The sequence below is a fragment of the Haemorhous mexicanus genome, chromosome 30 (assembly GCF_027477595.1).
Source record: "Haemorhous mexicanus isolate bHaeMex1 chromosome 30, bHaeMex1.pri, whole genome shotgun sequence".
NCBI lineage: Eukaryota > Metazoa > Chordata > Aves > Passeriformes > Fringillidae > Haemorhous > Haemorhous mexicanus.
In genome coordinates, this window is record NC_082370.1 from 3254259 (window position 1) to 3394948 (window position 140690).

The 140690-nt window shown below is 45.3% G+C and overlaps 6 protein-coding genes across 12 annotated transcripts; 2 read left to right on the forward strand and 4 right to left on the reverse strand.

The window, feature by feature from the left end:
• Window positions 1-15353: 15353 nt before the first annotated feature.
• Window positions 15354-46722, reverse strand: KAT6A (lysine acetyltransferase 6A). The gene is made up of 18 exons (XM_059870676.1): window positions 46589-46722; window positions 44743-44785; window positions 43858-44628; window positions 34976-35084; window positions 33576-33691; window positions 33246-33327; window positions 32378-32513; window positions 30775-31088; window positions 29490-29608; window positions 28900-29015; window positions 27948-28089; window positions 27338-27499; window positions 26336-26429; window positions 24855-25086; window positions 23593-23803; window positions 22247-22939; window positions 21276-21594; window positions 15354-20410 (listed from the first exon to the last, which is right to left on the reverse strand). The coding sequence occupies exons 3-18, from the start codon at window positions 44458-44460 to the stop codon at window positions 17829-17831; spliced, it is 6030 nt and encodes a 2009-aa protein (XP_059726659.1). The 5' UTR covers window positions 44461-44628; window positions 44743-44785; window positions 46589-46722; the 3' UTR covers window positions 15354-17828.
• A 1842-nt stretch (window positions 46723-48564) lies between these two features.
• Window positions 48565-56056, forward strand: AP3M2 (adaptor related protein complex 3 subunit mu 2). Its single transcript, XM_059870603.1, has 8 exons — window positions 48565-48921; window positions 50141-50312; window positions 50804-50941; window positions 51460-51545; window positions 52079-52212; window positions 53008-53215; window positions 53895-54039; window positions 54461-56056. The coding sequence occupies exons 1-8, from the start codon at window positions 48649-48651 to the stop codon at window positions 54559-54561; spliced, it is 1257 nt and encodes a 418-aa protein (XP_059726586.1). The 5' UTR covers window positions 48565-48648; the 3' UTR covers window positions 54562-56056.
• Window positions 56057-57007: 951 nt separating this feature from the next.
• On the reverse strand, window positions 57008-70327 carry PLAT (plasminogen activator, tissue type). 5 transcript variants are annotated; one of them, XM_059870600.1, is made up of 15 exons: window positions 70084-70327; window positions 65536-65661; window positions 64491-64592; window positions 64060-64099; window positions 63523-63654; window positions 63120-63233; window positions 62582-62756; window positions 61938-62029; window positions 61515-61689; window positions 61092-61177; window positions 60471-60666; window positions 59863-59999; window positions 59634-59774; window positions 59156-59304; window positions 57008-57431 (listed from the first exon to the last, which is right to left on the reverse strand). In XM_059870600.1, exons 3-15 carry the CDS (start codon window positions 64569-64571, stop codon window positions 57273-57275), a joined length of 1677 nt encoding a protein of 558 aa, XP_059726583.1. In that variant the 5' UTR covers window positions 64572-64592; window positions 65536-65661; window positions 70084-70327; the 3' UTR covers window positions 57008-57272. The 5 variants fall into 5 exon arrangements, with proteins under 5 accessions (XP_059726583.1, XP_059726584.1, XP_059726581.1 ...); XM_059870601.1 differs by having other exon boundaries at window positions 65518-65661; XM_059870598.1 differs by lacking the exon at window positions 65536-65661.
• Window positions 70328-70363: 36 nt separating this feature from the next.
• IKBKB (inhibitor of nuclear factor kappa B kinase subunit beta) lies at window positions 70364-80429 on the forward strand. Its single transcript, XM_059870596.1, has 21 exons — window positions 70364-70506; window positions 70579-70673; window positions 71378-71495; window positions 72254-72323; window positions 72724-72812; window positions 73279-73368; window positions 73554-73678; window positions 73977-74084; window positions 74355-74484; window positions 74915-75109; window positions 75315-75429; window positions 75733-75856; window positions 76125-76276; window positions 76389-76450; window positions 76905-77014; window positions 77250-77299; window positions 77806-77905; window positions 78091-78238; window positions 78436-78563; window positions 79251-79341; window positions 79861-80429. The coding sequence occupies exons 1-21, from the start codon at window positions 70402-70404 to the stop codon at window positions 79927-79929; spliced, it is 2274 nt and encodes a 757-aa protein (XP_059726579.1). The 5' UTR covers window positions 70364-70401; the 3' UTR covers window positions 79930-80429.
• A 213-nt stretch (window positions 80430-80642) lies between these two features.
• On the reverse strand, window positions 80643-93952 carry VDAC3 (voltage dependent anion channel 3). Of its 3 annotated transcripts, none has more exons than XM_059870604.1 (9): window positions 93865-93952; window positions 91805-91876; window positions 90690-90739; window positions 88533-88685; window positions 87501-87553; window positions 83312-83539; window positions 82322-82472; window positions 81375-81432; window positions 80643-81136 (listed from the first exon to the last, which is right to left on the reverse strand). In XM_059870604.1, the coding sequence occupies exons 2-9, from the start codon at window positions 91869-91871 to the stop codon at window positions 81045-81047; spliced, it is 852 nt and encodes a 283-aa protein (XP_059726587.1). In that variant the 5' UTR covers window positions 91872-91876; window positions 93865-93952; the 3' UTR covers window positions 80643-81044. The 3 variants fall into 3 exon arrangements, with proteins under 3 accessions (XP_059726587.1, XP_059726588.1, XP_059726589.1); XM_059870605.1 differs by lacking the exon at window positions 93865-93952 and adding an exon at window positions 93227-93364; XM_059870606.1 differs by lacking the exon at window positions 93865-93952 and adding an exon at window positions 90439-90538 and having other exon boundaries at window positions 91805-91882.
• Window positions 93953-95371: 1419 nt separating this feature from the next.
• On the reverse strand, window positions 95372-106613 carry POLB (DNA polymerase beta). The gene is made up of 14 exons (XM_059870554.1): window positions 106455-106613; window positions 106320-106377; window positions 106185-106251; window positions 104641-104715; window positions 104137-104195; window positions 103406-103455; window positions 102918-102969; window positions 101927-101981; window positions 101766-101838; window positions 99581-99651; window positions 98905-98991; window positions 97968-98032; window positions 97281-97420; window positions 95372-96668 (listed from the first exon to the last, which is right to left on the reverse strand). The coding sequence occupies exons 1-14, from the start codon at window positions 106513-106515 to the stop codon at window positions 96574-96576; spliced, it is 1008 nt and encodes a 335-aa protein (XP_059726537.1). The 5' UTR covers window positions 106516-106613; the 3' UTR covers window positions 95372-96573.
• Window positions 106614-140690: the final 34077 nt, after the last annotated feature.

Here is a 140690-nt window from a genome sequence, read left to right on the forward strand (position 1 = left end):
TGAAGGCACTGTCTTTTGTGCTCACCCTCCTGCAAGCATTTGCTCCAGGCAGGGCTCATCCCTGCATTCAGCCAGTGCCCTCCTGGGCCAGATGTCCTGGCTAGGCACAGAGGACAGGGCACAGCTTGAAAGAACTTGCTCCTGAGACAAATTTCTGAATGCTGCAAGGCTTCAGATGCTGCTCACCTCATTTCAGCACAGAGGGCTCACCCAGCACATACAGATGCTGTTGTTACCTGAATAATTTAAGAGCCTGCAGAGCAGCAGTGCAGAACAGCACCAACATCCCCCCGGGGCTTTCTCCCACCAGCCAAGCCCTGCAGCAGTGGGTTCTGCTCCTACCCAACATCCCTCACATCCAGATGCCCACATTCTGCCCCTGCTCACCCCCCTGCCCATCACAGGGAGAGGAGACAAAGCAGCTCTTGTGCAGCAAGCTCCTTTCTCCTGCTACTGAGCACCAGCTTGCAGGTAAGACACCAGCACACCTGCCAGCAGCTAGTGAAGGCCCAGGAGGCTGACAGCCAGCCATGCCACATCTCTGGCAGGACCTACAGCCACTGAATGCAGGAGTCTCAGCAGCCTAATCCAGTGATGGCACAGTGGCCAGACATCCATGGGAGCAGACAGAGTGGAGCTGTCCAGTTATCACTGGGATGTTCTGAGCCATCTGCAGCTGGGTCTGCTGAAATACTTTGCCCTCCTTCTGTCCATCACTCTTTTCTGTGCATCCTCTCTAAGCCCAGAGCAAGCTGGAGGCTGCTGCAAAGGAGCAGCCATTTGAAAGGAGGCAGAACAAACCCAGCGGCTGCTCCTTGGCAGAGCTCCAGCAGCCATTTCTCACCCCAGTTTCTCATGTGCTTATTGCATAATTCTGACAGAGGTGTCTCGATTTTCTGCCTCAGGATCCTAAGCTCAGACCACCCTGATACACCCTCTCAGTGAACAGTCACTGAGTGACTGTGACCTCTTTTGCTTGTCACACAAAAAGCACAGGCAGTCACCCTGTACGACTGTGGGACTGTCCTCCTCAGGAATCATCTGTAATTGCTCCTCTGTCTGACTGAGTTTGTGCCTGTTGGTCCAAACCCTGCCTGACTTGTTCTAGTTACCACCTTCCCCCAGCTTCCAAAGGAAGGAAAAATTAATCCAGGTGAAACATTCTCATCAGCATCCCCCACGTCGCCCCAGTTGTCTCAGTGCTGCCTCTACCCAGGCACCTCACACACCTCAGCCAGAGATTCTTCTGACAGCTGTAATCAGCCTTTTAATTGCCCACATTTATCCCTTATCCATGCTTGAATGTAGGAAGGGGTCACTTGTTCCTCTGTCCTCCCTTAGCTCTTCCCCACCATTTCACTCCAGCTGGAGAAAGAGCTCTCTCTGCCAAATGGAAACACCTTGCTCTCACTTCCCCACAAAATCCAAACCCACTCTCACAAATTCCTTGTCTCCTTTCTCCAAAGCACCCTCCCAAGCTCTCCTGGCAGGACGTGCTTCAGTGTGTAATCTTGAGCACTAAAACATTTCCTGCTGCAGCAGGCAGGAGCAATACTGAGGATGGGTGCCAGACTGTAATGTGGAGATCCATGAGCCCTCAGGCTGATCTGAGAGCTGTTTTCAGGAAACTATCAACTAGAAAAAAGCCAAGGAGTTCTATGCAGGGAGTTTCTTATTAGGAATCACTTACTATTCAAGAATGCATCGTGGGAGATGCTCTACAGATCCATAACAAGAGACTGTCTTACTCTTGAACACTTGCAAGACAAAGAAAGCAGACAGAAGCAGAAAGAGAAAAGAGTTTTGTTCCTTGTTGTACCTTCCCTGCCCCCCCTGCCAGGAAAAATAAAAAAAAGGGAAAAAAAAGAGTGTTAAATTCAGGCAGCCTTGTTCCCAAGCAAAGTTTGCTCTGAAGGTTCTGAGGGGATGTATCACAGCTTTCATGCTAATAACTGAAACACTGATAGGAATCATCACAGGAGTTTCCCTTCAAGCTTTTGGCTGGATTGTTATTCAATGCTGTAGCCCCAGTGATGCTGCACACAGCCTGAACACGTGCACCTGAGCAGCTCTTTGGACAGCATTGGCACTGCTGCTGAAGTCCTGCTGCTCTTTGCTGCACAGCACTCTTGTCAGAGACATTTCAGAGCTTCCAGCCCCTGCTCCATGAATCCTGTATGTCCACTGAGAAGTGCAGCTGCAATCTGCACCTTTGTAGAGAGGCAGATGAAGGTGCCTGCCCCTGTTTATGGCTGATGAAATATTTGGTTGGATTTAGTACCAGGATAAGCTCTTCAATGGGAAGAAAGATTTTCACAGAAGTACTGACTGTTATTTATTAGTCTCAGCCAAAGAATGCCAGGTTACAATGCCACCAGCCACCAATTTTGGACCACCTGGGACAGCTGCAAGGTGCTTGGATATGAGAGTGAGACAAAGGGCAAGCCAAGGGCTCTGGGCCCCAGTTTGGGCCCTTTCTAACAACCCACTTGGTGAGCTCTGCCAGGGCTTCCAGAATTCCTGGCAAGGGGTTTGGTCCATTTCTGTCTTTAATACATAACTACAACAGTCCCATCCAACTCAAACAGGGCTCAGTAACTGAGTTCACATGACAAGCTACAGAGCTGCCTCACAAACAGGGTCAGGACACCACTGTCCCACTTTCCCAACGTGTTTTGCTGCTGCCCACTGGCCCTGGCAAAGACAGGACTGACTTTGAAGTGATCTTCATGACTTCCCAGTGAGGGCTTCCTGCTGAGGTAGCCTTACCACATCTGCAGGGAAAGGAAGGAAGTGTTCTTGTCTAGGACTGCCTCCCAAAACCACAAAAAAGAGACATTTAGCTGCATCCAGAGCACAGATAGTGTTCCTATCAGTCACTGCTTCCCTGTCAGTGCAGATGGCCACACCAGAAACTCCACGAGCAGCCCTGCAGCAATGACAGAACAGCTCTGGTCCCCCATAAACTGCCCATCTAAAGAAAACACAGAGAGATTGGAAGCTAGGATCCTGCAGCAGGAGCAGCAAGAAGCCAGCCCAGATGATGCTTGGCACATTCTCTAGCAGCAGTGAGCTTGAGTTAATTCACACTCTCTTTTGCTGAAGTCTGCAGGGCAGCACCAGCAGTCACTAACACACCATGCCACAGCCCTGGTAACTCCTCCCAGCTGCATTAAATGTGGGAACACCCAGGACCATGGAACACTTGGTCTCTGGGGTCACCCTGAGGTTGAGACAACCTCCAGGCACTCTGCAGAGCAGGAACACTCCAGGACATGCCTGGCTGCTCCATGGGGCAGCTCTGCCCAAAGCAGGAGTGTTCCTGGGCTGGACAGGGAGCCTGGGTGAGTGACAAGGTACCATTCCTTCAGTCCTTGATGCAGCCAAATGAAAGCTCAGCTGTCATCATCTTAAGTTGCAAAGGTTGGGTGCAGGGAACGTTGGAGAAGTGACAAGGTTGTACATCTGGGCTGTGCTTGTGCCAAGGGACAAACAGGAGGCAGAGAGCACAGAAATGGACAGAACAAGGTCAATCAGGTTCTCATTCCATGCACTTAATGCCAAACCCAAGAAATGGCCACGGAAACTGGAAAGCAGCAAACACAATCATGGTCCAAGGAGAAGGTTTTGGGCAGCACAGCATTAAATTCCAGAACTCACTGCCTCCAGGGGTCACAGAAAACAAGGGTCTGGCAGGATACAACCGTGCACTCCATGGGACACATACAACCACACAAAAATTCCAGGAAATGCTAATGGACACTAAACTGAAGGCATAACAGCAGCTCACATGGGATGGGATGAGAAGATATTTCTTTCTGAGGCCATCATGTCCTTCCCTCTGCTCTGTGTCATCCTAAGCCTTCCCTGGATCATAGCTCATGCCTCTACTGACTTTCCTTGCTTGGTGGGCTCAACCAGCTATCAGTGAGACCCTGCACTGTGCAGACATCAGGGGCAGGAGCAGCCTCTGCCCCAAGGAGCCTGGGTCTGAGTGCACAGCCAGATGCAGCTGGCAGGCACTGGCAGAGCAGCAGGAGGAGGAGGAGGAACAGAGGAAGGAGTCAGTGACATCACAGGGGTTTCAGGGCACCCCAACAGACAGGGCAAGGGCCTTGGGCATGGGCACGACACGAGTCTCATGCAGGCTCACAGGGCACTAACAGGCACTGACCTAACCCAAACCAAACCCCCAGCAGTGCTGCAGCAAAGCAGGGGGAGAGATTCCAGCACATCCTGGCAGGCACTGCCCCTGGAGACACGGAGGCTTTGGGGCAGGGGCTAACAAGAGACAGCTGGCCCAAGAGAAGAGTGTCCTGATGTGGTGGTTCTTCACAGCAGATCCCCCTCAGAGCCCTCTGCCAATGTGAGAGGCAAGCTGCTCCACCAGCTCCCAGTGCAAGAGGCCCTGCAGGGAGCAGCCACGGACCTGCAAGCACTGAGCAATTCTCATCACTGAGGAGGAGGAGGAGGATCTGACACGACCCTGTGGCAGCTGAGTGACCCCCACAGCCCCCCAGCTGCTGCCTGCAGACCTCACATCTGGCCTGATGTGTCCCCTCATCTCCCCCTGAGGACTCACTCTCTGTGCTCACAGACCTCTCCAGGCTGTCCTGGCCCAGCTTTAAGAAAAGCAAGACTCTCCTCAGAACTCTCAGGGCCCAGCTACCAAGATGTTCCAGCAGCAGAGCTCTGCTGTGAGGCCCCTGCTCCCAGGGGCCCTTGGAACTCTCCAAGGCTTTGGGTGAAGGCAGAGGAGAAGCCCACCCAAGAATTCCTGAATCACAGCCTCCTGTCAGACATATCCTTGCTTATCCTTGGTTTCACCTCTCTCCTCGCTGCCTTTCTGCACTGGTGCATAGCACGTAAACCCTCAGCCCATGCTGTGATAAGAACATCCAGATCCAGGAGGTCTTCAAGGGGCAGCAAAGCTATCTTAGCAACATGCCCACTCGTGCAGGAAGCTGGCAGCAAGAGAAAAACTGCCAGTGACTTTTCAGAGAGGGTCTGAGCTCCAAACAGCTGGCAGACCCCAGGCACCAGCATGCTGGTGTCAGCAGAAGGGACAGAGCCCTCTTTGTTGTCCCTGAGTCCCCTCACCTGCTGCCAGCAGGGAGGGATGACCCCTGTCCCATGCCCAAATATAACCCACCCCCAGGAGCAGCAGAACACACAGACCTCTGCACAAAAATGCCTTCTCTGTTGGGAGTCTGCTCCTGCTGTGCCCTGGTTTCAATATTCTGGTGCAGATCAAGCAGGGGATGGAGTGGACAACAAAATGAGTCCTTCACTAGACAGAGGGGTGGGGGGCTTTGCTCCTGAGCTCTGAACACCAAAAGCAGTTGTGGGAAACTGAAGGGAGCTAGAAAACAGCATTTTTATCGTAGAGATCAAACCTGTTCCTGGGCTGAGTGAGTCTGTAAAGCTGCCTTGATCGAGCCCTCAGCTCCCTTACCCCTCCTTAGGTTTTTACATCCCTGCTCCCTCCCTCTCTGCCCCGCTGCCCGCAGGGTAAACAGCAGATTCCTGCTCCCCAAAGTTGTCCTCTGTTTGACAGACTGGTTCTTGTGCTGGCTGCACACAGGTTTGCACAGGGAGCAGGCTGCCCCTCTGCCATCCTGTGCCCACCCCCTGGTGCCCCCAGACCCAGGGGGTACAGGCTGCAGGGCTGCTGGCCCCAACACCACTGACCTTTTTCTTCCGGTCCCGAGAGCGGTTCCTGCGCTTGCGGTTGGATTCCTCCTTCTCCTTCTGCTCCTGCAGAGCCTGAGCCTCAATATCTTTGATTTTCTTCAGCTGCTTAGCTGCTTGAGCCATGGCTGGTCAGACTGCAGTCCCCTCCAGAGCTCACCCCTGCACTTTCTGGGCAGCACCTTCCAATTCCCGGCCGGGGGAGTTCGTTCCCCTCACCCAAATGCTGTCGACCCAGATGAGTGTGGAAGCAGTGATGAGAGGAAAATTGAAAGCAGTCAGGAAGCCCCAAAGGACAGCCAACGTCTCCAGGTAGTTGCTAGATGCAAGCTGGGACCACTTTATAAGCCATGAATAATCCCAAATCCAGGTGTTCCAGAGGTTCTCCGCACCATTGCAGCAGCCCTCGACTGTGCTGGCACATCACAGGAGCCTTCTTGTGGGACAGGACGCTGGGCTGGTGGTGTGCTCTCTCCCTCACTGCCTCTCCTGCAGTAGGGAAAAAGATGCAGGCAGTCAGCCACAGGAAGGAAAATAACTCCCAGCAATTAATGCAGGATGACAAGAGAGAAGCAGTGAAAAAGGAGGCCGACGCATTTCATCCGACTCCTGAGTTCTCTGTAGCAATGCCTAAAGAGCAGCAATCTATTCAGTCAGGGGCTTCTCCACTGCAGTGCTGCTGAGGCAGGCACATATTCCAGTCTCCCCAGTTTTCTTCCTCCCAGTCAGTCTCCGTGCAGCAGCAGCCGCATCACTCACTCACTCTCCCGGCTACGATTCCATCCTCCTGCAAAGGGAGCTCTGGGGAATGGCTGCATGGCTCAGCAGGCAGGCAGGCAGCATCTCTGCTCAGAAAACAGCAGATACTGCAAAGGATGTGCCAAGTACTGGAGCAAAGTGCAGCTCAGCAGCATCCTTCCCTGCTGGCATCTCCCCGCTGACTGAGCAGCAAGAGGAGGGGAGGGATCTTAGCAGTGAGCAGGAGGCAGAAATGAAGGCTTCAGCCTGCTCCTCACTCAGCAGCAGCAAAGTAAAGCCAAGCTAGCAGCTCCTGCCTGCCCAGGCATCACCAGAGCTCAAATCCTCTCGGAGGGTTCCTGGGCAAACTCCCAGAGTCAGCCATACCTTCTCTACACAGAGCCCTGATTTCTCCTGCTGCTGTTTTCCAACAATTCCATGCTGGAGGCCTGGAGGAGAGACTCTGGTTCCTGCACAAGGCTCCAGTGTGAAAGGGGAGCAGGACAAAACCAGGATGGGGTTTTTGGGGTGGGCTCTTCATGGGGACCTGCAGCAAAGTGGGTTTATCTGTTCAGGCACTGGTGAGCAGCCCTGCCTTTATCAGCTCCGTTCTTGTCCCTTGGAAAAAACATTGCCTAGGTGCAAACCCAGGGCAAAGCACCCACGGGAAAACTGCCTGCTCAGGTGGGACTCTGCAAATGCTGCACTTTTCTGGAACCAGCTCCCCCGTCCTAGGCAGCCGTGGGCCCTTGGGATAAAAGATGGCAAAGCAGGGATTAATGTCAAGTCCTCAGTAACCACCCAACAGTCCCAGGTTATTTGGTCTGGTGAGAAGCTGAGATGCAAACTTAATTGTGCACACACTGTAGGTCACTTTATTTGCTAGAGTAAGTTTTCTTGCATCTTTTCCCCCTTTGTTTCTTTTCCCTTTCAAGTTCCCCCAGTTCTGTTGCTTTACCCATAGACCAAGGAGTGTGCTAAAATCAGGAAAAAAGACTGGCACATCCAACAGTTTTTAAAGAATATGATGACTGATAATATAGAGAAGGTCCTAATGAAACATGAAGAACAGGAAATTATAAAATGCTACAATGTGTTTCCTAGCACAGCTTTAGTTCTGTGCATTTTTCCCACATCGATAAATAACTCACTCAAGTCTGGATACAGCTGCACATCTTTTTATAGCAATGTTCTCTCAATGCCCATGGGGGGGGAAAAATCACAAAATTAAACAGAAGCTGCAGAATTTAAATGCTCCACAGGCAGAAGGGAGCTGGGAGCTCCCTTCAGTAAGACTATCACCCTAATAATAATAAAATAAAAAAAATATCACCCTAAGTGAGCCTCCTCCAGACAAGTCCTTTGCTGGGGACTGAGGCTGAGGAAACATTACCATAACTGATGGCAGCTGTCAAAATTTACCATAACATACTGGGAGCACCTCACTTCTAGATGTTGGATTTGCATCCTAAATCAGCTCTCTGCTAGTTTGCATTTCTTTCCTGTGGAATTTCCTAATTTTTCCAAACAGGGAGCTTGGGAATGACACCAAGTTCTGCTGTGTGCAGCAGCCTCGTTTCCCTCAAACCAGCCTGGGCATCACCTGCTCAGAGCCCTGAGCTCCCTGCAGGACCCAGCCTTGGCTCCAGTCCTGCCTTGTGGTGTTTGTGGGTCCCCAGGATGAGGGAAGAGATGAGAATCTGACTCCGTGTTTCTCAGAAGGCTGATTTATTATTTTAAGATATTATTATATTAAAAATGCTATACTAAGGCTATACTAAAAAAATAGAGAAAAGATTACATCAGAAGGTTAGAAGAGAATGATAAAAAAACCTGTGACTGATCCTCAGAGTCCTACACAGCGTGACAGTGATTGGTCATCAATTAAAAACAATTCACATAGGACCAGTCAAAGATGCACCTGTTGGTGAACAAACTCCAGACCACATTCCAGAGCAAGCAGATAATTATGGTTTACATTTCTTTTCTGAGGCTTCTCAGCTTCTCAGGAGAAGCTCTGAAATCAGGAGAAGCTCTGAAAAATCCCTCTGGGGAAGGGATCTTTGATAAAATACCATGGTGTCACTGCCTTCCAGGTTCCAGGGCTTAGGCAGGGTCAGACCTCAGACTCCAGGGCCTGGCACCCGGGGGATGGCTGTGCTGCACTCCAGCCCTTGGCACAAGCATTCCTTTATTCCTTTTTCCCCCATGTCCAGAAAGCCCCTGCAGCCAGCGGGAGCATCCTCCCTCCGCGGCTGCGGCAGGACACAGCCTCCTCCTCCTCCTCACAGACCCCACCTCTTAACCCCCTGCAAGCCAGAGCACAGCCAGCACCGAGCAGGAGCAGGAGAATAACCGGGAACTGGTGGAGGAGATGCTGAGCTGGCCAGGCTTTGCATGCTCACAGCTTTGGAGAGCACTGTGGGCATGAGGTTGAGATGTCTCTGATGCTAAAAAGCAAAATTCCCAACTTTCTGCACACAGATCTCACCTCTTAACTCCCTGCAAGCCAGAGCACAGACAGCACAGAGCAGGAAAATAACCAGGGACTGATGGAGGAGATGCTGAGCTGGCCAGGCTTTGCATGCTCACAGCTTCAGGGAGCCCTGTGGGCATGAGGTTGAGATGTCTCTGATGCTAAAAAGGAAAATTCCCAGGTTTCTGCACACAGATCCCATCTCTTAACTCCCTGCAAGCCAGAGCAGAGTGAGCACAGAGCAGGAAAATAACCAGGAACTGGTGGAGAAGATGCTGAGCTGGCCAGGCTTTGCATGCTCACACCTTCAGAGAGCCCTGTGGGCATGAGGTTGAGATGTCTCTGATGCTAAAAAGCAGAATTCCCAGGTTTCTGCACACAGATCCCACCTCTTAACTCCCTGCAAGCCAGAGAGCAGGAGCAGGCAAATAACCAGGGACTGATGGAGGAGATGCTGAGCTGGCCAGGCTTTGCATGCTCACAGCTTTGGAGAGCACTGTGGGCATGTGGTTGAGAGGTCTCTGATGCTAAAAAGCAAAATTCCTAAGTTTCTGCACACAGATCTCACCTCTTAACTCCCTGCAAGCCAGAGCACAGCGAGCACAGAGCAGGAAAATAACCAGGGACTGATGGAGGAGATGCTGAGCTGGCCAGGCTTTGCATGCTCACAGCTTTGGAGAACGCTGTGGGCATGAGGTTGAGATGTCTCAGCTGCTAAAAAGCAGAATTCCTAAGTTTCTGCACACAGATCCCATCTCTTAACTCCCTGCAAGCCAGGGCAGAGTGAGCACAGAGCAGGAAAATAACCAGGGACTGATGGAGAAGATGCTGAGCTGGCCAGGCTTTGCATGCTCACACCTTCAGGGAGCCCTGTGGGCATGTGGTTGAGATGTCTCAGCTGCTAAAAAGCAGAATTCCTAAGTTTTCTCTGGGAACAAGGAGCAGAGCCCACCAGCTCTGTTTTGTTGAGCCTAGGAGTCCCCTGGAAAGCTTTTTATTTTGTCCTTGCTGCTTTTATCCTGCTAACCTATTTGCTGGCTGAGGCATCAGGCACTGTGCTCCTTCTTTTTCTGAACAGTGAGAAGCATGTGGAGGGGAATGTGTGAGACCTCAGCTCTCTGTTTCTCTTTTCCTGTTCCAGGCAGCCTTATGCAGTGCTACCAGATGCTCCAAACAAAAGGCTGGAATAAAAAGCAGCTGCATTAAGGAATAGGGACACTTAAAGAACTCACAGGGTAGAGTTTTAAGAGCCATCTAAGAAAGAAGTCACTCACAAAACCAGCCTGGAATAAACTGTTCCAAGTTAACAGCACAGCTCAGAACTGCAGGGCTCAGAAGGTGCACTTGAGCTGATGAACAGCTTTCACCAGTGCAGCTGAGAGATACTTGCACTTTTCTAGGGCTAGGAATGTTTCCCTGCTAAAACTCATTTTCCTTCTCACTTTACCTGGAGCACTGTTGTGTTCTTCAGCCCCTGGCTCTGACACAGTTATGTGCAGTTGTACATGAGCTGCCAGAGCTTCCAGACAGTGCTGCTCTATAACATCATCTGGGAATCCATAAATCAGAGGGTTTGGGAAAGCTGCAGAAGGCCTCAGAGACAGCAGAACTGGGATTGGAGCTGAGCAGGAGCCATGAGATTGGTCAGCAGAAAAATTATTTAAAAAGTAGAAAAGCAAGGACAAACATGGTCTGTGTATTAATGCTTGGCTAGAATAACTCCCTAAGCTGCAGAAAAGTTTATCCAGAGATATTAGGGAGTTCTAAGCTTAATACTGGAGCTCTGTGCATTGTGTTTAAGGCTCACAAGCAGGTGTTGGATTTGAAATAAGCAAAAATTGTTTTAACCAAAGGTACCTGTGCTTATAGTGGTTGGATGGAACCACTGTCAATGTAGAATATATCCTATACAGATATAAATACTGTCAGTGTGCTTCTGCTTTGTGTGATTGGTCAAAAACACTTTTAAAGTGAGTTGTAACATGGAGTTCTTGGTCTGCTGCCTGGGATGTGAGCTGCTGGCACCTTCCCATTGTCATAGCCATGGAATGAGAGTGATGCTGGAAAATCAAACAGCTCAAGGCACGTTCCCAGCAGCCCTGTCCTGTTGGAGATTTGTGCACAGCCCCTGGCTGGCAATACATCACAATTCCCTTTTCCATCTTCCTTCTGCACCAACAGTTCCTGCTCAGACCTCCTGAGCCCTGTGGATCCGTGCTGAAGGCTCCTGTGGGCAGCAGTCAGGTTCCCAAAGAGATCAAAGTGCCCGTGGCACAGCTGGAGAGACAGAACTGATCAAGGCTGTCTGCAACGGCCTCTGAAGATTCTGTTTTTTCCAGTACTTTGTCCCCAGCCTTTCAGCCATCCCCTGCTGACCCCTCGCTGTCTGTCCTCAGGCAGTTCTGAGGTTCTCTTGCTGCAGACCAACTCCTGTGATCGCTTTGGTCCCAAGAGCGAGCTCCTAACACAACGCGAAGGAGGACAAGGACACTCCTGGAGCAGCTGCAGTCTTACTTCAGACTGCAGGAGATTTTTATCGGGAGGGAACACACGGCAGCTCGAAGCTGCTGCCCTGGAGAACAGCTCCTCCCAGCGGGGCTGGCTGCAGCCCTGACCCAGGGAATCTGGGGACCAGCAACAGCTCAGTTCTTCCTGAGCAAAGCATTTCTGGATGACTGAACTGAACCCCTATAATGAGTTTCTTTGTACAGTCAATTAAATAAAATGCTTTTGATCAATGTAATGATAGCATTTTCTTCAACTCTGTGGGGATTTTTTCCTTTTTGAGCTCTTAAATGGGTGTCTGGTTTTGATTTTCTCTGTTAGTTGCATCTAGAGCTTGAGGTTTTTAAGTCATCTAAGTGAGGTAGGAAGCCCAAGGTTTATTTATATGCAATAGTTGGGTTTTTGCAAAGCAGACATAAACAAGAAATCCGATGGCAATTTTAAATCTTAACAGATAACCCAAATGTTTTACAATATTGATAACTGTAGAGCAAGCAGTCTTTTACCTTTCCCCAAGATACCAGAGAGGATTTCATCCCTACAAACGATGGGTTCAGAGCTCTTGTCCTGGCACCTCCCTAGGACTGGAACTGATGCTCAGCTCTGATGTGGGGAAGCAGCACTCCAGCTGAATGGCCTTTGCCATCAGTGGCAGCTGCTTTTCCAACATCTGCCTCGAATTCTGACAGCATGATTTAAAGGTTAACCAGAAGTAGCTACCCCTGGCCATCCATGGGAGACTGTCCTGAGCAGGGGCACACTCAGGACATCCTCAGGAAGCATTTGGCCTGTGACTGATGCCAAGGTTCTGTGTGCTGCCAGTGTTTGGCTGGGAAAAAAGGGACCCTAGAGATCTGCTGCACGTAAAAAAAGAGCTCATTGTCTTCAATATTCATGCAGGATGCAAGGCAGGAGAAGAAGGAAATGGATTTAGTATTTTCACTTAACTCACAACATAATATTTTTTTTTAATCCAACAGGGATTTTTATCTTCTCTGGAGAAGTTGTTTGGGAAGTATCTGGGATTGCAGATGATCTCTGGCTGCTGCTTGTTCCTATTGCATAAAATGTCAATTTCAGTAAACAGACTTTCTCCTTTAGCTGAAAGGCACCACGTGTATATATTAGCCAATGTGTCAGTGGAAAATTTTCAGTAATTTAATTTAATTATTTGTCACACAGCGCCATATTTATCACTTTTTCTTTAAAAACAGATATTTTTACTATGATAACTGTTACCTCAGTCACACACTGGGATCCTGCTCTGTGCCACAAATGACAGACACACTGACACAGTGACAACAGCCACTATCCAGAGGTCACAGGGCAAACTGTTTGGCAAGGGAGAGCAAACAAATACTGACAGAGGAACCCTTAGGAAAATTATGACACAAAATGAACAGGGACATCATGTGCCAGAATCACACAGAGCTGTCCAACAGAATAGAACCTCCCCATAAGGAAGGAAACTTGGAAACAAATTCCTGGCTCTCTCTGTTTCAAGGTGTTTCTGCACCTGTTTCAAGAGATAAGCTGGAGTCCTGCCTTGCTCTAGGTGAAAAATCAATGTTTGGTGAAGTTGCTGAGATTCTCTGTGTTCTGGGCAAAACAATTTTACATTCAAAGCTCAACTTCAGGCATCTATTTTTAGGTAAATGATTCTGGCTGACAAGCTGTGATGATAAAAGATGCTGCAGGCCTCACCTCAGCTGCTGTAAACCTGGTCTGCCTCTGTCAATCTGCATTCCTCCATTACCTGCAGAGATTGGATCTCAGCAAGGAGCTCCTTCCCTCAGCTAATTAAGGTGGGTCAGTTCTTTTGAGCTCTTTCTGAATTACCTCGCTGGTGAGCTTTCAGAAGTGCCATAACCCTCTCAGATCATTCTCCTTTCAGTCACTTTCTCTCAAAAACCACAACTCCAGTCCCCCAGCAGCAGTTTGTTGCTGTAGGTTGTGTTCAAACTCTTCCCTGCACATGGAGAGCTGGGAGCAGACACTTTGCTTCACCCCCCAGCTGGAGCAGGGCTGGCAGTGCTGAACTGAGCAGCTCTCCCCTGGCCACAGGGGATCCCTGGCTGGGCCCTGCAGAACCTGCAGGAGCAGCTGTTCACACCCTGCTGCCACAGCTTGGTGCTCTTCAAAACCAGATTTCAAACCTGCTTTGGATTGGCAATTCTCCCAAAGCAAAGCAAAGCAAAGCAAAGCAAAGCAAAGCAAAGCAAAGCAAAGCAAAGCAAAGCAAAGCAAACCAAATCAAACCAAACCAAACCAAACCAAACCAAACCAAACCAAACCCAACCCAAACCAAATCAAAGCAAAGCAAAGCAAAGCAAAGCAAAGCAAAGCAAAGCAAAGCAAAGCAAAGCAAAGCAAAGCAAAGCAAAGCAAAGCAAAACAAACCCAACCCAAACCAAACCAAATCAAACCAAACCAAACCCAAACCAAACCAAACCAAACCAAATCAAACCAAACTAAACCAAAACCAAATCAAACCAAACCAAACCCAAAGCAAAGCAAAGCAAAGCAAAGCAAAGCAAAGCAAAGCAAAGCAAATCAAACCCAAACCAAATCAAACCCAAACCAAACCAAACCCAAACCAAACCAAACTAAAACCAAACCAAACCCAATCAAACCCAAACCAAACCCAAACCAAAACCAAACCCAAACCAAACCAAACCAAACCCAAACCAAACCAAACCCAAACCAAAACCAAACCCAAACCAAACCCAAATCAAATCAAAGCAAAGCAAAGCAAAGCAAACCAAACCCAACCAAACCAAACCAAATCAAACCAAACCCAAACCAAGTCAAACCAAATCAAACCCAAACCAAACCCAAACCAAACCCAAACCAAACCAAACCAAATCAAAGCAAAGCAAAGCAAAGCAAAGCAAACCAAATCAAACCCAAACCAAACCAAACCCAAACCAAACCCAAACTCAAACCAAACCAAACCAAACCAAACCAAATCAAACCAAACCAAACCCAAACCAAACCAAACCCAACCCAACCCAACCCAAACCAAACCATTCTCTAATGGTAGGATCTGATAGTTTGTTGGCCAAGATTCTCAAAGAGAGGTCACCTAGCTCATGGCTCCAACCAAGTGTGGTTGTCATCAAGTCAGCCCACACACAAACTGACCTGGGTGTTTTGTTGTTACTTCTTAATTAACAACCAGTTAACAATCCAGCCTGTTTGATCAAACATTGCTTTTTATGAACAGCTTGTGCCTTCTTGTAGACAGCCTTGCGACAGCACATCTGTGGAACAGCCTCTGGAAGGTTCCTGAGTCTCTGCATGGCTCGGGCCAGCCCTGGGGGCACAGGAGGCCGAGGCAGGGGCTCTCTGCTGAGGATTGTCATGCTTGTCACAGGGAAATTCAATTGTCACAGGGAAATGGAAGCACTGATCCCAGCCGTGCTGGAACTGTGCCTCCCTCTAGCGTTGTCAGAGCTCTGAGCTGGTGGGGAACGCGCAGGAACGCTGTGGGATGGCATCCCAGGGATGCAGCTGTGCCTTCAAGCTGCAGGGCAAGCCTGGCTGGGGAAAACTCCTCCTCCTCCTCCTCCTCTTCCAGGTTCTCTTACAGATGGAAGAGCAGCTGAAGGGGATGGAGGGAACTTCAGACACACCCTGCCAGTTTTAAAGGACGCGAGTCAAAATTACAAATTGAAGCTGGTAAAAGCCAGGACCTCGCTTGGTTTTGGTCAGCCTGGGTAGAGAGGAGTTTGAAGGTGGTGATTTCTGGAAAAGCTTCAAGTTTGTTCTTCTTTTTCTCTTATTGGACATTCTAGATAAAAATTAACATGATCAGGAGGTCTCATAAGTGAATTCTCTTTCAGTGAAAAGGCCCACAGGGAATCATACTCCCAGGACCAAATAGCAGGGACAACACTCAGCACCCAAATGGAAGAACAAAAATTTACACGCACAACTGACATCCAAAATGGCTCAACATAATTTATTTTTTTATGTTAAAATGTACAGAGTTCTTTTGAAAGTACTTGCTAGAAAGGGGAAAAAAAAGTGATATTACATACAAGGAGAGGAAGGGAGACCATCCAGCCAGGAGCGTATGACATGGAGAATTACAAAGGCATCTAGGCACCCCCTTCCCCTTAGCTTACAAGTCACCATGAACAAAGTACAAAGAGGTTACAAAACAGGAAAAGCAAATATAAACAGACAGGAATAGACTCAGCTTCATTTGTACATGCGGCTTTTAGAGGCATCTGGAGCTCCTATTCACACACTCTAGAGATCTCTTTAAAGAGAATTTTATCTTTCTTAAAATAGTTTTTAATATTCTACAACAAAGATAAAAAATTTTAAAGATGGAATGAAATGAAAAAGCTCTTATTTTTAAAAGGCATCGAAGTCACTAACAGTGAGTTTTTTTTTTAATTTCTTTTAGAAGATTACCCAAGTTATCTTGCTAAAAATACATTTTTTTTTTTAAACAGAAGTGAAAAAATGGTAGGTACCAATATTACTGCGTTGGATAATTTCTTTTTATATATAGAAAAGAACTTTTTTTTTTTTCTACAATAGTTCTACAGTCACAAAGGTTTGTGGAAAAGGGAGCTGCCCAATTGATAAAAAAACCCATACAAAACCAAACCAAACATAAAGGCAAACAAACTAAATTCATGGCCCTCGTTTCAACAGCTTCTCCTCCTGTCTCAGACCCACCCCCACCCCAGGAAGCAGCGACACAGCTGAAGATCTAAGAAGAGAGGGCAGCACAGTGCGCTTTCTACACGGGTTATTTGGAACTGGAATAGTATATACAGAGAAATGGGGTCCTACACAGCCTTGTACATGCTCAAAACTAAACAGAAATAAAAAGTGGAAGTCCTTTGAATTCTGCCTTTTATGGTTAGCAGTTACTGGAGGAAAGTCCATTTTAGTGCATCTGAAGAAACCCCAACTTTTAGATTCTTTTGGTTTAAAAACAAAAGGAATTAGTCTTATTAATGTGTCTGCATTTCTACTTCACATACAATAAAAAAAAGAACTTTACATTAAAGGGTTGTCCCTTTTTGTATTGGGTGACATGCCAGCAGTGTAGCCAAAATGAATGCAGATTGGATTTTGCAGCAATAAACAGCAAAATCCTGCAGCCTAGATCCTGCTACGGTGTTGGGACGGTTTCACTGCTGCAAAAGAGGCTGATTCCCTTCTTTTCCCCACACGGGATCAAATGTGTGGCTGTTTCTACAAAATGGAGATCAAGCACAGAAAGAGAATCAGGAAAAACATCGCTGACCCCCGGAGAGCGGCACATTCAGCACCTTCCTAGCCCAGACCAGGAATGGAAGAGTGACAAGGACACCACAGGCTGCTCAGCCCAGTCACCAAATGCACACTTTTTCTTCCAGCATTGCCCAAGCCAAGAGATTTAACTGGAAACAGCTGCCTCTGAGCTCAGTCTGCCTCCAAAGGCTCAGAACCAAAACCCTCAGCATTTCCAGGTAGGAACTAAAGCAGTCTGGGATCTCAGAGCTGTGGCTGGTCACCAGAAGAGCCTGGAACCATTTTCTTGTCCTGACAGACCAGTACCCACCCCGTCCTCTTCACCACTGCAGAAGGGATACAGAACAAGTTCTCTCTTGAGATGCTTCCAGCAGTTCAGTGACAGAACATGTGTGCATGCATGCACATGTGTGTTCACGTGCACGTCTGGGCGGTGCGTGGGATCGTTTGAAAGTTACATTATAGTTTCAGCATAAAACATACAATTTCAATTAACTCATCTACAAAAACACCAATGTGAATGGTTTATTGTTTACACTTAACTCCAAATTTTACTGAGGGTGAGTGAGGGAGTCAAGGAAAATTAAAGCTTTTTCCTGACTTGCAGAAATAAAGATTTTCCTTTATCCTCTGTGTCCCCTTCCAAATCTCCCAATAAGTGCCTCCTGCTAGAAGTAGGAAATGTTAGGTGGGGTTTAGAGGGAGGGGTTGTTATTCTTTGAGATGTCAAACATTTTACATGGCTGCAGCGCTAGAAACTGCATACAGAGGGGCACAGGGGAGGGAAAAGGACATATATTGAAAAAAAATTTAGGAAGATGATTTCACGTTACACATAGTCTGTCCACTTTGTCAGCAAAGTAAGGCTCTTTTTAAATTATGAGAAGATTTTGTGCATGTTTCCCCTCTAAAAAACATCTGTAAGTGATTTTAGCTGTAAAATGTTTGACGATTGTGAAGAAAAGAAAAACAAACGAACAAACGAAAATCAAAAAAAATAAAGACCAGGCTTCCTAAAAAATAAAATAAACCAAAGAAAATCCCTCTAAATCTACAGCAATATTTTAACTGGAAAAAGGTCCATTTTCTCTGGTTCGTCAGTATAAAAGGTTCCTTTATTTATATTTATTTCAGTTTTTAGGATGCAAGTCGATCTTGCTCATCTTCTCATGTATGGTCCATTAAGAGACTGCTTGGGCACCCCAGCAGCATTCATGTAGCTGTGATGGGAGGGGCCAGTGTACATCATGTTTCCATGAGGATTTGGCTGCATAGGCTGCTGGGTATAGGCCTGGCTCCCCATCATTCCCATCTGCATCTGCATAGGATACTGTGCTGTCTGATTCATGTAGGCAGGATTACTGTGGTAACTGCTGTTCATCATGGGCTGGGTCATCCTGTAGCTGTTCATGGCGTTCAGGTTCATATTCATGGAGTTGACGTTGTAGGGCGCCGTCGGCATCAGGTTGACGCCCATGTTCATGCCCCGCTGCACGGCCAAGGTCCGGGGCCCGGCCTGCATGGCCACGGCCGGGGGGCTGCGGCCGTACAGCTGCTGCTGGTGAGCGCTGGCAGAGGGCAGGGGGGCGGATTTGGAGCGGATGGAGATGTGCCCCTTGACCGGCATCTGGCCCTGCAGCCTCTGCGTGTGCGGGATGCCGATGTTGGTAGCGGACATGTTGCACTGAAGCAGAGGGGATGTGAGGTTCATGGTGGTGGAGGCCAGGTTTGGTGGGGGTGTCATAGTGGCTTGTGCTTGTGGGGTGCCGGCCAGGGGGTGAGAAGGAGCCAGCTGAGCCAGCCCCGTGTTGGAAAGAGAAACGCTGGTTGCATAGGAAGTCACAGCAGGAGAATGGCTATAAGGCATGGCATGAGGGTCCATAATGGTGTTTGTCAGCTGCTGCAACTTGGCTAAACTGAACGTGGCTGATGGCTGCGAATAGCTCCCGGCACCGAAATCCCCTGGAATCCTCTCATAGATACTTATGTTACCGGTGCTGCCCGATTCGGGTATTTCCATGATCATAGGTGCTGGGGTGAAGCTGTTGTTCATGCTACACTGAGATAACGGAGGTTGCTGCTGGGGGGGAGGGGGGGGCTGGGGCTGCTGGGACTGAGGCTGCTGCTGTTGTGGCTGTGTTGTTGGTTGCTGGTTACTTGGGGGCCTTTCTACTACACAGCTCTGAGGTGACTTGATATTACAGTTTGCTGCAGGCTGGACACTGTTTTGCTGCATCATGCTGCAACTGCTGCCAATGTTTGCCATTTGCTGAGTGACAACACAACTGTTCTGAGTGAGGCTGCTAGAAGAAGACAGTCCTCCGTACGAACAGCTGCTCTGGGAAGAGTTATTTCCACAAATGCTGCCTCCCATCGTGGAGTCATAGCTGCTGGGGTTTTCATAATTCTCTGTAGTGCTCTCAATGCTGCCAAGGTCACTGAAGCCACTATCCACCACCTGCTGGGAGTGGTCCGATACTGAAGGCACATCCATCATGGGGCTGGTCTCCATGTTCTGCATAGAGGGTGCGGACAGGGATCCTTGCTCAGGACTGATCTGTGTGTAGCTGCTCTCCAGAGCAGGCACGTTTGGGCTGCTGACAGAACGCACAGACTGGCTGGGGTGGGACTGAACAGAGGATATTGGACTGTTGTGTTCTGAGGCCTGGCAATCTTCGACCATTGATATCTGAGGATCCTCCTCAGTCTGGGTATAACTCTGCAAAGTCTGACAAGCTGCAAGAGTTTCTTCACAGTCCTGGTAAGCTACATCGTGCTCATTGCTTTCCTCCTGTGTCAGGGACTGGACTGCTTGAACAGTTTCAAGATCTAGTTCACTATGAGGAATCTCCTCCTCTTCCTTTAATTCAATTAACCCCTCTTTATTACTTTGCTCTTCTTCGTGATCGTCTTCAGACCCAGGGACGTGCTCTGAGCCCACTGATGTCTCATTGGAAGCCTGCTCTTCCTCAGAATCTGCCTCTGCTTCATCTTTTTCTTTTGCATCCTCTCTACTGCTTGGGATGCTTGTTTCTAAAAAACATTCTTGCACCTGAGGCTCCTCCTTCACCCCTTCTTTAACAGGCTGTTCCTCCAATTCTTTTTTCTTCAAAGACTCTGGATGACCATCATCTTCATCATCAGCATCATGATCTTCGTTTTGATTTGTCACTACTGCAACTTCCTCTTCTTCCTCATGGTCATGTTCAGGTTCATCTAATTCTTGCTGCTCTTCTTCTGATTGCCTCTGCTCCTCTAAAATCCGTGGCTTCTCCTCTACCTCCTCTTCTATCTCGGGTTCTTTTACTTCTGGCACTGGACTGCTGTTGCTGTCCACAGGAGAAACTGCTCTTACTTCACTGCTGCCTATGTCTTCCTCTTCTCCCTCTCCTACATCTTCTGCTTCCATATTCACATCCTCCTCTTTCCTTTCCTCAGTCAGAGGCAGGTCCTTCTGCTCAACACATTCTTCTTTATCTGAAATTTTGGATTTACGCCCTGCTTTTGAATTAGCTACCACTTCATCAACCATCTCATCCTGAGCTGACAGTGGCACCTCCTCCCGGGTCAGTTTAAATCCTGGTTTTCGACCAGGCCTTTTCTTCCAGTGGACTGGCTTTCTGCTTTTCCCTTTTGGCCATCCCTTCTTCTTTTTCACAGGTGTGGAAGTATCTGGCTCAAGTGAAGAATCTTTTGCTTCACTATTCCTCAGCATAGATAACGGTTTCAAGGGTGGGTTACCTGAAAATACAAATTGAAAGACACTGTTCAAACATTTTTGTTTGACCTAGGCATTCATGGAAGTCTTCCCAAGCATGCCCAACATGTTTATCAACTTCAATATTAGCTCAGAAATTTATTAGAATTTATTTATTAGTTTAGGAAAACTAGTCTAAATCTGAACCATTTGTTAACTGCTGCAACACAGCCTAACTGAAAGTCATCAATTAATGAGGCAACAATTTTTTCTTGTGGGCTAATGGCACCATACTTGTTTTGCACACAGTTGTTGATTTTTATTTCACTGACTGCTTTGCACTGTGTAGCCCATCAAAACAACAGGACATCTAATAAAGAAGATTGCTAATGGAGTATCTGAGGGACAGATGTGACTTCTGAATTGTCAGTGGACTCAAAGCAACCAGTCACAAATTATTTTGTTTTAAGAACTGAAGGTTCAGAGAACTTTGAGGAGATATGAGAAGCTGAGAGGGTGAACATGCCATGTGATGAAGAAGAGGATATCAGAAGAATATTTAATATTTCCCTTTGTTATGGAAAATTGGGGGCTTGCCAGTTCATTTCTGTTTCATTTCTGTAAGTGACTCTGCTGCTTAGGTTTTTCCACAATCACAGATACTAATTCCATTAGGAAAGCTGAATCAAAAGGATAGCCTGGGATCAGGTCATTGCCAATAAGAAAGTTAAATGTAGGCACCATGTTTTCATAAAACTAGGGAATGTCTGAGGCTAGTTTGACTGCTAATTTACGCCTAACCTACATTTCAGCTGGAGTTATAAGCCAAAGAAAGCAGCTGGTTTTGTCATGAGCTGTTATCATCCAACACAATCTATCAAACTTTCACTAGTGTACCACCATACATACCATTATTGTCATCAGACTCCTCTTCCTCTCTGGACTTCCTCTTCGAAGAGGGTCTATGCCTGAGTGTGTCTGGTTGGGCTAAGTGCTGAAAGTATCCACTGGATGAAAGTTCACTCTCCTCCTCTTCATCCTCCTCCTCCTCCTCTTCCTCCTCCTCAATCTCAAATGTAGGCTCTAATTGAGGCATTGGTCGTTCAGAGTCTGAGTCCTCGAATGGCTCATCCAGCACTTCTGTGGTTTCTGAGATTGTTTCAGTGACAACGCTGCTGTTGTGGTGCTTACGCTTGCGGACCCGCCTCTTCCGATGGAGGATTGGTTTCTGGACGTGGGAAAAGAGAAGATACTTTACCATGTGCAGTAGAAATGAAACACTGGATAAATACAAAACATGAACAGCAGAGAGTTCCCCTCTAGAATCCAGAATTCACTAGAAATACTGTCTGGCACCTGCCACTTGTTAGAATTTAAACAGCTGAAGCTAAGGGCCCATCCATAACAACACTTCAAACACACTACAAAACAGATGTGAACACCTTGGAATAAGGTGCAAAAATGATACAGCAGAGAACTTTTTAGTGAAGAAAGCGTTTGCTTAGAATTCACATCTCCATGGTAAATAATTTCAAAGACTTTACACTCTGATTTCAGTTGTTTAGAGAGCATTTGCGTTTTGCAAGCTTCTTTCATAAGGAGGACTGTATCTGTTTCTATTTTGTAGGACTGAGAAAAGCTTCAATAACTAAATTAGAAAAAAAATCAAAAGCACAAGATCGAGGCTAGACTCAAAAAACCCTCAGTCTCTGACCTCTGATTCACCAAAAACCACCACTAGAAAAAGTCAGCAGGAAATACTCTGGAACACTGACCTGAACACTCAATACAGACCTTGTGAACTGCAGCACCTTCAGAAAGCCCTAACACACAGACAAAACTGGACAGCAGCCAAAAAGACCAAGAAATAAGGCACACACCTTTCGTTTCAATGTTGGCTTGGTGAGAACAGGTGGAGAGCTTGATCGAGGACTCACAGGCTCATCATCTTCCTCCTCACTGCTCTCACTAAAACACCTCAGGAGTCCCCTGTCACTGTCACTGTAGCGCCGGGGTAATCTGTCGCAGTCCTCTGGGAATCTGCATTTCAGTGACTCTGTGTTCTTTTTCAACTGGCCCCTCCACCTTTCCACAGCTTCACTGTGCTGCCGGTGGGGAGCTGCAGATTTTTCACCTTTGCCATACTGTCCCTGGGAAGCTGCAGATTTTTCATCATCTTCAGCATACCGGCCTCTGGAGGCTGGAGATTTCTCCTCACATTCACCACATCTTCCTTGCAAGGCCACTGACTTCTCCTCACAGTCACTGCACCTGCCTCGTGAGGCTGTTGACTTTTCCTCACATTCACTGCACCGTCCACTGGGAGCTGCTGTTTTCTCCTCCGTGGGCAATGCTGGCTCCTTCTCACAAAAGGGCTCATGAACTTTTTTGCTCTTGCGGTTCCATCGACCTCTTCGTGATGGCTGACTGTTTGCAGGAAGACTATCCAGGGAAAAAATGTGCTTGTTTGGTCGTGTAGAATTGGCTGGAGCAACAATGTCTGGCTTTTTTTCACTCTCTGTTGGTGAGTAAGGCTCTTGCTCTTTCTTCTCCCATGACACAGATTTTACCATCTGATTGAAATAAAAACAAATAGATTTCACACTTCTGATTTCAGCATAAATGTCTATCCTGAATTTGATTCCACAAAAGTGCTTGAGAAAAAAGCCAGAAAAGTGTAACAGAAGTGACTTTTAAAAATCCAGGATTAAAAAAAGATTTGACCTTTAAGAGATTAATGTAGTGCTAATTGCTACTCCTTTCCTCAGAGGTGATAATATACCTCAATGAGCTTCCCAACAAGTCACTTCAGTGGTGTGCCAGAATGCTGACTTCACCTTGCTACATTCAAACACAGTATTTATGCAATTTTCATGAAAAAAGCGAGGAAAAAACTTGAAGCCACTTTTCCATTAAAATGCACCATTAGTTTAATGTAAATACAGTAACAGCAGATAATTTGCCTCTTAGTATTCTACTCGGTGCTCACCACCTGATGCAAGAGTGCAACCCCTTCAAGGATTGCTCTCTAGACTCTGCCTTGATGCTTTCTCGAGTTTTATTTTCTAATCTGAAACTATAAAGATACATAAACTGACCATGACTGCACTGCTTTTTATGATTATGACAAATGCACAAGCTTCACATTTGAAATTTTCTCAGCTCTGCCTCCAAAAGCATTAAGTATACACAACACGCCACACAGAAATAAGAGATTCACTCTTACACTGGTCTCTGGATCCTTTTCTTTCTGCTTTTGTTGCTCTTCATTTTCCCCATCCTCTGTTTCCTCTTCTTCATCTTCAGAGACAACTGAGTTGGAAACTATGACAGGTGTCCAACGCAGACATTCTGCATCCACATCGATGGGCCGGACGTTAGTCCGAAGCTTTGCCATGTGCTCCTGGATCAGCTTCTCACGACGAATGATCACAAACCTGAACAGCAAGAATGATTCTCTGATCAACAACAGGGACACACTGTACAGATATATTAGAGAAAATATATTTCTCTCAATCACTGCTGCCATGAGTAACTTCAGAGAGAACAGAAACTCATTAAACAGTACAGTGTGCAGTACCATCTGACTGACCATCTCACAACTGATGGGGTGTTAAAATTCTTTCCACTTCTTGTTAATGGTGAAGCCATTATCCTTCCCTGGGTAACATTCAGCTGCAGAGTATCATTTTTATTATGGGCAAGGGGTATAGAGTTTGGGGATTGGGCAATAAAGGTGAAAGCTACTGGAGAGAAATAAAAGGACTGCTCAAGAAAAGTTGCAGTCCCACTCCCATAGTGCATTTTGTTTAAGGGTCTGAGAGAAATATCATGGGTTAAAGGCATACTGGGAGATGAGAACAAAGAATAGTCTCAAGTTTTCCAAGTAAGTTTCAACTGTAACACAAACACAACAGAATACAACCCCACTCACCAGACTGCTATGGTCTGGAACAAGACTAATTCCCAGTATTTCACCTGACTTGTCAGCTGAGCAAGCAGGCTACCTCTATTCTATACCAACACACTTCATCTCTCCCAGTGATCTCTCCCACTCTTCAAGCATTCCATGTCAACCCACACAGTTTATGGCATTTTTGAGACATAGGAAAAAGGAGGGAACCAACTGTCTGCTCATCGACTGAAAATAAGGAGCAGATCTGCAGATCTGCTGTTCTTTGCCCTATTTACGAGAGTATTAGACAGATTTGGCTGAGGGATACCAAGAAAACATGACCAGGAAACCAACTTGCTCCCTCTCACAGCAGCAAATTACTCCAAATTCCACCTCTGCAGTGCTACACAGCTGGACACCTGAACCAGCTTTGGCACTGAATGCTTCTTGCACTGCACATGAGTACCACAGTCTGAGTATTTGGACACTGTTTAGTAAAATCAAGTTTATTAGCTGTGACTTGTTTTCAAACACCATTAAATGTCAGTGAAACCTGAAGGTATTTGGGATTACAATGGGACTCCTGTACTCACTGATCACTACGGAAGTCAAGCATTCGGAGGTGATGCAGAGTGGAAGTGATATCTTGAGGGCAGATTCCAGTCAGCTTACTCAATTTCTTGATGCTTAATTGCTTGTCACGTTGATGATAAAGGCACTCCAGTATGACACTTTTCCAATAAGCCATGTATGACAGGCGCCCCAGGTCCGACAGGGGCTTCTCTGGTGATCCTGCCTGACCCTCACGCTTTGAAAGCAAATAGCCTAAAAGACACAGAAGAAAAAAGTTTCAAAATAATAGCTTCTGTTTCCACCCTTACTTCTACAAAGGCCTCAGATAATAGCTCAGTGCTGCCTACAAGATGTAGATGACAGCTCTGAAGGATACTTTGAGCTGTTGGGCCAATTTTTTATTTGCTTGTTTAAACTCCTGTTATTCAGAGATCGAGTGAGACATTTCTGAACTCTGCTGCCATCAGACACTGACTACAGGTAATGCCACGAGATGGCAGCAGGTGTCTACCTAGAATTTACACCAAGCCTGAAGCACAACTGCAACAGCAATTCTGGAAATGACAGAGGAAAAACACGCTCTTAAAATTAATATGACTAATAATTTTCAAGAAAATTCTCTACTGTCAAACTTCAGGACCATACTGGAGAGTACCAAGGTCTCTTTGCAGAGATTTCATTAATTTAAGACTGTGATACATTGCACAGGTTCAATAAAGGCCAAAAGGTTACAGCCTACCCAGTGAGACAAAAGGGGATTGATGAAAGATGACAAATGTGCCTTCTCACTGCTGTTCTCCCATAACCTGCATTTGTTGATTTCTCAAGATACATCCTTGAGTTCTTTTGCTTCACCAGTATTTTCAGGAGAACAAAAATTTATCTATAAAAGACACTATTCTCATATAATTCTACCAGTTGAGTTTTCCTCTGAACTCCAAAATTTCTGTGTCCACAGGGAGGGCTGTACTAAATGGCCCTAGGCATAATAAACAATGTATAGTTACAGGGCAAGTTTCCCTTGATGTTACAGAGATACACATACAAATCTCAGAATTACCTGAGTATTCAGAGCTTAAGCATGTCTGGTTTTATTGCTCTTAAAAGTAAATTAAAAGGTAAGACAGTTTTGCTTAAGACACTTATTCACCTAATCAAGCTGCTGAAGATTTCCATGCAGCCTTACAGGTGGTTTTCTGAACAAGGAACTACATGCACAAGACAAGCTTCTGCTATAAAAATCACTGTACTGCCATATGCCTTTAGTTTCTACCTTAAGCTGCTTACACAGACAACACTGGAATTAAGGGGGAAATGATCAATTTGTCTTTAGAGCCAAAGCTCCAACAAAAAGAGTAAATGGTGAAGTTCAGATAATTTTGTGAGCTTTAGAAGCCTTTGTCCTGAAATGTGTTTTATTTTGAAAAATATCTGCTTCTACTGTAAAGTCCTTTAAAATGTGACAAGACAGACTGAAAAAAGTAAAGAAAAAGTTCCTTACTGAAGTCAATTAGGAACCTGCCATAGCCCTTACGCTGGTATTGTGGAAGAATCATTATACAGGAAACATTGTACTTCTGTTGGCAGTGTTTTTCCTGTTGGGAAAAAAAAAGCATCATATTGAAAAAACAGATCAGTAAGAAATAGTGTAAGTTCTTCTGGAAAAGTGCCTAAGTAGTTCTATATCAAAAAGTGAGATAGGAAGCCACAGTCAAAGTTTCTTAGGAATGATAAAGCCAAGGAAAGACTTTGAAGAGACAATATTAAAGCTCTACCATCATTCCAGATAAGAAAAGCAGAAAGAATGAAAACTTGACATTTCCTTTTGCTTAGATAGTGTACAGTCAAGAACATGGGCTGCAGAGAAGGTAAATTCTAAGAATAAATCTGAAGGTAGCCAAGATCATTGCAGAAGAGTGCAATATTCCAGTGATTCTTTAAATGTTACAAGCATAACTTACCAAAATCTAATCTCATATCTGCTGTTCTGAATACTAAAGCAAAAGCTTCAAATAAAACTATTTTTAAATAATTGAAGTAACTAAAGATAAAAACCTTTATCTGAAATCTTGGCCCTGTTCCCTCAAAAAAAAAAAAAAAAAAAAAAAAAAAGGCTTCAAATCATTGCAAAGTTGCCAAACTTGTTTGGAAAACAATGTATATATAGAACAAAAGGTGAGATAAACAGAATTACCAAGCAGTTCTAGCTCACAAACAGTAGTACCCAATCTCCACCAAGAGCAGGAAGTAATTTGAAAAGTGTTTTTTTAGCCACTAAGCTGCAGTACAAGTTCCTTAGCAAGTATATGCTATTCAATATTCCAGGAAATTTGGGTTTACTGGTGGTCTCTGAATGCAATATAAACAAAATTTGGTTGCAACAGATGTCTGTAGCTGTATTACATAATTTATTATATAAAATGCAAGAGGCTAAATTACAACACTGTGAAGAATCCAAAGCAGCACTGCTCATCATACCAAACAATCTGTACCAAATACTCACCTTGGAAAAGTAGCCAACAAGGTGACAGCCCTTCACATCATTCTGTGTCAGCACGTAGAAAAGAAATGGCTCCACATCATAATAGAGAGTCTTGTGATCCAAGAAGAGTTTAGCTAACAAGCACAAATTCTGGCAGTAGATAGTGCTGACATTGCCATCAACCTTAGAGACATGAGGAAAAGTTCTGTCACTCCATTTGCTCTCATGTAAGGACAGGCTTCCCACAAGTACCCCTGTACATCTGAAATATCCTGAGAGAAGACTTCTCTGTCACAGGCAGCATCTCAAAGGACTTAAAACTTCCACAGAACAGAGGCTGTGACCAAGTCACTGTTACACTCAATAGCTTAAGAGACAACTTCAAATTAATTTTTGTAAAATAAAAATCCCAGATTTTTACAAAGTGAGTCTTCTGTGTTTTACAGATGAATAATCTGTACACAAGGTCAGTTCCTACTGGCTGCTTGCTTGTTATTCTTCACTCCTGGAAACTCAGGAGTTGCAATGTTTCAAGAATGGAGATGTTTAGCACTATGACAAATTCATCACATGATTAGGTGTAGGACCCTAATTTATAGCTAAGAGCAAGCAGCTTCATTTTCTAACTTACCTCAAAGACTGATATATTATTTTTTCTGTAAATTTCATTGGCTGGAGGATGAAACCATCCACATTTTTTCATATGCTGTTGGAGAATAGTTCTGCTTTTCATATATTTTAGACAGAATTCACAAAGGTACAACTTCGGTAGCCTGTAAGCAAAGATAAAGAACAGAGACTGAAGACAGATTTTGTAAAAACTTCCTCACCCCTGCTGACAGAGAGCTTGCTGAAAACAAACCCACTATACACTCACCTTGTGTGGGTGCTAATGAGGGCAAAACCACATCACCAAAGTTAAAGTCATGACACTAATTCTGTCACAAATGCATATTTTAAAAATGCCTTTCATGCCCTGCATAATTACATTGACATTATTAAGTTCTGCCAGAAGAAATATATTAAAATCCTAGGAAGAAAACCAGTAACCCTTCCCAGTTTTCCCAGTGATAAATATTTCCTATTCCCTTCTTGTCCTCACTGTCACAGACACAACCCCAGCTGTCTGCACATGAGTGATGGGTCACATCACCACCTACCCATCTGCTTTAAAACTGTTTCACACACTACACTGACATGAACACCTGGAATGCAAGCACCCCAAAAATCCTTGTGATTTAACTCCATTTATACACTGCAGCTTCAGCAGGAATGTCTGTACAGCTGGAATCATTCCCCATGACAGACCACATGTTCTCATTAAGTGGCAGAATAAAGTTTCACTTCATTTTCTTCCTCTAGCTATAGCCCTTACAATTCATTCCTCCTTCTGAATAAAGTTCAAGGAGATTGCAGTTTAGACAACTTGCAAAGTTCCTAAGCAAGAGAACAACAAAGCAACTACATGTGCAGCACTGCAGAAGAATATTTCAGACACCAAAATGTAGGAACCAGCAGATTTCTCTGCCTGCTGGAGCACAGCTTTCCCACAAACACTGGAGAAGAACAAAGAAGAGTCTTACCTTGAGTATTCCTGTGGATATGGGGAGGAGTACCAGGTCTGGATTTCGTATTTGCCAAATTCTATAACAGAAGGGCAGCGCACTTGTGGATCAGGAGGCCCAGTCACCCCTACTTTCTATGCAAGGGGAAAAAAACCCTTGTTTTTTTCATGAATTTCCAAGTGAAAGACTTTTAAGATAAAATAAATGAAAACATTTTGATCTAGACAGTCCATCCTGCTCAAACTCTCTGGTAATTAGGAAGATGCAGATGTTGCCCTCTGACACTAAAAACCAGTACCAGTCACACTTCAAGCAAACATGGGATCCACAAAAAGAAAGAATTAATAAACTTTATCATAACCATGTATCTCCACTACCATTCACAGTGTTGCATGTCACAGTTTTAAATTCAAATTAGTAGAAAGTGAATATTTTTTGAGTGTTCTTGTAATTTTCTTACTTGTTATTTCAAGAGTGAAGAACAGAAACATAAACTGCTCCTGAGGTTAAAAACTAGAATAGGAAAGGATTTACATCACACATTAGTGTCTTCCCAGCTCTCAGACTAGATGGACTACTGTGAATGGAGCAGCTACATTTAACTTTACCTGCAGTGCTTGTTCCTGAATATCTCGAAACAACTCCATGTCTTTTTCATTCAAGACATCCTGGCTTCCAAAAAAACGCTCCTCAGTTTCTTGTTTTCCATCCCAGCCATCCTGATTGTCTGTAAACAAAAGAGGAAATTGTCTTCACACACATTTACAAAAAAGTATTTGCTTTTAGTGCAGTGACAAACAACACCTGGCTGCATTCACACACTGTGCCAGGTTTTTTTGATGGGATTTTCTATTCAGATTTGGGATCACAAAGCAAGAACAGGTTCCAGATTTGGGACCATGTAAGTACTGTCCTACATTCAAGCAGGCCCAAATGTTGCCACCTAATATTCACAGTACCATGAGGGCATAAATGGCTTGCCACTAAGCCTGTTTTTCACAAACAAGGATCACAGCTATTTAAACACTGCATCTGGCAAAACCAAAACCAGGACACCTACATTTGTCACCTTAGAAATAGCCCTTCAACAAAAACAAACAAACCTAAAGAAAAAACCCAACAAAACCCTCTAGACACTTCACCTCACTCCCAGCTGTTCTTCCAGCACCTGCCAGGTTAATGCAGGTAACTATTCTAAAGCTTAAACACAGTATTTTATTGTGGAATGTTTCCCAATGCCTGCTTAGGACCAATTCAGGACCCTCCAACAAAACTGTAAATATCCAAATACAGAAAGGAAATAAAGGTCCAGGCATAGATAATATCTTAAGATAGAAAAGCAAAAAAAACCAAGGAAAGCAGAACTGCATTCCAAAGGGAAGGGACAGTTTTCAGCAAGAAGATGTCAAGCTGCACAAACAGGCTCCTCTATGGCTGAGAAATTTAAGGAACATTTGCATGCATCCATAGATTGGAAACTCCTGGGTCTGAGAGACTGGTTTTAGTTATCTATTTTCCATTTCATACTTCTGCCCTCCTGCTCCTAATTTTTATGAACCACTGCCTATGTTATTTCTTTCAAATGTGCCATTATTTAGCCCATTTCCTAGGCTGTCTGCAAATGCCTCCTTACCAATGGGCATTCCACCTCACTGTAATCATTTAACCCCTCACAACACCTTGTCATCATATATAAAGAGGCTAAAATCTCTAGGGTCACCTCCTTTTTCCAGCTTCTATTTTACCTCAATGCACCAAAGCTAAGTGCATTCCAGTGTTAACTTTCAGCTCAAAGTCTCCAGCCTCTAACAATTCAGTCAGTTCAACCTCCTAGCCTTTGAACATTTGCTTGGCATACAGGATACTTACATTGGCAGGGTGAAAAATCTTTACCTGTGGGCCATTCTGAAGTGCTAGATTTCCTGGTACCCTTTTTCCTGATCCTATACTGCTGAGAATAATCAACCACTTCTCCTCGAGCTTTTCGTCCATCAGGGGAAGGAGTGAAGAATTTAGTAAGGCCATCTATAAGCCCTTTGGTTTTCTTGTTAAACTTCAAGGGGTTGCTGCCATCTCTGCAGAAGTCCAAGACATCTGTCTGCTCCAGGTATCCTCCTTCTGAGGATGCTGACTGGCTGGACACAGCCATCTTACGCTTCCGACCCCGACCAGGACCGGTGCGAACTTTGCTGAAAGGACCTTTTGATCTAAAGGATGAGAAAGGGAAAGATATTGTCAAAAGATATGGAAAGGTGGCCTACCACCTTCTCTACCTATTTACCAACCACACAGAATGTGCACTGAAGAATTTAAGAATATGGGAGTCATCAAGAGTCTGTACCCTTCAGCAGGCAGGATTTAAACATCTCGGTAGAAGGTGCTGTACAATTTTTCTTACACTGAACATTATGTGAAACTAGTAGAAGGTGCTGTACAATTTTTCTTACACTGAACATTATGTGAAACTAGTAGAAGGTGCTGTACAATTTTTCTTACACTGAACATTATGTCTAACTAGTAGAAGGTGCTGTACAATTTTTCTTGCACTGAACATTATGTCTAACTAGTAGAAGGTGCTGTACAATTTTTCTTACACTGAACATTATGTCAAACTAGTAGAAGGTGCTGTACAATTTTTCTTACACTGAACATTATGTCAAACTAGTAGAAGGTGCTGTACAATTTTTCTTACACTGAACATTATGTCTAACTAGTAGAAGGTGCTGTACAATTTTTCTTACACTGAACATTATGTCAAACTAGTAGAAGGTGCTGTACAATTTTTCTTACACTGAACATCATGTCAAACTAGTGGAAGGTGCTGTACAATTTTGCTTACACTGAACATTATGTCTAACTAGTAGAAGGTGCTGTACAATTTTTCTCTGCACTGAACATCATGTCAAACTAATTTGAGTATAAACAATAGATTTTCACCAAATTTAACACAATGTTAGATTTAAAAATCAGTAACCAGAACAAATAAATTGCACAGAAGGCTTCAATTTATGCAATCATTGAACATTTACACTTGTCATTTGCCATAGTTTTTGTACTGATAGGAAACTGTTGTAAAAATTCCACAGAAGGGCACATCCTTTGTGTATTAACTATTATCTAAGAACCTATACCACTGATGGTCACCTTAGCTGAAAACAGCATTGCTCTCCAACCAGCTGCAATCTTTAAGACTGTAAACTTTAAAACTCTACTGAAATGGAAGCCATCCAGCAAGAGAGATTACATGAACAGCAAAGTTTGTCCATGCTATAAGGAATACTTCAAAAATAAATAGTAAATTACTACAAAGAGTAGAAAAATCTCCCCCAAAAGAAGCACTAAGGTTACTTCTAGTCGTTCACAGCCCTTCTCAGAAAATCTCAAATGAACAGCTCTTAGTTGTAAAAGAAAACTTCTCACAAAGTAGACTAGAGACTTTAGAAACACCCCCTGTCCTACAGAATTCCACATCTTACTCCTCCTTGTAGAGACTTACGTTGTGGTTTGATTCTTTAACCTGTTTTTAGGACGTCCTATTGGGTTAGCATAGCGTCTTTTGATCTGCGCCGCCTTCTTCTGCAAAAGCTTTCTTCCCTTCTTCCGTGGCCGACATATTTGACATATCCACATACCTGTAAGACACAAGTCTCCATCACTGAATGCCAAAGACATCTACAGAGGACACAAGGGAGAAATACAGCCCACAGGCCTTCTGAGATTTAGGGCAGGAACAGCACCAAAGGCACTGATCATCACATATACATGGAAAAAGAATTATGGGTATGCTTCAACAATCTAAACTCTGTTCATATTCCCCAGCTCCCAAAGAGTTCCAAACACAAAGGAAGTCTCCTTAATTGGCAGTACATCATCAAAAAAGCATAATTAAATGGTTAATTATCCCATTATCTGCTTATGACTATACTTCTTCCAACTATCTTATATACAGAAGTTTTCTTCTAACTGCCAAGGAAGAATCTTCCAGAGATAATCTGCTGTCTGATTGGAAAGAGAAGTCCAGAATATTCTACTGCCCAAATGGATATCCCTTCAAAAACATATGAGCCATCTCTTTCTTTTGTACAAGGCTATTTATGCAAATGAAAGCTGATCATTTGTAGGGATCACTTCTATTCCTTCAAACCTCAAGATTTTTTTTTAAATCCTTCACAGAGAGCAATGAACAGGAAACAGGAGACAGTGAAAAAACCTGGATGTGAAGTTCTGACCCTCTGTGAAATGTAATTCCATACAAAAATGAGCTAAATGTAGCTAAAAGAGGACCAAATAGGTGGAAGCACTGCCTGCCCACTGATCTCTTCCAACACCATCTTAAATTATCCTTCTCACCACCAAGTCCTCACCTTTTGGCATCCTGGTAAGAGGAGGATCACAGCATTCCATGTGAAAGCCACGGTCACAGGAGTCACAAAACAGCATGTTATCCTGTTGAAGACACAATCTCTCTTTACATGTGCATCACCATCAAGCCCTCCATGCATCTGTCACCAGTTCAGAGCACAGGCACACAGTTTTCAACTACAGACAATTCAAGGTATTTCACAGGTTTCAGAGTACCAGACTAAAATAAAAGCTGCAGATATTTGCCTCTAATACAATTTTATTTTGTAGTTTAACATAACAGCCCCAAAACTGGCATCCACCTCACTGAATCCATGCTTCCCTATACTCACAGCATTTTTGCCTTGATCTCTGCAGGAGCTGCATGTTTTGCATTCAATACACTGCCATCGCAAGGCTTTCACCCGAACGGTCAGCTCTGGAGAGAACTTCAAACAGGACGGATGACCTGGAGAAAAAAGAGAAAATGTCACTGGTAAAATCACTCTACTTCTGTTCATGGCCACAGGTAGCTCATGTGGAGACTACTTAACCAATTATGTATTCCCATGCAGAATTTTGGCCATCTAGATACTCCTATTTTTAGGTGCTTCTATTCTTACCTACTTACAACACAAACCAATGCCCTAGATAGCAAACAGTAGGTCCACATACAAAAAGAACCCAGAGATAATTCTTCATAACTGAACTGAGAAACATGGTGAAACTGGTTTTCATTGCCACATTAAAAAAAAACCAACAAACTTCCAGGAGCCAAATGAGTTATTTGTGCTAGGTTAACTTAGCTGCCTCCTCTCTGGAAACCTAAGATTCAGCTGAACTATACCTGTATTGTATCCACAGAGGAATATTCCTCACAGGTCTGGGCCAGCAGGAGTGACTCCACCAGACTTTTCTGGCAAGATTCTTACTAGGTGCACACTCCCTCTGAGCATGGGCAGCACCTGGCTTTTCTGTCTCAAGGAAAGTGTACCAGCTTTTCTGTCTCAAGGAAAGTGTACCAGCTTTTCTGTCTCAAGGAAAGTGTACCAGCTTTTCTGTCTCAAGGAAAGTGTACCAGCTTTTCTGTCTCAAGGAAAGTGTACCAGCTTTTCTGTCTCAAGGAAAGTATACCAGCTTTTCTGTCTCAAGGAAAGTGTACCAGCTTTTCTGTCTCAAAGAAAGTGTACCAGTTTTTCTGTCTCAAAGAAAGTGTACCAGTTTTTCTGTCTCAAGGAAAGTGTACCAGCTTTTCTGTCTCAAGGAAAGTGTACCAGCTTTTCTGTCTCAAGGAAAGTGTACCAGCTTTTCTGTCTCAAGGAAAGTGTACCAGCTTTTCTGACTCAAGGAAAGTGTACCAGCTTTTCTGACTCAAGGAAAGTGTACCAGCTTTTCTGTCTCAAGGAAAGTGTACCAGCTTTTCTGTCTCAAGGAAAGTGTACCAGCTTTTCTGTCTCAAGGAAAGTGTACCAGCTTTTCTGTCTCAAGGAAAGTGTACCAGCTTTTCTGTCTCAAGGAAAGTGTACCAGCTTTTCTGTCTCAAGGAAAGTGTACCAGCTTCTCTGTCTCAAGGAAAGTGTACCAGCTTTTCTGTCTCAAGGAAAGTGTACCAGCTTTTCTGTCTCAAGGAAAGTGTACCAGCTTTTCTGTCTCAAGGAAAGTGTACCAGCTTTTCTGTCTCAAGGAAAGTGTACCAGCTTTTCTGTCTCAAGGAAAGGGGATAAAACCAGCAGCCCTGTGAATGGGCACCTACCACTGTTGCCACAGTCAGCACAAGAGATGAGCTCTTCAGGTTTCTTCTCCCGATTTTGCTCTTTTGTACCAAGGCAGAAACTGCAAATTGGAATTGGTTCAGCAACCGGCTGTGAGGAAAACAGACAGTCAGAGCACTGGGTATCTCAAGGGAGCAAATTGTAATACACAAAATTTATACATCACATAGATATGATAATACACATCATGTCTCAAAGATTTTATCTGGGTCTCATATTCAAGACAGCACTAACTGAATAGAAGTTAGTACTCCAAAGCACAAAAACTGTGCAACTGTTAACACTGTAAAATAAAATCTTCCTGCAGAAAATTATGTGAGTATGCTATACAGCAATCACATGCAGATAAAAAGGTGTGCTCTCTCTGAAAAAGTTATGGGGGGAGCTAAGACATTGTGTAGTGAAAAAGATGTATGTAAGATGAGGCACAGCACTAGCAAAGTAAGAAATAGATATGGACGAGCCAACAACACATTTGGAGTGGAATAAGCAGGACATTTTTAAATTTAAGGACTGACATTCTACAGCTTCATCAAAGAAGTAGCCAGTGCAATAACAGTTTGTTTTAAAGTGGTACTTGGTCAATTAATAAGAGTGAAAAGGACAGCCTAATTTAACATTAAGTGCTGGATATCATTATCCAGCAAATTCTTTCTAATCCAATTCTGCATTTAAATCCTGTGATTTACAGTTCCCATAGCAAAGATGTACACAAAATTTAATTTAAAAATACAATACAAATATGCAAAAATCGCATTTCAAACACTGGAGATGGGAATAAAACATTCTTTGCATAGCTGTATGAAGTTCCAGTGAGTGATTTCAAACACAGCCTTTGAGAATCTATTCTGCAGGTACATATGTGCACACTGTTAATTACTGCATGGAAGCATATGCCAGAAGAACTTCAAGCACCTTTACTCTGCCTAAGCCAAAGCTGTATCCAGTTTCTTGCAGGAATCAGGTTTGTTTATTCTACTGTAATACAGAAACTGAAAATGTGAAAGCTCTGCCTTTCACTCAGGGTACAGACACAGCACACACAGCACACTTCCAGTCTCAGGTATGGTCCTCACAGCACCCACTAGATGGAAACAATCTGAACTCCTGGGAAATTTGCTGTTTCAAAATGAAGCCACCCAACAGGAATGAAAGCCTGACACTCTTCATTTAGAACACAAGTATTTCTATTAGCCTTTGGGTAAATCCCAAACTTGCTGAAGGATAAACCACCTGCCCAACAAACTACTTCAGTTTGGAATAAATTCACAGGATTCATTAATTGAAGGATTGCAGTTTTTTCCTTTTGAGAAACAGAGAATAAGACAACTGTAGATAGTTATGCCAAGCATAAAAATCATTAATATCCAAGTGGGAGGGGCAGGCTGGCATCTTCACTGCCCACAGGCAGCATCTTTCCAGCCACAGTCACCACAGCAACATGAGCTGAAATCAGCTGTGCAGGGATTCCCATCCTCTTTTAACAGAGAGAGGGGATCTACTGAACACAAACTGTTCTCCTGTTCATGCCTGGACTCTAGGAGTCAGACAGCTAGCTGCTTCCAGTCAGGATCAGGTTCACTGGGGGAAAAACCCTTGTGTCTGAAGGGTCAATGAGTGCTTCAATTTCTTTGGAATCAAGATTTCAGAAATTACTTTTACCTTCTACCTTTTGAAAGGAAAGCTCTAACACTCGTGCAATTTTTCAGGGGAAAAATAAAATTATTTCACATATCCTCTGCAGGAAGTGCATGAACAATTTATTTCATCCCAAGAGAGTTTTGTAGACAGTCAATAGCCTAAGACAGTAGTTCTTTTCTGTTTTAGCCAGTACTTGTGCATACTCTGCTCACCCCCACAGTTCTTCAAATCTGGATGCCCACATGTAACACTGTCTAGGTTTGGAAGAACCAGATCAAAGACTGTCCTTCACAGCTTCAATGTTTCCTGTATTTACCACCCTGGCAAGCTGCAAGCAAACACTCTACCACATTTAAAAAAACCTCAAAACACCTACAGTTTGGGGGAAAGGCTCTACTAGAATTCAGAATGTTTTAGAGTAATTAATTAAATTGGAACAATTCTGAATGTGGAGATCAGGCCACTCTTCCAAAGCTTCTGTGTGAGACTGTTATGCTAAGTATGGAGAGATTTCTCTGCTGCTGTGTTTGTTCAGCAAAGAACATCCTGGCAAGTGAAAAATGCAAGCACACAATGAAAGATTAGTGAAAACAAGACTGGAAACAGGCAGCTCAGTTTCATACTGGAAATTTTTGGCAGACATTCAACTCCTTCTGCTGTTTTGCTTGCAAGCACATCTCTCTGTGTGATGTCACCAGATTCAGTGAGGGAGGGAGCCAGAACAAATTGGACTGACAGTGTCTTACAGCCTGCCAGCCTCTCTGCACATGTTGTTACTATACAAAGGGTTTCTAGAAACCAAATGTGCCTTGAAGATTCTCAGACTGTGTGCTCTCCTAAAGGCAACCACGGAGAAGCGCCGAAGGAAAAACCTGTGTGTAGTAATTTTACAATCTCCTGTTTGGTGAACCCATCTGCTCTGCAGTCTTCTGAATTTAGGAAAAGTGAGGTTAGGAAACGCCTCAAAACTCACAGTCAAGTGTGCAGCCACAATGTCACAATGGTCACTTGCCAGTAATGTTAAAGCCCTTCACAGATGTTTTAGTGCCATCTGAGGCTCACTAGATAGCAGGACAGTCTTTGTCCCATCTTCTGGTGTCATTGTGGTTGGAATCAAGTGGGTATAGAATTTAAATCAGCACAAAAGAAACACAAACACTCACACCAACTTTTTCTTTTTGCTTTGCTCTTTAAGATCCCCTGAATGTGAGCCCCCTAGAAGCAAGGGTAGATGGTTTCTGAGAATTCACACGAGATAATGCTTTTTTGTGTGTCTGTTTTTAAGCAAGTGACAAATCATTACTCCTCACTTCAAACAGCCCATTCTGTTGCAAAGGTCTTCCTCAAAAGCTGTAGCTCCTGGCAAGAGCAGATGAACCAGAAAAGACAGAGGGAAAGTACAACCTACACCACAGGGGAAAAAATTATTTTAAACATGAGGAAACATGTTTCAGTGAGCAGGGCATCACAAAGCCTGGATTCCATGCCTTTTGGATCAGTTCCATGCCTCAATAAAACCAGAACCAATGAATTATTGTGCAGGCTTCTTTGCTGTATATAGAGAAAACTGCAGAATTTAGGAAATACTATTAAATAAAATCAACTTGTAGCAGCAATGGTTGCTAACTAACCCTTCTTCTATAGAAGTTACCAAATCACAACTCCTAATGTTACCTCCAGATAGTATAGTGAAGGAAAAAAATAAAAATAGAAATCCCTTAAAATACTCAAAAAATACTGTTTTTACTCAAGAAAACAATGCTAAGTATATTTTAATACACCCAAGAAAAGCTATTACCATAGCACAAACTCGTATGCTTGTCTGTGTAAATGGATATTGTCTCCAATTCACTTGTAAGGAAGAAGCATATTTATATGGCAGAATGATGGCCTAAAACATGGGAGTACATTAAAAGAAATGTAAGGGAGAAAAGACAAAATAGCATACAGAAGAAAGGAACAAGCATGAAATACATACCTCTTCTTAAGAGAAACACACAGAGTAATTTAATAGAAAAATTAAAGAATATTTAAAATAAGTGCTGCTGCTTGAGGAAGTTCTAATACAACGGAGAGAAAATCTGAAATGCTGCTACAAGAGTAGAGTCAAGTGCAAAGGGCAATAGCTTGGATATTAATGAGGTACATACTGGCTGAATTTTCTGCAGTGATTATTGATATCTGGAAATCAATGCAAAAATGATGTGAATAGTATCTGGGGCTGACACTCAAACTAAAGAAATTATCTCACTATCAGATATGCACATGGGAAAAACTTACAGAATGTCAACTGGAAATGCTTAGACAGTCAATTGTTAAATAACCTTCCTAGAATGAACAAGTTCTCTAATCAGAGGATTAAAACTACCCAGGATTTGTTAGTCACAATCAGAATCACATGCCAAGACTTTCTGACTGCAAACTCGGGCAGTGAGGGGAGAGAGAGGCTCAGATTTCCTTCTCTGCAGCATAAAGAAACTCCCTTCACTTGACACTGATTCAGGAACCTAGCAGTTCAAGTTACTGAAGTTTTCTTTACCCAAAGTTATATCCTGTAAGCTCTCACCTACACTTTGTCCCAGCTTCATAATTTTTGAGAAAATACAGGATGCAGTCTTGGGAGTGACAGATGATTATATTACTCTATTTTAGATCAAAAGATATTTCTAAGAGGTCACAAACTTCCACAGTTGCAAAAGAAAAAGACACCACTCGAATCAAGAGCAAGCTGAAATCTTAATTCCTCTCACTGCAAAAAACCTGGCATTTACAATTCCTAGATGGTCACAAAAAAGAACTTCAACATTGACTTTGATTTCTAGAAATAACAAGTTACTTTGGGGATAAGATTTTTGTTAAAACCTAAGTAATGTCTGTGCACAGAGGTAATTATTCTATCTTTACATACTGCACACTGCCTTACTTCAAGATTAGCAGCATGCCTAAAAGAATGGAAAATACTTCAGGTAGAAAATGAAAAAAAGTATTTAACAGAATGCAGGCCCCCCCCATAAACATGATATCAGAGAAGAACCAAAAGGAGCTGTCAATGAGCCTTTCATGCACATTAAAGATCTCTACCTGATTCAAGGCTGCTGCCTGTGGTTTACCCAGGACACCCACACAAGTTCAACTGTGACACCAAATCCTACTCAGTTTTTTAAACTTTACCACCTTGAGCACAAAATGGAGAGAACACTGTTAAAAAGATTTCCTCCACAGCAGTACCCACTGACACAGATGCAGACATTAGATATAAGTTATCATAGCATCTGATGTCTCCCCAGAGTGACAGCTTTGCCTCTAAGTTATCCTGACTCTGGACACTGCCTGCACCACTCTTGGCACCACCCAGCCCCAATGCACACTGAATGCACCAGTTCAGAACACCCATGCACAGGTGTCCATGGCAATGTCTTTAGGATCTGCTTAGATTTGCTCAATTACTCCAAGTACTTCACCTGTTCACTAACTGAGTGAATAAAGTTCAAGGTAATTTTTTAACACTTGGGTTTCCAGAGTTACACAGTGTACAGATGGAGGCCATCTGTTATCAACCACAAGGTTTTTTTAGACAGAACTACAGACTTCTCTTCCCCAGACCCAGCTGGAAGAGAGTGACTCCTAATCCTCCTCCAGCTGAGAGCCTAAGCCTGAACAGTGCCCTTGGAGAGATGGGTGAGCTCTCAATATGTAATTACAGTGTTCTAGCTGCAGATCATTTATGTACTCCACCCCACATAAATCAATCCAAAAATAACCTCTTTACAGTAATTGGACAGTTGTTTCATTTAAGACATGGAATTAACAATTACTAACTTAAGCAGGCACAATACAGCACTAGTTATTGCATGCTTAAAGGCCTTCAAAACAACTATGGTGCCCTCATATGAACTTTCTAAAAAGATACCAAAAGTTTGGCTTCATGGGAGTTTATGAGTGCACACTGGGCTCCAGAACTACTCTTGGGAGGAAGGAAGGCCTGAAGGATGCTGCATGGATAACAGTCCACAGTGAAACTGATTGGTAAGTACCAACAGATAAAAATAGCCACACAAAACTAGGAAAGAGACATGCCATAAGGAACCTGCAAGTGAGCAGCACAGGGAATCTGCTTAAATATTACTCCTACTTTTCAGCCACAGAAGTTCCTCTCATTTTATTCCAGGAAGCACTTCCTGAATTTTGGCTTTAAACTCTCACCTATACTGCAGGATAATAATACTAAGATATTTACTTAAAGGTTGCTGCAGCCACAGACAGTTTGAACTGACATAAAAGACAGTTTCAAGGACAGTGCAAATGGCTATCAAATATACCACCTGTATTTTCCTTCTAATTGAGGAAGAAACAGTCCTACTGTTGTCCTGAGATCAAATTTCAGATGCTCTGGGAACTTCTAACACACAGAGCAACTATTTCCATTTCTCCTTCAGTTAGCTGATACGTTATTGCTGGTTTTTTTTAATAATAATGATTTTACAAAGATTCTTTCTGTAACAAGTGTCAACAAAACAAAAGCAGAGCGAGCTATCTTTAAGGCATCCACCCTTAAGACCTGCAGCTTACTACAGCTTAAGTTCCTCACCATGGTGTACCAGGAAAGAGCTCCTTGCTGTTCAACACTGTTAAATCTTACAGTGTTGTAGCAGTCTCTCAAGGCATTTATTGCATTGTAGCTACTGCATTAACTATTGAACAGTTGTCCTGGCTTTGGCTGAGATCCTGTTAATTCTTCCCCTAGTAGCTGGTGGGGTGCTGCTGTGTTTTGTAGGATGAGAACACTTTGGATAACTCACTGATGTTTCAGCTGGGCCAAGTAGGGTTCACACCAAAGTCAAGGACTTCTCAGCTTCTCACCCCACCTGCAGTGAGGAGGCTGGCAGGCACAGGAGGCTGGGGTGGCACACAGCTGGGACAGCTGTCCCAGCCCAGCCAAAGAGCTGTTCTAGACCAGGTGGTGCCATGCTCAGGACAGAAACTGGGGAGAAGCTGCCTGGGGGCTGCTGCTTGGGGACTGTCAGGCAGGTGGGAGGTTGAACTTTTTGTTCATGTTACTGCCAAAGCTCTTCTAAGAATCAAGGGAAACATGGTCACAATAGTCCCAAACAATCTGTACCAAGTATATTCCATTAAAGAGAAAAAAAATAAAAAAAGAAGAGAAAAAATCCCTTAGCACTCTCAAGAACCCACGAAATCAAGAAAATCACTATAGCAGAGTATGGCATCTCCACCTGCAAAAAGTGGTTGAGATTTAACAGGAAGCAGTAGAGTGAAGGTCATTGCACTGTCTGCATGGAAAAAAAGCAACCAACCAAGAACAAAACAAAACCAAAAAATAAAGTGTCTTAAAAATCCTGGAGAACAGGAACTCTGAGCCACCACCAAGGTGCCAGTCAATTAAAGCTGGCAGAACCCACATGTTTTAACATTGTATCTTCAAAATGACTTCAGACTAGTAGGAAACTCTGCCTGAGTTACCCAGCACAGAGATGGTCCATGAAGAGCAGACACCCAGGGTTAAACACAGACACAGAGACACAAAAACTCAGAAGAATTTATTGAAAGAATGCCTTGCAAAATTTCTATTTTTCCAAGGGAACAAAAAACAAATCCCAGACTAAATTCAGTATTTATACTACCATTCACCACTCTGATTTGTAACATTTTAAGAACAGCACAGGGAACAATTAATCTCAAAGAATATCAAGCTGCTCCTGAGTTTCAGCACAACACAAGAAGACTGAGTAGGCTGTGAAACAAACTGTGTTAATAACATGCACAGCCACTATTACCAACACTCTCAACCCAACCACCTCATGTGCCAGGCTTGTTTATATCCATTTTTCATAACATTTTACAGCTATACTGATTTCATTGTGGGTAAAGTTGGGGACTTACATAGGAAACATTTGTAGACAGAACACTGGAATTTTCAGCATAGTAATACTTCCTACATTGTGCCAGCTCACAGCACAGCACACTGACAAGTTAACTACTGTGTCCACAGCAAAGCTCCCACAGTTAAATTAGAACTTCAGAGAAACTTTTCTGGTGATAAAGCAGCTGTGCAGATTTTGTTTTCTTTATGAAGAAGACTCCTACAGCAGTTTTAAATCTTCAAATTCTAATAGATCACTAAAGCATCTCTCACCAGAGAGTGAAGCTGACTTCAAAAACCATGAGTAGGACACACCCAAAGAATTCATCCCTGAACAGGATATTTGTGACAACCAAAAATATCCCATTCTGCTGAAAAATGTATCTTTTTAGGATAAAAAAAGAATAATTTTCACATTCTAGATGTCCTAGAGACAAGTAGCACAATTATATGAACCACTGAGAAATTGATCTTCAGTAAACAAAGACAAGCTTCTGTTCTACTCTGCATTCACAGTAACAGAAAGAATAAAAAGATACTGCCTGGGTGGGAATTTCACTCCAACACCTTCATCTTGAGGTTAGAGGGGAGGATCAATGACCTTAGGAATGCACAGGTATGGCAGAAAGGAGGGGAAAACCACAAAAAGTAAGAGAAAGCAACAGAAAAATTGTTTTTTATAAAGAACATATATTTAAAATGGGGGAGAGAGGAGGGGGCAGAGGGAACAGAAGTCCCTGAGTGCTCCTACCAGGATCTCCATGCTCTCTAGATCATAGAATGGTTTGGGTGGGCAGGGACCTTAAAAATCTTCTACTAGACCAAGTTTCTTCCTATTTCACAACAAAGAGGCTCTGGAACAGAAAGTTCTTTGCCCATTACAAAGAAAGCCTCTAAGACAGCATTAGGTGGCAATTGCTTATCAGCCCCTCACTACATTACCTGAATTCCAAGAGAAAGAAGAAATGGCAGTCAAATAAAAACGTGAAAGCAAGAGATCATCTCAGTTTCCTTAGCAAATCCATCTCACCTTCCAAAGAGGAGGCTGACCTCCTGTGTTCTGCTGACACACCTACAGTAAGCCTGTTACCATACCTTCAGTTCCACTGCACAGAAGCAGTGGAATTGGAAATTCCCCCAACAGCCCATCTGCAATTTTCTGATCCAAAGTACAAATCACAGTCCACTTCCTCTCATGTTTAGAAAACTGGATACAATGGGATCCTAAACACAGTAATAACTTCTAACATAACAGAGTCAAGATTACTGGCCTCAAATTGCAACTCTGTATTGACACACTGCATCGACCACAAGAAAACAACCATACAAAAACTGTCTTACCTTATCCTTTTCATGGGGAAGGAGACACACTGGAGGGAGACAGGAAAGAGACTCAAAACTCTCCTTCCCATCAGCATTAGTGGTTGCTTTAGTGTTGAGTTGGTACAGAGGTCCATCCTTAAGGAGCCTACCATGGCCAACAGCACGTTTGACAGCTAATCGTAATTGCTGGTGAAAAATGGAGGCGGCGCTGCCTCCAAATAATGCAGACACATCTTTCTGACCTTTCAGAAAGCGCTCAATGTTCTTCAGGGATGAGCCACTCGACTCAGCCAAGCCCTCAATTGCCCGTTTAATAAGTTTATTCCAGTCCACATTTGGTTTACCATCCAACTTGCCATGGTTCCGAGGCTTGGGAAGTGCTATTCTCCCAGGATTATCAGGATCCTTGTAGGAGTTGAGACCCTTGTTGGAGACTTTTAAAATAGTTCCATCTTTAACACTCAACTCTAACTGTTCCAGAACAGTTTTGCGGTCCAAACCGTGCGAAGATGACACTGCATTGCATATCCTCTCCTCTGAAGGTCGCTGTTTTTGCTTCTTTACCTTTTTGATTGCCTCCAAAATCCACTCTGTGTACAGCGGGTTGGCGAGTTTTACCATGGTGAAGGATTCTGTATATCCATAGAGTCGTTATCCTTTGTCCTGATGCTGAACGAGTTTCAAATGATGAGAAAACAGATCCTCGAATGATGGGAACCAGCTAACCATAGCATACACGTTTTCTGTTCTGAATTAATCCTTCTTTCTCAAACATTATTTGTTTTCACACTGAAGAGAAGAGAACAAAACAATTAGAAACTTCTATAGTCTTTCCAACAAATCCCATAACAGCTTCACAGAAAGGTTTTGCACAAATATATGAAGATTTCAGCATTATCTCACCTGAGCTTCTGGTCTCACAACCAAAAGAGTTCCAATGTTAGGCCTAGAAGAAAACAAGAGACACATTTAAAAAAAAGTAGCAGACAATGTTAATTTGTTAAACACATAGCAGAGTTTTAAGCCACTACATTTCTGAAATACCGAAGCAACACTTCAGATTTTATCTTCACTACTAATAAAAACATACTTTAGCACTAAAATTACCCCATACAACCTAAAGAAAAGTGTCCTTTCCATTCTGATCTATTAATCTATACCAAGATTTGGACCACTGCTGAGCACAACATAAATTAATATTTGAGGGGAAAAAAGAAAACCACAACAAACATCTTAAAAGAGCAGCAGCTCTCTTAATTTTTACACATGGAAGACACTGCCTGAAACTTTGACAGAAAATAGGAATAACTAAGACTCTTGAGCAAACAGCAAGAAACTTTTGGAGCACTTTCAAGAGTGTAATCATGGGTTTCCCATCTGTGAAGAAAAGCTATGACAGTTCTTCCATAAAGGAAAAAAGTGAAGAAACACAGCCGGAGATTGCAATTAAATGCTCTATTTTAGAGGGCACAGAAAAAATACATGTTAATTTTCAGTATTGATGAGGCCCAGTGAAAACACCTGAGGACAAAGTAACAGGTGACCATACACAGCATAAAAGGAATGCTTATGACACTGCTCATTAATGATGCTGGTGAAAGGGAATGAGGCTCTACTTTAGAGCCTTTAGTTAGTTATCTTTAAAATAGCTTTTTCTGGGTGTGATAACTGTCTGTTGTGCTGAAGTTCCACTTCAGGAGTACACTAACCAAAAAGGAACTGTAAAGTATTTATCACAAGAAATAACGATTTTCTACAAGGGAAGTTTTAGACAAGAGCTAAGCTGACAACACAGTTATCGTGTTCTGCTTTCTAGTAAGTACTGAAGAATTTATCAACACACGGAACACATTTGCATACAAACATCAGACTCAACAGCAGAGCTCCACATGGCCAGTACTGGAAAGACTCTGAACGACTGCTTAAACCAGGAAAGATGCAGTGTTTGCCTAGAGTTCTTTTATTCTGCGAACAACAGATGCCAAGGGAAATACGGTCCCCGACACCTGCCCTCCTCGCAAAACGGAGATGCGCTCCCGCGGTGCCCATACCCCTGGATCCCGAGGCCCGAAGGATTCCGTCCCCTGTCCCCAGCCGAGCTCCGTGCGCAGGGCGTTATGCAACCGTCCAGCCAGGCTGGGGCGACACCGGGACGGTCCCAGCGCCGGTGGGTCACTCTCTCGCTGGCCCTCTGGGTGACAAGCGACCCCTGCACCTGCTACCGCTCGTCCCCATCCCTACCGCGGGTAGGTCCCGCACTAGGCGCCCCAAGGAGCGCACTGCCTCAGCACAGAGACTCGCACCGGCGAATTCGGGAAAAGCGGGGCGCAGGCCGCAGCCGCGGCAGACAGCCGGGCCGCACGCAGCTCTCCGTCCTCCCGGACACGGGCAGCGCGGCCCGGCCAGCTCCTCGCACGGGTACGGCCAGGCCCGCGCCCGCCTCAGCCGCGCTCTCCCGCACCAGACACTGATCGGAGCTCAGCTCGCGGACCCCCGTCCGCTTCGCCCGCCTCACCCGTGCCGTGCCGAGGCCGCCACCTCCCCGAGGCGTGGGCCTGGCGAGCGCCGCGGGAGCGGACGGCGGGGCCGGGCCTGGCGCAGAGCGGCGGCGGGGCCGGAACAGGCCGCGAGCCTGGAGCGCCCAATTGGGCCTTCCCCTTCCCCAGGCCACGGAGCTCGCCAACCGCCTGTCCCCGACTTCCTCGGCATCAACCAGCCGAGCCGGCGCGGCTCCGCCAGCGTTACTTACCGAGGGCCGCGAGCGCCGGGTCCCGGGAGGTGAAGGCCGGACGGCAGCGAAGCCCGAAACTGACACGGCGGCCATCTTGGGCCCGGCGCGCTGCGGCGGGGGGCGGGGGGGGCGCGAGGTGGAACAGCCCGCGGGGGGAGGGGGGTGCCGAGGCCACGGAACAGCGCGGCGGGGCGCAGGCGGCCGCCAGGGGGCGCTGTGGGGCGGCAGCTGCGCCGCTGAGGGCGGGGGAGGCGGGGCCGCGCTGGGAGCGCGCGGGGCGGGGCGGGGCGGGGCGGGCCGTGAGGGGAGCGGCCGGGCCGGGCCGTGAGGGGACGTGAGGCGAGGCGGGCAGCAGCGCTTAAAAAGATTTGCCCACTGTGAAAAATGCGTACTTTGTGATTGGCTTTTCGCTAATATTAAAATGAATATTATATGTGTTGTGTTAGGAAGTGATGCTGTATTAATTCTCTTAAGTAGTGTGGTAAATATAGTTTAAGGTTGTAACAAAATGTTAAAATAGAAACTATGCTATGTAGGCTACTTTTTTTTTTCTAAAGAAAGGACTCGCACTGAGATAGCAGTCACAGGACACCTAAATCTTTCAGAGAAAGAGAATTTATTGCTCCATTATCAGGAGAAACGAACTTCTTCCCCACCTTGCTGGGGCAGGATGACACAGTTGGGATTATGAGGAAGAAGCTGACACTGACCAGACAGAATCCTGTGTTTGAATGGAATTTATGCATCATGGATGAGGTGTATGAATATGCAACAGGTTACTGTTTTTAAGGGTTAATCCTCTGTTAACGTGGGTCCTTTTTTTGGGCTTATGCTGCCCAGAAAAAAGTACCCGGACTGTCTGTAACTCTTTGTTTCTCTTGTCTCATATTGTCCAAATTATTATTACTCTAATTGTATTACTATTTTTATAACCATTTTATTACTATTGAACTTTTAAAATTTTAAAAACAAGCGATTGGCGTTTTTCACACCCACAATCCTGAATCACAGTTGGGTCTGAAATCTCAGACCTCAGCCTCTCCGTGCTGGGGTGAACAGTCCGACCTTCCTCCCATATAGGAAAGGCTGCGTGCTCACACAGTTTATTTAACGGGATACAAAGCACTGCTTTTCCACTGGTTTTGTATATTCCCAGCAGTGTAGTAGGAAAATTATTTGTCATGGCACGTTTTACTCAGAAGTCCAGGGATCTGCTACATGAACATGAAACTCTAGTTCTAGTTAGGCAAAGGAATAATTTGCTAGAGAATTTAGGTAAATTTCTCATGACAAGTGTTTTCACGCCAGCTGGATGTTTTCTGGTCTGTTACTCTGTGGTGAACGAACCAACAAAATAACGTAGTGAAGAACGTTTCCCTAGCTGTTCCTCCCTGCAAAAACCAGGTTATTTCCTCATTTCATGGACTGTAGTCCAGCTCCCCTCTAGAAAAGGGACCCCTGAACGCCGGTGCGGAGCAGGCGGGGCAGGTGAACACCCCGCCGAACCGCGGCGAACGCGCACCGCCCTTCGTGTGGGGCGTCCCCGGCTCGCGATGGCGCCGCCTAGCGGGAGCGCCCTGCGTAGCTCCGGGCCTGAGGGCCCCGCGATGCTCCTTGCCTTGTCAGATGTGTAACGGGACGGGACACGGAATCGGTCGCCGGACAGACACATGGGACACAGAGACGCGTGGGGCTCCGCCGGGCGCGATGCCGTACCCGCCTAGATCCCCGCCCGCCCGCTGCCGGGATTGGCACGGAGCGTGAGCGCGCCGTGCTGTTGCGTCACGAGCCGCGCGCCTCATCAGCCTATGGGGCGCGCGGGTGTGGGCGGGCCGCCCAATGGCAGCGCTCGCTGCGGAGACCCCGCCCCGAGTGGGTGGGGGCGTGTTTGCCCGCGCGCCGGGGGCGGGGCTTTGCGGCGGCCGTGCTGCGCGCGCGGGGGGCTGAGCCAGCAGGGGAAGCGCGCCGGGGGCGGGGCCCGCCGGGGGCGGGGCTGCCGGGGGCGGGGCCTGTGCAGGGAGAGCTCTGAGGGGATTTCGCTCCGGCACGGCACGGCACGGCCCGGCCCCGCCGCAGCCATGATCCACAGTCTGTTCCTCATCAACGCCTCGGGGGACATCTTCCTGGAGAAGCACTGGAAGAGCGTCGTGAGCCGCTCCGTCTGTGACTATTTCTTTGAGGCGCAGGAGCGGGCCTCGGAGGCGGAGAACGTGCCGCCGGTGATCCCCACGCCTCACCACTACCTCCTTAGCGTCTACCGGCACAAGATCTTCTTCGTGGCCGTCATCCAGAGTGAGGTGCCGCCGCTCTTCGTCATCGAGTTCCTGCACCGCGTCGTGGACACGTTCCAGGTATGGCCGAGGGCCGTGGGACCCTCGGGAGCCTCGGCAAAGAACCCCTCTGGTTTGCACCTTTTAGGGGTTTTTTTGTTTCCTGTCACGTAATTTTCGTCCTGCGTTTGTGAGGATGCAAACAGGGCGTGCGGTAGTTGGGAATTTAGTGCCTAGGAATTGCGATGGATTCGGGATCTCCCTGTGCCCACAGGATGAACCTTTCATAAATCAATATTTCTGTTTTGCAGCCTTATCTGCTCTGGGAACTGTGAACTAATACCAAGCTGGCCTTGTTCTCACAAGGAGCTTTTGCAATTCCTAGCCACGTGTTTTAATCAATTAGTGACAACCTCCCCGTGCTTTTACATCTAGCGATGCTTCTCGGAAGCTTCCTAAAGCAGCGAATTCTGCCCCAGAGTAGCTGTATTCCCTCTGTGCTAGGGTTGACACATCTTCTGATCGCTTCAGGAAAAGGGCAAAGATGTCTGTCTTCCGCCTGCCAACAACAGGATTGTGTGGTGTGGATTTGAAGTGTCTTGTGACCAGCATCTTGCCAGCATACAGGAAATGTGTGCTTGGCCAAACGAGTGTCATGGGAGCTTCTGCTGCCAAGACGTCAGTCAGAACCTGTATCTCAGACTGCATCCTGAGTTACATTTCTCTGACTTTAGGGAGAGGATTGGCTGTTCAGGCCAGCAGTGGATGGTGTCAGACCCTTAGGTCTTGTTTTTTATGAGGGTATGAGGCATGAGTGTGTTGTCACTGGCTTAGATGTACATTAAAATCTGGTATGTCTGAAAAAGAGTGTTTGTAAAGCAGAACTAGGATTTCTCTACTGTCACAGCAGACATATACTCATTCTTTATGCAAAATGCCTGATCTCTAATTGCTGTAAGTAACTAGAAGCTCAGGTTTGTGTTTGTGCACATGCACTTGCTCTCTCCTGTAAGATGCTTGAAGTTCACGTAGAATGAGGCAGTAACTAAATAAAATGTTCAGTTTTAAAAATTGCTGAATTAGTTGGGACAGCTGATGGGGGAATTTGCCACCTCACTGGAGGAGTGGCCGAGGTGTGCTCAGAGTTGTGTATCTGTGGGAGTGCTGTGAGTTTCAGTGGTTTTTTTTTTTGCTTCCTTCAAGAAGAGGCTCAATTTATTCCTGTGTGGGAGAGCACTGGACTGAATGATCACTAAGATTCTCTTTCAGAGACCACTGAGTAATCCTTTCCTTTGCACAGGATTATTTCGGTGTCTGTTCAGAGGTGATCATCAAGGACAATGTTGTGGTGGTTTATGAGGTGCTGGAGGAGATGCTGGACAATGGCTTCCCACTGGCAACAGAGTCCAATATTCTGAAGGAGCTGATAAAGCCTCCTACAATTCTGAGAACAGTTGTCAACACCATCACAGGTACAGGAAACAAGAAGAGGATAAACTGGGGAGCCCGGGGGCAATATTCCTGCAGGAGTAAATTAGGACATGGCTGAAGAGAATTGATGTTGTCCCATAGCATTCATGCAGCACAGGGGTGTTTAGGGCTTTGCTCTGAGGTTCCTTCCAATGTCAGCACCAGCTGCACTTTGGTTTTGCGTTTGGTTTTGGTCTGATTTGGGGTATTTTAACCAAAAAAAGTCAGATTGCATTTTCAGTTACAGACATGACTTCCAGGATGAAGTCATCCCCATGTGTAGACACTTTCCCATGCATTACTGTGTTATGTTTTAGAGCTGGGTGTGAGAGAGATGAACATGTTTGGAGTACTGGGAGTCCAGAAGAGTTTGCTTTCCTACAAAGAAACAGATGTTCTTGGGGATTAATTACAATTAAGCTCAATAAAGCCAGGGACTTGCTCTGCAGCATTGCCTGACTTCTGTGGTTGTTGATTCCCTTTCTTTTTCCAGGAAGCACTAATGTGGGTGACCAGCTGCCCACTGGACAGCTCTCCGTGGTGCCTTGGAGACGTACTGGTGTGAAATACACCAACAACGAGGCCTATTTTGATGTGATTGAGGAGATAGATGCAATCATTGACAAATCAGGTATGGGAGTTGGTTAAGAATAGGATAACTTGTCCTGACAGTGGCTGAAGAGAGAGTTAGGTTTTGAAATAGGTGCACCTTCATCCATGGGTGGGAAGCTCTGTTCCTGTTTTTACTCTGGAATGATGCTGACTTGTATGTCAAAAATTTTACAGAGGTGCCAAGATTTTCACTTTGTTCTTGAGGTCTCATAAGGAATTCTGTATTGGGAAAATAGAAGATGAGTAAAAATTGTGCATAGCACTTCCTCTTTAGTATTTGTGCTTCTCAATCTTGGTAGAATTGGGAGTTATTGTCATTGGCCATTAAAATGGACATTGTTGGTGTCCATGGTTCTTAACTGAAGGAATCTTCTGGAGGAGTCAGTGGGAATGATACAAATGTTGAGCAGGTAACAAAATGAACCATGGCATTTCATTAAGAAAATAGATTTCCCTCCTCTTCACTCATGGCTTTTCCACTTGGGGATTTTTTTGATCAGGTTGACAAAGCCACCTGTGTTTACCTTCTTGCTGCAGGTTCCACTATTACTGCTGAAATCCAAGGAGTGATTGATGCTTGTGTCAAGCTGACTGGGATGCCAGACCTTACCCTCTCCTTTATGGTAAAGCTCAAGGATGTATCTTCACTGAAGTATTTTGAAAGGGCTTTCCCAGCCCTGCTGCTAAGATTGTGGTCCTGTGATGATGGACCCCAGCACCTCAGAGTCTGGGTATGCTGGCCAAAAAGAGAAAGAAATGACAATGGGAACTCATCAGGAACTTCAGCAACTTGGAGCCTAAAAAGGCTTTTTCAGATTGTTTGTTTAAAAGCACAGGGGATGTGTGCTGTGAGCAAGGTTTTGAGAAGCAGTGGTGCTTTAAGCAGAAATCCTGAAGGGCCACCTCCACTATGAGTACACACCAATGTAATTATGTGACGTGACTAAGTTTTCTAAAATAGGATTAAAAATACCCTGGAAAAGGATGGAGATTACTGAGTGCTGCTTTCACATGGATTTAACAGCATCAGACATGTAGACACCTCCAGGTGGTCCCGAGTGTGTCAGATGGGAGCCCCTTCCTGGATAGAAGATTGCTCATTTTAAGTCATTTTAAGCTGTCCTGCCTTCACAAACCTTGTGAGTTTTTGTTGCAGAACCCTCGGCTCTTGGATGATGTCAGCTTTCACCCATGTGTGCGTTTCAAGCGCTGGGAGTCCGAGAGAATCCTCTCCTTCATTCCTCCTGACGGCAATTTCCGCCTGCTCTCCTACCATGTCAGTGCTCAGAAGTAGGTGATGAGTCTGGTGCTGGGAATGATAAAGTTTGGATCCCTCTGGCTAGGAAGAGGATAAAAGAAGGAATTTTTAAGGATGAGGTGGCATGTTGAGCCAAGTGAGGTAGAGGGGCATGGTGACTTGCATTTTTCTTTTGTTAAAATTACACGTTTTCTCTTTGTGTGGAGCAGTGATTCTGTAATTTCTTTCTGGCCAGCCAGCATTTTTCAAAGACTGCTAGCAGATAAACAAACTAGACAGTGAAAGAATTAGACAGTGTGGAGTAATCAAGCTGTTGATTTCATATGTTTAAAAAAACCTTTTAGAATGAAACAAGATAGTTTGGTGCTCCTGTTAGGTTTTGACATCTCTCCTGTTGGAACCACGAGTTTTTGTCCAGGTTTACACTCTTTTCTAGAAGCAGCCAAGTACTATTTGGAATTACAGTTGCTAAAGAATTTTGCTAGACCTTTGCCAGATGTAGGTGAAAAGGAGTGGCAAATGCAACCAAAAGCACAAACATCAAGTTCAGGTGGTGTTGCACTGCCAGGAACTACTTGTCAACCTGGCTGTGACATGCAAAAACATATCTCACCTTTTGGTAAAGCCTTCTCTTTTATTGGATGTAGTTCCCTTGTCTGATAAAATAGGACACAGCAAGCTTGATTACAAAAATGTAATTAAGACATGAGAAAGGAATCCTGACTTTGCTCCTAGCTCTAACAAATGAGTGTAGCATTTCCTTCTCTTTTAGGCAAATATGAAGACAAGAGATTGACGAGGACTTTCTGTTTGTGTCTTCATTCCAGCCTTGTGGCAATTCCTGTCTACGTGAAGCACAACATCAGTTTTCGTGACAGCAGCTCGCTGGGACGGTTTGAGATCACAGTGGGGCCAAAGCAGACTATGGGCAAGACTGTAGAGGGAGTGATGGTCACTAGCCAGATGCCAAAAAGTGTCTTAAATATGACCCTCACACCCTCCCAGGGAACACATGCCTTTGATCCAGTTACAAAGGTAAGAGGAAAGAGAGAAATTAGATCATTAAAAAAAAAAAAATCTTTCTTATCTATCAGAAAATGCAGTTAATCTCTTGATGTTTACCTGGACACTTCCATGAACACTGCTTTGTTAAGGCAGTGTGTTGGGGTGAGAACTTGTTCTGAACAACTGCACACTAGGGTTTTCTTAATCCCCAGAACAAACACCTTGATTGTAGTTCTGGCTCCTTGGTGTGTGAAGAAAATCCAAGCACTGGTCTTGTATAATGGGACATCCATCTGCTGGATGGTTTACAAACATCTCTTGTCATGCCCAGTGCTGAATGTTGGTCCTTTGCAAACTCTGGTTAATGGCTTTGGTTTGGGGTGTTCTGGTTTTGTTGTTTGAACCTGAGGAGGTAAGTTTTTTTTTCTTCTTGCAAACATTATTCTGGTGGGCTTACCCACGTGGCCTTTAGCACAAGAAGTGGAAATAGGATCATGGTAGGCTTTTGGGGAGCCTCGTGGAAAGAGGAGGACAAAGGTTTAGAGTGAGGAATCCCCTCCTTAATCCTGTGGCTGGCCAATATCAAAGGCAAGACACTAAGAAAAAGACATTTTTCATAGAGAAACATTAAAAGCTGTCATTGGAAGGGGATTCTTCTTTACAAGGTGCAGCATTTGAGTTTCACTGCTCCATTTTCTGCTCCTTAAAGTTACTGTCATGGGATGTTGGGAAAATAAACCCCCAGAAACTGCCAAGTCTGAAGGGGACTGTGAGCCTGCAAGCTGGGACATCGAAACCAGATGAAAACCCCACCATTAACCTGCAGTTTAAAATTCAGCAGCTGGCTATATCTGGTGAGTGACTCTGAGGTAAAGAAGTGGAATGTTCTCTGGTGCTGGTGTTCATTCTGCATGTGGCTGAAGTAATTTTTCAAACCTTCTGAAGTGCATTCTACCTGAAACATGTTCTTCAAGCAAAAAAGTTGTCTGCTTTGACTACAGATATATGGCTTTGTTCTTTCTGTGAAACAACTTACCTGCATTCCCTTGCATTTTGTGCTTACAGACCTCTAAAGAAATTAAGGGTATGGATGTGTTTGTAAGGAATGATTCTAACAATTAGCAGTTGTCAGCTTTTCTCCATTCTGTCTACTGCTTGCTAAAACTTTCCCTGTGCTTTCTGCACCACCAGTATGATCTTGTGTCCCTTTATCCCCGAGGCCTGCCAGCTTTGTTTGTTTGCAGTCAGCCTCATGCTGTGTTTGTTTGCCTCTAGGGCTGAAGGTGAATCGCCTGGACATGTATGGGGAGAAGTACAAGCCATTCAAGGGGATCAAATACATGACAAAGGCTGGCAAGTTCCAAGTCCGAACCTAGAGGCTCCTGAGAGCAAGGAAGAGCACTTTTCCACTTCCCTTGGCCCTGGCTGTTGGATGCAGCCTCTTATCCCATCCATCTGTTTAGGGTTGCTCCCTTGTCTGTAGTAGCATAAGCAGGAAAGCCAGTGCTCAGAGTGCTGGAAAGCAGGGAAAAGTAAGTTGGACCTGAAACCACCTCATCCCTACCTGAGTCTGAAGTTTTTGGAACAATAGTAGATGGGAGAGTTGCTCAGGTCCCTTAGGATTAGTGAGTCAGCTGTGTAAGCTTGTATCACCTTTATTTTGCTGTCTTAGAGGAAATTCTAGGGATTTATGGCCTTTTGTAGCTCCTCTTCCTTGTGTTTTGTTTGGCTTTTATCCCGTTGTACATGCTGCAAAGCTGAATTTCCAGAGACTTCCATGTGATGATCCAGCATCTGCATTCCTGTATCACTGGGTGTGAGGGTGTAGAGCTGTGCAGCTCTTGCCAGCAGGGAGAACATTTAGCTGTTCTGCCTCAAAAGGACTGGAAGAAGTGGAAGGGTAGATTGTTCTACCCAGGATGGGAAGCTGAGAAGCCTGAGACCACAAAGAAAAGAAGGGAAGGATTGTATTCTTTCTCTCTGTATTTCATATGGCATCCTGTCATCAAGGATCTTGAGTCTCTGAATACAGACTTGAAATACATTCAGATCTTGTGGTACCTCCACATAATTCTGCTTCTCCTCTTATGGCATCAGAGTTTGAAGGTAGGAGTTCTCCCAGGTTATTTGGGGAATCAGAAGAGACAGACAGGGGAACTTCTGTGGAGACAGCACTGATGGAATTTGAAGCTGTGGCTACATGAAGATAACCACTGTCCTAGTAACTTGTTGGAACCTCTTTTTGCCTCTCCTTTCCTATTGCAAATGATGCTGATAGTGCTGTGTTCCTGCTCACTGATGTCTTCCTTTGAGATAATGGTGACCTGGTACCTTTGTAGTGTTCCTCCTGTCCTACCTCATTTCCCTTTCTGTACCACTCAGGTGCTGTGCAGATGGATTCAAACCCATGCCAGGCTTTTCCCTGGGATCATCTCTTCCTGCTGTATCTGCCCACTCCAGCCTGTGCTACATCCCTCTGTACAGCAGAAACAGGAACAGAGAGGCACCTGCACTGTTCAGATGGTCTGTAACAGCTCTTTGGCACTCAGGCCAGTGCATTTTCTCTTGGTAGCAGAACTTGCACCTAAGCTGCTGCACACATGACCACACACGTGTGGCTGTGGGGTCCAGCATGTGCAGTTCATGTTTGTGAACAGAACAGGGGGACCCTAATGAGGGAGAGCATCCACTCCACCTTGCATGTGGTGGGCACTTCATGAGTGGCACCTTGCTTGTGGCATTGCCAGTTCCTGTGCAGCTGGAGAATTCCAGAGCAGGTGACATTCTGCTGAGGTGACATTACTGCTGAGCATGGTCAGTGCAAACAAAACCTTCAACAAGGGCATCAATAAAATTAATTTTTACATGTCATCGGTGTCATTTCAGAGTGGTTTGTGCAGGCTTTATAAGAAATCAAGTTGGTATTTGAGGAGGAATGTAAATTATGCCAATTTGGTTGTGTATAGTGGGTGCCTTAGGGAGACAAATCTTTATGCAGTTGGCATTGTAAACCTGGGACTAAGCTGCTCTCTGAAAAACTGAAACTAATTGCTTTCTTGGTCATTTTTTCTTAGTGTTTCCTAAAAGGAGTGCTGAGCATTTCCAGAATCTCCAGTGAAAATGGCTTTAGGAATGCAGCTGAGCCATTTTTGCTTACTGTGTTGGGTAGCATGCTAAGGGCAGTGCTTTGATTATGAAGACAATTAAATACCTCATCACCTTCCTGCCCCTAAAGTATTGATACTGTCCTTTTCTTTGCAGCTTTGATTTTTAAAGGATCTTTTATTTACTGCTGAAGTGATTCATGTTACTCGAGATATTGAAAGGTTTCTTACATACATTAGGGCCCTTATGCTGCACAGAAGAGAGAGCTTTTGCTTCATATCAGGTGATAATGCATAGAAATTTAATAGTCAAAAAATATGCATTGATTCTTTGGCAGATCAAGCCAGTATTAAAATTTTTACCTACTCCATTACCAGGAACAAAACCAAGTGAAAGAATAAAATGTCCTAATAATTAGGCCAGCCTGAATTTGCTCAGAGAGTTTAAGCTCAAACTCAGTTATTAATTGGTTCCAAACTGAAGAAGTAAGTAGTACATTAATCTGGAAATAAGCAGCCCATGCCCACAGCTTTTGTTCTTTCTATTGGGAACCAGCTTCTATTGAACCCAGATTAGATTGGCAAAGTAAATGGTATAAGGACAGAGCTTAATGTCTTCCAATTGTATGGCCAAGCAAGGAGGGAGATGAAGTTTTCAGGAAATTAAATGTCCCCTTAGTTCACACCCATTCCTAGAACAATATAGTTGCTTCAGAGATTCATGATCTCTCTTGGTTTATTCACTCGGGGCCAGAATTGAGTTTTTATTGTACTGATGTGATTTGATGCAAGTGGAAGTTGGGTGATGTTGGGGAAGAGGATGATTAGCTGCTAATAACCTGTGATAGAGTATTATGAGAACATGCCCTTCCCACACATTGCAGCTTGTCTGTTGTATAGAAGTCACAAACATCTGGACAAACAGGAAAGAAGGAAGCTGTGAGGGCATGGCCACAAGCCTGGAAAGGGTTCATTTTCCTTTCTCAGAGTTTCATGGTGTCCTGAATCCAGTCAAGATAGCGAATCACTTTCGTATAAACCCCGGGGATGTCTCTGCGGCCACAGCCAATGCCCCAGCTGATGATCCCCACCAGATACATGCGCTCGTCCTTCATGCACACCAGAGGCCCTCCAGAGTCGCCCTACAGAGAAGCAGCAGATTAGTAACAGCCTCTGTGGTTGGTTTTGCATTGCCTTTCCCACCCCCACGGGCTTGAGGGGTGCACTGGTGTTTACAGAAATACCCTGTGCAGTGGGCTCACCAAGCAAGAGCTCTTTGTTTCATATTTTATGAAGAATCCCTTTGCCAGGATCTTTTCTCCTGAGAAGCTGAGAGGCCTCAGAAATGAAATGTAAAGAATGATTCTCTGCTGCTGTGCAATGCAAGAGGTGCATCTGGGATTGGTCTCATGGGGTTGTTTTTAATTAATGGCCAATCACAGTCCGGCTGTCTTGGACTCTCTGGTCACTCACAAGATTTCATTATCATTCCACTCCTTTCTATTCCTTGCTAGCCTTCTGATGAAATCCTTTCTTCTATTCTATAGTATAGTTTTAGTATGTAATTCTCTTTTAATATAATATATATCATAAAATAATAAATCAGCCTTCTGAAACATGGAGTCAAGATTCTGATCTCTTCCCTCATCCTGGGACCCCTGCAAACACCACCACACTTAGGAGCAGCACTTTCACCTGAGTCACTTTGATGTTCCAGACTCCCTCAGTGCTCCTCTTATGGGGAGAGAGACAGAAAAATGTAACACTAAAGTGTCTGACTTCATACGGAGCTCATTTATGAAATGCAGATAAAATGTTGAAAAGAAAAAAGAGAGGAAGGCCCTTATTCAAGCTGTAAAGATCAAAGGGGTTTTATACTGCTATGTGTAACAGTAAAGCAAAATTATTAAAATTATTAATTATTAAATATTAAGGTTTTATACTGCTATGTGTAATAGTAAAGCAAAATTATGAAATAGCTGTTTAAACAGAAAGGATGTGGATTGAATGCACACCTTCCTTTTTCCCATGTCATTGCTCTCCAGCATCTCTCAGCCTTTATTCTTTTCTCTGCTTTTCAGTAGAGGGGCACCCCCTTCCTTCTACAGAACCTCCTGCTGAGTGTTTTGCATTCTCACATAACACAAAATACAAGGAAATGCTGGGGTGGGTTTTCCTGTTCACTTTTGTGCTATTTCCTGTATTTGGGATTTTCAGTCTGTGTTGCTCTGGTTTGATTGCTTAAGTGTTCCCTGCCTTCCCCTCCATGAGAGGTGGGGGAAGAGAAATGAAAGAGGAGCCACCAGTTCTGCTCATCAAAAGTCAACGAGAACTGCCATGGAGGCAAATGCATAACTTCTTTAAACTGTGTTCTGAAGCTTTTTGTTTAGTTAGCTCAAAGTACAGAGGCAAGGAAAAGAAGCAAGGGAAAGAGACAAGGGGAAAGAGGCAAGGGGAAAGGGACAAGGGAAAGGGACAAGGGAAAGAGACAAGGGGAAAGGGGCAAGGGGAAAGGGGCAAGGGAAAGAGAAGGGGAAAGGGACAAGGGGAAAGGGGGAAAGGGGCAAGGGGAAAGGGGCAAGGGGAGAGGGGCAAGGGGAAAGGGACAAGGAAAAGAGACAAGGGGAAGAGACAAGGGAAAGGGACAAGGGGAAAGGGACAAGGGGAAAGGGACAAGGGGAAAGGGGCAAAGGGAAAGGGACAAGGGAAAGGGACAAGGGGAAAGAGGCAAGGAAAAAGAGGCAAAGGGAAAGAGGAAAGGGACAAGGGAAAGGGGCAAGGGAAAAGAGGAAAGGATAAAGAGGAAAGGAAAAAGAGGCAAAGGAAAAAGAGGCAAGGAAAAAAGAAAGAACAGAATTGGGTTTACCTTGCAGGCATCATCAAGGTGCCTTGTGTCTCCTGCACATAGCATGTTGTCTGTAACTGTCCTGTTGTCCAGATACTGTGCTGTGCACCGACTGGCTGGGAACAATCTGACATGGCCTTCCTTCAGGTGCTCTGAGTAGAATGGAGAAACTGGAAGAAAAATGACAATATAAACATGTATAGATGGCTGTGTATGTGCATATTGATGTTTTTTAAAAGTTGCAATTCTGTTTCTGTAGTTTAGGGGAGAGTGAACAGAAGGAGCTCTGTGGCTAAACTAAAATTTCCTTGCAAAAGGGTCTTTTTATATCTTGGGTGTTCCACTTTGATAACTTGATTTTGAGTAACTCCTACATCCACTTTGTAGTGCTCATAGAAGCCAATATGACACATTACACATTCAGTGATGCTAAAGGCCTGAGTTCTTTGAGGGCAGAGGACTGCAGCTCTGGACATGTACACATGGATCTTCTACTCACATTCCTCACTTTTGCCATAGCCAGAGATCTCACACTCAGTCCAGTCAGGCAGCTGCAGCTCTGGCATGGGGAGGCAGGCTGAGCGCACAGTGCCCGTTTCCACAGCACACTCTTCTGCATCTGAGCTCAACTGCAACAGAGCTGAACAAGGAAAAAATATCCCCACTGCACTGATCACAAGCTTGAGCCAACCCTGACCTTCCAGTCACAAAGCCAGAGAAGTTCTTACCGATATCATTGTTGAAATTTTCTGAGTCAAATCTCTGGTGCACAATGTAGTTCTTCACTTGAAACTTCTGTTCGCTCTCCTCAGGAGTTGCTCGGGAAGTCCTGCCCAGCACAATCTTCAGCTGGTTTGTACTAAAGCTGAAGCAAAGAGAGTCTCTATTCCTGCATTTTCTAGAGTGGACCCTTCCCTTGAAGATGTGCTATTGGAAAGTCTGCTTTTTTTTCTTTGAATTTTTTAAAATGTATTTTTATTTTAGCTCTATTACTACTTTGTTCCCCATGCAGTTTGACTTCAAAGTGACCTACTCACCTTCATTTTTGTTCTATGTGCTTACAGCCCCTTGCTGTTCTCAAGTTTCAGATGGTTCTGCATTGTCTATTGACAACTTTGTTCCTAAGGTATCTGATACTCTCCTGTGCTACCTTAATGCCATCCTGCTGGTTTGCCTAATTAAATGCCTCTCTGTAATGCTCAGCACAATTAACTATAATCTTTAGTGCAGACTTACTGGGATAAAGAGGGTTTTTTTCCAAGTCCAGCAAAGCTATACTGGATGCTTTTATTTCCCAGACTGTTTTCCCTGAGACAGCACTGAATCCTCAACTCACCCTTCCTCAAAACAGTGAGCAGCTGACAGAACCCAGCAGGAGCTGATCAGAATTCCTCCACAGAGGAAGTGCTCTCCAGGCACTCGGTGATACTTCACGAAGATGGCAGCTTGCCATGGGTGAGCTGCAATGTCTGCAGAGGAGCCACCTCGAATCCTCAGCTGCCGCGCTCGGCGCTGCCGTAAGCCGCAGGTGGCTGTGGGTGACAAACCCAAAACCAGGATTTTTGGTCAGGCACTCTTGCTTCCAGTTAGGGTTAAGAGCCTCCTAGTCCATGCTGAGGCAGCCTGCCATGGGCTATTTAGTATTTGAGTCATCCCTGTTTCCTAGGAAACTTGTATTCTGATTTGAAAAATACAGTAAGGAAACCCTGCCTTTCCTGTTCTCCATTTCTGCAATCTGCCCTCCTGGCAGACCAAAAGGCACTTCTGTGAGAGTGCAGCTACAGAATTTCTGCTCCAAAAAACTTTTCTTGTTTGTTTGTTTAACTCCAGCTCTTTTTTCACTGGAAGATGCTAATACAGCTTTTTTTTTTTCTCTAGATCTTATTTTAAGACAGATGACATGCAGGACAGTAAAGCTTCAAAGAGAGAGAAGAATGAGGAGTGCTGGTGTCCTTACAGCAGTCAGGCACATTGCAGTACTCCCATGTCAGCTGATTTCCTTTCAGGACATGGCACCAGGGCTTGCTGTCATTATCAGGATTCCTGCAGCACAGGAGACAGAAGAGCTATTTTTATTATCACATCTGCAGAGAGTTTGCAGAGACCTGAAGGTGTCAGACTGTGACCCAAGTGTACTCTTTTTGATTTTTCTAGAGATGCAGAGGGCCCTAAGGGCACATTAAATTTGCACTTGCAGAGTCTGATCTTAGAGAAGCATAAATAGGTCAGGTGGAATAAAATTACAACTGGGAGTGAGTTTCATTGTCATCACTAATATATTTCATGTGCTTTACTAATCCATGCAAAAGACCAGAGCCTTGCCTTAAGAGTACTGCAAGCAGTCTGGTGGGGTTTTTTAATTCTATAACCAACTACATACCTGCAGAAATTGTGACTACCAAGGCCCAGGCGGTAAGCATCTCTTCTCCAAGCAGTGTAGACCTTGTTGAGAAGGATTAGAGAACTCCACTTCAAACAGGCAGCTCCAGAACTGGTAACACTGTGGCTGCCACGGTAATCTGTGCCTCTTCCCGAGCTGCAGTTGATGTTCCTAACTTCAAGAAGAAAGCTGCACATTAACAGATGGATGCCAACCTGTCAGCTGTTCCTAGGTGTGACTTCTATCAAGGCATCTATAGATTACCTCTATGTATCTCATTGTCTCAGAGTCATAAACACTAAAAGCCTCAAGAGAACATGAGGGTCTCAACTTTTTAGGCTACAGAAATAGCCCAAGTTCACAGAGAACCCTTTAGATATGCAGTGAATAATGGCAATTCCAAAGTGTGTCCCCTGCATGTACCTTTGGAACAGGAGGGCACACTGCAGTGCTCCCAGGTGTACCTTCCCCCTTTGTAGATGTAGCACCAAGGTCTGGAATCCTCATCTGGGTTTCTGAAAGAGTCCCAATATCATGCATCATTATAAAGCTATTGCCAGTGGTGTCATGTAGGCCATCTGCCTTGCTAACTTAGTCCTGCTCTGCAGTGAAGATGTGGACTGAACCATCAGAAGTTGCTAGAATTCCTATTTCAGTGATAAAGCTGTGGAGTACATTGAGGTGAAGATGAGATGGCAGCTAGCAGGAGTGGACAGCATGTTTGTGCAGTCTGGGTCATGTACAGGAAACACTATGGTTTTACAGATTTGAGCAGGATTTGAAGCAGTAGGAAACTGAATTACAAATGGAGTTTAGGGAGGGGTGGGAAGGGACAAGGGAAAGACTGTGGGGTGAGAGATACTTGCATTTTGTAGTCTGCCACAAACATCTAGGGAGATCTGAAGTTCAGACATGTCTACAGATGTTGCAATTACTGCTCACAGCATCTGCACTGTGCAGTGTTCCCTGCCTGGAACCTGACTACAGCAATCAGCCATTCTTTTGCCCCAGGCCCTCTGAATGGGCTGGTTCCTGTGGCTCTGACCTGGGTGCCATCAGCCCCTCACCTGCAATAGTTGTGATTGCCCAGTCCCAGCTCAGCAGCATCCTCTCTTTGGCCACTGTACATCCAGCTCACCAGGCCATCACTATTCCAATTCAAACACTCAGTTCCACTCTCTGTCCTGTTCCAGGTCCCCCTATATGTTACTCCAGTGTCTTTGTAGCATTTAACTTCAGTATCTGAACAAAAGGGAACAAAATGTAAGGACAGCATCCAAATTCTTTCCCAGACAGCTTTCCTAGTCTGTGTTCTATTTAAACTTGGCTCTCAGATGTCTTGTCTGGTAAGTCAGTGAAAATGCTCTGTCAGGCAGACTGTAAGGGTACATGAAGGGCTTCAGTTGCAAAATTCACAGTTTTATTAACAGACACCTAGAACAACTCAGGTGTCCTTAAAACTTCTTTGTAGTAATAGCTTTAGAATAAAAAACCACAACTTATTAGAGCCTAGCCTACAGCAGGAGCTTCTGGGCACCTCATCCTTGTGCACTGCACAGCTAACATCAATAGCACTACTCCCAGCAGTTGATGTGGTACACTCACCTATTTCACACTGCTTCCCTGAGAAACCTTGGTGGCACTGGCAGATGAAGAGCTGTGGGGAATAATATGCCTGTGAACATTGGCCCCCATTGTAGCATTTATTTCTAGTGCAGACTGTGGAATAAGCAAAAGCCAGGAAATACTGTTAGATTTCACAGAAGCAAGAAGCTGGCAATGTATACACACCTTTCATTTTCCTGTCAGTGTCCTTCAGCCTGTTCTGCTTTTCCCTACCCACCTGTTATTGCCATGTTCTTACAGCCTTTCTTTGTTTCTGTTTTCATTTCTATCCTCTTCTACTCCCAGACAAATTTTCTGTGCAGTAACTGTGGCCCTGACTGTTCTTCTTTAGGATGATTAGAAGGACAGTGTCCCACCATTTCCTTTTTCTTTTCATACATACCTCTGACAGGCACAGTGTGGCAATGACTCCGACCACTGTCACACCTGCAGTATTCTATTCTGCTCCCTGAAAGCCTCAGCCAGGTCCCCCTGTGCTGGTAAATTTCTGCAGATGAATTATCTGTGCAAATGGCTGCAATCAGAGAAAGGAAATCCTCTTTTAGAGATTCAGGGAAAAGACCTGGCTGAGCAAAAGGACTCCCTTCTGTTTCCAGGAGAAAAGTAAGAGAAAGATGGGAGCACCTGTCCAATGGGTTGCCCTTTTTCCTTCTCAGACCACAACTGTCCCACCTCTCTCTGCTGTGCTGCCAGATGCACTACTCCACTACTGACTGGCCTCTTTTTATTTCAGGAAGAGCAGAGGGAGGGAAAAACTTTGTTGTGGATGGTATTAAGGGTCTGGTATTTTGCCTTCTGAATCTCTCATCCACATAACCACGACAAAAAGCTTTCAGGCTCTGTTTCTTCAACAACATTTGCTTTCCTCTCCCATGTTCATACTGCTCCAGCTAACATGGTTTTAGCTAGCCTGGCTTACCTCTAGATCTGGCTCCTCGTTTGAAACGAATGTGTGAGCCCTGCAAGCAAACAAGGGGAATTCTGTGAGTACCTGCTCTCTTAAAAATATGAGAGAACAAGTACCTTCAAGGAGTCAGTGCTCCTCTTGAGGGCACGTGAGTCAGGGAAGTTCTGAGGAACTGTCTGCCCTCTATCAGACAGTCCAGTGAAAAGTGCCTCCAGCACCTCAGGATGGGTTCCTAAGAATTTTTGTAAATCATTTAGTTGCCACGGATTAGCAGATGATTGCTTGTCACTCAGATGTAACATTTATTCCCCTGATTCCTAGTGAGCTAAGCAGATTCTCCTTCTGCCTGATGCAGACAGCTGGAGCCAAGGGTAAGGATTGTATTTTCCTGCTGAAAATGCAGGAAGATGGCAAGAGAATTATTTGAAGCATTAGCCTCTTACCTGGCACTGGGCAGTCATGACTGCTCCCACCAGCAGAAGGAGACATGGCAGTTTGCCTTCCATTCTGAGTGTTTTCCACATCAGTTCCAAATCTCAAATTACCTGCAGAGACAAAAAATAAGATGTTGAACAAAGAAGTTTTACAGTGTGTGTTTTCTCTCTTCCTTTTAAAATATAATAAAATATAATACCTCCCCTACAAACCAAGAGCTGGGAGTAGCAGGCACAAGATACAGGCAAGAAGCTGCAATTTAATTTCCAGTCTCTAGGATTGCCCTGTAGTTCCAAATATTTGAAATAATATCCCAGCACTGTTGCCCACACAATCACCTTTTTTTAATCTATGTTATATGCAGAAAGCTAACCCAATTATTTGTGAAAATTACTACTTCCAGAAATCATGAGCTCAGACTCTGTTTATATAAAGCCAGAGAAGGCAGCTGGATAACAGCTGGTGAAACTGAAGTATGATAGCTGAGTCACAAATTGGGATTCAAGGCTAATATGGAGAAAGACTCTGTGGTTTTTTTAGTAGTTTGGTTGTTGTTTTAAAATTTGTTCAAAGCAAAAGGCACAAATAGTCCAGTTTCTGAAGCAGAACCAGGAGTACAACAGGATGTGATTTCTCATCAGCAGGCTGCAAAAAGAGGGAACTTAAGATGCAAGTCAGACTGAAAAGATTCACAAGAACATCTTCAGAGAACCCTAATTACTCCATACTTTATCTTTGGGTCACATCTTGACACTAAAATCCTTATAATTTGGAGCATCTCTCAGTGATTTGTATTGGTGCACAGATTTCACAGTACACTTTTTATATACTTTCAAGCTATTTTTCACCTCTTGGGAAACATTTTGCATTGTACAGGAAGCCTTTTAAAAAGCAGTACAAGTGATTTTCAATTAACTATTTTCAATGAATTGATTTTCAGCATTAACTTCAATTGAATCTGAACTAAATCAGCAGCATTCCCAAAGGCAAAGTGCCTGATCTGAACTGCTCCAGTCCCTTGGCTTCTGCCCTCACCCTGCACAGTGTCCTTACTCCCTGCAGCTGTGGCTCACTATTGCAGCTACACAGCCTCGTGCTCTGCATCCCACAGTGGCAATGGTTGCTGGGATCACAGGTGATCTTTGTGTTGTCTCTGGAGAAGGCCTGAAGTTCTTACAGCTGTAAGAAACGAGATTCTGGTAGCTCAGACACTTTCAAGGAAAGCTTTGTTCAGTGAAACTGCTGAGCTGCATTGTTAGAATTCCTGCCAGGGAAGCATGGTAACCAACTGCTGAGCCCTTATTTCTGAGGTGCCTGCTAAGATGCCCCAAAAACAAGGCAACACCAGGTTTTTTTGGTTTTTTTTTTTGTTTCTTTTGGAGGTTTTTTGTTTGTTTGTTTGTTTTATTTTTGGTGGGAGGACAGCTGGCCTAACTGATATCTTGGAAGAAGTCCTATCTACCTGAAACCAGCAGGAAATGGCAGATCATTTTCAGGGGGTAGCAAAAAACATCTTTTAAACTTAAAAATGTCCTTTTTATATTTTCTTTGCCTGGAAGACTGACACGAGGAGTGTCTATTTAAAAAGCACCTGCATGGCTTAATCAAGTTCATCTCATATATTCTCTGTACAAGCAGGTTCTAGCTGTACACAGCAAGTGTTTATACTGCAGATAGCCTCTAGAACAGGCTCCTGTTTTGGGGGAAAGAGCTAAAAATCCAAAAGAAAACAAAAGTAAGATGCTGTAGTCTTTGAAGACATTGGAGGAAATGAATATTTTAAAGTCGTTGTTTCTGGAATCATTCTCAGTACTTCCTGTGGTTTTGGCCACATTTAGGGAGAAGATGACCCCCCCTCCTACTCCTCCTCTGTGTCCCTCCACGATCATGCTTTGGAATCTGGGGTGAAAGGCACAGTTTCATCTCCTCCTGGGAAGATTAGACAAATTCTCCTTTTGCAGCTAGTTCTGTGTCTCCTTCCCTGATCATCAAGTTATTTGTCCATAACTCTTAAGTTTTTCTGCTAACGTCCTTTGTGCAGGAGACTCCTCCTTCTCCTCCTGCTGAGCTGCTCAGAGCCTGAGGCTGTCAACCCTTTCCCTGGAACGCTTCAGCTTTCTTGAAACAACTGAAAGTTAGCAGCTCTACCTACACTATGAACCTCTTCAAAAGCAGGAAGGCAATAGCTCAGTTAGTTAACTACCATGGTGCTTCACTTATTAAATTGGGATTTATTAAATAATAATATTTAATAGTATTTCATGACAATGCCACTGATGTTGAAAACAGGAAACGCCCTTTTTGAAACAGGTGCAGAGTAGTGCCTACCTTTTTTTGCTTTTTCTCTTCTGTATTCTCTTGGTTTTCTTTCCAGACCAGTCTGGCTTTGTGTTTCCTGTGTCTCTGCTCTGATCTCTCTGTCCTACTTGCAGCGCCACTGGAGGGGGTGGAGCGTGCTGGTGGAGCTGGGCCATGGGGCGTGCGGAACGCATCCCACCCCTTCCCGAGCATCCAGGGCATGGTCCGGGCAGGGGGAGTGCGGAACGCATCCCAGCCCTTCCCGAGCATCCAGGGCATGGTCCGGGCAGGGGGCGTCCAGCCCTTCCCGAGCATCCAGGGCATGGTCCGGGCAGGGGGAGTGCAGAACACATCCCACCCCTTCCCGAGCATCCAGGGCACGGTCCGGGCAGGGGGAGTGCGGAACGCATCCCACCCCTTCCCGAGCATCCAGAGCACGGTCCGGGCAGGGGGAGTGGGGAACGCATGCCACCCCTTCCCGAGCATCCAGGGCACGGTCCGGGCAGGGGGCGTCCAGCCTTTCCCGAGCATCCAGGGCATGGTCCGGGCAGGGGGCGTGCGGAACGCATCCCAGCCCTTCCCGAGCATCCAGAGCACGGTCCGGGCAGGGGGCGTGCGGAACGCATCCCACCCCTTCCCGAGCATCCAGAGCACGGTCCGGGCAGGGGGCGTGCGGAACGCATCCCACCCCTTCCCGAGCATCCAGGGCATGGTCCGGGCAGGGGGCGTCCAGCCCTTCCCGAGCATCCAGGGCACGGTCCGGGCAGGGGGCGTGCGGAACGCATCCCACTCCTTCCCGAGCATCCAGAGCACGGTCCGGGCAGGGGGAGTGCGGAACGCATCCCACCACTTCCCGAGCATCCAGGGCATGGTCCGGGCAGGGGGCATGCGGAACGCATCCCACCCCTTCCCGAGCATCCAGGGCACGGTCCGGGCAGGGGGAGTGGGGAACGCATCCCACCCCTTCCCGAGCATCCAGAGCACGGTCCGGGCAGGGGGCATGCGGAACGCATCCCACCCCTTCCCGAGCATCCAGGGCACGGTCCGGGCAGGGGGCGTGCGGAACGCATCCCACCCCTTCCCGAGCATCCAGGGCACGGTCCGGGCAGGGGGCGTGCGGAACGCATCCCACCCCTTCCCGAGCATCCAGAGCATGGTCCGGGCAGGGGGCGTGCGGAACGCATCCCACCCCTTCCCGAGCATCCAGGGCATGGTCCGGGCAGGGGGCGTCCACCCCTTCCCGAGCATCCAGAGCACGGTCCGGGCAGGGGGCGTGCGGAACGCATCCCAGCCCTTCCCGAGCATCTAGAGCACGGTCCGGGCAGGGGGCGTGCGGAACGCATCCCACCCCTTCCCGAGCATCCAGGGCACGGTCCGGGCAGGGGGCGTGCGGAACGCATCCCAGCCCTTCCCGAGCATCCAGGGCACGGTCCGGGCAGGGGGCGTGCGGAACGCATCCCACCCCTTCCCGAGCATCCAGGGCACGGTCCGGGCAGGGGGCGTCCACTCCTTCCCGAGCATCCAGAGCACGGTCCGGGCAGGGGGAGTGCGGAACGCATCCCAGCCCTTCCCGAGCATCCAGGGCATGGTCCGGGCAGGGGGAGTGGGGAACGCATCCCACCCCTTCCCGAGCATCCAGGGCACGGTCCGGGCAGGGGGAGTGCAGAACGCATCCCAGCCCTTCCCGAGCATCCAGAGCATGGTCCGGGCACGGCCGGGGAGGAAAGCTGCTTGCTGCCATGCTGCTGGATTTTACAGCCAGTTTGTTTTCTTCTTTCTCTTTTCCAGTCAGAGAGAAAATTCAGTTTTCAAAGCAATTTTTTCCCATTGAACACCTTGTTGTTCAAGGAGAGAATAGTAGGTATCCCTTCCACTGTCCTGTCCATGATGCTTCTAGGGGTGTGAGTGAAAGCACAGCTGTGTTATTTCCAATATAATCAGAAACCTGCACTCTGTAGACTTAGTCCTAATAATTTCACACACAACTGTAGTGTGCTGTATTCCTAATTAAGATGTTTGACAGAGAGGCCCTGACCAGCTTTGTGGAGCAAAGCATGCCCTGAACAGAGCCATGGGAGAAGAAACAGTCAGGGGAGCTTTCAAGTGAAATGAACAAAACTTCTTAGAACTTTGGATACAAATAAGGAACAGCATGATCAGGACCAGATTTAAATGTTCACTGATATTACTCATCCTAGAAAATGCAGATCTACTCACCAGAATGTGGTCATGAGGTATTCAGTTATCAAAGCGTGGCAGGCAGATGTGATGATCAGTTCTAGAGCTGATCTTGGGGCACTGTTATGAAAACAGTCAGTGCTGCAGTTGTTAGTGATGAATGTGTCCTACCTGCTTGGAACTGGTTCACTAGGATGTGACACACTAGCAATCAACTCCTGACAGAATTTAGTATAAGACACAAAAACCAGTATGTGAGGGACTTCCCTTTTCAGAAGCAGCTGCGTGGAGCCCTCATTTGGAAAGCACAGCACTGGTTATTTTCCATAATGGTAAAGATGAAATGCTGGGTACTCTGTATGTTTATCTCTTCTCTGCATGGAGATCTATGTCAAGTTTATAAAATTTATTTCTCCAAGAGTCACAGTGCTGGTGATAACATTACTGCCATAAATCTGATTTAAGTGTGGCTGCATTTGACTGTTTCTGGAAGGGACTTCCAGTTGTTGAGACTGAGCACTGGTGAGCGAGCAGGGGCTAATTTATTTTATTTTTAAAGATAATAGCCATTTGACTTCTAGATTAAAGATGCTAACAAACTGATGGCCATGGGGGAAGATTTCAGAAATTATTTCCTGGCTTTTCACAGCTTAAGGACCACTATAATTGGTGTGGTCCCATTTGTGGGGCCACTTGTGGTCCCATTTGTGGGGCTTAACACATTTTAGGAGACTGTCTGCTCTCTCAAGCACCATCTACTGGCTTTTCTCTGAGTTGATCCTCGGGATAATTTCAGCAGGACTGTTCAGCGGCAGTGACAAAGGGTGACATCACGACATCCCACGGCAGGCCCGTGTCACCCTCAGTGCCCGGTGGCTTTGGCAGGTCCAGCGCAGGTGACCGGAGCTGTGGCAGATCTCGGAGCGCACTTTCCACCCCCGCACTCCTGCGCGTCTCTGCAGCGGCACCAGCCAGCCCAGGAGGAAGAAGTATCAAACCCGATGTAACGCCCAGAACAGCGCTTTTGCTCGGGCGCTGCGCTGGGAAAAGCAAACGGTGCGCTCCGGACCGGCAAATTTTAGCGATGCTGTGGGAAGAAGACGGCAACCCTGCGATTTTACTTACACAGCCCACGAGCTGTCCGCTCCTCTCATGCCGAGCCCTGACTCCGGGCGGTACCGCGGCGATCGCGGAGGAGGTGAAACTGTGCCTTTCACCCCAGATTCCAAAGCATGATCGTGGAGGGACACAGAGGAGGAGTAGGAGGAGGGGTCATCTTCTCCCTAAATGTGGCCAAAACCGCGGCGATCGCGGCTCCCCCGCTCCTCAGCGGGGCGGCCCCGGGCGGGCCGAGCGCCGGCCCCGCGCGTCCCCTCTGAGGGCGGCGCTCGCTCCGGAGCCGGAAGCGCCGGGCCCGCGGAGCGCAGCGGAGCCGGGCCCGCCATGAGCCGCCCGCCCGCGCTGCAGGCGCTGACCTGCGGGCCCTGGGAGATGCGGGAGCGCCTCGGCACCGGCGGCTTCGGCAACGTCATCCGCTGGCACAACAAGGTAGGCGGCGGCCGGGCCCGCGGCGCCCCGGCTCGGGAGCCGGGCTCAGCCCAACTCTTGCTGTGTCCGCAGGAAACCGGCGAGCAGGTGGCCATCAAGCAGTGCCGGCAGGAGCTGAGCCCGCGCAACCGCGACCGCTGGGCGCTGGAAATCCAGATCATGAAGAGGTGAGGCGGGGCGGCGGTGCTCTGGGGCCGGGCCCGGTGCCCGCTCGGGCCGGGCCGGGCCGGGCGGAGGGGTCGCCGGCGGTGTGGCGGCGGGGGCGGCCCCGGAGCGCGGAGCTGCGGGTGCGCTGAGGGAAGGGCCGGGAGAGGCTTTGGGCCGCCGGCCGCCCAGGGATTCCCTTCCGGGAGGTGCCCGCTCCCCGGCGCGTGGAGTTGACGCGTAAGGAAAGCTCACGTTGTGCTGCGTGAGAGGCTTGGGTGTCACACTGCCGGCTTCGGCTCGTCTGCCCTGCCCTCAGCGCTACAACATCGCTGCTACCCAGCCTGACTTAACGTCTGTGCTGGGGCATCCCCTGGGGGGTGTTCTCATTTCTCATTTCATTTTGGGTGTAGTGGTCTGATTGCAGTTTGGGTCTTTTCTGGATGGTGGCAACACACTGCCTTGCATTGCTTTGCAAGGCTTGTTGCTGTGCCTTCTAGGCAGATCTGTAATGTGTGTGTGTTGAAGAAACACACTGGCTTGTACGTGAAATGCCAGGAGTTGGAATGAGTCTAGATCCATGAAAGATACAAACCTTTAGAATTCACTAATTTAGTTTCTAAAAGGATTTGTAAATATGTAGAGCTTTAGGTGATGACCAGGAGCATGTGAACCTGTGTAGCAGTTGCAGAAAATCATGTGTACTTGCCTGATCTTTGTTCCACAGACTGAACCATCCCAATGTGGTGGCTGCCCGCGATGTCCCTGAGGGGATGCAGAAGCTGGCACCAAATGACCTGCCACTGTTGGCCATGGAGTACTGCCAAGGTGGAGACCTCCGCAAGGTGAGGTCCTGGGCTGGTAACCAAGGACTGAATCAGCTTCTGAGCTTATCCTAGGTTTTCTACTGAAGTTTTCCCTTAAAACCTTTGCTTTCACATCCTGATGCTTCCTAATTTTAGTCATGGCATCAACAGGTGTTGGTGGCTTGGTCCTTGATATTATGTTCAGCTTTTGAAGACTTAAGTGCTTTGTGAAACTCTTTTTATTTTTTTGGATGCAAGTGACACTGTGAGGAGTTTGCACATAAAGAATGTGCACATAAGGGATGTGCAACAGTATGTGAGTATGGCCAAGACCTTTGTAGGGTAGGTGCATCTGGAGGCTGTACCCTTCCTGAAAGTGATTAACTCCTGTCTGTCACAGGAAGAAATAACACATGATAGTTCTAATCCTGAGGCTTTTCTGACCTTTGCTATAATCTGCCCATAGCTAAAACACAGACCTTAGGCCTGAGATTGGAGTTGATACTGGCAGGCATGGGGAAATGGCAAAGAGGGATGGGACAGACAGAAGGATGAGAATGGGATGACAGTGACTTCTTTCACCTGCTCCTTTATGCTCCCATGCAATTAAACCAAGGCTGGTTTAATTACAAAGCTGTAATTGCTGCTACCAGAGGTCACAGTCCATAGAGTTCTGTGCTTCTGGAGAATTTAATTGCTATTGCTGAAATTTCTTGCATCCCTGAGAATTTGTGGGACTGTGGGCCTCCCTCAGGATAGAGGAGGGCAAGACTGCATTCTGTGTTGCTTCCTTGCAGTACCTGAACCAGCTGGAGAATTGCTGTGGCCTGCGGGAAGAAGCTATCCTTATCTTGTTATCTGACATTGGTAAGTGGCAGCAGTACCTTCAGTTGTCTGAGCTGTGAAACCCTTTTAGTGCTGAATCCACTCTCCAAATATACAGCAGTGACCTTAGTGACTCCATTTCAGACTGACCCTTTATGGTCTTGATTATCTACCAGAAGTGGTGGGAGTCTGGGGAGGTCCTTGCCAATGGAAGCTAGCCAGCATTACTGCAGTTTAAAGGAAGGATGTGAGGGAACACCCAGAGAGAGAACTCAGCTGTGTCCAGAGTTCTATGATGCTAACTTCACTCCTTGCCCTTAGTGTTTGATTGTTCAAGGTTTGATGTGAAAGCCAGGCTCATTACTAGATAGAACTGAATCCTAACTGAGCTCCTGCTAGGTACTGTTACTTATGCTCTTACAGTTGGCTTTTTGTGTCTCAGCTTCTGCTCTCAGATACCTTCATGAGAACAGGATCATCCACAGAGACTTGAAACCAGAGAACATTGTGCTGCAGCAAGGAGAACAGAGGGTAAGCAGGAAGCAGTCTCTGCCTGCACAGACAAGTAAGCTTACAAGGAACATGTGCTTGTGCTTCATGCAGTTACATGGTCCCTCTGCAAGAGCACTCGGCCCAGGATAACACCTGTCTCAGGTCACTGTGTCACAGGAATAGTGTTCTGTGTGCAGCTGAGATGAGACATTGTATTAGACATCTGTTAACACCTGAAATTTTGGCTTTTAACTATTAAGAAAAGAGCCAGACTGTTCTGATCAAAGATTGGAAGGGGATAGATGCATAACTGCTAAGTGTGCTATGACACCTTCAGATTCATTGTGGTTTTAGGAATCTACAGTAGCCTCCTGTTCCTGCTTCTGTCTCTTCACTGGCACCTTTCTGGTCTAGCTTTGGAGAGCTGAACTTTTTCTTTCTGCTGTAGGATGTGCTTTTAACAGGACTCCGGTCTAGCATTCTTATTCTCTGTTGTGTGTTTCAGTTAATACACAAAATCATTGACCTGGGTTATGCTAAGGAGCTGGATCAGGGTAGCCTGTGCACATCCTTTGTTGGGACTCTGCAGTACCTGGTAAGAAAAGAATTCAGCTAGAAGAGCAACTCCTGCTTTCTAGTGGGGTAGAACTAACTGTTATCAAGCTTTGGGCTGGGATGAAGTACTGGTGTGGTATGGGGTGTGTTTGTGGTGCTGAAGCTAGCAAAGGTGACTGCTCAGAGCTGGGTGGCTTTGTCTCATGTGTGTCTAAACTGTGTCAGGCTCCAGAGCTGCTGGAACAGCAGAAGTATACGGTGACAGTGGATTACTGGAGCTTTGGCACGCTTGCCTTTGAGTGCATTACAGGCTTCCGACCATTCCTGCCCAACTGGCAGCCAGTGCAATGGTGAGTGACAAGTGGGAATGATGTGACTTTCCTTTTTATAGAAGTGTGGTCCCTTGATTCTGAGGATAATATCCCTGTGTTCCTTGCCCTTGTGGAAACTGACCCCCTTTACAGGAGTTTGACCCACCTGAGCAAGTTCAGCATTCCTGAATGGGATAAGGGCTGACTCCTGCAGGGCAGATGACAGAAACCAAAGTGGCATCTGTATTATGTCTGTCAAGAGTAGCTTTAAGAGCCTACTAACTTGCAGGATGGGAAAGGCAGGCAGTTATTTCACCATTGTGCTTGCTTACATTAGGCATACAAAAGTGCGTCAGAAGAGTGAGCTGGATATTGTTGTTTCAGAGGACTTGTCTGGAGAAGTCAAGTTTTCTAGCAGTCTGCCCTGCCCAAACAATCTGAACAGGTGAGTACTAGAAATTGCTGTGCTGAGATAAACTGTTTCTTCTGCAAGAGGACCAGGATTATAACTGTGTTAATCTGTGAATAAATGGAGTGCATGACACAGGCAGTGCTATTGTCGCTTGTCAGTCTTGGTTTCTGCCTTCCAAACACTGCATTTGTGATAGGGAGAAGTGGGGGGAGTTTTGTTAGTCCTCCCACTCAGAACAGGCCATATGGTTATTGCAAATGCACTTTTACCTCTGCTGATCTCCTTCTGGTGTTTATTGCTCAGTGTTTTGTCTGAGAGGCTGGAGAAATGGCTGCAGCTCATGTTAATGTGGCACCCACGTCAGAGAGGTACAGACCCTACCTACGGACCCAATGGGTGTTTCAAAGCTTTGGATGACATTTTGAACTTGAAGGTAAGCAGTAGGTCCAGATTACCCTGAAAAGTTTTTCAGAGAGTAGTTGTCTGTAGTCTGTGAGAGGAGAGACTTGAATCAGAGACTTAGGAGGAAGAGTGGGGCAGAAACTCATAGAACTGTCTCCTGACAGTGACAGAGGCTTTCCTCTTGCTTCTTTGAGGACAAATACTCCCTGAGCTTGTGAGGAGTAGTGAATAACTTCTGTGCATGCTCAGTTCCATATTCTGATAGAGGATTCTACAGCTGAAGGTATTTAGTTGCCATGTGGCCTCTCACTTGATGGAGGAATTAACTGCAGAGTGACTTCTTGAGTCTGCCAAGTGCTTTGGACAGTTTTTTGGTGGCTGCTGTCTCAGTCCCTCGATCTCTGCTCTAACATGAGCAATGCATCTTCTGCCTTTCTCATGCCATGCTACTCTTCTTGTAGTTGCTTCATGTTTTGAACATGGTTACGGGAACTGTGCACACCTACCCTGTGACAGAGGAGGAGACTCTGCAGAGTGTGAAGGCCAGGATTCAGTCAGATACAGGAATTCCAGAACAAGACCAGGAACTACTGCAGGAAGCAGGACTTGCATTGTTTTCTCAGAAGTTGGTCACTAAACATACAGCTGATAGCAAGGTGAGTCTGCATACTCCCTTTCTTGCTTTTGAGTGAATCAAGACACTGCTCTCACTTTGGGGTCACAGGACTTGGGAACCTCACAGAGCCATTGGAGCCCTGTTGCCTTTGGTGTTCTGTGCTTAGTTTAGCTCAGGAGGATTGTTCTGTGTACCAAGGCTTGCTTTTCCTGAGAAAACCTAGTTGGGTCTTTTGTCTTCTGCAGGTGAATGATACTGCAGCTGCAGACACAGACCTTCTGTTCCTCTTTGATACCAAGAAAGTTTCCTACGAGGCTCAGGTGGCCTTGCGTCCTCACCCAGAAAGTGTTGACTGCATCCGTAAGGACTTGCTCTGGCATGAATGTGAAGGGGGGCCTGTGTTGTGTCATAGACAAAGAGTAGAGGGAGCTTTTGCATCAAGAAGCACTAAAATGGTCTGTTATTTATCAGAATAACTGAAAAAAGGAAGTGTTTGATTTTGATACACAGGGAGAACTGCACAAGGGTTATCCAGCTCGAGGCTTTGCAGGCAGTAACATGCCCCTCAAAGGAGCAATATTTCAGTCTGTTTTGTGGTAAAACAACTTTCCAGCTTCATGTTGATATGTACAATTCCCTTTTCCCCACCTCCTCTGTTTTCAGTTCAGGATCCAAAGAAGAATCTCCACTTTTTCCAGCTGAGGAAAGTGTGGGGCCAGATCTGGCACACGATCCGGATGCTGAAAGAGGATTGCAACCGCCTTCAGCAGGGGCAGCGAGCAGCCATGTACGCTGGCAGGGTCTCTGAAATACTTCTCTCTGTCTTTGCTCTCCTTATCTCTGTGCTCTGCTGAAAGGGAAGACAGAACTGGGACCCTGTTGGAATGGGGGAGCCCATGATTGGAGCTGTAAGCAGTTAATGAAAAGCTGAGAGTTAGCCCTTTGGCACAGCTGCATTTGTCCTCACTTCTGTCTCACGTGTCTCCTTTGGATGTAAGTGGAAGGCTGGTGGATTTTCATTTTTGGAGGCTAATGGGACCTCCTTGTCTATGCAGGATGAATCTGTTGCGTTACAATAGCACCCTCTCGAAGATGAAGAATTCAATGGCCTCCCTTTCTCAGCAGCTGAAAGCAAAGCTGGACTTCTTCAAAACAAGCATCCAGATCGATCTGGAAAAGTATAAAGAGCAGATTGAATTTGGAATTAGTGAGTATAGCATCTGGCAAACAGGTCTTTTCATGCCTCTGTCCTCACAAAAACACCTACCCCTTTCTCTGTGAACCTGAGAAAGCCAGTCACTCTTCTTTGATTCCTGTAGCTTCTGAGAAGCTGCTGTTTGCCTGGAAAGAGATGGAGCAAGCTGTGGAACTTTGTGGGCGGGTATGTTTCTAAATCTAACTGCTTATCATAAAGAAAAAGAGACTTGTTTTTGTTATATCTCCTCTCCTCCCCCCTTTTCTTCATTGCCCCTGCCTTAAATAGAAACTCCTTGTGTTTGGACTGATTCCAGATTTCACATTGCCTTAGTTTGGGTGACACCATTTTTGTCCATTACTAGTACCACATGAAACTTATTCTGTTTTAAGGCTTAGGGGAAAAAGGGAGATCTTGGGGAAACCCCCAAAATGTCTTGGAAGTTGTTGTATCCAGGAGCACCAACCTAATTTCCTTGAATTGAAGTGACTCATATTCTCATTTGTCTTTGGCCAAGACTGCTGTTTGTATCTTGGAAACAGCAAGAAATACGTGATTAGAAATATGAATGAGAAAGAAAAAATGTGAGTGGGAGTGTCTCTGAGACTGTGCTGTTGCTTATGTTCTGCCCTGCTTCCAGGAGGATGATGTGGACCAGTTGGTGAAGAGGATGATGGCCCTGCAGACAGACATTGTGGACCTGCAGAGAAGCCCACTAGGTCGTAAACAAGGAGGAACACTGGAGGATTTGTGAGTTGAACTGCCTTGAGCTTCAGGGGCAGGAGTGTTTCTAGCTAAGCTTACTGACTACAGGACAAAGCAAGGGCTGCTATTTCCACCCAAATCATGGGAGGACTTCAACACTAAAGATGGCTTTAGACTCATCTGTCATTGGTCTGAAGTGGCAGACAGGCATAGAAAAGGTTTGAGTTCTTAATTTTGGTTCTTTGGAAATCCTTTGTTTTTTCCTGCTTTTTTCTTCTAGAGAAGAACAAGCCAGAGAGCTGTACCGGAGACTGAGAGAGAAGCCAAGAGGTAAAAGACACTTTAGCTCAAGGTCAGCTTGCTTTGTGTGGGTAGTAACTTTGGAGATGTAGTAATGATCATTGAGAAAACTCTCTGCCTTCTAGGCCTGCCCAGACACAGCAGCACATGGGCTCTCCTGGACTTGCCTTTTTCCCAGAGGGGAGGCAGGGAGTCAGCTCACACCAGGCCAGCCTTCCTTTCTTGGTGCTTTGTAAGCTGTTCTCAGAACTCCTCTGGAGCTCCTCTCAGAGCAGGCTGGTGCCACAAGCATCTGCTGCTGCTTCTGTGCAGGAAGGATCAAAGACATGGCTGTTCCTTTGATACCCAACTCTCCTTTTAAGTTGGTTAAATTTTGAAGAAGGTGGCCAAAATTCAGTGTAATTCATCCCACTCAAACTTGCATATCCTGAACTTTGGATGCTTCAGGATCGAAGCAGTAGTGGAAACAAGGCATTAAGAATCTCCTCCCTATCCTGTAAACCTGCCTTTGTGTGTGATACTGTCTCTCATTCCAGATCAGAGGACAAGTGGTGACAGCCAGGAAATAGTACGACTGCTCCTACAGGCAATCCAGACCTTTGAAAAAAAAGTTCGAGTCATTTATGCTCAGCTCAGGTGAGCTTTGTAGATCTTCTTCAGAGCTGAGAGAAGGCATTTTCCCTTCCAGCAAGGGAAGGTTTAAAACTCAATGCATACAGCTAATGAGATCTTGCAGTATTGCAGGAAATAACTAACTTCAGGAATGTTCTCCTACTGCAGTGGCCCACATGTGATCTGATTAGTTTTTACTTTTTTAATAGTAAAACTGTAGTTTGCAAACAGAAGGCATTGGAATTGTTCCCCAGAGTGGAGAAAGTGATGGCTCTGATGAGTGAAGATGAGGAAACAGTTGTTAGGCTTCAGGAGAAACGACAGAAGGAACTGTGGAACTTGCTGAAAATTGCTTGTGTAAGTAAAAGAAAAACTCCATTTTAACCCAAGAATGGGGTTTGAGGATAGGTTACTGAAATAATAGTAAATTGACTATGTCCTATGATTCTTCATTTTGAATTTGTATTAAAGCCAAGTTCCAGGTTGTCTCATATTCCTGGCTGCTGAAAACTAGTGGGAATAATTGCACTCTGAATATTCTGTGCTTTCTTCAGAGTAAAGTACGTGGTCCTGTTACTGGCAGTCCAGAGAGCATGAACACATCACGTCTTGGTAGCTCGGGTCAGCTGCTGCTGCAGGTCCCTTCTGGAACATACAATTTATCAGACTCTGTAAGGAAAAGGTGAGGCCAAGTCTGGAGTTCTTCAGCTGCTAATGCCAGCACTCCAAAGCTGGGCTTCCTGCTTTGTGAAATCATGTCACAGGGTTTCTCATTTTACACCTAATGTTCAGCTTGTGTTGTCAGCTGTCTTGGTTTACTTAGTTAGACTTCCTGGGGCTTGCAGATCTTCCTGACAAAAACAGGGAATCATGTATAGCTTCAGTAATAATGGTGGGTTTTGGTTTTCTTCCTTTAATCTGAGATTCTTGGGCTCACTTGGAAGTGCACTGCCAGCAAGAATGGTTGAAGCATTGTCATGTAAGGTCACAGCAGCTGAGCTGTACCATTGAGGAGCCTGCTGTGGCCAAGCACGTGTAGTTCTGGCTTCCTGAACTGGGCCACCACTTGGAATGAGAGACCTTGGTTTGTTTATTTGCATGTTGCTCCATCCTTAAGTTTACAGGCTTCTCAGCTTTTTCTCTAGCAACAGTGGTTCCTCATAATAAGAACCCAATCCCATCCTGGAATCATTTCCTTTCCCCTGTGTAGTAACTCAGGGCTGCCACCAACTTTTCAAGTGGCAGTATGAATTACAGACCTATGAGCTGACTGATTGTAGTGTATCTGCCAGAAATATTTCTTGATGATAGAGGCAGCATCTCTTTAAACTGTCAGAGAAATTAACAGTGTGATAATTGCCCCTTTCAGTGAGGAGCTACTGCTGGAATCTCAGAAACTTTGTAGCCAACTAGAAAATGTGATGCATGACACAATGAAGGATCAAGAGCAGAGTTTCTTGGTAATGTATTAATTCTGTAAATACACTGGGGAAGTGCATGGCTTCAGAGTTCTGCTTCTGCAACTTTGCCACCACTATATAGCTAATTGAAAGCTGCAGTTTACTCCTGGCCCGGGGGAGAGCAGGAGCTGCAGAGATAGGAAGCACCTGTTCCCTCCTCTGGTGACTGACATGTTCTGCTTGCCAAGACTGGGAACTGGTGCTGAACAGTAAAGGATGGGGCAAAACACTTGGCTGTTGCATGAAAATAATGCAAAACTGCACACAAATTTAAGATCAGTGGGTGGCAGTACAGTGGTGGGCAGGATGCTTAATTTAATGATGCAGAATATTAAAAATACTGTAAAATACTAGAGTGCAAGTAGGTTAAGTTTCCTTGATAGCAGTCACGTGGCTCATCGTGAAATTATATTGACCAACTTGTTCACAGTAAATTCTTTTAAAGTCTTTAAGATGCTTCACCTTTATTCTAGAGAAAGCTCCACTGTAAGCTAGCATTGAACTTCATTTATTCTTTAGGCTCTAGACTGGAGCTGGCTGCAGCTTCAGGTAGAAGAAACAAACAGCCCAGGACAAACAGAGATGTAAAATCATTTTGGTTGCCTCTGAAGCCATGCTACTTTGGGAAGCCAACTGTGAAAAGCTGCTGCCTCTGAGAAGGGAACATCACCTGCCTTCTTCTACTGTCACCAACTGCTTCTGTGAGACATATGGCCTAGCTTTTAGTATCCACTTTTTCACAAAGATACAGTAGGGAATGCCTGTTCTTAACTGCTTGGAAAATGTTCTTAATTGTGCCTTAAGACAGCAGATATTCTGTCTTGATCAATCTTCCCTTAGGCATCACCTGTGGCTGTTCTGCTGCATTTTAGGTTTATGAACAATGGACCCAGTCACTGGTAGATGTCACCTTCCTAATGAACTGTGAACTTAATTTCTTTAACTTTGCTGATTTGCACTTTTTTTCTTTAAGTGTAATGGTTGTACTTACCTAATACTTGTTTCCTGTATGGGAACGAAATGATCTAAAACATGTAAACTTTTGGTTTGCTCTTTTTGATGCGCTCAATAACACTTTAATGTTAAAAGCTGCTTTCACTGTGCGGGTCTCTAAACCAGGAGAGGTGTGAGAATGTTATCCTGGAAACCACAGGAGAAGGAAATCTTCAGTGTACAGGGATCCTGTAACAAAGCATTTGCAGATTATCTATTAACTATGCTTAAAGTTGAACAAAAAGAAAAAAAAAAGACCAAAAAACCCAGCTGGATGGAAACTTGGTGAGAGTCAACACACACCAACCTTGTGTTCTGACTGTGACCAATTTATTTCATTCTGATGTAACCCCAAATTTCCACTACAGCACAGAGACCTCCTTCTAGAAAAGGCTGTGAAGTATAGGACATGCAAAATGCAATACAATAGTGGGGAGAGGTTGGATTTTCTTCTGGTTTTTTTGAAACAGATTTAAAATACAGGAAACTGAAATGTGGCACAAACATCACAACTTCCATGCATGCCTTCACGTGTCTTCCTCTGTTGTGCTGGCACACTCTGGACTTCAGCATTGGGTTAAAGTCATTCTTGGGAAGAGTAAGAAGTTCACACTTCTTCAAATTTCAGAGTAATATTAAGGCTGAAATGCATGGGGTACACTTTTCCTTCATCTTCCAGAGCACCACCAGTTGTTTCACTTAAAGCTGAGTTAAGCTTCCAGCTCAAATGCCAGCCCAAGTTTGTGACCTCCAGCAGTGAAATTCTTGCCATCAATCAAGCCTGAGAGTGTCAGCTTTACACCTACAAAAGAAGTCATGAGAAGCATCACACACTGAGACAGATCCCTGTGCAGTGCTCTCTGAGCTCACTCATGTGGCTTAGCTGCCACAGGAACCTGAGTGCACAGACATCCCTGACTTCTGAGTCTGCACAAAGACTTCTAGCTCCTTTGTTCCTCTCTTCTGCTCTCTAGACAGCTGAATTAAACCACGGTGTGGTACTCAATGCTGTTTGCTCATCTGCAGTGAGAATTACCTACCAGGTCGGAGGGTGTGAGTGTAACCAATTCCAATGAGGCTGGCATTGTTCACTTTAGCCTACGAGACAAAAGTCACAGCATTTATACACTGAATACTTCAGTATTCAAACAGAAGTGTCCCAGTGCCCTGAGAAGGAGCTTTTGCATTAATGCTCTCCAGCTGCTTGTAGACCAACCTCTAGGAGAAGCAAGTTCCAATCTTTTCCTTTTCTCAGGAGTTTCCATCTTAGCAAAGGGCAGTCCTACACCAATTCTGCCTGCACAGAATGCCACGCTGTTCTTCACTGCCTCCTCTATTATGTCTCTATATCCTTTAAACAGCTACTCACTGCAGTCCCTCAGAGCCTGTTCACATCACTCAGGAGTGATTTGCTTTATTCTTCTAATGAGCAAGAAATACATGAATATGCAATCCCCTTTTTGCATTACTACCTTTTGAGCTCTTTACAACAGCATTTCTCATCTTTAATTTTGCTTCAATGGTCCTGGAACTAATTGTTGTTTTGTTACTTCAGTTCTTAGTATTAAAACACTCACATGTCAGCTGACTTTCAAGGCTTAACTTGCTGTTCAGAGAGGGCTGTAAGCTCAGCTGAACTTCCACCATTTAACCATAATATGGTTTTACATGATGGATTTCAGAATTAAAAGGACACTGCGTCCTTTCATTACCTTTTAAAATATATTTTGCAGCACACTAGCACACTGTTCCAAGCACGCTAGTCAGACCATTTCACTATGGACAAAACTACATTTAGGACTTCTTTTCCCCAGTAATTTCACAAATGTGATGTGTGAGGTCCCAATTTAAATTTGAACCACAACAGAAGCCAAGGTTTGCAATCTACTGAACATCCTCAGTAACTACTTCAAGCAACTGCTTCACAACACAAATTTTCAGTATTTAGGGGAGCTTGAAATACTCATTTCTGTCACGGAATTCTTACTGCAACAGAAGTCTTCTCATCCAGTTGGTACTTCCCAGCAATACCAAAACGTGTGTTGTTGCTGCCAGCAGTCCATGCAAGATTGACTGATGTCTCCACCTTATTAGTAACCTTCTGATAAATAGAGCCACCAAACTCAGTGCCATCATTCCTGTTGGTGACAGATGCAAGTGTGTCAAGCCTTGCCTTGTTTAGTAACTCCTTAGATTAACCCTTCCCCACAACCATTTGATTATTTTCTCCTGAACTGAACCAAGAGATCCAATACTTCCCTGAGCCCAAGCTCACTGCTTCCTAGCTGGAGCTGCCAGACTGCTGCTCTTATTTTTTTTTTACACAAAACATTTTGCTTTGCAGAATGGAACAGGATTTTCCAACAACCAGAGACCTACAGTTTGAGATTCTGACCAAAAAAACCAACAACCCACCCAGATAAATGCCACTGTGCAGCAACACACAGAGGAGACTTCAGTTATGGGAGTGAGAAGACTGAAAACCATGTTTTGCATTACAGTTGTTTAAATCTGCCCTCTTCAAAGCATGCCAAGACTACAGCTCTGCAGGGATGACAGCTGGAAACAAAGACAAAGCTACACCTGCCCTTCTCCTTCATCTTGGCCATTTCTGAGGGAGAAACTTTCTGTCTGATTGACAGGGGGAGAAGGGACAGCAGTTTAATTGCAGGCTTTTTTGTCTTGTGCCATTACAGAAGTTAAAGCTCACAGATTTAATTACAAATTACCAAAAAGGGCCTTTACATCACCATCTTAGATATACAAACCCCAAAATTACTCTGAAAGGTGTCGAGACAGCCAAGAGATGGGAAGCTGTCCCTATTTTAGCTGTAGTGGAAATGAAAACACTGACTATAAATGAACTGGAAACAATTCAGCATCCCCTTCCCTTCACCCACCTTTGACCTCACATTACTGCTAACTGTTCCTACAGTTAGGCTCCTCTGATGTTTTTCTAGGCTCAGGTAATACTTACACATTAGTGTGCAGCTGAAAGTCTTCTGCCTTGTATCCCAAGGCAAAGTTACGTTGTGAAACCTTGTACTTGGCTGTGTCAAAAGCCATCTGGTAGCCAGCAAGCCAGCCTTCATAGCCCACCACTGCCCAGCCATAAACAGTTGGTCCAGAGAGATCAATGTCTACGCTGCAGCCCACATGGACATAATCTCTTTTGTAGGTGGTCTTCAACTTTCCAGTCTTCTTCCTGCAAAACATGCAGTTTTATCCACTGCAGCATACAAGTAGGGAATGATTGCAGTTTTTTCTTCCTGCAGGAACATGCAGTTTTACCCACTGCAGCATACAAGTATGTAAGGATTGCAGTCTTCTTCCTGCAAAACATGCAGTTTTATCCACTGCAGCATACAAGTATGGAATGATTGCAATTTTTTCTTCCTGCAGAAAGATGCAGTTTTACCCACTGCAGCATACAAGTATGGAATGATTGCAGTTTTCTTTCTGCAGAAACGTGCAGTTTTACCCACTGCAGCATACAAGTAGGGAATGACTGCAGTTTTTTCTTCCTGCAGAAACATGCAGTTTTACCCACTGCAGCATACAAGTATGTAAGGATTGCAGTTTTCTTCCTGCAGAAACATGCAGTTTTAGCCACTGCAGCATACAAGTAGGGAATGATTGCAGTTTTTTCTTCCTGCAGAAAGATGCAGTTTTATTTTCTTCCTGCAGGAACATGCAGTTATCTTTTCTTCCTGCAAAACATGCAGTTTTACCCACTGCAGCATACAAGTATGTAAGGATTGCAGTTTTCTTCCTGCAGGAACATGCAGTTTTAGCCACTGCAGCATACAAGTAGGGAATGATTGCAGTTTTTTCTTCCTGCAGAAAGATGCAGTTGTATTTTCTTCCTGCAGGAACATGCAGTTTTACCCACTGCAGCATACAAGTATGCAATGATTGCAGTTTAATTTTCTTCCTGCAGGAACATGCAGTTTTACCCACTGCAGCATACAAGTATGTAAGGATTGCAGTTTTCTTCCTGCAGAAACATGCAGTTTTAGCCACTGCAGCATACAAGTAGGGAATGATTGCAGTTTTTTCTTCCTGCAGAAAGATGCAGTTGTATTTTCTTCCTGCAGGAACATGCAGTTTTCTTTTCCTCCTGCAGGAACATGCAGTTTTACCCACTGCAGCATACAAGTATGCAATGATTGCAGTTTTATTTTCTTCCTGCAGGAACATGCAATTTTATTTTTTCCTGCAGGAACATGCAGTTTTACCCACTGCAGCATACAAGTATACAATGACTGCAGTTTTCTTCCTGCAGGAACATGCAGTTTTACCCACTGCAGCATACAAGTATGCAATGATTGCAGTTTTATTTTCTTCCTGCAGAAACATGCAGTTTAACCCACTGCAGCATACAAGTAGGGAATGATTGCAGTTTTTTCTTCCTGCAGAAAGATGCAGTTTTATTTTCTTCCTGCAGGAACATGCAGTTATCTTTTCTTCCTGCAAAACATGCAGTTTTACCCACTGCAGCATACAAGTATGGAATGATTGCAGTTTTCTTCCTGCAGAAACATGCAGTTTTACCCACTGCAGCATACAAGTATGGAATGATTGCATTTTTATTTTCTTCCTGCAGGAACATGCAGTTTTACCCACTGCAGCATACAAGTATGTAAGGATTGCAGTTTTATTTTCTTCCTGCAGAAACATGCAGTTTTACCCACTGCAGCATACAAGTATGGAATGATTGCAGTTTTCTTTCTGCAGAAACATGCAGTTTTACCCACTGCAGCATACAAGTATGGAATGACTGCAGTTTTATTTTCTTCCTGCAGGAACATGCAGTTTTATTTTCTTCCTGCAGGAACATGCAGTTTTATTTTCTTCCTGCAGGAACATGCAGTTTAACCCACTGCAGCATACAAGTATGCAATGATTGCAGTTTTTTCTTCCTGCAGAAAGATGCAGTTGTATTTTTTTCCTGCAGGAACATGCAGTTTTACCCACTGCAGCATACAAGTATGGAATGACTGCAGTTTTATTTTCTTCCTGCAGAAACATGCAGTTTTATTTTCTTCCTGCAGAAACATGCAGTTTTATTTTCTTCCTGCAGGAACATGCAGTTTTATTTTCTTTCTGCAGAAACATGCAGTTGTATTTTCTTCCTGCAGATACATGCAGTTTTACCCACTGCAGCATACAAGTATGCAATGATTGCAGTTTTATTTTCTTCCTGCAGAAACATGCAGTTTTATCCACTGCACCATACAAGTATGGAATGATTGCAGTTTTCTTCCTGCAGAAACATGCAGTTTTATCCACTGCAGCATACAAGTATGGAATGACTGCAGTTTTATTTTCTTCCTGCAGGAACATGCAGTTTTACCCACTGCAGCATACAAGTATGCAATGATTGCAGTTTTCTTTCTGTAGAAACATGCAGTTTTACCCACTGCAGCATACAAGTATGGAATGATTGCAGTTTTATTTTCTTCCTGCAGGAACATGCAGTTTTATTTTCTTCCTGCAGGAACATGCAGTTGTATTTTCTTCCTGCAGAAACATGCAGTTTTATTTTCTTTCTGCAGAAACATGCAGTTGTATTTTCTTCCTGCAGAAACATGCAGTTTTACCCACTGCAGCATACAAGTATGCAATGATTGCAGTTTTATTTTCTTCCTGCAGAAACATGCAGTTTTATCCACTGCACCATACAAGTATGGAATGATTGCAGTTTTCTTCCTGCAGAAACATGCAGTTTTATCCACTGCAGCATACAAGTATGCAATGATTGCAGTTTTATTTTCTTCCTGCAGGAACATGCAATTTTATTTTCTTCCTGCAGAAACATGCAGTTTTAGCCACTGCAGCATACAAGTATGTAATGATTGCAGTTTTCTTTCTGCAGAAACATGCAGTTTTATCCACAGGAGTGTACAAGATGTAATGATTGTAGTTTTATTGCAGTATGTTTGTAATGAATGTAGTTTTATTTCAATTTGTGTGTCCCTTGAGGCCAGTTAATGAAACTACTCAAAACTTATTATTCCCTACTCAAAACTTAACTGAAGAGGGCACAGGATAAGGATGATGGTGCTATGTGTATTCACCTGGTGCCACTTCCCCCTACCATCTCAAACTCCATACAATCCTCAAGAAGCAAGAGAGACAAAATTGTTTCTCTTTAATGCTTTAAAACCCATCTGGTTTCAATTTTTTTTTCCTGAGTGTAATGTGTTATGGCATCATCAGTTTATTTCAGGAGCATCCATAAACCTGCAGCAACAGCTGTCTCTCAATGAATTTTTGTGTTTGGTTATCTCCACTGTTCCCTCCTTGTGCAGTGCTTGCTTTCCTTTCCTCACTGCTGAGCACCAGTCCCCTCTACCAAAACCAGATTTCTTCACCCTCCAGACACCATCCCCTTAGTTTGCCTTTTTCTGTCCCTCTTGTGACACCTCCTCCTCTCTCCAATGTGTATCTGTTGATTTTGCTACCAATTCAAACACAACTACAACAAAACCTCTGTAATTCTCCCCCCAAGCTCCTTTCTCTTCCACTCAGGACACAGCAGAACACTTGTGCTGCCAGTCCCTCACACCCAGGCCTGGGGTCTCATTTTTGACTTTCTAATTCCTCATATCCAAGCAGCATTTCAAACTCAAGTCTTCTGACAGGCTCTCCCCATTAATAAATCAGTACCAGTCCTTATTTGCAAAGCATCTCAATCTCTGTGCATTATTCAGACATACACAGCCCTCCTTTGCTCTGCTACTTACCAAATTTTAGTACATGTGAACTGAGAAAGACAACTAATGCTACTGCACTGCCCATTCTACCTCCTCATGCAGCTGTGCACAGACAGCATCTGGCCAAAAGCATCAGCAAAAACAACAAAAAAACCTGGCTTACTGACTTGACAGCCTTAGGACTGTCAAGAACATGAAGATCTGGAGAGTTAGAGATTAGTACCTACTGCAAAATGATAAATCTGCCACCGGCCAAAAAGCTGAAGAATTCTTTCAAGCAGAACTTGTCTTTCTGAGTTAAGTATTATCCACTGCCTGCAGAAGATTCTACAGTGATTGCAGAATCTTCTCCAATAAATGCTGAGCTTTTACACAATGAGCACAGTATTTTTAGAAGTTATGGGAAATTCTAGCAGTTTGCAGATAAAGGTAATAGAAAATGTTTACCCTGTGTTTGGTACAAATGTAGTGTCAAGAGCCACCTTCAACCCGTCAACCATCTGCAAAAAAAAATACACATCTGCTCAAAAATCAGCTGAAACATAATTTCTTATATTCCACTACCAGAACTCTATGCCTAAAAAGAAAACAAAATAGATCTATAATGTCTCCCTCATAATTTACAATGAAATCTGAAGGTGCTGCATGATGAGGGATTAAAACAGGACCTTTTCTTCCCACAAGGAAGCCCTTTAACAGCACAGACTTTGTAAAAACTTCCTGGTTTTACATCTAGGAACTTGACACATCTAGTGCTGTCAACAAGAAAATTATTCACAGAATAATGACAGAAAGAAAACTACTCAAGTCATGTTTCCTTATTCTTCATAGCTCAAAAATCTCTCTCATAATCTACAGACACTGTGTTAAGGCACAGTACTTCTTCACAGGCCAAAGCACATCCCCATCTCATTTCCCCCCTTTGTTTTTAGCTAGACAGCACTTTCCATTCTGAAGCACAGGTCAAAGTACAAACATGAATGCCCCTACATGGCAGATGGCACTACACAATTCTTACTGTCTTTGGCATCATTACCTCATCCCTGAGGCATTATAAACCTGTTAATGTCAAAAAGAACTGTGTTTTGAGTGCTGCATGCTAGCAACTCTTGGTGTAAGCAGTGCCAAGCTGCTTTCAATTCATCTTTCTCTTCAATCTTACAAAATATATTCAACCTCAGCACAGCCAAATTTGAGTTCTTATACATTAAAGCATTTAAAACTGAGACCTGTCTTTGGTTTCCCTGCCTGGCTGCAGCACTGACAGTTCTGCACAGTTAGCTTCATTCAACTAGCCAGGTAATTCCACACACCTGTAACCCCAAATCACTGCCTAGCACCCCCCACTCCCAGCCTGTGTGTTCTGCAAAAACATGGAACTTCTTTTGTGCCATTTTCATTCTCCAGGGTTCTCTGTTCATCTCAATACCATCTCAAACCAGTTATAGAAACATTTCCCAAGTATCTACTCAGTCTTACTTTATTCTCGACACAAATTTCTGTTCCCAATGTGTTATCTGTGTTCCACTTCTGAGTGAATGTAAGTCCATGGCATTTGTCCTTGTATTTGGTCTCTAGACTGCCTGAAGCCTTGCCCGTGTCCGTGTTGGAAGAACCGACTGCAGTGAATTCCTGTCAAGAGCACAAGAGCACAGAATCACAAATCAGTCTGACTTGGAGGGAAGCCAGAAGAATCATTGAGTCCAGCTCTTATGAGAATGGCCCAGACAGAGATCAAACCCACAGCCTTGGGCTCATTAGCACCACGCATCCACTGAGCTAATCACAGGCTCCTGAGTTTCAGCAGTCTTTTAATTACATTCAGTTTTCCCACTTGTCAAGTGCCAGCACTCACACCCTTAGGCCTTTTAACAGAACCTTTAAAATCATCATCCTCCTCTTCCCTATCCCCACCTAAAATAATTTCTTTTGTGTCACAAGATGCTACTCCTTCTGGCACCCCTGTTCTGAATATTTCTTTTACTGAGGTGCACTCAGATAGAGCCTTGGGACTTGCCTTGCTTGGCAAAAGCCACATTACACAAACACCTGACACCTTGGCTGACTTCTCATCATGGGACTTTGATTACTTGCTACCCCCCATCTCAACTTTACCACACTTTTTCCCAAGCTTATGCATCAAAAAGTCCTTTTTGTGACTTCCACTGCCAAAGTGGCAGTTATTTCAACACTCCACAATTTGCTCTGTACCTTCATGTGACTCTACACCCAGAGATAAAAAGATACTTGCTTGGGATACAAAGCTGTATATATTCCTGGATACCATATCTATCTTGTTTTCCCTCTTGCTGTTTTTACAGCACTCTTGTTGTGGACTGTTGGGCAAAGATTGCAAATGGCTTTACATGCATGGATCACACACAGATCTAGGGCTATGGACATGTCAAACTGTACAAGGTGAATAACAACTCAAAACAATTCATCAGTTTACAAATGACTTAGTGTGCAGCACAAAAAGCCTTGTCAGACAAAGCAATAAAGAGCCAACATGTCACAACAGTCACCATTCTTACCAACTGGATAAACATCCAAAGAAAATTGCATGGAAAAGAAAAAGCTCATTTTAGAACTTAATACAGTTGTTCATGTTCCATCACAATCAGAAGACAGCATAATTAGCTGTTAGCATATTGTTTGAGAATCAAAACTTCCAGCCAGGAAAACTGCCTGTCAAGAGATGTCAGGAAGCAGCAGCAGCCATAGCATGGAGACCACATAACTCCATGTGCCCACACATTCCTGGTGCACAATGCAAGCAATCATCAAAAGCTCCACTGAGACACAATACAGCAACACAGGAGGAAGGACTTACACCACTTGCACGATGAGAATGCAAGAGAAGGAGGGAGCTCAGGCAAATACAGCTACAAAGGAGGCTGAGAAGCAGCTCATCTTACCAATGAGAACAGCACTGAGCTGCAGGTAAGACATGCAGAACTCAGTCAGTGTAAGAAAAATATTATCCAGTAGATAATGTATGCCTGTGGTTAAAGATCAAAATTATGACACCCATTCCTAGTTTTGCCAGCTCTCCTGTGGAATTGTGAGGAAGCTCCACTTCTCCATCATTAAAATGGGGATCACAGCATATTCTGTTACTTGGAATGCTAAAGCTTACTTAAGCTCTCAAATTCTACATATAGGACACTGCAGGACTGTTTTCAGTTTTAATTCAATCTTGAATTTTAAGCACAGTGGAAATGAGTGAAAACACAGAGAAGTTAAACTCTGGTGCTTACTTGTCCCTTGACCTTTTGGATCAAAGTCCCTCTGGACTAAAATTCCTATAAAAACTAGTAACTGCAGGGACACTCAGCTGCATTCATGAGCAGAAATGAGAGCTGTGTAAGGTGAAGAAACTCACGTTGGGGATGTGTCAATGGAAGAGGCAGGAAAGTAACAACAAGGTGTATGAAAATTCTTGCATGCCACAGGGAAAAAAGGACTGCTACATCAGCTTCAGCCTATTGTAGAAACATCTCAGTCAGCTATGAGTTTTAAAATGAGAAATGAAAGAGAAGCAACACCTGCTAGCAAGTTATCATACTTGTTACCAGTTCAGGAATTTGTCCTTCCATTGCTATGCTGGTGATGTTTCAAGTCCCCAGTACTTACCACCCCACTGGAAGACTTGGTCTTCAACTCTAACTTGACCATTCCAAATCCTGAAAATAAAATAGCACACAGCACCTGTTTCATTGAAAGACACAAACAAGGCTTCTTTCCAACACCCCCAAAGCATGCCATAGGGTACACTGACCTGAAACAGTTCTTATGTTTAAACAGTTGTTGAACATATTGAGGGTTAGGAGGATTATGAGAATGATTGAAGGAATTCTGACAACTCAGAGTAAGTTGCCTCATAATTTACAGTCATAACAGACACCAACCATCAAGTACCTCCACCTTCTGCAGCCACCTGCACTCTGGCACCCATCAATACTCTTCTGATTTACTTAGCTGACATTTTATTCCTGATTTCAGGGCAGGATATTTTTCTTCTCCTCTACTCCAAAAAAAAAAGTTTCAGCTCACTTTAATCAGTGCCATACACAGAAGTACTACTGCTTTCTTCCTTTCTGATTCCTCTGAATCTAGGGAAATACCTGGCCCTTGCACTAAGTAGAAAAGCTTGAAGTAACTCACTCTAAAGCAGGGAACTTGAGTTGATTTTCAGCCAAGCCTGAACTCCAGGGTGGGAGAGACCAGAGCCCAGTGCATTTCAGTTTTATGCAGCATATGGATTTGGGATACAAATGAAATCTTTATTGCACACAAACTCAGATTTAAAAAAAAAATCAACACTTTCTAGTACTGTTTCCAAAAAAGGGACAAATGCAAATACTGTGAAAATATCTGCACTCTAACTTTAACAACAGGCTATTCTGATTAACATAAGGGCCACTCTTCCTCAGGAACTGTTTACTGCCACATATGGTCTCCTACAGCAATCTACATCAGTATCCCTGATTTAATGACTCTAAATAGAAAAATCAGAAGGTAAAAAAAGGAGGCAGCATTTTCTGAGACTGTACTAAGGTCAAACTTGTAATCTTCCCCTCAAAGCCTCTGCCACTGCACTACTGTCATAACACAAGTGCAGGGTTCAGAACCAGAAGGGGCTAGATGGGTATGAGGGAATCTCTGAGGTACCTGTGTGCTCACAGGCATCTTCAAGATGCCTAAGGAAAAAATATGAAAGGTGATCAAACCATCCTCATCTTACTTACCATATCCCTTGTTGAAAATATCCCTGGCAGACTTTCCCAACTCACAGTACGACGGTGGGACAGCCATTGGATCTGAAACACACAGGAAGCTGTGAGAATCTTAGCTCCAACAGCAGCAAATCCAAACTGTATCCAAAGCATTGATAAACATCTGTGATTAGTAGTCTCTGAGAAGGTCACCAATACAGAACTGTCAGATCTTTGGAGAGTGTTCATTAAGTCATCCTTGCATCATTGCTGCTTTATCCAAAACAAGCTTAGATTCAGAGAATTTCTAAAGCCAATCCATTATTTAGAATCCCTGAACTCCCCAGCTATCCCATTCCACCACACAGGCTGGCCTCACAGTCCTGCACTGCAAAGAGAACTCATGGGAGCCTTCCTGCTGTTCTGATAATGAGGGAACATTGCTCCTGTGATGGGACCCATTCTGAAAGGGACCTCAGGGGGCAAACAACATCAACACTTAACAATTCCAAAGGAAAGCAGGCATCACTTCCATCTGCACTTGTGACTTCACAGAAAGCTGCTTCAGAGATGTGAAAAATATGAAAGAGATCTCTGTAGATGGTGCAGTGGCCATCAGTGAGTATTTCTGCACTGTGCACACAAAACCTACATGTGCTAATGGGGTACATTTCCTAATATTGTCACAGCTACATGGGAGAACAGAGCTCAGAAGGATGGGCATGTAACATTGCAGTGTAGATGTACTTTTATTAGTTACCACAATTTAGGGATTTTGCATCAGAAAACCCCCAGTAAAGAATGAGGCAAATTCTTCCCCAGTGGAAAATTAGTCTTCCTCTTCTAAAATAAGTTTGCATAAATGTAAAGGCACACCTGCTCCAGAAGAGAAAAGGTAGAAAAGATGCTCCTTTCAATTGATTTTAAGGACAACTCTTTGCCATTCCTACTGCTGATGCAGTTGTTCGTATTCTTCTCTGCAACACCCAACATCAGAAATCCTAAATGTCACCTTTTTGGATGACAATCTCTTGTGTTTACACCTCATTTTAATAAGGCTATTGAGGCATCTGGAAAATTGTAAGCCTGTTCATTCTCTTTACACTATGGAGCTATATCTTGTGTGTTCTGTATGTTTAAATGTGTGTGTTAAATTTTATGCAAGCATTTAAACAGTATTGAAAAAAAGAGATTCTCGTGGTTAGCCCATACTGAAACACATAAATTCTTTGCTAACAACAAGCAGCTCTACTTGCACAACGAATTTGTCCAGAAGAACTGAGCTCGGTGTCACAACTCTCAACATTAAATTTGAATTAACCAGATGCAGTGACAACAGGTGACGAAACACATTGTGAAGCGGGAAAAGAAACACGAGAACACCCGCACCGGTTTGTGGAATAAATGCAAAAAACCAAAGCCAACCAACCAAAAAACAAACAGAAAACCCCGCACCAAAGAATCCATGACAACAACCGTGAGGCCGGTTTGACGTTTCCTGAGGGATGCGCCGGGGCCTCGCCCGCCAGCACCGCCACGCACCTTCGGCGGCGGAGCGGGAGGGGCGGCGGAGCCGGAGGGGCGGCGGAGCCGGAGGGGCGGCGGAGCCGGAGGGGCGGCGGAGCCGGAGGGGCGGCGGCTGCGGCCCCGGGAGCGCGAGCGCCGCCCCCGCCGCGGCGCTGCCCGCGTTACGCAACGGGTAACGGAGCGGGCGCGCTCCGCGCCTCTTCCTCCGCCGGCCGGAACGCCTCGCTCGCTCGCAGCCGCCTCAGAAGTTCGTGCCTCCCGGCCGAGAAAGCGGAACAACTAGCAAGAGCCCCGGCGGCTCGGTCTCAGAGAGAGAGAGAGAGAGCCGGCCTCGCGTCCCGGGGCCGCCCCTTCGGCAGCGCGCGGGCCTGCGGGCGAGGAATTGCCGCCGGAGCGAGCGGCCGGCGCCCCCTCGGGCCTCCGGTCCGGCCCCGCCGCGGCAAGGTGACTCGGGGGACGCCCGCCTCCGCCTCGGTGAGGCGCAGAGGACAGCAGCGGGCGGACAGCGCCGCGAGGCCCGGCCCCACCCGGCCCGGCCCTGAGCCCCGCCGCGGCCCCGGCGCTACCTGCCGCCCGCGCTGCCTCCGGTACGGCTCCCGGCGCCCCCACGTCCGCATGCGCGGCGCCAGCGCTGCGCACGCGCCCGGGCCCCGGCCCCGCCCACCGGGGCTCGGCTGCCGCCGCGCGGCCCCGCCCCGCCCCGCCCCGCCCCGTGCGCGCGGCCGAGGCGCGGCGGGAGCGCGCGCGGTGTCCTGGCGGTGCCGAGCTGCGCTTCGGAGCGACGGCATTCGGTGCCGCAGGGCAGCCCTGCCTCGGGCAGCCTGTCAGAGCCGCTGGGAGACTCCAGCGGGCACTAAAGGTCCTCTTCACCCACTGTGAAAAATGAGCATTTTATGACTGGCTTTCCACAAATATTAAAATATGTATTATATTATATGTGTTATATTCATATATTATATATATTCAATATATTATATGTGTTATGTTTCCATTTTTCCAAGAAAAATGGAAAAAACAAATGGTAAGTAAGAGCATCAGCCTGTCATCTCCATTACTAAGACTGATAACTCTTCTTGTATAATATGTGTATAATATTATATGTGTTAGAAAGTGATGCTGTATTCATTTTCTCAAGCAGTGTGGTAAATATAGTTTTAGGTTATAACACAATGTTAAAATAGAAACTATACTATGGAAGATACTTGTTTTAAAGAATGGACTCTCAGCGAGATAGCAGCCACAGGACACCTCAATCTTTCAGAGAAAGAGAATTTATTGCTCTCTCATCAGAAGAAACAAACTTCTTCCCACCTCGCTCGGGCTTGAAGATGCCATCAGGATTCAGAGGAAGGAGCTGACCCTGCCCAGGCAGAATCCCGTGTTGGAATGGAATTGATGCACCATGCATGAGGTGTATGAATATGCAACAGGCTGTTGCTTTAAGGGTTAATCCTCTGTTCACCTGTGTCCTTTTTTGGGCTCATGTACCCAGCCTGTCTGTAACTCTTTATTTCTGTTGTCTCATATTGTCCTAATGCAAACTCTCCAAACTATTATTACTCTAATTATGTTGCTATTTTTATGGCCCTTTTATTATCATTAAACTTTTAAACTTTTAAAAAACAAGTGATTGGTGTTTTTCACACCCACCTTATCAACAAACCTCCTTAACTCACTGTCAGCCCTGTTTGGAACTTCTGCACAAACCCCTTAGGGCCACTACAGCCCTGAATGCTGAGATACAGGGAGTGGGGAGAGAAAGGAGAGGGGAAAAAGAAAAAAGACACAATGTATATTTTTATAATTCACAAAAAACACGCAAGCTCTCTGCAGAAGCCCTTTTCTGTCATTGCAGTGTTATGGAGAGAGACTGCAAAGCCAACAAACTCTGTGTCAAGGCCAAAGACAAAGCAGTTTTCTGTTCCACCTGTTGAAGGTGATGGAGAAGGCATCAGGGCAATGCTGTGTGCTGCCCAGGACACATTGGTAAACGTGGTAAATGTGTTACTGCTTTTTGATCTTCTAAGATTACAGTGAATAAAATAATAATCAAACACCACCACACACTCATGATGGGATATTCAATTTGTTTATTCCCACTGATTACTGAAGAAAATACTAAATATATCAGCTATGTATTTTTACAATGAGGCATCAAATTACTTTACATAGCACCAAGTTAACTTCGAGTTTTCTTACATACCACTACATGCATTAGCCCTGGGGAACATTCCCAGAAAAGAATTAAAACTCCTAAAAAGAAAAATGGAAAAAACAAATGGTAAGTAAGAGCATCAGCCTGTCATCTCCATTACTAAGATTGATAACTCTTCTTGTATAAGAACAAGTTGAAAATTGAATTGTTGAGCAATTAAGTGAGATGAAATAAAGTATTCAAATGCAGCAGCAGCAATACATTCCATGCTGATGCTCTGTAACTCATGGAAGCTAGCAGTTGTTACTTTGGAAATTTTGAAGTTAAACAACAGAACCCCTGTCCCAAACACAACCAGTAAATGCAATCTTGCAGAGGCCTCGTCTCCCATCCAAAATACTCATTGCCTTTCCCAGCATTTAAAGGGGAGGTGTAAAATAAGATTTGACAGGTTTGCATATAAAAAAGGGCAGAGTGAATCTACAGGAGAGGTAGCAATGCATCAATTAATCAGGCCAAGCAAAGGAAACACAGCACTGCAATCAACAGCACCAAACATGGCTAGAAACAAAAGTCACAGCTCACATGCACCTTAGCATACAGCCCACACTGAAAGATTGCAGAATTAAGTACACAGCTCTTCATGAGCTTCAGCACTGCACCAAGACACTTCACACAGGTGAGAGGAGATACAGAGAGTAGTTGAAAATGGTACTTTTAGGGTACTTCAGATATAGCCTGGGCTTTTTCAATCTGGTGTCTACATATATCTAAGATACAAAAAGAGATGCCCCATCCCAGAAACATTCAAGGTCAGACTGGACTGGGCTCTAAGCAATCTTCTCTAGTCAAAGATGGCCCTGCTCATGGCAGGGGGACTGGACTACAGACATTCAGGGGTCCCTACCAACCCAAATTATTCTGTGACTATATGAAAACGCAATCTCACAGGATTTATCTTCACGACACATTCTGCTCTGCTCAAGTGCCATGGACTTGCTTTAGACATCAGTAATACAGAGTTTTTCAAGTAGTATTCCAAGTCAGACTGTGCACTCTCACATCTTTGTAAGAAGCTATGAAAACACCTCTGTGGGCTATAAACCCAGCCAGCAGTTTGTTATTCACTCCGATCCTTTGGCTCTCGGTATTTCCACTGGATGTAGTCAAAAATGTCTTTTTCACATTCCACTGGCAAGGCCTCTCCAGCAACTCCTGCAAGCAAATCACACAGGATATCTGAAAGGTGGAAAAGGCTGCACCATTCAGAAATGCCAAATGCATGGCAAGATTAAGACCAAACTGCTGTAGGTGAAAAACCTGAAGAACCCACCCAGAACAGCCTCCCCCACCCTCTGCAAGGTTTTCACAGTGTTTACAGACTGATTCTTATTAGTGTCCAAGGAAATAAGGCAAAGAATTAACTTTGGGGCCCCGTGGTTATGCAGTTAAATCAATTTATAATTGTGTGTGGGTGTATATAGTCACCTCTCCTCCACAGCAAAGCAACTGAAGGACATGAAAAGAAAAGGACACGAAGGACTGTGAAAAGAGTAGGAAACCAAATATGTGCTGTGTACAGCACAGAAAAAAAATCTTTAAGTCACTAAGACTTTAAGCAGATTAGGAGGCCCACAGAGGTCACCTTGTGTGAGCAGGCTGCCCCTTCTTGCTGTAGTGGTGCCCAACATCCCAAAGGACACTGTGAAAAACCCCACAAACGACACCATTTATCAGAAGTATTCCTAAAAATATTGCCACCAGCTGAAGGAGATCACACAAAGTGCACAACTAGAAGGAATGCTCTGTGCAAAACCTCAGACTGACCAGTAACACCCAGGCGCCGGATGGAGTACTCATTGATGGTGAAGCCCATTTCCAGAGCATGGGCTCTCATGTTCTTGTTGAATATATCACTGCCTGTGAAGTACAGCACACCACAGTAATACTGATCTTTGGGGATAAGCCTGGAATAAAAAGCAGAAGGGAAGACTTAGAGCAAATATACAACAAAGAAGTAAGAAGCCATTTAAAATTTTTTAAAATTTTTTTTAAAATTCAGCAGTTCAGACACGTGTGGGTTTACTTTGTATTTATGTGTATGCATTCTGCAACTCCAAATGTTTAATTTTCCCACAAGGCAGATGAAAAGTGAAAGGAACTGCATTTCTAAGAAAGGTTCAGCATGTCTCCCCTTACCCAGAAGTTCCTGGTGTTCAGCCACTGCCTGGTTATGGTGTTTGCACTCCTGCAGAGAACCAGGGCCAAAGCAGGATGATAAAACAGGACAATTCTGATATTCCATCAGAATATCATGATTTGAGGCACAGCATTATTGCTAATAATCTGTTTTAACTGCTGGCAGTTGTCCAGTGGCTGCCACACTGCATCAGAAACCTTGTAAATGCCGTGCTCTGAACGTGGAAGGAGAGATTGGAATGAAAAACTTTATGCAAATGCCTCCTCTGTGGCAGAGAGCTGATCTGGGGCCTGGGCAGGGGGTGATGCAGGTACCTGATATCAATTCTGCGATGTGGAAAAGCTGTTCCATCCTCCTGAGCTGGCAGCTGACAGACACCCTGGCAGGAAATAAGGCAGGAGACAAATTCCAATGAAATGAAACAGCTCTGAGAACCATCTTCACCTCCTCACCCCTGAACAACCTCTCAACAATCCTCAGCCATCCTGGAAAGCAGAGTTAAATCCCTGCTGAAGTGAATAAAGTGAAGAATATCAGAATAAAGTGAATCACTATTTTACACTGTTGGGAGAACTGTTGTTCAGTGTAGCATGTAACTGCTTCTTAAATTTTTACTGCACCAGGAAGGATCCTCATTTCCCTGTCATTATTATCAGGCTTTTCAATATGCACAAATATCAGCAGGTGAAGAAAAGGAAAAAAGCCCTGCACTGTCAGCATGGGATCTAAAAATTAAGTTTTTGTAATTCATTACTTGCTTTAGGCATCCCACATAATCCCTATTATATCTCAAGTCTAGTAGCTTATCCATTAAATCTGTTCTGCAGCAAAACTGCCACAAAAGGAGACAAAAATATGTTATACATTAGACAGAATCAGGTAAACACAGTTCTGAGATCAAAGCTAAATGTTCCCAAGCTCCTGAGGACACAAGTACAGGAGTGGTCACTGGTGAACTGAAGAAGTGATGCTGTGCTGAGCTTCCAGGACACAACTGGCATTACCTGATGAAGGTTATGTCAGCAGGGCTCAGAAATGCACAAATATCTGATAATTTTCTAATACTGAAATCTCACCACAAGGTATTCCCTCCGAGCTCCCTGCAGGAAATTCTTATGAGGTGCAAGCAGAATTAAAAAAACCAACACACATCACCCCCAGCTCCAGCAGCACAAGCAATTGGATTCATGCCAGCTTCTGTCAGGAAAAGGAATCCCTCCCCAACATCCTTCACCACAAAAAAGCTCTTACCATGAATTTGGTGTCACCTTTAGACAGCATATCTGTGATAAAGTGGACTTTTTCCAGCTGCTCTACAACCTGATGCAAAAGTTTTGACTAGGAACAATGGTAACAAAGAAAAAGAAATTACTTCACAAATAACAAGAATAGATAGAGGCTTCTATAAATACAGGACATCATCATAATTATATGTACTATTCTACATGAAATTTGACCCAAACTGAAAAAAATGTAACAAAATACTGGGTAAAAGCGAATAAAATTACAGTTGTGCAAGAAAAAAACCAATTTCCACCAAGACCCCCACATGAGATCACCTTTAGCTGGAAAGGACAAATCTAATTCAGCTTTTAAACAATAAATCTATAGAAGGAACACAAGAAAAAATCAAAAGCACTGTCATTAATACTAGTTCAGAGTTAGTCCCAAGAGATTACAAGGGCAGCAGGAGTTTCTTATCATCTAAATGATTATGGCTACATAAAGGAACAGTCAGTCTACCTGTAATCCAGCTGGTTTTACAGTTCTGCACTAATAAAGCACAAGAATTCAAGGGGGTGGGGGAATATGTGTGACAGGAAGAGCAAGGAGAGAAGGATAAAATGAAACACATTAAATTGCTGCACTGCAAGTCTGAGATGATGTGCAATGTACAGCTGTGATCTGTGGCATCTGAGAAAAGCACCTGTTTGGATGATTCTGATGTGAAACTGGGATGGGTCAGGAGAACATCCATGTCACCACTTGACTCTGCACCTAGGCAGGAAAGAAGCAGAGAAAAATCCTTCTGTGTGTGGCAAAGCAGACTAATGTTGCTGGACATGGAATGGTCACTATTAGAGATATTAGCAAAACAAAAAATAATCTTCAAGTAAAAGATTCTTGTTCTTTCATCAAAAGTTTATATTCTTCATATATAAGAAAATATCTAAGAATTTCTTGCTTACTCTACAGCAATGAAGCACAAATGCTATTAATGTAAAAATAAAGCAAACAATTCATGTTACAAGATGAATTTCCCCCTCTTTGTGGGGCAAGGATGGAGAAGCAAGGATTTATGTGGGTGTCTCATCACTCAACTGGCCATGCTTTTCTAGCAGGGAATGGTCACTTTTAGAGATATTAGCAAAACAAAAAATAATCTTCAAGTAAAAGATTCTTGTTCTTTCATCAAAAGTTTATATTCTTCATATATAAGAAAATAGCCAAGAATTTCTTGCTTACTCTACAGCAATGAAGCACAAATGCTGTTCATGTAAAAATAAAGCAAACAATTCATGTTACAAGATGAATTCCCCCCTCTTTGTGGGGCAAAGATGGAGAAGCAAGGATTTATGTGGGTGTCTCATCACTGAACTGGCTATGCTTTTATAGCAGGGAATGGTCACTTTTAGAGATATTAGCAAAACAAAAAATAATCTTCAAGTAAAAGATTCTTGTTCTTTCATCAAAAGTTTATATCCTCCACACATAAGAAAATATCTAAGAATTTCTTGCTTACTCCACAGCAATGAAGCACAAATGCTGTTCATGTAAAACCAAAGCAAACAATTCATGTTACAGATGAATTTCCCCTTCTTTGTGGGGCAAGGATGGAGAAGCAAGGATTTATGTGGGTGTCTCATCACTGAACTGGCTATGCTTTTCTAGCAGGGAATGGTCACTTTTAGAGATATTAGCAAAACAAAAAATAATCTTCAAGTAAAAGATTCTTGTTCTTTCATCAAAAGTTTATATTCTCCATACATAAGAAAATATCTAAGAATTTCTTGCTTACTCCACAGCAATGAAGCACAAATGCTGTTCATGTAAAACCAAAGCAAACAATTCATGTTACAAGATGAATTCCCCCCTCTTTGTGGGGCAAGGATGGAGAAGCAAGGATTTATGTGGGTGTCTCATCACTGAACTGGCCATGCTTTTGTAGCAGGGAATGGTCACTTTTAGAGATATTAACAAAACAAAAAATAATCTTCAAGTAAAAGATTCTTGTTCTTTCATCAAAAGCTCATATTCTTCATATATAAGAAAATATCTAAGAATTTCTTGCTTACTCCACAGCAATGAAGCACAAATGCTGTTCATGTAAAACCAAAGCAAACAATTCATGTTACAAGATGAATTGCCCCCTCTTTGTGGGGCAAGGATGGAGAAGCAAGGATTTATGTGGGTGTCTCATCACTGAACTGGCTAGTCAACTGGCTATGCTTTTCTAGCAGGGAATGGTCACTTTTAGAGATATTAGCAAAACAAAAAATAATCTTCAAGTAAAAGATTCTTGTTTCATCAAAAGCTTATATTCTCCATACATAAGAAAATATCTAAGAATTTCTTGCTGTGCTCCACAGCAATGAAGCACAAATGCTGTTCATGTAAAACCAAAGCAAACAATTCATGTTACAAGATTAATTCCCCCCTCTTTGTGGGGCAAGGATGGAGAAGCAAGGATTTATGTGGGTGTCTCATCACTGAACTGGCTATGCTTTTCTAGCAGGGAATGGTCACTTTTAGAGATATTAGCAAAACAAAAAATAATCTTAAAGATTCTTGTTCTTTCATCAAAAGTTTATATCCTCCATACATAAGAAAATAGCCAAGAATTTCTTGCTGTGCTCCACAGCAATGAAGCACAAATGCTGTTCATGTTAAAATAAAGCAAACAATTCATGTTACAGATGAATTTCCCCTTCTTTGTGGGGCAAGGATGGAGAAGCAAGGATTTATGTGGGTGTCTCATCACTGAACTGGCTAGTCAAGACAACACCAACAGGAAAGGCCAGGTTCCAGCATGGTCTGTCAAGAAGAACATACATGGAACTGGTCTTGCTTGTTACCCCAAACTAAAGAGAACAAGATCACAGAGTACCAACCTCGCCTAAAACTGCCACAGACTGTAGCAATGTAGCTTGGGTCCAGTTTCTTCACCTCTTTGAGCACAATTTCCTATGTAAAAAGGAAAGAAGTGTGTTTAGAGGTGGTCAGACATTCACTGGCCATCAGTACATCCCATTCTTAACAATGAGCTTTTTACCTGCATTTGCAGCATTTCTTCCCTCGGGATTCTCTTCTCAAAGTCTTCAAAGTATCTGCAAATATAAAAATAGAAATATCTGAAAGAGTGGTAGGGGCAGCATCTTCACATTTTAGTCAATTCAACATACCAGAGGAAACAATATTAAGTTACACTGCTGTCCCATCACCAAAAGCTCCTGACTCTTAGAAAACATCTTGCAAGGTGACAGTAAAAACCCACAACTGTGAGTTGGACAATGCTCAGGACATGGTTTCAGTATTTCCACTGCTGTGAGCATGGGAGAATCATTACCAAACAACCAACTGCTTCATGTTTGCACAGCCCTCTGAAAACACAAAACCTTCCTGCCAAGACTCAGCCCTCCTGAGCAGGAGGAGCAGGTCCCCATCCAGGGTCAGAGTTAGAAGGAGATAAATGGAAGCTCTCAACTGAGATACAGCTCCAGATAGATTTGCCTTCCACTGTAAAACTCAAACTGTCAGCATGCTGCTTGATTGTGGAGAAAAAGAGGGCAAGTGAAACATCCCTTGGCTTTATCTGGCTCACTTGCAGCTTCTGACAAGCACAGCTATAGTTCTCCCAAAAGTACCACACCAAAGAGACACTCCACACCCAGCACTGAAGCTGATGATAGTGAGGACAAGCTGACATTCTGTGCAGCATTCTCAAGTTCAGACATGCAAAGGTTACCTTGCTCACTGCACATAAAAATCCAGCCTGGGCCACTTCTAGGCAGATTGTGAAGAAACAACTCCACAAGCTCACTGAAGTTTCTCCATGAGCTGACTGGGGAAGTCACTTGGTATTAACTTCCCTCTGAAAGGACACCAAGCCTCCCAACCCAAAACCAAAAGCTGTAAATAACTGCTGAAGGCATGCAGAGCACAGAGAGGAGAGAACCCTTCTCAGCCTGTGTAACCTTCCACTACAGCCTGCTGTCTGAAGGACTCACTAGAAACACCAAGCACCTGCACCCAAGAAAGCTTACTTCAGCCCAATTCGCTGGTGATGGGTCAGCTTGTGCTCAATTCTTCTTAGATCTAGGAAAAAAATCCAAACAAAATAGTTAAATGAGGATTAAACATCTTACAGTGTTTCCACCAATGCAAAGCTGATGCATGTAGAGAATATATAAGGAGAACACAACCTCAGAGGGAATTTCCAATCACCAACACAGCAGCTGACAGGATGACCACAAATGCACAGAGCACTTCCAACAAGACTTAACAGAGCTCCAAAGAGCCAAAATCCTTGTTACCTCCTGTGTAACCTGCACACACTTTACTTTATATGAAAATATATCTAGGAAATATCTATATATATGAATATATGTATGAAATGCCCTAAGCCTGTGTACTACCTTTAGCATCTCACACACCCTCAAAGCCCAGGGCATATTCCACCACGGTGGAACAGGCAGCTTGACAGAAAATAAGATTACTGGAGTGTAAACCAAGGCCTCAAATTCACACTTACCTTCTAAAGTCTTAATTCCTTCCTCAACAAACTTCCTGGCAGCAGCAGGGCTGCAAAGAGACAAGGAACAGCAAGGATCTTAAAACACTGAACGGGAGGTTAGAATTATTTATAACTGTGTGGGTTGTTAAAGGCTGAGACTGAGGCTGCTTGTGATGCTTACATCTTTTCAGCACACTCATTTTCAGGTCATGCTTTTGGTCAGAAGTGATGCAAAGCTTGGCCTGCACATTTTTTAGCACAGCTGTAACTATACAGTGATATATAATTGTAAGACATTTTAAAAAGTCACAGCAAATAGGCAATATTGCTTCAGACAGTAATACTAAATGCATGTTAATATTGCAGCAGAGTTCTCATGGGCTTTTTTTATTTGTTTGTTTTTGTTTTGTTGCCTCCTTCAAGGCTCTGCTTCTCCCTTTATGAAAACCCTGAGGCCAGAGTCTCACTTCCACAGTTCCATTGCTGACCCACATCTCTCTCCTTCCCCTCTCAGGAAGCTTCCTGCTTCCACTCCTCCACCACAAAGTCTGAAATTCATCATTCCACTCCCTTTTGTCTCATTCAATCCCATAACCACAACTCCAGTGTGCCTCTGTGGGCATTACATCAGCAGCTCAGGCTCATTCTCTTCATTAGGTGCAATCACCCAAATTCTGCTCATGAGTCTATCAAATGAACAGGAGGAGGGGAAAAAAAAAAGCCTTAAAAACACCCCAAGAAACTTTTACCCAATGCCAGTGACTCGTGTCAGGAAATTGATAGAAGCACTTGTATCATCTTGCCGAATCTACAAAAAGAAGAACAAACAAACAAAAAGAAACCTTAAGAAGATAAAACAGCTCAGCCAGACTCTGCTTTGGAAGTTCGCTAAAATCACTGCAAAACAGCAAAAAGGGCAGAATGGCCTTACAAAAATGCCAAGGAGTCTGAAAATGGCCCAAGTGGCCGTGCCAAGGTGAACAGCAGGCCTAAAGCACAAACTCCACAGCCTTGCAGAGCTCCACTTCTGGCACAAGACCTGCACGTGCTGATCACCTAAGCTAAAATATTTTAATAAATAGGCAGTTTTGAGGCTTTGGCTGAGCTTCTCAATCCTTGATTTCTACTTACCTTACACTCCTCTGTTCTCTGCTCCCAAGACTCTCCAGGGACAACAACAGAAATGTGCAGAGCAAACAGGCTACTTTGCAAGTCATCAAGAAAAGCAGGTATTGAGAAATACAGAAACCCACCTTTTCCAATTTCCGTAGTTTTCCAGTGGATAAGAACTCATCTATCTTTTCAGCTATTTTAGCACCCACTCCATCCTAAATATTGGGGGGTAAGTACAAACAAGTTAACTTAAAAATCACTTAAAGTCATTATATGTGGGAAACAAAGAAAACTCCCCAGAATTTAGAGTCCAGAAAGAACTACAGAGCACCCAAGACCACAATAAAATATTGGACCATAAAAGAGCACAAGAATTCAAGGGTACAACATAAATGGCATAAACCCTGTAATGCAAGGGCTATACCAAGTTTATACAGCAATGAGTTTGAACAAGGCTTTGATCCTTGCTGCTCAAGACCTCTGAATTAACAAAGGAGTAAGAGAGCAAAGGGGAAAGACATTTTTACAGGCAGAGGCTCAGATGGGATGCCCAGCTCCAGCTCTGAAAGCCCCACAGAGGCCACACCTCGTCTGCATCCCTGAACAGACTCAGGTACAGGAGAGAGGTGCTGGGAGAAGAGGGGCTGCCCCCATCCATCCCAGGAACCCCCCGGGGACCTCATCCCTTCTCTGGCTACCCCCACACTTCACAGGAACCCCCAGCACCTCATCCCTGCTCTGGCTGCCCCCCATCCTTCCCAGGAACCATCCCGGGCACCTCATCCCCGCTCCCCAGGAACCCCCAGCATCTCATCCCTGCTCCAGCTGCCCCCCATCCTTCCCAGGACCCCCAGCACCTCACCCCTGCTCCCCAGGAACCCCCAACACCTCATCCCCCAGGAACCTTCCCGGGTACCTCATCCCTCCTCCCCAGGAACCCACAACACCTCATCCTCACTCCCCAGGAACTTTCCCAGGTACCTCATCCCCGCTCCCCAGGGACCCCCAGCACCTCATCCCCACTCCCCAGGACCCCCAGCACCTCATCCCCCAAGAACCTTCCCGGGTACCTCATCCCCGCTCCCCAGGGACCCCCAGCACCTCATCCCCACTCCCCAGGACCCTCAGCACCTCATCCCCCAGGAACCTTCCCGGGCACCTCATCCCTCCTCCAGAGGAACCCACAGCACCTCATCCCCGCTCCCCAGGAACTTTCCTGGGTACCTCATCCCTGCTCCCCAGGGACCCCCCAGCCCCTCATCCCCCAAGAACCTTCCCGGGCACCTCATCCCTGCTCCCCAGGAACCCTCCCGGGCACCTTACCCCTGCTCCGGCTGCCCCCACGCTCCCCAGGACCCCCCCAGCCCCTCATCCCCGCTCCCCAGGGACCCCCAGCACCTCATCCCCCAGGAACATTCCCAGGTACCTCATCCCTCCTCCCGAGGAACCCGCAGCACCTCATCCTCACTCCCCAGGAACTTTCCCGGGTACCTCATCCCCGCTCCCCAGGACCCCCCAGCCCCTCATCCCCGCTCCCCAGGAACTTTCCTGGGTACCTCATCCCTGCTCCCCAGGAATCCAGAGCACCTCGTCCCCGCCCCGGCTGCCCCCACGCCCCCCAGGACCCCCCAGCCCCGCTCCGGCAGCCCCAGATCCTCCCTCCGGCAGCCACACGAGCACCCACCAGCTTCTTGGCTTCAGCCCCGCTCTGGATCTTGCTGGGATACCGAGAAATGACCGAGGCCGCTTTCCTGCGGAGCGGGGCCGGTCAGCGCCCGAACGGGCAGGGCCCGGCCCGGGGGGCGGGAGGGGACGGTACCTGTACGCGTTGTACTTGTGGATGGCCCGGTTCACGTTGCGCTCGTAGTTGGCCAGCTCTGCGGGAGAACCGCGGTGAGAGCGGCCGGGCCGCGGCCCTCCCCAGCCCCGGAGCCCACCGAGCGCGCACACCTACCGGTGAGGAAGTCGGTGATGCCCTCGTTGGGGCTCTCCTGGGGAGCTTTGCGCTTGCTCATGGCCGGCACCGGCACCGAGGGGCGGCCGGGGCTGCGGGCAGCGATCGCACCGAGGCGATGCCGGCAGTGGCGTCACGGCGCGTCCGGGCCCGGAGCGCGGGCGGGGCCGCGGGCGGCGGGGCCGGGCAGGGCCGGGCGGCGGCTCCGCATCGCCCTCGTGCGAGGTGCCTGCGGGAGGTCACTAGGTGTACTCTGCTGTGTTGATTAGTAGGGCTGTATTGGCATTTTCATAATATAATTAGCATTTTCATAATATAATTAGCATTTTCATAATATAATAAATGTGTAAAAAGGTAAAGTTAAAAAGGTAATTTTTGTACTTAAAATAGAAGCAATGCTTCTATTTTACACTATAGTGAACATACTCTATGTAAACATACACTATAGTGAACATACACTATTTTACACTATAGCAAACACACATTATTTTACACTCTAGTAAACATACCTTATGCAAAGTGCGTGTGTATGTTTACTATCTGTATTTTGCTGTGTTGATTAGTAGGCCTGTATTAGCATTTTCATAATATAATAAATGTGGTCGTGTAAAAAGGTAAAGTTAAAAAGGTAACTTTTGTACTTAAAATAGAAGCAATGCTTCTATTTTACACTATAGTAAACACACACTATGTAAGCATACACTGTAGTGAACATACACTATTTTACACTAAAGCAAACACACACTATTTTACACTCTAGTAAACATACATTATGCAAAGTGCATGTCTATGTTTTCTATGTATTTTGCTGTATTGCTGTATTAGCATTTTAATAATATAGTAAATGTGGTTGTGTAGTTAAAAAGGTAACTTTTGTACTTAGAATAGAAGCTATGCTTCTATTTTACACTATAGTGAGCATACACTATGTAAACATACACTATAGTGAACATACACTATTTTACACTCTAGTAAACATACATTATGCAAAGTGCATGTGTATGTTTACTATATGTACTTTGCTGTGTTGATTAATAGGGCTGTATTAGCACTTTCATAATATAATAAATGTGGTCGTGTAAAAAGGTAAAGTTAAAAAGGTAATTTTTGTAGTTAAAATAGAAGCAATGCTTCTATTTTACACTATAGTAAACATACACTATGTAAACATACACTATAGTGAACATACACTATTTTACGCTATAGCAAACACACACTATTTTACACTATAGTAAACATACCTTATGCAAAGTGCGTGTGTATGTTTACTATATGTATTTTGCTGTGTTGATTAGTAGGCCTGTATTAGCATTTTCATAATATAATAAATGTGGTTGTGTAGTTAAAAAGGCAACTTTTGTACTTAGAATAGAAGCTATGCTTCTATATTACACTAAAGCAAACACACACTATTTTACACTCTAGTAAACATACCTTATGCAAAGTGCGTGTGTATGTTTACTATCTGTACTTTGCTGTGTTGATTAGTAGGGCTGTATTAGCATTTTCATAATATAATAAATGTGGCCGTGTAAAAAGGTAAAGTTAAAAAGGTAACTTTTGTACTTAAAATAGAAGCTATGCTTCTATTTTACACTATAGTGAACATACACTATGTAAACATACACTATAGTGAACATACACTATTTTACACTAAAGCAAACACACACTATTTTACACTCTAGTAAACATACATTATGCAAAGTGCATGTGTGAGGTTACTATATGTACTTTGCTGTGTTGATTAATAGGGCTGTATTAGCACTTTCATAATATAATAAATGTGGTCGTGTAAAAAAGTAAAGTTAAAAAGGTAATTTTTGTAGTTAAAATACTCTATGTAAACATACACTATAGTGAACATACACTATTTTACACTATAGCAAACACACACTATTTTACACTATAGTAAACATACCTTATGCAAAGTGCGTGTGTATGTTTACTATATGTATTTTGCTGTGTTGATTAGTAGGCCTGTATTAGCATTTTCATAATATAATAAATGTGGTTGTGTAGTTAAAAAGGCAACTTTTGTACTTAGAATAGAAGCTATGCTTCTATATTACACTAAAGCAAACACACACTATTTTACACTCTAGTAAACATACCTTATGCAAAGTGCGTGTGTGTGTTTACTATATGTATTTTGCTGTGTTGATTAGTAGGGCTGTATTAGCATTTTCATAATATAATAAATGTGGTCGTGTAAAAAAGTAAAGTTAAAAAGGTAATTTTTGTAGTTAAAATACTCTATGTAAACATACACTATAGTGAACACACACTATTTTACACTAAAGCAAACACACACTATTTTACACTCTAGTAAACATACATTATGCAAAGTGCATCTCTATGTTTTCTATGTATTTTGCTGTATTGCTGTATTAGCATTTTCATAATATAATAAATGTGGTCGTGTAGTTAAAAAGGTAGGTTTTGTACTTAGAATAGAAGCTATGCTTCTATTTCACACTATAGTAAACACACATTATTTTACACTCTAGTAAACATACCTTATGCAAAGTGCGTGTGTATGTTTACTATATGTATTTTGCTGTGTTGATTAGTAGGGCTGTATTAGCATTTTCATAATATAATAAATGTGGTCGTGTAAAAAGGTAAAGTTAAAAAGGTAACTTTTGTACTTAAAATAGAAGCAATGCTTCTATTTTACACTATAGTGAACATACTCTATGTAAACATACACTATAGTGAACATACACTATTTTACACTATAGCAAACACACACTATTTTACACTCTAGTAAACATACATTATGCAAAGTGCATGTGTATGTTTACTATCTGTATTTTGCTGTGTTGATTAGTAGGCCTGTATTAGCATTTTCATAATATAATAAATGTGGTCGTGTAAAAAGGTAAAGTTAAAAAGGTAACTTTTGTACTTAAAATAGAAGCAATGCTTCTATTTTACACTATAGTAAACACACACTATTTTTCACTCTAGTAAACATACATTATGCAAAGTGCATGTCTATGTTTTCTATGTATTTTGCTGTATTGCTGTATTAGCATTTTAATAATATAATAAATGTGGTTGTGTAGTTAAAAAGGTAACTTTTGTACTTAGAATAGAAGCTATGCTTCTATTTTACACTATAGTGAGCATACACTATGTAAACATACACTATAGTGAACATACACTATTTTACACTAAAGCAAACACACACTATTTTACACTCTAGTAAACATACATTATGCAAAGTGCATGTGTATGTTTTCTATGTATTTTGCTGTATTGCTGTATTAGCATTTTAATAATATAAAAAATGTGGTTGTGTAGTTAAAAAGGTTTTGTACTTAAAATAGAAGCTATGCCAAGGCTGCTTTTGCTCCTAGGGTTAGAGTTAGGGCTAGGTCTAGGGTTAGGATTTCTAAACCACAAAGCCCAGAGCTCCAGGCTCACTGCAGCTGCAGAGGGAACACAAAATTCCCACAACATGCCTTCCTCCATAGCTTCAGGAGAGTCCTCAGCTGTTACCTCAGCCATGGAGATTTTTCTTTTTCTACCCCAGACATCTCTGTGTGCTCTGACCCTGGAATAATTCTTTGTTTTGCTTCCCTCTCAAATTGCTTTAAGGTTCCCCTCATTCTCTCAAATGACTTTAAATCACTGGGTTTGATGTCTAGTTTATCTTCCCAAAATGTTACACCTCTGACTGGGTCAAATTCCCTCCTTAATCCTCTTGGCATCTCTGATCACTGAAGGCTGGAGTTAGATAAACTCTCCCTACTCACTTTTGACATCTTTCAAGAGGCAGATGAATGCCATACAAGATCCATCATACTTTCCTGTGTGTCAGAAAGGTTTTGCTATTAAAGATTAAGGAGGCTTGAGGTCACTCCAAATCACAATATTGCTCACTTTATAAGCCAAGTTTATCCTGTCATCTGGTGTTTTGTGTTCCAGTTGTTTTGGAGGAGTCTACAGCATTCATCAATTCACTGGGGTTTAAGCACTGAGTGATTCCTCAAATGTCTCCAAACTCAAGCCATTTATCTTTTTCACTGTATTTTATTGTCTCTGTTTTCCCTGACTTACAAACCTGCAGCACAGCACTGAGCTCTGCTTGCTTTAAGAGCTGGTGCCTCACAACGGGATCCTGAAGAAAGAAATCCTTGGGTAATGAAACCCCTCTATTGAAATACTATTTTAAACAAAAAGGAAAAAAGGAAAAATGTAGAGGTCAAAACACAGTTCCAGAAGATTATTGTTGATTATTTCTCAGACTTAACACTGAGCTTTCCAAGCCCAAATCCTTATTTATGTAATGCAAGCCTCAAAACTGGGGAGAAGAGCATTACTTTTAAATCCCCAAAGCCCACATTTGGCAGACCAAAGAGTTGATTTGAGGTCCAAACCCACTCTCTGGGACTACAAAACCACACTCATAAACTCCAAGGCTTATGATCTTAAAGCTCAAAGCCTCATTGAAAGGGCCTGGAGCATCATTTTTCCAAAGTCTGATGTGGAATAGTGGTGGGACTGTGATGTCACACAGAGCCTGTGACAAGCAGGACAAGAGGGACCAAAGGGTGGTGAGTTCTGCACTCTGGAGAGAGCCCTGAGGGTGAACATCCTCACCACTGAGGGCATGGCTGTTGACAGTGGTGTGAGCCCAGCCCAGATGGATTTCTGGGATGGGATGGAGTTCCTGTCCATGATGCCCAGCATCACCCCCACAGGTTACAGGAGCATTGCTGCAGGAGCCCCCCTCTCAGGGCTGCAGGGAAAATCAGCCCTGACCCCTGTGGAGCTGGGGACAGCAGTGACACACACCCAGGGGTGCTGGAAGGCTGAGAGGCAGCAGAAACACAGCATGACCTGGTATTTCCTTGTTTTCCAGAGCAAAAGGCTGTCTGGGATGCAGTGGCCAGCAACATCCGACAGCAGCTGCTGCTGCACAAGGTGGAACAACACCCTGGGACAAGGCCAATGTCCTTTTTTTGTCCTCCCAGAAGAGCAGTGAGGAGTTCCCATGGCCCTCTTCATGGAACATGGCCTGCAGTTCCTCTTGCCCTCCTCGAATGCAGGAAGCCCACCCCAAAATGCCCTGCTGAGGGACAAACGGAGCTTGTGCAGGAGTGGTGTCACCTCTGGGAGGTGGCATTGTCACTGGAGACTGGGGCTTGTGCTCGAGCTGCCTCCATCTGACTCCAGCATGGGTTTTTTGGTGGGAGAAGGGAAAAAAGAGGCCCCAGCATCTCCTCCCCAGGGCTGTCCCCACTGTCCTGACCTCTGAACAGTGGGAGTTGGCAGAGTTCAGTCAAAGGCACCATCCCTTGATGGAATCATCCTCGGCTCTTCCCTCTGTCCAGCTCTCACCCTTTGGGCCTTTCCCTTCTGCTCCAGGGGATCCGAATTCCCACCCTTGGGTCCTTTGACGTGGTCAGCACAGAGACCGTGGTGGGGAACAAGACTGTGGTCCTGCAGAGGCCAGTGTTCCACCTGGCCAGGAATCTTGGAGGAGGTCAAAACCTGGGGAAGAAGGATGACCTGGCTGGTAAGACAGAGGATTTCACCCTGCAGGCCCAGGGTGGAGTAGGATATCACACCACATCTCCAAAAGCATCTCTTGAGAAATGCCTTTGGCCAAGCCCTGGGGAAGCTCCTCCATCCCCCTCCTGTGGTTTTCCAGGGGGAAAGCAGCTGGAGCCTCTGAAATATGCCAAGGTGGCCACAGAGGCCTCTGTGTCCCGGAGAGAAGTGGAGTGCTGCATCCTTGGCACCATGTCCCTGCTCTACCACTGCCTGGAGAAGGGCGTGAGCGTCGCCTTTGTCCTCAGGGATGTGGGTGTGCTCCTCATCGAAGGCAGCGTGGTGCTCATGAGATTCTACCTGGACTTCCTGGAGAAAGTGAATGGGGAGAGGATCCAGGACAGGGCTACGCTCAAGGTGAGCCTTTTGTGTCCCCCCTGCTTGGGCAGACCCAGAGCAGCTCCCCAGCACTGCTGGCATGTGGACACCAGGATCTGGCCAGGGGCTCTGGCCAGGCAGGAGCATGATTCCACCTGCTCTACCTGCCCTGACCTCCTCCTCTCCTGAGTGCCTTGGCCACACTGAGGGTGTGCTGGCACCTTCACATTTCTGTGCTGCAGGCTCTCCAGCAGCTGGGCATGGTGGTTTCCCGGGATGTGCCCATTGCTTCCCTGAGCTTCACTGGCCGTGTCCTCATCTTTCCCAAGTGAGTCAAACACCCTGGCAGCTTTGGCCTCTGGAGGGATCTGGGAGCAGTTTTTCCTCATGACCACAACAGTCCTGCAGAGCACTGACTCTCATTTGTGCCCTGCCATCCCTGTGAACACACCTGAGGGGACAGAGGGAGTATTTTAGGCAACCCTCTTTTCCCCATCATGGCCAGGAATCCTTTCCTGAGTGACCTTATTTCCCAGGACAGTCCTTGGGGTTGGGGCACAATGGCCTTTACCCTGCTGCCAAAGTCACCTGTGAGCAGGTGATAGTGACAAGGGGCCAGAGCCGGTGGGGACGTGGGTCAGGATTGTGTAGTCTCTTTTTTCTCCAGCTTTGGACAGACATTTCCATCCACATCACTGCCCAGGGATCATCTCAAGGACTTCAGATTTGTTCCTGGAGAGGACCAGAGGAACAAAATAGGTTTGCCCCCCATAAGACAAGGCATGGAAGGTAAAGCAGCTCCCTGCTTGTTTCCATAGCATGGGCAACTGGCAGCTGAGATCTGATGGGAGAATCCCCAGCCCTGATTGTCACAAGGATCTGATGTGCCAAACCTTGGTGCCAGCTCTTTGTGGCCTTTTCTCCCAGGACTGGCTCCACAAGAGCTGAGCCCTGGGCTGGAAGGTGCCCAAGATGCTCATCCCTGGCTCAGCAGGTGGTTGGGGATCTGAGGGCCCATACTTGCTCCCAGAAATTACCTCTGCATTCAGAACAGACTGTCCCAAACCTGGCACTGTGGATGGGAGGGTGCCAGGCCTCTGGAGACAGCGGTAGGAGGGGAGTGGGAATTCCCTCTTGGATGTGTTAGGCAGAGGCCTGAGCATCCCCATCTGTCACTTGTGGCCAGTGGCATCACAGCTGTGCTGTTCTGACAAGCTCTGTCCTTCCTGATTCCAGGGAGAGCTCCTGGCCTGCCCGTGCCTGCTCAGCAGGGCTCCACTGCCAGGGCAGGAGAGCAGCCCCGGGATGAGGAGGCGTTGAAGATCAGGTGAGCCTGGAGGCTCAGGTGAGCCTGGAGGCTCAGGACATGGGGCCTTTTCCTCATCCAGCCAGAGCTTGTTCCCCAGCACATCCACCAGGCAGACTGGGGTTGCTGGGAGCCCTCCATGTCACAGGGCTGGCTCCTCTCCACCCCTCCAAATGAGTCCCTCATGACAGCTGGAGCCATGCATGGGGACAGAGCTGGAGCCATGCATGGGGACAGACGAGTGCCAGCCAAGGGTTCCAGCTCAGGGGCTCCTCTCCTGAGCTGGGCACAGCCATCAGCTACGGGGCACGCAGCTCCTGTGGGCAGAATGTGGCCCCAGAGCCCTCTCCCTGTGTCTTCCAGGAAGCTGCCAGTGATCCCAGGGGCTGCTGCTGGAAGAAAGCAGCCTGTGGCTGACCAAGCCAAGGGCAAGGCTGTGCCCAAGGGCCAGGTGTTGATGCAGAGCAGCAATGAAGCAGAAGGAACTCAGAGGGGCAGAGGAGGAAGAGGAGAAAGAAAAGGTTCTCTTGGGAGAGAGGGGGAAAAGGAAGTTCAGCTTGGAAAAGAAGGAGAAAGAAGGGAACTTCTTGGGAGGGAAGGAGAAAAGAAAACTCATCTCAGGAGAGATGGAGAAAAGGAAGTTCAGCTTGGAAAAGAAGGAGAAAGAAGGGAACCTCCTGGGAGGGAAGGAGAAAAGAAAACTCATCTCAGGAGAGAGGGAGAAAAGGAAGTTCAGCTTGGAAAAGAAGGAGAAAGAAGGGAACTTCTTGGGAGAGAAGGAGAAAAGAAAACTCGTCTCGGGAGAGATGGAGAAAAGGAAGTTCAGCTTGGAAAAGAAGGAGAAAGAAGGGAACCTCCTGGGAGAGAAGGAGAAGGAAGGGAATCTCTTGGGAGGGAAGGAGAAAAGAAAACACATCCCAGGAAAGATGGAGAAAAGAAAGTTCAGCTTGGAAAAGGAGAGGGAGGGGAATCTCGTGAAAGAGAAGGAGAAAAGGCTCAGCTCAGAAGAAAAGGAGAAAGAAGGGGTTCCCTCAGAAGAGAAGGAGAAAGAAGAGATTCCTTTAGAGAAGGAGAAAGAATAGATTCTTTTAGAAGACAAGAAGAAAGAAGGGGTTCTCTCAGAAGAGAGGGAGAAAGAATGGATTCTCTCAGAAGACAAGGAGAAAAGAAAGCTGGGCGAAAAAGAGAAAAAGAAGCAAAAGATGCTCCTGAAAGTGAAGGAGAAAAGAAAGTTCATCCCAAAAGAGAAGAAAATAAAGTTTCTCCCAGAAGAAAAGGAGAAAAAAAATTTCCTCGTGGAAGAGGAGAAAAGAAAGTTCCCCATGGAAGAGAAGAAGAAAAGTTCCGTCTCAAAAGAGAAGAAGTGAAATATCTCCTTGGGAGAGAAAGAGAAAAGGAACTTCTTCCTGGAAGAGGAGGGGACAGGGAAGTCCCTGTGGGGAGCACATCAGGGCCAGGCAAGCCTCAGGACTCCAAGGTGTTCATCCTGCAGCAGCCGGGGGCTGAGGCAGCCCAGGGCCTGAGAGCCAGGCCTGAGATCTTCTGGTCAATGCTCAAAGAGCCTCAGAAGAGCATTTTGGCAGGCTACAGGTTCGAGTCCTCCTGCCTGCTGCCCCCCCTGCCCCCACAGGGCCCCGTGGCCTCGCGGCTGGAGAAGAGAGAGATGGTGGCCAGGGGCCCGTGGCCCTGGGAGGAGTGAGCAGGGCGAGGCTGAGCAGCACCTGAGGTGGCACAACAGGGACAGGGCTGGACCAGGAGCTGCCATCCTGGGAGGCCGTTTCCTCCTAGGAGTGCAGAGTTAGTGAAGGGATCTTCAGAGATCCTTCGGTTCTGGTGGAGACCATGGCCGAGGTGCCACCGCGGGGTCGTCCATCTCCAGGGCTGAGGGACTCCTTTTCCAGCAAGGAGGAGCCTCAGGACACATCCTGGCCAAGGTCTCTGGGGTCACAGAAAGCCTAACTCAGAGCAAGGCTGCTTTGTAGATCCCCATTGGAAGGACAAAGCCTCTCTGGGAGGAGCTGGCAAAGCTCAGGAACAAAGTGCTGCTGCTGGGGAGGCTGTAGGGAAAAGAGGGGGAGAGGAGGAGTTGTCCTCCTGGCAGTGACCTGAAGCCATCCAAGAGAGGCTGGGAGACACTCCCAGGTCTGTTCCCTGGGGCAGGGAGCCTCTCACAGTGTGAGATTCCTGACTGAGACCAAACCCCATTCCAAGTGCTGCTCCCGACTGCTGTTGGGATGAGACCTGTGCATCCTTCTCCCAGGAGGCAGGAGGTGCTGCCACTCCCACCTCGGGGGATTTTTACTAAAAGAAAAATCCCAGAGTAGCAAATGAAACAGAATTCACTGTTCTATTGCACAGCCCATCCCTTGCATACCTGCAAAATCCATTTCTTGTCCCTCAGTCCCTTAGGTTTAAGCACTGATAGTTTCAATAAATGTCCCCAAAGTAAATCTCTTTTTCACTGTATTTTATTATCTCCATTTTCCCAAAAAATTCCAGCACAACACTGAGTTCTGGTCACTTTAAGAGTCTCTGTAAACACAGGGTATTTTTACAGAAAGAGGAACTTGCAAATGCTTTTATGCAGTATTCAGAATTGCACTGTGTTTTAAGGGAATTCTAGTGAGTTTCCATTTGGCTTTTACAGTATTGTGTATTCCCAGGTAAGATGTTCACCCTGTTCTTTTATTCAGGACTGGTTTTGTTTCGTTTCACATTTTAAACTCAATTAAAATATGAGATGTGGCCACATATATTTAAGAAGTTAATGTGCCAGAAAGGAGAAAATACAAATGCACTTATTAAATGTTGGTAAGAACCAACAAAGCTGCTCAGTGCTTTAAAATCTGCTGTAGTGCAAAGCTCCTGCACTGCTTACCTGACCTCACATGGGGTCATGGAATGGTTTGGGTTGGAAGGGATTTTAAATCCCATCCAGTGCCACCCCTGCCGTGGGCAGGGACACCTCCCACTGTCCCAGGCTGCTCCATGTCCTGTCCAACCTGGCCTTGGACTCTTCCAGGGATGGGGCAGCCACAGCTGCTGTGGGAATTCCATTCCAGCCCCCACCACCCTCACAGGGAACGGTCCCTTCCCCATATCCCACCTAGCCCTGTCCCCTGGCAGGGTAAAACCCTCATCCCTGGGTCTGGAACTGCAGCCCCTGGTCAGGAAATACCTCTGTGCCTTTCCCATTACCCCCTTGATCCACTGCAAGGTCTCCTGGGACCTTTTCTCCTCCAGGATGAGGAGGAGCAAACCCCCAAATCTCACAGGGTTTCTGTCCCAGGAAGCTGTTGCAGCCTTGGGATAATTTTAAGGGCCTCCTGTGGACCTGCTCTAACAGGGCTGGGTCTTGTTTGTGGTGGAGTCTCCAGAGAACAGAGCAAGAATTCCTTTCAATCCAAAACTTTCACACAGACCATCGTGCTGCTTATCTTTATTTAGACGTCTACCATTAATCCCTTGCCTCTGGTCTTGCTGTCCAGGAGCTCAGAGCTGGCTCTCAAATCTGTGAGGCGCCTGTGGAGACAGGAGGAAGCTGCTGAAGCCCTGCCAAGGCTGGGTCTGTGGTGGGGGTGAGGGTGGGGAGCAGTGCTGGACATGCCCTGGGGCAGGTGGACACCCAGCAGCTCTGGGCAGAGCCTGGGCCACCAGCTGCCAGCACAAATCCCTGCTGAGTTTGGCCAGTGACCAGCTGGGCATCCAGCTGGAATCCCTTCATGGCAGGTCCAGCTACCCTGTGCCAGAATCTGGCACCCCTGGAAATGCCTCAGGGCAGGTCCAGCCCTCCCTCAGCCCACAGGTCACTCACTCTTTGATGTCCTTTGCCCATGCAGGGGCCACCTTGAGCAGCAGCACAGTAATCAGGCTGCAGATCATGGACACCAGGAAGGCTCTCATAAGGAAATTCCAGATGATTTTAACATCCATTGTGCTTAGGTTTGCCATGCTCTCCACGGTTTTTGGGTCTGTCTTGGTGTCCTCAGCACTGCTGAATCTCTTGTCCACATCTGGAGGATGTTCCCAACTCTCTGAAGGTGAGGGGTGAGGGGTGGTGGGTATCTCACAGAGGGGGTGGGGTGTGTCCCTGGCTCAGGAATGGCCACGACCTCCACCCTGAGGGTGGCCAAGGGACAGGGATTCCCTGACTCACCTGTGGGCTGAAGGGCCTCAGTGTTTTCCCCAGGCACTGGCACTGCCTGGTGACCTTCCTGAGGTGCCTCCTTATCCACAGGCTCAGTCTCCAGCACTTTAGGGAGAAAGTGTGCCAGTTTAACTCCCAGTCACCCTTCCTTGTGGCAATCTGAGAGCCCAGCTCCCCAACTCCTGTGGTTAAGAGTCACTTGTACCTGGAAGTGTTTCCTTCAGTAAAGTCAGGAATTCAGGCTGTTCCATTAATGGCCAGGAAATGTTTCCCAATCCAGTTTCATTCTTCAGACCTTAAGGGAAAGAATGAAAAATTCCCCCCACAGAAATCCCTGGTCAGGACTGACCAGTACTTGGTCCAGCTGAGGAGCTGGGAAAGCTCAGGGACACCAGACCCCCATGAGGAGCTTCTGTCACCCTCTGTGGCCATTCCCTGCCCAGACTGAGCAGCAGCACAGGGAGGGGATCGTGGAATGAGCCAGCACATCCAGGCAAGGCTGGATTCTCATACCTGCAGGAGATGCCTCGCTCGCATTTGGGCCTTGAGCTGGCAGTTCCCAAAACAAATCCACAGTCATGTAGGGTCCAGGGGAGTCAAATCCAGGATTTGACTGGTCCAGGGAGACCCCTGGATCTCCACTGCCTCCAGCCACGGCTGTGAACAGGACAGAGAAGCTCAAATGAAATATTCCCATGAACTTTCCCAGGCAGGAACTGTGACTGGAGCATGGAATGGCTCTGTGGACCTGATTGTCCCTTCCCTCTGGAGCACCATGCAGGAGGTGCCAGGTGTCTGACCCACCATGATCCAAAACAAAGTGTGCAGGAGCTGTCAGGAGCTAAACCCAACCCCAACATCCTGCTGGAAGCAGCTCAGGGCCTTGGAATCTGGGAGGGAATGCTCTGCCTGGCTCTGTGTGTTCTGGGCCCATCCCTGAGCCTGACCCATTGCCTCCCTGCTCTGCTGATCAGCCAAAAAAAGTATTTTATTTGCTATCAACAGGATATTGAAACCTAAATGCTCCTTGAAGGGTGTCATGGACACACTTTATGAAAAATCCCTTTGCTAGGATCTTTTCTCCTGAGGAGCTGAGAGGCCTCAGAAATGAAATGCAAACAAGAATTATCTGCTGCTGTGGAATGCAACAGGGGGATCTGGGATTGGTCTCATGTTGTTTTTAATTAATGGCCAATCACAGTCAGCTGGCTCAGACTCTGGTCAGTCACAAGATTTCATTATCATTCCATTCCTTTCTATTCCTTTCTATTCCTTTCTTCTATTCTTTTAGTATAGTTTTACTATATAATTTTCTTTTAATATAATATATATCATAAAATAATAAATCAGCCTTCTGAAACATGGAGTCAAGATTCTCCTCTCTCCCCTGCTCCTGGCACCCCTGCAAACACCACCAGAGAAGGGATCTGTGGGATCACTGCCCCTCCCTGCCCACCTACCTGCTCCAGGTGATCCTGCCTCACCCATGGGGAGCTGGGCACTGGGGTCTAGCAGGACTATCAGGGACACCAGGATCACCAGGGACACCAGCACTGCCAGGGCTCTCTGCAAAGCCAGCAGGACCAGGCTGGCCATGGGCCGTCGTCTCCACATCATGATGAGGCTGCAGGTGCTGCTGAAGCCTCAGCAGCCTGCAGAGCTCAGCACAGCCTGGCTGTGTGACCCCTCAGGGGGCTGCACTGACCCTCCCAGGGCTGTGTGACCTCATGGCAGGCTTCCACCACCAACCTTCCACTGTCTCCAGGGGAGCTCCACCTGTCCTGCAGGTGCTTTGGGCTGGGAGGGCACAGCCCCATCCCAGCCCACCCAAAGCTCTCTGCTCTAGGAAGCTCTGCCCAGGTTACCTGGGGCTTCACCTGTCCCCAGAGCAAAAGGAGGCACTCCAAACTCAGGGGTTTTAGCTGTTTGGTGGAAAAATGGAGATCAGACTGATTGTTTTGGGACAGCATTTCTGTCAAGGGTTAGAACCATCGAACCCCAGAATGGTTTGGGTTGGAAGGTACCATAAAAACCATGGACTTCCAACCCTCTGCCACAGGCAGGGACACCTTCCACCAGGGAGGGAATGGGAGATGCTTAACACAGCTGATCCTCAGGAAAGCAGCAGAGTTGCAGTTTAGGAGCCCAAATTTGGCTCGTGGATGTCCAAACCCAGGTGCTTCCCAACACCAGATCCTCCTTCAGCATCACTTTATAACCTACAACCCCTCTGGAGCCACCAAACTCCTCTAGACCCACCACAAAACAACTTTTATCCCTTTTCCCCCTCAAAACACATACCACAGACAGATTTAACCTGCAGCTTGTCTCACAAATCAACAGGAGAAGAGCAACCACCCACCAGATCCTCCTTCAGCATCGCTTTATAACCTACAACCCCTCTGGAGCCACCAAACTCCTCTAGACCCACCACAAAACAACTTTTATCCCTTTTCCCCCTCAAAACACATACCACAGACACAGATTTAACCTGCAGCTAGTCTCATGAATCAACAGGAGAAGAGCAACCACCCACCAGATCCTCCTTCAGCATCGCTTTATAACCTACAACCCCTCTGGAGCCACCAAACTCCTCTAGACCCACCACAAAACAACTTTTATCCCTTTTCCCCCTCAAAACACATACCACAGACACAGATTTAACCTGCAGCTAGTCTCATGAATCAACAGAAGAGCAACCACCCACCAGATCCTCCTTCAGCATCGCTTTATAACCTACAACCCCTCTGGAGCCACCAAACTCCTCTAGACCCACCACAAAACAACTTTTATCCCTTTTCCCCCTCAAAACACATACCACAGACACAGATTTAACCTGCAGCTTGTCTCACAAATCAACAGGAGAAGAGCAACCACCCACCAGATCCTCCTTCAGCATCGCTTTATAACCTACAACCCCTCTGGAGCCACCAAACTCCTCTAGACCCACCACAAAACAACTTTTATCCCTTTTCCCCCCTCAAAACACATACCACAGACACAGATTTAACCTGCAGCTTGTCTCAAAAATCAACAGGAGAAGAGCAACCACCCAACTTGCAGTGGAGAGAAAAGGGGAGAGGTGGATCTGCCTGGGGGATTTGGACCTGGGAGCTCCCCTGTCTCCAGAAGAGGCCAAGAAATGTTTGCAGATCCCTGGGAGGAGTCCTTGGCTAGTGCCAGGCATTAATTTTCCCCAACACACCCATGTAGATCCTTCAGAAGGGTCTGGGGATGCTCCCCAGGAAACACCAAGGAGCATTTGGATGCTCTTGCTCCCTGGGCTGTTGCTGTCCCTTCTCTTGTGTTAAATAACTCAATGCACAACATTGCAGCACTGCATGTTTGTTGAGGTGTCTGTGCTTGGGGGATGCTCCTTGCACTGGGTAAATATTTAAGAATCACAATAAAAATCCATTGTTTAATTAGGGCTTGAATTATGCTGGGAATTGCCCAGAGCACAGTACATTTATTTCCTGGGGGTTTTGGGCAGATGCCAGCTGGGACCTGGGAGCTCCCCTGTCTCCAGAAGAGGCCAAGACATGGTTGCAGATCCCTGGGAGGAGTCCTTGGCTAGTGCCAGGCATTAATTTTCCCCAACACACCCATGTAGATCCCTCAGAACAGTCTGGGGATGCTCCCCAGGAAACACCAAGGAGCATTTGGATGCTCTTGCTCCCTGGGCTGTTGCTGTCCCTTCTCTTGTGTTAAATAACTCAATGCACAACATTGCAGCACTGCGTGTTTGTTGAGGTGTCTGTGCTTGGGGGATGCTCCTTGCACTGAGTAAATATTTAAGAATCACAATAAAAATCCATTGTTTAATTAGGGCTTGAATTATGCTGGGAATTGCCCAGAGCACAGTACATTTATTTCCTGGGGGTTTTGGGCAGATGCCAGCTGGGACCTGGGAGCTCCCCTGTCTCCAGAAGAGGCCAAGACATGGTTGCAGATCCCTGGGAGGAGTCCTTGGCTAGTGCCAGGCATTAATTTTCCCCAACACACCCATGTAGATCCCTCAGAAGGGTCTGGGGATGCTCCCAGGGAATTCCCTGCTCCCCAGGAAACACCAAGGAGCATTTGCATGCTCTTGCTCCCTGGGCTGTTGCTGTCCCTTCTCTTGTGTTAAATAACTCAATGCACAACATTGCAGCACTGCGTGTTTGTTGAGGTGTCTGTGCTTGGGGGATGCTCCTTGCACTGGGTAAATATTTAAGAATCACAATAAAAATCCATTGTTTAATTAGGGCTTGAATTATGCTGGGAATTGCCCAGAGCACAGTACATTTGTTTCCACAGTGTGGATGTAGAAGGTCTGAGATAATAACAGAATAACTCACAGCCCAGAAGTCTGCAAGCCTTGAAGTTTATTTATAGTGAAAATGCCAGGTGAGGACTACCCTGACTCTCTCAAATGAAATGTCCAAATTCATGGGCTGGGAATGCAATCCACAGAAGGCTTCTGCCCAAATTACCTGCTTTGCTGCAGTGGGTATTTGCTCTGGGAGACTTGACAAATCTGTGCAGCCTCAGAGTTTGATAATGGATGATTTAATCTCGTGTTCATGGCAAGAAAATAAAAATTAGGACTCTGGTAACATCCACAGGCAGCCTTTCTGCCCTTGTGCTCGTCACTGCCCTGTAATGTTTTAGCAAGTGTTAGAAAATAAATGTAGGTTTTGATCCCAGTTTAATGCAATATCAGTGTAATGGATCCACCCCCTTCATCTTTGTTTGCATCTGGGGAAAAGGGATGGGAAGGAGAACAGAAGCTCTGACTTTAAAATGTATTGCTTTTCAAATCTGCCATTTCTAAAATGTTTTTACCAAAAGACACATCCTGGGGGAAAGAAATGATTTTCCTACATCATGATTAGCACTAGAGCACTGAGAAATGCAGCATTTCCAAGCAATTTGTATTTAGGGGTGTAATAACATTTTATTTTTCATGAATTTTGGAGAAGGCAGAATGTAGAACAGATTTGTGCAAAGTTGCCAGACAGTGTTTGCTAAACCAGATGATGCTGGGCTTTGCCTGATGCCTTTCTGCTCTCACAGGCTGCAAAACCCTTTTGTCCAGGACATCACCATCACACAATTCCCCCTGCAGAGCCCCAGGAGTTCCAGGAGTCCCTGAAAAGCAAAGGAGTTGTGCTCTGAAGACCCATTTGGGCTGGTGAAAGAATCCCAGACTGATTTGGATTGGAAGTGACTTTAAAGCCCACCCAGTGCCACCCCTGCCATGGGCCAGGGCAGCTTCCACCACCCCAGGGTGCTCCAAACCCTGTCCAGCCTGCCCTTGGACACTTCCAGGGATGGGCAAAAAGGCTTTTTCCTCAGTTTATTTAGGGAACAAATATTTTTATTTGGCTTTGGCACTAGATGGAGCTAAAGGACTAAGAAGAAGAAGGGAAAAAAAAACCACAGCTGAGCCACAGGATGTGAAAATCCCCAAGAAATGAGGAGGGAAAAGCCAAATGCTGCTGGAGCCCCTTCACCAGCTCAGCTTTGTGCCCATGGCTCTGCAGTGGTTGTGGTGTCAGCACTTGGGAGGGGTCACTGAGGTGCTGTGGGGTGGGCTGAGGGGTCACCCACGAGGAGGACACTTGGCACAGCAGCCCTCAGCAGGTGGATCCTGGTTCCAGACAAATCTTTTCGCAGAGCCTTTCCCTGCAGGTTGTAAAGGGCCTTCAAAAAACCAGCAGCTCCTCAGCTTTCAACCTGCAGCCTCCAGGAATAATCCCAAGAGACACCACTGCGGGGGGAAAAAACCAATTTTTGTGTTTATGAGCTCGTTTTTGGATTGGACTGGATTTGGTGGTTATCTAGGTGACTTTTTATTTATCATTTCTGCTTTCAAAGTGCCCAAGAAACCTCCTGTTTAGATTGTTACTCACTGGAATTTCCCCTCCTGTCCCATCCAGGTGAAAAACCTGCTGGTAATCAGGTAAAGCAAGGAAATAACACTTCATTTTCAAGCACAATATCCCTGGACTGTTACAGTTAAGAATTTTAAGTCTCCTTATCCATCCTATTGCAAATTGTACTTATCAATCCTATTGCAAGCTGTTATTATCAATCCTACTGTAAACTGTCCTTATCAATCCCAGGGCAAAGATCTGCTGTTGCACCAGATTTTTCCTGCATTAACCTGAGTATTTGTGTGTGTTCAAAGATTTCAGTAAAACTCAATAACCAGCTGCTTTCTCATTTTGTTCACGAGTGTAGAAACATTTAATGAAATTGCTTATGGTTTAGTGGTTTGTATGACATAAACAATACTTCCCTTCTGTCAGACCTGGGCCAATCTTAAATTGCTCGAGGATGTAAACATGAGAAAACAAACCCAAACAATTTAAATTAAATGCCTAATGCACCTGGGTACAGATTATCTGCTCTGCTTCCATCCTTCCTCACAATCTTCTCACAGTGGGGGTTCCTGTTTGCTGTTCAGTGTTTTATTGCACAAATGCTTCAGTGCCAGGGAACAGCACAGGGGTGAGGGGATGGGCCCTTTGGAAGGGAAGCACCAGAGAAATCCAGAGTCCTTTTTAAACCTGCAGTCTCATCATGGAAGGATAAAATATCCTGAGTTGGAAGAGACCCATAAGGATCATTTGAGGTGTTTGGACGAGCTCTGAGAGAAAAATCAGAGCTCTGGGACATGGGCAACAGCCAGAGCTGTGCACAGCAGGGAAGGGCTCACTCCTTGGGCAAGGATGCACAATTCTCATTTCCCTCAGGGTGGTGCTGAGCCAGCTCCATCTTGGATGTTCTGGATGTTCTTGGATGTTCTGGACTTTGATCCATTTTTGTCAAGTGTGTTTCCCTTCCTTCCCTGGTCCATCTGGAGTGGAAGTGGCAGGGAGGTGCTGGTGTGGGCCAGGCCCTTTGGAAGGGAAGCACCAGAGAAATCCAGAGTCCTTTTTAAACCTGCAGTCTCATCATGGAAGGATAAAATATCCTGAGTTGGAAGAGACCCATAAGGATCATTTGAGGGGTTGGGACGAGCTCTGAGAGAAGAGACAGAGCTCTGGGACGTGGGCAGCAGCCAGAGCTGTGCACAGCAGGGAGGGGCTCACTCCTTGGGCAAGGATGCACAATTCTCATTTCCCTCAGGGTGGTGCTGAGCCAGCTCCATCTTGGATGTTCTGGATGTTCTTGGATGTTCTGGATGTTCTTGGATGTTCTGGATGTTCTGGATGTTCTGGACTTTGATCCATTTTTGTCAAGTGTGTTTCCCTTCCTTCCCTGGTCCATCTGGAGTGGAAGTGGCAGGGAGGTGCTGGTGTGGGCCAGGGCTGCCTGCTCTGTGCCAACAACTCTGGTGCTGCCATCCCAGAGAAGCTGTGGCTGCTCCATCCCTGGAAGCGTCCAAGGCCAGGGATAGCAGGTGAGAAGTGATCCTCACCTTCAAAAACTTAAAAGGTTTATTAAAACCTTCTCAAAAAACACATCAGAAGACTGAATGGAGAAGATATTACAGTGCTGGGAGCAGAGGATTTTTTTCCCACCACGTGCTCCTCCACACAATGGATGTTTCACCTTTTAACCCTTTAGCTCCCCCAAAGTTCTGTCCATTGACTCTTCCTTCACTGTCCAGGGCTGGAGATCACTTCATTAAACCTTGATTGGAGTTTAGCTGCTGCCATGGTAACGAGCCAACCCTCCCAAATATCCAGGCACCCCCTGATAACAATGCAAGGGGGGTAAAACACAACTATAAGTCTATAAATCTTCTTTTATTATATCCATATTATTTGCCTTTTAATCGTGAGAGTCACCCAGGACATTACTCATCTGTCACTCTGCCCATGGCAGGGGGTGGGGCTGCTTTAAGGCCCCTTCCCACCCAAACCCCTCTGTAATTCTAGGATTCACCCTTTTATGTGCTGACATCAAGGGCTTGGAACCTTTACAAACGGGTAGCACGGAGAGTCTTTGCATCCAGCAAAAAAAAACAGAAGAGGAAACTCAGGAGGTGGCTGCAAAAGCTGGTGACCCTATGGAATCCTGAGCTCTGCTTCCCTGCCAGTGAAGCTCGTGGCAGCAGGACCACAAACCATCCCCTCAGGCTGTGTCACACACACCTGCCAGGTTTCCAGCACCAGCACCACCCTGTGATCACCAGAGCCACAATCAGTTCTTGCTGTGCCCAGCGCTGAGGAAGGTGCTTAATCACCAATTAGGTGATCTCAAAATTGCTTTCAGAAAGGAGGGTTGGGAAGGAAACGAGCTGCTGTTGGAATATCACACTGGCTTTGGCATTAGGCAGGAAGGAGCCATGCATTAGAGAGAGAGAGCAGCAGAAAGTCTGATGTCACCCATGCAAGTGCTAATGGCAGGTCTGGACGTGGCTGAGACACACCCCGTGTTCACACAGCTCTTCCATGGATAGAACTGGCTGCCAAGGATGATGTGTGGAGCAGGAAGGAGCCATGCATTAGAGAGAGCAGCAGAAAGTCTGATGTCACCCATGCAAGTGCTAATGGCAGGTCTGGATGTGGCTGAGACACACCCCGTGTTCCCACAGCTCTTCCATGGACAAAACTGGCTGCCAAGGATGATGTGTGGGGCAGGATGCTGAAACCCAAATGCATTTCAGAGAAATCATTCTGGGCAGAGCCCCAGAATGAAGCTGAACCTCCCAGCAGGGTGGAATATCACACTGGCTTTGGCATTAGGCAGGAAGGAGCCATGCATTAGAGAGAGAGAGCAGCAGAAAGTCTGATGTCACCCATGCAAGTGCTAATGGCAGATCTGGACGTGGCTGAGACACACCCCGTGTTCCCACAGCTCTTCCATGGACAAAACTGGCTGTCAAGGATGATGTGTGGGGCAGGAAGGAGCCATGCATTAAAGAGAGAGAGAGCAGCAGAAAGTCAGTCTGATGTCACCCATGCAAGAGTTAATGGCAGGTCTGGACGTGGCTGAGACACTCCCCGTGTTCCCACAGCTCTTCCATGGATAGAACTGGCTGCCAAGGATGATGTGTGGGGCAGGAAGGAACCATGCATTAGAGAGAGCAGCAGAAAGTCTGATGTCACCCATGCAAGTGTTAATGGCAGAACTGGATGTGGCTGAGACACACCCCGTGTTCCCACAGCTTTTCCATGGATAGAACTGGCTGCCAAGGATGATGTGTGGAGCAGGATGCTGAAACCCAAATGCATTTCAGAGAAATCATTCTAGGCAGAGCCCCAGAATGAAGCTGAACCTCCCAGCAGGGTGGAATATCACACTGGCTTTGGCATTAGGCAGGAAGGAGCCATGCATTAGAGAGAGCAGCAGAAAGTCTGATGTCACCCATGCAAGTGTTAATGGCAGATCTGGATGTGGCTGAGACACACCCCGTGTTCCCACAGCTCTTCCATGGATAGAACTGGCTGCCAAGGATGATGTGTGGGGCAGGATGCTGAAACCCAAATGCATTTCAGAGAAGCCATTCTAGGCAGAGCCCCAGAATGAAGCTGAACCTCCCAGCAGGGTGGAATATCACACTGGCTTTGGCATTAGGCAGGAAGGAGCCATGCATTAAAGAGAGAGAGAGCAGCAGAAAGTCTGATGTCACCCATGCAAGTGCTAATGGCAGGTCTGGACGTGGCTGAGACACACCCCGTGTTCCCACAGCTCTTCCATGGACAAAACTGGCTGCCAAGGATGATGTGTGGAGCAGGAAGGAGCCATGCATTAGAGAGAGCAGCAGAAAGTCAGTCTGATGTCACCCATGCAAGTGCTAATGGCAGATCTGGACGTGGCTGAGAAACACCCCGTGTTCACACAGCTCTTCCATGGACAAAACTGGCTGCCAAGGATGATGTGTGGGGCAGGAAGGAGCCATGCATTAGAGAGAGAGAGCAGCAGAAAGTCTGATGTCACCCATGCAAGTGCTAATGGCAGAACTGGATGTGGCTGAGACACACCCCGTGTTCACACAGCTCTTCCATGGATAGAACTGGCTGCCAAGGATGATGTGTGGAGCAGGATGCTGAAACCCAAATGCATTTCAGAGAAATCATTCTGGGTAGAGCCCCAGAATGAAGCTGAACCTCCCAGCAGGGTGGAATATCACACTGGCTTTGGCATTAGGCAGGAAGGAGCCATGCATTAGAGAGAGAGAGCAGCAGAAAGTCAGTCTGATGTCACCCATGCAAGTGCTAATGGCAGATCTGGACGTGGCTGAGACACACCCCGTGTTCCCACAGCTCTTCCATGGATAGAACTGGCTGCCAAGGATGATGTGTGGGGCAGGATGCTGAAACCCAAATGCATTTCAGAGAAGCCATTCTAGGCAGAGCCCCAGAATGAAGCTGAACCTCCCAGCAGGGCACAGAAGTGAAGCCAAATTGCAATCTCATTTGATGTATTCCTTGGGCTTTTCCCAGTTTCTGGGGAAAGCAGATGGGAGGCAGCTCAGTTCAAGCAATGAACTTATGACTATGAGAGCTTTCTGGTTTTTGCCAAGAGACAGCTCTAGTTGATTTCCTTGCACTGGGAAAAGTTATGTTTGAAAGGAAGGCAGGGTATTACTTGCCACTGATCTAAAGGGAATTTTCAGCTGGGGCCTTTGGCGTAGGTGGAAAGTTATAATTTGAGCAAGCAAAGGGTGAAACTTTCTAATCCTTCACCTGGATATTGCTGCACAGAGGCTTGCTTGGTCTTGAGGCATTAGCATGGAAAAAAGGTGTAAGAATAAATTTTCTGTCATTTTTGGATGTGAAATTTGCCTTTGTCCTTCGGTTCTCTCCTGTCAAGTCACTGCCTGAGCCCACGGGATGTCAAGGGATGATGTGGGGAGTGACAGCAGCTTGGAAATGGAGTCTGGAAAGCTGAAAATAGTCCAGCAGTCCCTATTAACTGATTTCCTTTTTTTCCCTAAGCCTTACAAAGCATTTCACAGGTGAAGTCAAACTCTGTGGTAGGATTGAAATGCCATCAGTTGATTGACTCTGCCAGCATCACCCTTAATCCAAGAGGGATTGAATGAAGTATTTTGAGTGTGTCCTTTGATAACCCCCTATTCAGGGATTCTTTTGTTATAAATTTGAGCATTTCTCCTAAATTTGTGATTTTTTGTTTGTTTGTTTGTTTTAAAGTTGAACTCTGGACTTGGGGGTGAGGTGAGTTGCCCAAGGTGACAAAATTCTGGGGCAAAGTAGGGAACTAAATTCTGCTAGAGGAGGACTTCCAATAAATGAGAGTATTTTTCAAAGAATCATGGAATGGTTTGGGTTGAGAGGGATCCTCAAGACCAACTGGTTCCTTCCAACCCCCCCCTGCCACTAGACCTGGCTGTTTTTCCTCTGAAAACAAAAAGAAACCACAAAAATTTCTTGATAATTTCCTGGTCCGGCCACCTGGATGTGTTTAGGATTGTTTGTTCCCACTGTCAGCTCCTGTGGTGGGTAAGGGAGCAGATGCAAGTGTGGCTGTCAAAGCAGGGTGTGTCTGTTTGTGCATCTTTAATGCAAGACCAGTTTTAAAAGACAGAGACTTCCTAAAAGAAATGAGTCTTGAAATCCAACACAGATTGGGTAACTAACACAAACATCACCTTCCACGATTTAGGTTGTGAGCAATAAGAAATATTCTTGCTCACAACAGAATTTTCTCCATATATACTTGTTTCTGCTGTAAAGTTGATGAATCTGTAATGGACTGCTTAATTAAACATTGCAGGGAAATTGCTTTGGAGAGGAAACAAGTAATGAAGGGGATACAGTAAATTTTGGTGATTACAGATACAATTGTTCAGCCCAAGCTTTGCATGGCCTGCTTTGCAGGTTAAAAAAAAAATCCCAAAGAACACAATTTCGATTAAGCTCTGCCCTGCACTGCTAGCAATGGATTAGGCTATTAAACCATATTTTTCCATTAATAAAACAAATGTTAATGCATTGTTTGATGCTAATAATGAAACCATTGTGGGAAGCAGGGCTCCTTCCATTAACATTTATCACATCTTGTCGAGGCTGGGGATGTGTTCAGGGCTTTTTTCATCAAGGTGAATTGGGAAGGCACAGCAGGAACTTGCTGCCCTCCTAGCCTGCTTTGTGTTTGCCATGTTCTCGTGGGCAAGGCTGAGCCAGGGGCTGCAGAGAGCTGAACTTGGAAAACACTGAACTGTCTGCTCCAGCACGTCACTGGCTTCATTAAATTTCAGTAATTCTTAGCAGAGCAAGTCTAGGAGGAAACCTCTGCTAAGCTCTGCCTGTTTGAGGATCTATCAGGAGGCTGGAAGTGCTCCACCAGCTCTGGTGGACAGATAAAGATCTGCCTGTCCTAAGGGTTCTGCACTGCAGCTTGTCTTGGGCACATCCATAAAAACCTGGAGCTGGTTTTTATCCCTCTCCATCAAATCCAGCGGGGCTGGATCTCTCTGCCCTGCTGGGTAGGGGTGTGTGGAGCTATGAGGGCATGGGGATGGTTTAATTCCTTGTCCAGCTGCTCATGGCTTGATTTTTACCTTTTCCTGATACCTGGGAGAAAGCTCAGGAGGAAAAATCTGGTGTCTTCAGGGGGCTTTAACTGGGTGCCTTACTGGGTGGTGGGGTGTGCATTGATGGGGAGGGCTGAGGCCTCATTCAGCTTAATGGTAATTAATTTTAATTCACATTAATGTTAATATCTTGATTTTTATCTTGTCCAGGGACTTGGTAGAAACCCTGTGAGCTCGGGAGAAAACATCTGATGCCTTCAGCTGGCTCAAACTGGGTGTTTGAGCAAGGAGAGGGTCTGGTTTTTTTCCCCCCTCATCTCTTTGTCCAACGTGGTCGTGCATGAATTCTTTTATCCCTGGCTGGAGAGAGAGCAGGAGAGAAAGCACCTGCACACTGTTCATTCTCCTTACTGTAAAGCTTTGTACAGACACCTGTTGTGGTGTGAAGCAATATCCTGTCCTTCAGGTGTGCAGCTTCTTCCTTCCCCTCCCCCTGCCCCCTTCCTAAGTGCTGTCTGTCCAGTTCCACATTCCAGGAAGGGTGTTGTGTGATTGGCAGAAGTTCAAAAGATGCTCCTCACACCTGGGGTCATTGGCCTGTCCAGGTGTCATTGTCCCCTGAGACCCTCCCCCTCCCACCTGGTTGGTGGCTCACCCATCCTCTCCCTCCCCCCTCCCTGTGGGTTTATAAGACACTGGAACCATGGGGTTGGGATTCTGTTGGAGCTGTTACTGAGATTCAGAGCTCTGTCACCCTGGAATAAACTCTGGATTTAACCCTCCAGCAGAGCCCACTCTCTTTCTCTTCACCATCACCTGAACCTTTTCCACCAGAGGTAAACTGAGTTTCTACCATGCCTGGACTCATTCTGAGTGCCAACTCCCACCCAGCCAAGGTGTCTCTGAGGTGAAACACCACAGCTGCTGCCTTTGGTCCAGAGCCCAGACACGTTCCACCTGCAATATTGGGATTTTATTCCAATAGACACCTAAATTGTGGATATTTTAATGCAAACAGTGCCAGCTGCAGATAAAATCCAGGGGATGGCTGGCTCCCTTCAGTGATTTGGGTGATGCTGCACACAATTTCCTCTCCCAAGGGAGAGCAGAGGGCACAGGCAGCTCTCTGAGGGCTCAGCAGAAGCTCTGCTGGAGCTCTGGGAGCAGGACCACACTGCCACAAACAGGATGGCCCTGCCTTCAATCACAAATAAATAACTCCAAGGCAGAACAGCCTCCTGGCACGCTGGGGCTGTAGCCACAGCTGTGCCCTCTTCATCCAGAACACAAATTTCTCTTCAAAGACTGTGAGGGAGCCACGGTGGGTGAGCCAAAGGCAGAAACCCCCACAGCCAAGCAGGTTCAAAGAAATGCTGCTGTGCTGTTAAGGAGAATATTTCTGAGTCCTCCAGCTGTGTCAGTGCATCAATTTTCAGGTGCCCCTCAAAAAGCCAGCCCAGCCATTTCCTGGAATGATTCTGAGCTCTGTGCAGACCTTAATTTGCCTTATCAAAGGATGATCAGTTGTGTCAAGGCTTGGAAGAAGGCTTGATTAAAAAAGCAGCTGAGGTGTAAATGCTGGTGTCAGGGTGGTGCAGATGTAGCATTGATTTAAATGTGTTTAATGAGTGGTTTGGGTCATGTGGCTCTGTATTTAGAGTTGTGTCAGTGGCTCTTCCTTCACCTGGAAAAAACCCTGGAAAAGATCCTGAAAAAAACCTGGAAAATCCCTGGAAAAACCCTTCAAGAAACGCAGGAAAATTCCTGGAAAAACCCCGGGAAAACCTCTGAAAAAAACCCTGGAAAAACCCAATAAACCCCAGAAAAAACCTCTGGAAAAATCCTGGAAAAATCCCTGAGGAAAATCCTGGGAAAATACTCTAGGAAAACCCTGGAAAAATACTCTAGAAAAATCCTGGAAAACCTCTGGAAGAATTGTGGAAAAAACCTCTGGAAAAACCCGGAAAAACCCTGAAAAACCCCTGGAAAAATGGCTGGAAAAGACCCTGAAAAAAACCTGGAAAACCCCTGGAAAAACCCTTTGAAAAACACAGGAAAATTCCTGGAAAAACCCCAGGAAAACCTCTGGAAAAAACTCTGGAAAAACCCAATAAACTCTGGAAAAACCTCTGGGAAAATCCCTGAGGAAAATCCTGGAAAAATACTCTAGAAAAATCCTGGAAAACCTCTGGAAGAATTGTGGAGAAACCTCTGGGAAAACCCTGGAAAAACCCTGAAAAAACCCCTGGAAAATGGCTGGAAAAGACCCTGAAAAAAACTTGGAAAACCCCTGGAAAAACCCTTCGAGAAACACAGGAAAATTCCTGGAAAAACCCTGGGAAAACCTCTGAAAAAAACCCTGGAAAAACCCAATAAACCCCAGAAAAAACCTCTGGAAAAATCCTGGAAAAATCCCTGAGGAAAATCCTGGAAAAATACCCTAGAAAAATCCTGGAAAACCTCTGGAAGAATTGTGGAAAAATCTCTGGGAAAACCCTGGAAAAACCCTGAAAAACCCCTGAAAAAATGGCTGGAAAAGACCCTGAAAAAAACCTGGAAAATCCCTGGAAAAACCCTTTGAGAAACGCAGGAAAATTCCTGGAAAAACCCCGGGAAAACCTCTGGAAAAAAACTCTGGAAAAACCCAATAAACTCTGGGAAAAAAACTGGAAAAATCCTAGAAAAATCCCTGAGGAAAATCCTGGAAAAATACTCTAGAAAAATCCTGGAAAACCTCTGGAAGAATTGTGGAGTTACCTCTGGGAAAACCCTGGAAAAACCCTGAAAAAAACCCTGGAAAATGGCTGGAAAAGACCCTGAAAAAAACCTGGAAAACCCCTGGAAAAACCCTTTGAAAAACACGGGAAAATTCATGGAAAATCCCGGGAAAACCTCTGGAAAAAACTCTGGGAAAACCCAATAAACTCTGGGAAAAAAACTCTGGAAAAATCCTGGAAAAATCCCTGAGGAAAATCCTGGGAAAATACTCTGGAAAAATCCTGGAAAACCTCTGGAAGAATTGTGGAAAAACCTCTGGGAAAACCCTGGAAAAACCCTGAAAAACCCCTGGAAAATGGCTGGAAAAGACCCTGAAAAAAACCTGGAAAACCCCTGGAAAAACCCTTCAAGAAACGCAGGAAAATTCATGGAAAAACCTCAGGAAAACCCCTGGAAAAACCCAATAAACCCTGGAAAAAAAACTCTGGAAAAACCTCTGGGAAAATCCCTGAGGAAAATCCTGGAAAAATACTCTAGAAAAATCCTGGAAAACCTCTGGAAGAATTGTGGAAAAAACCTCTGGGAAAACCCTGGAAAAACCCTGAAAAACCCTTTGAAAAACACAGGAAAATTCCTGGAAAAACCCCGGGAAAACCTCTGAAAAAACCCCTGGAAAAACCCAATAAACCCCAGAAAAAAACTCTGGAAAAATCCTGGAAAACCTCTGGAAAATCCTGGAAAAACCTCTGGGAAAATCCCTGAGGAAAATCCTGGAAAAATACTCTAAAAAAATGCTGGAAAACCTCTGGAAGAATTGTGGAAAAACATCTGGAAAAACCCTGAAAAACCCCTGCAAAAAGCCCTGGGAGTTTTTAAAATTATTTAAATTAAAATGAACGATCTTAAAGCTTTGCTTAAACAACAAATTAAACCTCCTCCACCTATTTTGGCCTGAATAAAACTCTCCAGTAGGCTGCAGTAAGACAAATAAAAACTGATTTTTATTTACATTTTTGATGCCTTCAGGACTCAGCCCTGCCCTTCTGGGTGCCCATTCCTGCATGGAAATCTCCTTCAGGAGCTGCCACCCCTCAGAATTATGGCAGAGCCCCACTGCTGGCTGGAATAAAGCTGGAGCAGGAGACTCTGATCCCTTTTCTCCTGAAGACACAGCTCTGTGTGCTGGCCCACATTCATGTTCTGTAGCATTAGGTGAAGCAAATTCACTTTATTTGAATCCCTGCCTGGTAATTACACATGACACAGTTCAGTAGCTGGAAATAAACTAAGTTTTGAATAAAATATGGTTGTTTCTGCTAACACTGTAATGCTTGGGCTTATGATTTCCCTCTTGAGCAGTCTTTATTTTTTTCTGAAACACTTAAGTGGTCGTGTTTAGGTTTTATTTGTCTTTTTTTGTTTGCCTGCCTTCTCCAGCATATTCAAATTTCCCCTATTCAGCTCCTGTCATTTTAATCAAATTCAATAGAACATTTCTCCTCTCTGTATTAATGTACCTGTGTTGGCTTTTATAATACGGGCTCAAATGTTGTGAAATTTAAAATTCAGCTCTTTCATGGAAGAGAGTAACATAAAGAGAATGCAGCTGGTGAAAGCAACTGTTGGAGCAGCTGATGAATGCAACCTCCTGCTCAGGTATAAAGCACAAAATTCTGTTGTACAGGCAATTTCCTCCAGATTGAATGAGAGCTGGAGTTTAATTCATTGCTGAAGAAGGCATGTGTTTTTAGAAAGACTCTCTGGGGAAGCCTTGTGCCTTTCTGCATGGCCCAGAGGTGAGCTCAGCACTCCCTGTGTGACACAGCTGAGGGACAAGGGGGTGAGATTTGCCAAAAATCCCATTAAAGGCCTTGAGGAATTTGGGATTCAGCACCACTCAGAGCTGCAGGAGCAGCTGGTGGCAGTGGCTCTCTGACCCCCACGGACACCAGCTGCTGTAACCAAGCTTTGCCTCTCCTGGTGGAGGGGGGAGGATTTCAGAGCCCAGGTGGGAAGCAGCTCTGGGGGTCTGCAGAGTGCTGAGCTCCAGGAATCACTCTGGGAGGGAGGTCAGTGGCACTGGCTGGGGGATTTTCGGGGTTCCCCAGATGGAGGAGGAAATGAGAATCTGACTCCATTTTCTTAGTAGGCTCATTTATTATTTTCTGATATTATATTATATTATATTATATTATATTATATTATATTATATTATATTATATTATATTATATTTATTATATTATATTATACTATATTATATTATATTTTGGTATAGTATAGTATATTAATATTATATTGTATTATATTAATGTTGTATTATATTGTATTATATTATAGTTGTATTATATTAATGTTGTATTATATTATATTAATGTTGTATTATATTAATGTTGTATTATATTATATTATATTATAGTTGTATTATATTAATAATGTATTATATTATATTAATATTGTATTATGTTATATTATATTATATTACATTATATTATATTTTGGTATAGTATCATATATTAATATTATATTGTATTATATTAATGTATTATATTGTATTATATTAATGTAATATTATATTAATGTTGTATTATATTATATTAATGTTGTATTATATTAATGTTGTATTATATTAATGTTGTATTATATTGTATTATATTAATATTGTATTATATTATATTAATGTTGTATTATGTTATATTATATTATATTATATTATATTATATTATATTATATTACATTACATTACATTACATTACATTTTATTACATTACATTTTATTACATTACATTACATTACATTACATTTTATTACATTACATTTTATTACATTACATTATATTATATTATATTATATTATATTATATTATATTATATTATATTATATTATATTATATTATATTATATTATATTAAATGCTGTACTAAACTGTATTAAAGAATAGAGAGAGGATACAGACAGAAGGTTTCACAAGATAATGAAAGACTGGTGACTCCTTCCAGAGTCCTGACACAGCTGGACAGAGATTGGTGATTAAATAAAAACAATTCCCCTGTTGGATAAACAATCTCCAACCACATTCCAAAGCAGCAAAACCCAGGAGAAGAAAATGAGATAATTATTATTTTCCTTTCTCTCTGAGCCTTCCCAGCTTCCAAGGAGAAGAATCCTGGGCAAAGAGATTTTTCCAGAAAACGTGATGGTGACAACTGGGTGCTCACCCTTCATGGGGGGGGTGGGGGCTGCCTGAACATCCCAGGCTGTGCATCCCCCCAGCAGCTGAGGTGTCACCTTGTCCTTTTAAAAACTCCCAGGGCTTTTTGCAGGGGTTTTTCAGGGTTTTTCCAGAACCTGCTCGAAGGTTGCAGCAGGGCTGAGCTGCCCTGGCTGCTGTGGGCTGGGCAGGCAGCTCTGCCCCCCCGTGCTGCTGAGGGCTTTGGGCTGCCAGGGAGAGGGGGTGCATGAAGAAGAGTGTGTGGATCCCCAGCTGATGATTTATGCCAATTTTTAGAGCAGCTTTGTGGCCACATCTGGGGTGGCCTTCTCCACACCCCTTTGAGAATGAGATGCTCTTGCTCTCTGAGCTTCTTTTTGTGGTTGGTTTGTTGGTCCTGAGCTCCCCAGAGCTCTGCTCCAGCCCCTGCCTTCCATCTGCTCACTTGGCTTTGGGAAGGGCTCTCTGGGCAGCCATCCAGATCTTCCTCTGCAGATAATGTTCTCTTCTAACAGCAGAAAATAATAAAATATTAAACAGATTGGATGAAGGCCTTGAAAAGAACAATTAATTTGATGCACTGAAAGTTTGCAGATCGATTTTCAGCGGTGGGCAGCCTTGCTTGACAGGCCTACAGGATATTGTCACACAGAAAGGCACAGACTGGAATGTCTGTGTGATCAGATTGTCCCCTTGTCCCAGGCACAGGCTGGAATGTCTGTGTGTCTGCAGATTGTCCCCTTGTCCCAAGCACAGACTGGAATGTCTGTGTGATCAGATTGTCCCCTTGTCCCAAGCACAGACTGGAATGTCTGTGTGATCAGATTGTCCCCTTGTCCCAGGCACAGACTGGAATGTCTGTGTGTCTGCAGATTGTCCCCTTGTCCCAGGCACAGGCTGGAATGTCTGTGTGATCAGATTGTCCCCTTGTCCCAGGCACAGGCTGGAATGTCTGTGTGTCTGCAGATTGTCCCCTTGTCCCAGGCACAGGTTGGAATGTCTGTGTGTCTGCAGATTGTCCCCTTGTCCCAGGCACAGACTGGAATGTCTGTGTGTCTGCAGATTGTCCCCTTGTCCCAGGCACAGGTTGGAATGTCTGTGTGTCTGCAGAGTGTCCCCTTGTCCCAGGCACAGGCTGGAATGTCTGTGTGTCTGCAGATTGTCCCCTTGTCCCAGGCACAGATTGGAATGTCTGTGTGATCAGATTGTCCCCTTGTCCCAGGCACAGGCTGGAATGTCTGTGTGTCTGCAGATTGTCCCCTTGTCCCAGGCACAGGCTGGAATGTCTGTGTGATCAGATTGTCCCCTTGTCCCAGGCACAGGCTGGAATGTCTGTGTGTCTGCAGATTGTCCCCTTGTCCCAGGCACAGGCTGGAATGTCTGTGTGTGATCAGATTGTCCCCTTGTCCCAGGCACAGGCTGGAATGTCTGTGTGTCTGCAGATTGTCCCCTTGTCCCAGGCACAGTTTGGAATGTCTGTGTGTGATCAGATTGTCCCCTTGTCCCAGGCACAGGCTGGAATGTCTGTGTGTCTGCAGATTGTCCCCTTGTCCCAGGCACAGACTGGAATGTCTGTGTGTGATCAGATTGTCCCCTTGTCCCAGGCACAGGTTGGAATGTCTGTGTGTGATCAGATTGTCCCCTTGTCCCAGGCACAGGCTGGAATGTCTGTGTGTGATCAGATTGTCCCCTTGTCCCAGGCACAGACTGGAATGTCTGTGTGTGATCAGATTGTCCCCTTGTCCCAGGCACAGGTTGGAATGTCTGTGTGTGATCAGATTGTCCCCTTGTCCCAGGCACAGATTGGAATGTCTGTGTGTCTGCAGATTGTCCCCTTGTCCCAGGCACAGGCTGGAATGTCTGTGTGTCTGCAGACTGTCCCCTTGTCCCTTGCCTGCTGCATGTGCCCTGGTAGAGCAGACTCCTCCAGGTGGCCTTCAGAAGAACATGATGGACACCTTCCCCTCTGCTCCCACTGCTAAATGTGGAGTGGACCTGTGAATTTAGCCCAAAAACACATTTGTGGCCCATTCTCTCACCAGCTGTTTTTTCCCTGCCTCAGAAGCTGCACTAAACCTGTTCACATGAACCTCAAAGTGTTTGCCTTCCTTTTCTCTCTGTTCCTTCACCACCAGCTCCTCTGCCCTGTCCAGGAGGACAAACACCCTGATTTTACATTGGCTTTAGGACTGATAGAGAAAAATTCTCTCATGTGCAATGTGAGCTCTACTTTTCTGTGAGAAACTCGATTTGAGAGTTTGCACCCAACTCTGTGGTCACTCTCTGACAGGTCCTACCTGTTCCTGCAGAAACCTCCAGCGTGGTTATTCCTATTTTAGAATTGTCCATTTCTATATTAGCTGCTGAATTATTTGCAGCTCAGCTGTTCCCATGTCATTGCCTTAAGTTTGTTGTTTAACAGAGAAGGAATCTGCAGTGACTTTCCTCTCCCTTAAATCTGTATTCCACTGCTGTCTCATCTGTTTAATACATTTCCTTTACAAACCTAGACTTATGTTTTAGCCTAATGCCAGCAAGAGCTCTGGGAAGATTTATTCTTCTGGGCCCTAATGTGAAATGAGTAATGCTACAACTGGCTCCCTTGGTAGCAGCAACACGTTTTACTACTGATTGTCAGAAACAATAAAAAAGAGAATGCATTGGTAGCTTCTGTGCTATTTGCTTCCTGGGATTTCTGTCCTGGATTAACCTCCACAAATATCTTGCATGAGTAACTTTGGAGAAGTTCTCAGCACGCCTGGGGAAGAAATTGAGTTGTTGCTGCAGGTTTTAATAATGAACATCAAGGGGATGAGGGGGTCATGGCCAGGCTGTGGTGACCTGCTGGGCAGGTGTCCCACTGGGTTTTCCAGAGCACAGAAAGCATCTCTCAGCATGGCATTTGCATACCCACAGCTGGAATAAAGCTGAGTCTCAACTCCTAAGTGTGTGCTGCAGGTAAGGCTCAACCCAAAGCTTTTTAAATTTCTCTTAAAAAAAAAAAAAGAGAAATTAAAAATTTTCTTTAAAAAATTATCTTAAATTTCTCTTAAAAAAACCCCCTAAGATTTGTCAAATGCACAGCCCAAGGATGGGGGTGTTCTTTTAAAACAATCCTTGAGCACTTGGCTGAGCACCAGATGCTGGACTTGTTTTATTAGTTTTGCTGGGAAATGCAAGTGCTTTCTGCTCTGGTTATTAAATAGATGAACGTGGCCTTCTTTTATAGATAAAAATACTGTGAAAATTATTCTGCTAACAGCCATCCAAGGTCTGAGTGAGTGGACAGAGAAATCTTCAGAGCTGAGTGCTGTTTGGCTCTCACACAGAGGAGTTAGAGAGAGATAGAAAAGGAAAGGTAATGTCTGGATTTCAAAGGGAAAGGAAAGCAAGCCTGATATTTGAAAGCTGACCCTCCCAGAGCAGGTCAGGAGTGCTTCAAACTGCCCCACTTCCAGTAAAGTTCAGGGGTTCTTGTTGTTGTTTAAAATACACCAGTTATCTGTGAGTGTCACAAAAGGAGTGAACTGGAGCTGCTTGAGAAGAGCCTCCAGGGAAAAGCTTTTCCTTTTCTCTGTGGAGTTTGGGTGAGGGAAACATCACTCCTCTCCTGGGCCATACGAGATTTTCCAGGGCTGAAAGGCCAGGACCTGTCACCACCTGATTGTGGCAATGTTGATTTACTGCTGTGCCACGTTGTCCTTAGTCACCTAAGGAGGTTCCTAATGCAGTTTGTGCCTTCCTTCCACCTCCAAGTCCCTGCTTCTCTTCTTTCTCCCACAGCAACAATCACTGTTTGATCCTTTCCAGGTCCTCTCCCTGCTGTGGCATTTTCAATTTGGGTGTTGAGCTCCCCAGGTAAGTTTTCCAGAGCAGTTTATTTGGCTGTTTTACATCAGTTTGGGAAGCACAACAGACCCAACTGTGATGTAATTTCTGTGGGGTTTGGACAGAACTGTCCCATTCCAATTTCCCCCTTGGCTCTGCCTTGGTGAAGCCCCTCACTGACACCCTCACTGCTCTGCAAAGGACACAGGGAGGATTTCACATTTGTTTTACACGTGTTGGACTAAACTCCCAGAGGTTTAAAATCCAACAGCCCACCTGTCCTTTCTGTCATCCACTCGAGAAGGACAAAAGGCAATTAAAATCACCAGCAGAGACAGGAGCTGAGGGTTTGGGTTGTGGAGCGTGGCTTGCCATGGCTGGCTCTGCAGAAATTGTCACATCTCATCTTTGTCTCCTGCCAGAGCTCCCTTTCCCAAAGTGCTGCTGGGCTTTCCAAATTGCTGTGATTTAGAAGCAACTGCCTTGTCTAAATTTTTTATTTTCACCCAAGCAAAGGCACAGGGCAGTGCTGGTGCAGGGAATTTGTGGCAGTGCCATCCCTGGCAGTGCCCAAGGCCGGGTTGGACAGGGCATGGAGCAGCCTGGGACAGTGGAGGTGTCCTCCCCATGGCAGGAGGTGGCCCTGGATGGGATTTGAGGTCCTTCCAACCCAACCAATTCCATGGTCCTGTGATGCTGTGCCTTAGCAA

Excerpts from the sequence above, each read along its gene's own strand:
- KAT6A (XM_059870676.1), bottom strand. The coding sequence starts at position 44,460 with ATGGTAAAACTCGCCAACCCGCTGTACACAGAGTGGATTTTGGAGGCA. Across the intron at positions 33,328-33,575 it reads GAGATCAAGGCAAAAATGCT|GATAACATGCTGTTTTGTGA; the intron begins GTGAGTATAGGG and ends TGTCTTCAACAG. Across the intron at positions 20,411-21,275 it reads GGAGTCTGATGACAATAATG|GTAACCCACCCTTGAAACCG; the intron begins GTATGTATGGTG and ends TTGTATTTTCAG.
- AP3M2 (XM_059870603.1), top strand. The coding sequence starts at position 48,649 with ATGATCCACAGTCTGTTCCTCATCAACGCCTCGGGGGACATCTTCCTG. Across the intron at positions 51,546-52,078 it reads ACCTTACCCTCTCCTTTATG|AACCCTCGGCTCTTGGATGA; the intron begins GTAAAGCTCAAG and ends TTTTTGTTGCAG. Across the intron at positions 53,216-53,894 it reads CCTTTGATCCAGTTACAAAG|TTACTGTCATGGGATGTTGG; the intron begins GTAAGAGGAAAG and ends TGCTCCTTAAAG.
- PLAT (XM_059870598.1), bottom strand. The coding sequence starts at position 64,571 with ATGTGGAAAACACTCAGAATGGAAGGCAAACTGCCATGTCTCCTTCTG. Across the intron at positions 63,234-63,522 it reads CCACACTGTGCCTGTCAGAG|TCTGCACTAGAAATAAATGC; the intron begins GTATGTATGAAA and ends CTTATTCCACAG. Across the intron at positions 61,690-61,937 it reads TGTGCCCTCCTGTTCCAAAG|TTAGGAACATCAACTGCAGC; the intron begins GTACATGCAGGG and ends TTCTTCTTGAAG.
- IKBKB (XM_059870596.1), top strand. The coding sequence starts at position 70,402 with ATGAGCCGCCCGCCCGCGCTGCAGGCGCTGACCTGCGGGCCCTGGGAG. Across the intron at positions 70,507-70,578 it reads TCATCCGCTGGCACAACAAG|GAAACCGGCGAGCAGGTGGC; the intron begins GTAGGCGGCGGC and ends CTGTGTCCGCAG. Across the intron at positions 76,451-76,904 it reads CTGTGGAACTTTGTGGGCGG|GAGGATGATGTGGACCAGTT; the intron begins GTATGTTTCTAA and ends CCCTGCTTCCAG.
- VDAC3 (XM_059870604.1), bottom strand. The coding sequence starts at position 91,871 with ATGGCTGTCCCACCGTCGTACTGTGAGTTGGGAAAGTCTGCCAGGGAT. Across the intron at positions 88,686-90,689 it reads CCAAGTCTTCCAGTGGGGTG|GAATTCACTGCAGTCGGTTC; the intron begins GTAAGTACTGGG and ends TGCTCTTGACAG. Across the intron at positions 82,473-83,311 it reads TTTCAGCTGCACACTAATGT|GAATGATGGCACTGAGTTTG; the intron begins GTAAGTATTACC and ends TGTCACCAACAG.
- POLB (XM_059870554.1), bottom strand. The coding sequence starts at position 106,515 with ATGAGCAAGCGCAAAGCTCCCCAGGAGAGCCCCAACGAGGGCATCACC. Across the intron at positions 106,378-106,454 it reads CATCACCGACTTCCTCACCG|AGCTGGCCAACTACGAGCGC; the intron begins GTAGGTGTGCGC and ends GTTCTCCCGCAG. Across the intron at positions 104,716-106,184 it reads GGGCTGAAGCCAAGAAGCTG|GATGGAGTGGGTGCTAAAAT; the intron begins GTGGGTGCTCGT and ends CCCAATATTTAG.